At 41.6% G+C, this 144,179-nt stretch overlaps 1 protein-coding gene and 1 non-coding gene across 2 annotated transcripts; both read left to right on the top strand.

The window, feature by feature from the left end:
* The first annotated feature begins 70,088 nt into the window (after positions 1 to 70,088).
* Positions 70,089 to 70,159, top strand: TRNAC-GCA (transfer RNA cysteine (anticodon GCA)). The gene has a single exon. It is a non-coding gene; the product is annotated as a tRNA-Cys (tRNA).
* Positions 70,160 to 75,897: 5,738 nt separating this feature from the next.
* Positions 75,898 to 127,906, top strand: BASP1 (brain abundant membrane attached signal protein 1). Its single transcript, XM_061129310.1, has 2 exons — positions 75,898 to 76,091; positions 126,305 to 127,906. The coding sequence occupies exon 2, from the start codon at positions 126,314 to 126,316 to the stop codon at positions 126,995 to 126,997; it is 684 nt and encodes a 227-aa protein (XP_060985293.1). The 5' UTR covers positions 75,898 to 76,091; positions 126,305 to 126,313; the 3' UTR covers positions 126,998 to 127,906.
* Positions 127,907 to 144,179: the final 16,273 nt, after the last annotated feature.

Below are 144,179 nucleotides of genomic sequence, written 5' to 3'. Positions count from 1 at the left end.
TGCCAAGATAGAGAAGCAATCTTAGTGTCCATCAGTGGATGAAAGGATAAAGAAGATGTGATACAAATATACAATGTAATACTACTCAGCCATAAAAAAGAACAAAGTTTTGGGACTTCTTGGGTCATCCAGTGGTTAAGAATCCATCTTCCAGTGGGGACTCGGGTTCGATTCCTGGTCGGGGAACTAAGATCCCACATACCACAGGGCCACTAAGCCTATGCACCACAACTGGTGAAACTGTGGGCCCTGGAGCCCAAGCACCACATCTAGAAGGAGCCAGTGAATTCCAACTACTGAGCCAGCACAAGCAAAAAAAAAAGAACAAAATTTTGCCTTTGCAGCAATATGATGAACTTAGAGGGCACTATGCTAAATCAGACAAAGAAAGACAAATATTGTCTGATACTGTTTATATGTAAAATCTGAAAAATACAACAAACTAGTAAATATAATATGAAGGAAGCAGACTTACAGATAAAGAGAACAAATTAGTGGTTACCACTGTCTCCAGTCCTAGTGGTTACCAGAGAGAGAAGTGGGAGGGGCATTATAGGGGTAGGGGCGTGGGAAGTACAAATTATTGGGTATAAGATAGTCTCAAGGAAATATTGTGCAACACAGGAAAGATAGTCAATATTTTATAATAACTGTAAGTGAAATATAACCTTTAAAAATTTTGAATCACCATATTGTACATTTGTCAGATGTAATAATATGCATCAGCTCAGTACAGTCGCTCAGTCGTGTCCGACTCTTTGTGACGCCATGGACCTCAGCACGCCAGGCTGCCATATCCATCACCAACTCCCGGAGCTTATTCAAACTCATGCCCATCGAGTCAGTAATGCCATCCAACCATCTCATCCTCTGTCATCCCCTTCTCCTCCCGCCTTCAATCTTTCCCAGCATCGAGGTCTTTTCCAATGAGTCAGTTGTTCGCCTCAGGTGGCCAAAGTATTGGAGTTTCAGCTTCAGCATCAGTCCTTCCAATGAATATTCAGGCATCAACTATACATTAATAAAAAATAAACTATAGGTTCAAAAAAAACAAAAAATACACAATCTCTATTTGCAGTTTCTTCCCCCAATGCATACCCTTCCAGCTGACCTCCATCCTAAATCATTCAACTGTGCATCTGGAATGATCTGTTTTTTTCTTTCAAAAAGACTTTCTTCATATAATCAATCCATTGTAAACTATCTGTTCTTCTCTCAGAGGGTCACTACTGTTTTTCTTGAATTACTGGAGGCTGGTCTTTCTTTTACAGTCTATATATTCTTAATCTGGGACAGGCATCAATATTGTCCTCAATCCCCTTTCCTGTGCCTGGATGTCAATCTCCCTCAGGTGGAAACCCTCTTTGTTTTGGGTCATGCCGTCCACCTAACCCACCCTCCATCCTGTGGATCACTGCCATTTACTGGCCTTCTGATCTCTCCCACATTTAGGAAAGCCTCGGTAATCAGTTCACAGTTATCTATGTCGCCATCTGCAGCATACAGGATCAATTTGATGTGCATGTCAACAACCCCAGACGTGACGACCTCTAAGGCTTCCTGACCTGAGAACCAATGCGTTGACTTCCACTGCATTTTAACATCTCTTTCACTAGCACTTCCTGTACCTTTTTGCCATCAGTGTCACCTCTGATAACTCCAACAGCTCAATGTTCCGGCTTGAGTCTCCCAAGAGGTCAACCTTGAGAAGAGACACCAGTCCCAGTAGTCTGTTCTTGTGCTTAGTCACTCAGTCGTGTCTGACTCCTTGTGACCCTTTGGATTGGAGCCCACCAGGGTATTCTGTCCTTGGGATTTTTCAGGCAAGAATACTGGAGTGGGTTACCATTGCCTCCTCTGGGGGATATTCTCCACCCAGGGATCAAACCCACATCTCCAGTGTCTCCTGCATTGCAGGTGGATTCTTTATGCGATGAGTCATCTCCGCAGGGGACTGGGGTGACAAGGAAGAGAAGGAAACAGGGCATCCCTTAGAGTTATCCCACCTGGAGGAAGGGAAAAGGAGCTAAGGGCTGCTTCTAGTGGACAGTAACTGCTTGCTGTTCCTGGCCGGAGAAGGTGCTGAGCTGAAGACAAGTAACAGTCTGGCTAGAGAAGGGGGCATAGAAATAGGGATTGGGGGTCACAAACAGCATCCACTTGGCCTACCAGTTCTGTTCTCTTAAAGCTGTATTTCCCCTAAACATGCCCCTCGTCTTTATTGAGGTCCCTAATCCCTTGACTCATTCATTTTCAGCTAAATGATCAGCCTCTTGGTACCACAATTCCTTCCATATGGAGCCTGGGTCCCGAGAACAATTTGAGCTTCTTTCCCTCAAGCCTCTCAGAGTCATTGTCTCCTGGCTGTTGTTTTCCTCTTCTTTCTTCTTTTCTTTTCTCAACCACAATTTGGTATTTCCCAACTAAGCTCAGACTATAATAGCTAGAAAGAATTGCCCACCCAGGCACACTGGTGCCACCGCAAATTAATGGAAATCTGTCTCCCCAGTTTATTATATATATATATTTTTTTTACTTATTCTAGGTCAGCCCTCTAATAACTCTCAGCAACTCAGCTGAACTTTCCCTCTCTCCTCAAGGCATCTTCTCTGTTTTTATCCCTCTCATTCTCTGTCGATGACTCAGCCAGATTTCTTGCTGGAATGATCTATATTTACTGCCTCCATTTTCTTCTTCTCTTCCTTCTTCCTCAGCCTGGCCCAGTGTGACTCCTAGCTCTGTGACCACGATAAAAGAGATTTTTGCCCCGAGGACAAACTCTGTGTGAACTCAATGGCACTCCTACTCTCATCTTTCTTCTTAGCAACATTCTTGGATATTTTCTGCTTTTGGAATTTTCCCATCTCTTATTTTCTGTGCCACCAAACTATCCTAGTTTGCTACTTATCTTTCTGGCTAGTTCTGTCTCTGAACACGCTCATCATCTTCGATGCATCCACTGAATGTTTGAGCACCTCAAAGTTCTCTTTTTGGACCCTGTCCTTTCCTTTGTAATCTTTCCAGAAATAGTCTTACTCTTTTGAAGCCTATATTTTCTACCTACAGGTTAGCTTTCTCCTTTGGAATTTAGGCTCATACATGCCATTGTTTACGCTGAATGTCTCAAAGATACACTAATATCAATATAGCTAGAAGTCAACTCATAATCTTTCCACCAAACCCAGCCCTCCTTCAGGGTACTTCATTTTAGCAATCCCACCAGTCTGTGCAGACTGGAAATCTAGGAGCTTAGCCTCAATACTTTTTCACCTTATCTTACTGAATCTCACTTCTTAAGTATCTCTTGAAATCTTGAACTCATCTTTCAGTTTGCATCACTCCCACCTTTTTTGAGCTATAGTTATTTCTTTCCAGTGTTACAAAAGTGGGTCCATCTTGTCCTCTCCCAACTCTTCTAATCCATTCTCTGAGCAGCAGCTGAAATCAACTTCATTAAATCCAAATGTGATTGTGTCCCCCCTGCCCCCAGCCTCTCTCAAGATTCCTCACTGACTGTCTAGTACTTTACAGATTAAGATGTGCCTTCCTAACATGTCTTATGAGGTCCTACTTCTTCTGGTCTTACTTATGTCTCCAGCTCACTCTGCTGCATCCACACTGCCTGTATTTTCCTTCTGACTCTTCCAATTCTCCCCACTTTTGCAGGGCTTTTTCCTACTCTGCACCGTCCTCCCATCTCTTTCTATAATAGTTGATCCCAGCTTGTGGGTTGGAGTCATGTCTTTTCATCAAGTAACGTGTCCTAATTGTGTTACCTTAGCAAAGAAGGCTTTGTTGATACCTTACTAGGTCAATTCCTTTTGTCATAAACTCTTATTGCATCATGTTAGTCTTCATAGCATCTCTCCCAGTTTCAATTTTACCCTCACTGGTGTGACTTTTTTATTAATGCCTGCCACTCCATCAGATTTTAAGCTCCAAGCAGACAAAGATGATGCTTATCGTGGTACCAGGGTACTTGGTTGATGTTCAGAAAATATTTATTGCAAGAGTGACAATTAATGAGTGAATAATTTTCTATTTCCTAGAGAAAATCAAGTTTTGAGATGTGAATGCCTTCATTCTCTAACCCACACCTTAATGAGTTTGTACTCCCAGAAAGATCTTTGTTCTGGATGAGCCTCCTCAACTGTGCTCTTAATCGCATGCCCTCCCTGATCTAGTTCCAATGATTTTGTCTTTCTCAAATTTCAGTCTTTCTTCATTGCCTTATTCCTTTCTTGCATCCATTTATATTTTCAAGCCCCACCAGAAAAAAAAATATCCTCCCCGATCTTGCATTTTGTCTACCTTCACTTCTCATTTTCATGTGCGGTCCCCTTCTCTAATGACTATGAAATCAAATTCAGATCATTTTCTTGAACTCCAGGTCCAAATTACCAACCGGTGACTTGATATTTTTATCTGTACGTATCAAGGGCTCTTCTAATGCAACCTGTTTCAACTTGTTTGAACCTGCCCTTCCTTTCTTCCTCTGAGGGCTTACTAAGTCACTTCAGTCATGTCCAGGTCTTTGCAACCCCATGGACTGTAGCTCACCAGGCTCCTCTATCCATGGGATTCTCCAGGCAAGAATACTGGAGCGGGCTGCCATTTCTTTCTCCAGGGCATCTTCCCGACCCAGGGCTCAAATCCACATCTCATGTCTCTTGCATTGGCAGGTGGGTTCTTTACCACTAGTGCCACCTGGGGGTAAAAAGTATTATCCCTCACTCAACTACCATTTCAGGGTTCTGATCCTTATCCTGATTGCCTTTAGTTCATTTCAGTTCAGTTGCTCAGTCGTGTCCAACTCTTTGTGACCCCATGGATTGTGGCATGCCTGACTTCCCTGTCTATCACCAACTCCCAAAGCTTGCTCAAACTCATACCCATCGAATCAGGGATGCCATCCAACCATCTCATCCTCTGTCATCCCCTTCTCCTCCTGCCTTCAATCTTTCCCAGCATCAGGGCCTTTTCTAGTGAGTCAGTTCTTCGCATCAGCTGGCCAAAGTATTGGAGTTTCAGCTTCAGCATCAGTCCTTCCAATGAATATTCAGGACTGATCTACTTTAGGATGGACTGATTGGATCTCCTTGCAGTCCAAGGGACTCACAAGAGTCTTCTACAGCATCAATTCTGTGGTGCTCAGCTTTGTTTATGGTTCAGCTCTCACTTCCATACTTGACTACTGGAAAAACCATAACTTTGACTAGATGGACTTTTGTTGGCAAAGTAATGTCTCTGCTTTTTAATATGCTGTCTAGGTTGGTCATAGCTTTTCTTCCAAGGAACAAGTGTCTTTTAATTTCAAGGCTGCAGTTACCATCTGCAGTGATTTTGGAACCCAAGATAATAAAGTCTGTGACTGTTTCCATTGTTTCCCCATCTATTTGCCATGAAGTGATGGGACCAGATGCCATGATCTTAGTTTTCTGAATGTGGAGTTTTAAGCCAAAATTTTCACTCTCCTCTTTCACTTTCATCAAGAGGCTCTCTAGTTTCTCTTCACTTTCTGGCATAAGGGTGGTGTCATCTGCATATCTGTGGTTATTGATATTTCTCCCGGCAATCTTGATTTCAACCTGTGCTTCATACAGTGTGGCATTTCTCATGATGTGCTCTACATACAATTTAAATAAGCAAGGTAACAGTATACAGCCTTGACATACTCCTTTCCCAATTTGGAGCCAGTTTGTTGTTCCATATCCAGTTCTAACAGTTGCTTCTTGATCTGCATATAGATTTCTCAGGAGGCAGGTAAGGTGGTCTAGTATTCCCATCTCCTGAAGAATGTTCCACAGTTTGTTGTGATTCACATAGTCAAAGGCTTAGGCATAATCAATAAAGCTGAAGAAGATGATTTTCTGGGATTCTGCCGCTTTTTTTTTTGATTCAACGGGTATTGGCAATTTGATCTCTGGTTTCTCTGCCTTTTCTAAATCTAGCTTGAACATCTGGAATTCTCAGTTCATGTACTATTGAAGCCTTGCTTGGAGAATTTTGAGCATTACTTTACTAGCTTGTGAGATGAGTGCAGTTGTGTGGTAGTTTGAGCATTCTTTGGCATCGCTTTTCTTTGGGATTGGAATGAAAACTGACCTTTTCCAGTCCTGTGGTCACTGCTGAGTTTTCCAAATTTGCTGGCATATTGAGTGCAGCACTTTCACAGCATCATCTTTTAGGATTTGAAATAGCTCAGCTGGAATTTCATTACCTCCACTAGCTTTGTTCATCATGATTCTTCCTAAGGCCCCGTTGACTTCGCATTCCAGGATATCTGGCTCTAGCTGAGTGATCATACCATCATGGTTATCTGAGTCATGAACATCTTTTTTGTACAGTTCTTCTGTGTATTCTTGCCACCTCTTCTTAATATCTTTTGCTTCTGTTAGGTCCATACCATTTCTGTCCTTTATTGAGTCCAATTTTGCATGAAATGTTCCCTTGGCATCTCTAATTTTCTTGAGAAGCTCTCTAGTCTTTCCCACTCTATTATTTTCCTCTATTTCTTTGCACTGACCACTGAAGAAGGCCTTCTTATGTCTCCTTGCTATTCTCTGGAACTCTGCATTCAGGTGGGTGTAACTTTTCTTTTTCTTCTTTGCCTTTAGTGTCTCTTCTTTTCTCAAATAACTTACTCTCTACTCCATTTAGTCAGCATGACTTGTCTATGGTGCTTCTTAAATATTTGTGAAATATCTGCGTTTAGTCAGTACTGATTCTCATCACTAGTTCTGGGACTATGGAGAGAGCTCCCAAATACTCTCCTAGGTCACCCAAGCCCCACTTTAGAAGTGTATCTATACTGCTACGGTGATCTTTCTAAGCAATCTGGTCCTGAATAATCCACCTCCCCCAAGGTTCTCCATACTTTCAAAAACATTGCTGTTTATGCAAGTCCCTACATGATTATATCTTCAGTTTCACCTGTTCCTGCTGTCATCCCCTCTGCTTTAGTTACTCCCTAGATCTTGCTAATCTTGTAATGCTTCCCTTGTGGCTCAGCTGATAAGGAATCTGCTAGCAATGTGGGAGATCTGGGTTCAGTCCCTGGGTTGGGAAGATCCCCTGGGGAAGGGAAAGGCTGCCCACTCCAGTATTCTGGCCTGGAAATTCCATGGACTGTATATAGTCCATGAGGTCGCAAAGAGTCAGACATCACCGAGCGACTTTCACTTTCAGGATGTTGCACTGTTTAATGCTTCTATGCCTTTTCACACACTGCTTATTCTACCTGCCACACCCTCCCCAGAACTCTGAAAGAATGGAGAATCTCTACTCATGCTTCAAGGTCCAGGTCAATGAATACTTGTTTTGAACGACTTTTCCTAAATCTTCCCAAGTAGAGTTGATCGTTCTGTCTGCTGTCCTTCCCATGAACCGTGTCACATGCTGTTAGGACATGATGGCAGCGCTGTTGCGTAGGGCTGTTCAGGCCGTGGACTGTGCGAGTCTAGGAACTTCGTTTGCAAAATCAGCAGTCATATAGCACGCCATTACTTTGAAGCTTTTTTTTCATTCTTTGTTCTTAAGGATCACAAGATGGAGAAGAGGGATTAAAAGGTTAAGAATGAAGTGTGTTGAAGGAAGCCGTAAACAAAACAAAAAGACAACCTACGAAGTGGAAAAAACTATCTGCAGATGATATGACAGACAAGCATTTAATTTCAAAATACACAAATAGCTCATACGAGTCAATAACAAAAAAACCAAACAACATAACCAGAAAATGGGCAGAAGACCTAAATGGACTGTTCTCCAAAGAAGACATATAGATAGCCAATAGGCACATGAAAACTTGCTCAAAATCACTAATTACCAGAAAAATACAAATCAAAACTACGATGAGGTATCACCTCACATTGGTCAGACTAGCCATCATTTTAAAAAATCTATAAATAAAAAGTGCTGGAGAGGTTGTGGAGAAAAGGAAACTCTCCTATACTGTTGGTGGGAATGTAAATTGGTGCAGTCATTATGTGGAACAGTGTGGAGGTTCCTTCCTTAAAAAACTAAAAATAGAGATACCATGTGATCCAGCAGCCCCATACCTGGGCATACAGAGGCAACTCTAATTCAAAAAGATACATGCGCCCCAATGTTCATAGCAGCACTACTTGCAATAGCCAAGACATGGAAGCAACCTAAGCATCTATCAACAAATAAACGGGTAAGGAAGAAGTGGCACATATATGCAATGAAATACTACTCAGCCATAGAAAGAAACAATGCCATGTGCAGAATCATAGATGGATCTAGAGATTATACTTAGTCAGACAAAGACAAATGTCGAATGATATCACTTAAATGTATAATCTAAAATATAATACAAATGAACATATTTACAAAACAGAAACAGACTCACATACATAGAAAACAAATTTATGGTTACCAAAGGGGAAGGGGGCAGGAATAAATTAGGAACTTGAAATTAATCAACAAACCACTATGTGTAAAATAAACAACAGGGACCTACTCTATAACACAGGACACTATATTCACTGTCTTGTAATAATCTATAATGAGAAGGAATATGAAAAAGAATATATGTAAAACTGAAATTTTTCTCTACAGCAGAAACTAGCATAGCCTTGTCAATCGATTATACTTAAAAAATATAGTGTGCGGAATTTACGTGTGCAGGATTGCTATGTTAATTCAAAAGGAACGGAGGACAGAGATGAGTTGAAGTTGAGCTGAGATGCTTACGTGTGTAAGGCAGGAGCTTGAGAGCTAAGTTCTGCTGAGCGTTAATGTACCCACACTTAAGTGGTGCATTCTGCAAGAGGTGTGACGAGAAGGAGCTAGCTTAGGCGGTGATTTTTGTGCAGAACACAAGAGCAGAAGAGCTGAAGAACATAGACTAAAAATGACTGAAACACAATTGGTCACTGAGATAGGAGTTGACGACCGGTGTTGGCAGCGGCAAATCTCTTCCATAAACCTCCTCCCAGGACTGCTTAAGTACTCAGTCATGCATAGACCAGGGCAACTGCTGCTAGAGCGTGGATGGGTCATTTGTCTGCCCCTCCCCTCTCTCAATAGATGGGGAGCTTCATTAAGCCAGGCACTGAATCTTTGGATTTTACATCACCAGTATCTTAGGTGGTGGGTTTCCCTGGTGGCTCAGTGGTAAAGAATCCGCCTGCCAATGCAGGAGATGTGGATTTGATCCCCGGGTCAGGAAGATCCCCTGGAGAAGGAAATGCAAACCACTCCAGTATTCTTGCCTGGGAAATCCCATGGACAGAGGAGTCTGGTGGGCTACAGTCCATGGGGTCTCAAAGAGTTGGACACGACTTGGCAACTAACAACATCTTCAGTGCCACCTGGCCCCTGATGGGCCACCACATTGATGTCAACCAGAGGGAAAAAAAAGGAGAGAGAGGTTTTATAGACTTTGACAATAACAGTAATAATAATAGTCAACAGTCATATAATTTATGAGTATATAATAATCATAGTCAACACATAGCTTATTATGTGCTCTGCGTTTTTGAAGTGCTTTATCTATATTAACTCAGGTAATCCTTATATGTAGGTATCATAATTCCCATTTTACAGATGAGGAAACTGATGCTAAGAGATGTTAAGTAACCTGTCCAAGGTCACACAGCTAATTAGGAGTGGAGCCTCTTTGGTACTCCATCTCTTGTGATGGCAATTTTACTCTAAAGAGAGGTTGGGGGGCTGAAATGAGGCTTCTGTGCACCCTCCTGCTTTGCACCCCTACAATATTACTGCTTTTTGTCTTTATTACTCTTTCGTCTTTCATATTTAGAAACCCCTATTTGTTAGTAGAAACAAGGCTTCCATGCACATTTTTTTTTCTCTTAATAGTTCTAGTGGATGAGTCAGCAGGCAGTAGAGGTTGAAACTCTTATTTTAGGGAGATATTACACTCCACTCCTCTGAGCTATTCCAAGGCTTTTTAAAGGCTTTCCTTTAAATGAGCAAGAAATTAGGGAACTTTACTCCCAATATTTTACCGACTCATCTTTTTAAAATTTTAATTTTATTTTTCTCTTTCTTTTTTTTATTTTTTAAATTATGAAAGTATGATAATACATTTACAGGAGACTTGGAAAATACAGAACAAAGTTATATATAGCTCCACTATATATTACAATTATTTTTTAAAATAGACAAAAATTTTTAGCTGAAGTTTCAATATTAAACTCTCAAAAATTAATAGAATGAATAGACAGAAAAGTAGAAGGCTATAGTAACCCCAAAAGCACTATGAACCAATTCAACATAATTAAGATTTACACAATTTTCACACAACAGCAGGATACAAATTTTATTCAAGTTCTCACAGACTATAAACCAGGAGACATGGGAACATATCCAGGGACATAAAACAAGGTGCAAAATTTCATGGTCTAAAGGCATTGAAATCATACAGAGTCTGTTCTATCAGTGTGCAATTATGTTAGAAATCAATATCAGAAGATATTTGAAAACAACTCACATATTTTCAAGTACAAGGTGGTATTTACCAAGAGAGATTTTTGACAGCCATTGAAAGCCCTGACAAAGTTAAAAGACTGAAAAAATGCAAAGGGTGATTAAAGACAAGAAAGTATTTAAATAAGGTCAAAATGAGAAATTAATATCAAAAATACTTTGAAAAGCCCCATGTATTTGGAAATTAAATGTCCACTTTTAAATGATGTTTCCCACCTACCTTTTCGTTTTGATACTGTTTCTGAGAGTAGAAGGCTATGAGCCACCTTCCCATCTTTATAAACACATAGGTTTTTCTGGGTAACACTTTTCAAAGATTTCACATGAATTTTCCCTCCTTTTCTGTTTAAGGTCAGTTGATACAATTACTTTTTCTCTACCTTATGCTTTTCCTTCTTTTCTTCACTAGCTTTTGTGAATTGAGCAATTTATAATTTGGCTCCACTTTGTCATCTGACCCCAGAAATCAAATAATTGTATTTCTTTTAGAAGCATTTATAATTTAATTTTCTTTGTTATATAGCTGGATTTCCCTAACCTGTGGAGAGCTTGGGGAGGCAGTGTTGTAATGTGAGGTCTGTGAGTCTGAAGTTTCCTGGAGTGAGGCAAAAGAATTCACACCTGGCTTGCATTTGATGAGGATCCCACATGTTCCATTGTTTTCTTTTTATCCCAATGGGCTTTAAAGACATATATGTCAGTAATTTTGTGTTGTCTATATTAATAAATAAGAGCTTTGACTTTTAAATTCTAGTTCGATGGGTGAAAACGGGCATTTTTATTTAATACGTGCAGAATCAACAACAATGGACAGATTCCAATTCATCCCTTGATTTGGATCTTGAAAAATATTTAGTTGAAAATAATCCTCTTCCACCCCCGCTCCCTGGTGTTTTCTAATTATGTAGTTGGTTGGCCTAAGAGTCTGAAATGCTGGCCTATGCCATTTCTCTTAAAGGATTTCTCTTCTTGAAGGCATTTGAGGTCTTAGATTTCCTCTTGCCTAAAAATAGAACAGTGTGTGCTTACAGTCATTTAGCCTACACTTATATGTTAAGGACAAAATGTCCATGAGTTTCTACACTTAATTCTCTCTAAATTACATTTGGTTTGGTTTCTGAAAGGTGTCAAAATGATACATGGCGGTAAAACTTCAGTTTCAAAATTGGGATTTGGTACATTTCCAGTGGTGGTAACAGAGCTCCCTTTTGTAAAGAATGGAGTAAAGGTTATTTTTCTAGGATTAAGTCATGTCCTATTTGGAAGCGAGACTATGGATTAGGTATGGCTGGGTTTCAAATAAAGGGGATTCCAGTCAATTGATTCTATAAATCACATTACTTGTCAGGCCACATGTCCTAACTTTCCATTAGGAAAATATAGTTCCTGTATTCATTCTCTAGGGGTGCCATAGACCGGGGGGATGAGGACTTAACAGAAATTGAAAAACAGAAAAACAGTTTTGCATAGATCTGGAGGCTAGAAGTCCAAGATTAAGACGTTGGCCAGGTTGGTTTCTTCTGAGGTCTCTCTCCTTGGCTTGTGAATGGTCATGCTTTCACTGTGTCTTCATGGGGTCTTTGCTCTGTGTTCACACATTAATGTCTTAATTTCCCCTTCTTGTAGGAACGCCAGTTAGACTGGATTAAGGCCCAATCATATGATCTCGTTTTACCTTAATTACCTATTTCATGACTTTATGTCCCAAACTGTCTTATTCTGTGGTACTAGAAATAAGTACACATGAATTTATGGGGGTGGGGGGCAGTGAAATAGTGGGGACACAATCCACCCCATGACAATCCCTATAGGACTGGTGGTCTTCTGGCCCTTAGTAGATAAATGGGACCTGAACTTTTCAGAATGTTTATTATTACACTGAAGAATGATGGTAATCTCCAGGGCCTAACACATTGCTTGATACCATCAAAAAGTAGGGAATGTTTTAATCCCAGAAGAAATCTAAAAGTATAGGTAGAGTAATATCAGTTCAGTTCCATTCAGTCACTCAGTCGTGTCTGACTCTTTGTGAACCCATGGACTGTAGCACACCAGGGTTCCCTGTCCATCACCGACTCCCAGAGCTTGCTCAAACTCATGCCCATCAAATTGGTGATGCCATCCAACCATCTCATCCTCTGTCATCCCCTTCTCTTCCTGCTTTCAATCTTTCACAGCATCAGAGTCTTTTCTAATGAGTCAGTTCTTCGCATCAGGTGGCCAAAGTACTGGAGCTTCAGCTTCAGCATCAGTCCTTCCAATGAATATTCAGGACTGGTTTCCTTTAGGATGGACTGGTTTGATCTCTATGCAGCCCAAGGGACTTTCAAGAGAGACTATTACTACATAATACATATAAGAATGTGGTGTGCCTTTAGATAATAAATCCTGTAGTCTAGCAATGACATAATCTTAGGCTGCCAACTATGATAATTGACATCTCAGTATTTATTAGTCAAAATTTGTGAGTTATAGTCTCTCAGTCATGTTCGGTTGTGACCACATGGACTGTAGCCTGCTAGGCTCCTCTCACCATGGAATTCTCCAGGCAAGAATACTGGAACGAGTTGACATTTCCTCCCCTATTATGTACTACATACTCTGCTCTGCTAGGAGAAAATAAACGCTTTGTCCTCCTGTCCTCAGGGAGTTCCTAGTTTAGGATCTCAAAAATTACAAATATAATGGGGTCACATATATGAGTAAACCACATATCAGGTTACCCACTCTGCCCTTCTTAGATTTGACTCAGATCTGCTCAAACTCCTTGTCTACCAGGAAGTTGAATGCCGTTGCCAAAACTTCTATTCTTTCCTGGTGTCATCTTCCTTTGCTTTCAGCTTCCAGCTTCTGTTGAACTTGTAGTCTCCACTCTGTGACTTGCAGTTATTTTCCTTTATCTTTTCCTTGGAATCAACCCAAACATGGGACACAACCCTTGATTACTTCTTGTTCAATTAAATTATAAACATGATGCAGCTGTGTGCAGTGGATTTCTGTTGGCAATTTGATGACAAGGAAGGTTACATTGCAAGGTCATAGAGTGATTAATTTAAAACTGAATAACTGACACCCCTATTCTTCAACACATTTCTTGAGCATTTCCACCAATTCTAATTCCATTCCTCCACTATTTTGCTGAGGTCTCTTTCTGTTCCCTGCCTTCCTTCTTTTTAAAAACTATTTATTTTTAATCGGAAGATAACTGCTTTACAATGTTGTGTTGGTTTCTGCCTTCCAACAACGTGAATCAACCAAAGGTTGAACCTCCCACCCCATCCCTCTGGTTGTCACAGAGCACCGGGCTGGGCTCTCTGTGAAATACAGCAACTTCCCATTAGCTGTCTGTTTTACACGTGGTAATGTGTATATGTCAATGCTACTCTCTCAGTTCTTCCCACCCTCTCCTTCCCCCACCATGTCCATAATCTGCTCTCTATGTATAACTCTGTTCCTGCTCTCCGCTGGTGCTCTGTGAGATCTGCTGCATCTGCAGATGTATTTCTGATGCATCTGTGGAGAGAGAGGTACTCCACGTCCACCTGCTTCTCTGCTTTCTTGTCTTCTGCCTTTCTTCTTTCTGTCTCTCCTTCTTTGCCTGCCTTCTCCGCTCTCCATAACCTCACCCACTCCATCTGTCTCATTCCCTTTCACTAAATAAGCAGAGCTGTTGAACTCTCTTCCTTCATTCTGCTTGCAGATGACACCCTTAGGACTTAAGTTTCTATTCCTACAAATGTTTTCTTATACGAACACAGTTCCATCCCAGAATGAACTGCTGCAGCTTGCTGGGAATAATGAGATTTCTTAACTTGATATTCAAGCAAATGAATCAAATGTTAACATCTTAGCAGTAGAGATTACCACACATTCTTTGAAAATTTAGGAAAAGGTGTAATTAGTCATGCCTACAAGTGTTTGAACTGTGTCATAGGAAGAAGTAACTTTTTAGCAGGGTCCTGAAGGATGAAAGGGAGGGAGGGAATTCCCCTCCTTCTCCACCCCCATTCTAAAAGGAGGGAGTAGCCCTGGGGATGAAGCAGAGCACTCCATGGATCAGCAAGGGGTCCTAGAAGCAGAAGGCTGGGACATATGGGGAAGAGAGGGTTGGCCCACATTTCTGACAACTGGTGGTAGGTTGTAAGGTCTAAGTTTGGGGCTTTTATTTGTTTCATTTTAACAGAGAATCTTCTGCAAAGGCTACTACAGATCAAAGACCAAAAGCCAGAGGCAGTTGACTTCTTGAAAACTTTAAGCCTCTCTAGTCTCAAACTATACCACCTTTATTTACTCAGAGAACTGAAAGGTGATAGGAGCAAAATTTCTCTTGGTTCCCTGCTTGCTTAGCAAGGGGACACACTTTCTCATGTGACAGGTCTCAGAAGGTTTCCTGGGATCTCATGACTCGTGAAAATGAAACATATGTCAAAGATATTCGTTAACATGGTAACTAAATGAGGGAACTAATAAGATGTTCCAACTGGTTCAAAGGAAAATTAAACAACTCACACATATGTAGGCAATGAAGAAAGATAAAGTGAATCTAAAAAAATAGATGCAAAATGGGTCAAGGTCAGTATTGCCTTACAGGACAATATTTCCCGTTGTATTCCACTGGGAAAAAAATTCATTTGCATTTCTGTGGTCAAGTGTCATTGGCATCATTTTTAGTTTTCCACAACTTACAGAGCTGTAACATAGCCCAAAGACAATAAGTAGAAGCCTTCATAGATGCAGATAACCTGAATAGTCAGACAGGACCCACCTTAAATTTATTAATGTCTATCCATTCAAAGTCTTCATAATTTTTCCTCACTTTGGTAAGTAAGCTGACTATTTGGGTTTACCTTGGAGAAATGTGAGGTGGAGTTGTCTGGTTTTGCCCCGTCCTGCTGCTTATCCCTGGTGGTTCAGTTGGTAAAGAATCTGCCTGCAGTGCAGGAGACCACCTGAGTTTGATTCCTGGGTCGGGAAGATCCCTTGGAGAAGGAAATGGCAACCCACTCCAGAACTCTTGCCTGAAAAACCCCATGGATGGAGGAGTCTGGCGGGCTGCAGTCCATGGGGTTGCAAGAGTCAGACATAACTTAGCAACTGAATTACCATCAGGGCAGTTTGCTTAAAGCTTTCAAATACCAGGTTCTTGATATGCAGTAGATTTCTTACCTGGGAGAAGGTCCATCCCAATCTCTCCTCCACAATCTCCTCTGGACCTTTTCCCCATTTCTATTTTTGCTCTTCTTCGTCCTTTACTTTGATAGGGCATTTTAAGAGTCCTTTACTTTGATAGGTGATTTTCACTTAGTATCCTTGATATTTCTTCTGTGGACTGTATCCCTACAGCCAGTGTTTTTCTTGGTCATTACTTTGGGTGGATAACAAAATTAAATTTAGCTCAACTATATGTTCTAGAAGAGTAACTCAAATAGCCTTCTATTTTATAATAGTTGTATATAATATGACCCATACAGTGTAACTGAAGATAGAGTCATTATGAAATGAATAGAAAAGTCTCCTGTTGCTTATTTTTCCTGTTGCTTATTTTACAATGGCGGCTGAAAATAATAGTTTGAGGCACTGAATGCTGTGATCCTCAAATGAGGTTGTATCTACTTTTTGTTTTATATTGGAGCATACTTGATTAACAATGTTGTATTAGTTTCAGCTGTATACAGCAAAGAGATTCAATTATACATATACATGTATCTATTCTTTGCCAAGTTCTTTTCCCATTTAGGTTGTTCCGTAACATTGAGCAGAGTTCCCTGTGCTATACAGTTGGTCTTTGTTGGCTATCTATTTAAAATACAACAGCGTGTATGTGTCCATCTCAAACTCCCAATCTATCCCTCCCAATCAAGATATAACTGACATATAAGATTGTATTAGTTTAACAATCATTGATATATGTAAACATTACAGAAGAATTGCCAAGATTAGTTTAGTTAGCATACATCACCACACACCGTTACAATAATTTTTTCTCCTGTATTGAGAACTTTTAAGATCTACTCTCTTAGCAACTTTCAAGTGTACAATACAGTGTTTTTGGTTTTTTGGTTTGGGGGGAGTTTTGCCATGCTTCGAGGTATGTGTTGAAGGAGGAAACAGACAGAACAGGCTCCATCTTGAAAGCAGCTCCATCCTGGGCCGGACTGTGGACTTTGCGCTATATGCCCCGTATCTATGGAAACGACATACCAACTGGCAGTTGCCTGGAAGGAAGAGCCCCAGGGCTCGTACCTAGACTCTCAATGGCCTAAAAGAATACCCTAATTATCTGTGTAACTGTATAGACTCATACATTCTATTATGCTTATTGGGGTATGACCACAGGCCTATTGGCAATTGTTCAGTTAACCACCTAGGCTTAAGGCATATGAATCAATGAATCATGGGTTAACTTTGATTGTATCTTTCTTTTCCTTTGTTTAGACTAGTTTCAGGGATTGGGGGAGGTAGATTTGGGCATGTACACTTAGGGTATATAAGGTCGGGGTCCCTTGGTTAAGAAGAGACTCTATCTTGGGCCCACTGCATTCCACTATCTGCATTGTCCTTCTGAGTGAGTTTGTTTCCCGGAACGCATGGCAACAACAGTGTGAGTTTAGTTCCCCGAACAGGGATCAAACCTGAGCCCCTTGCATTGGAAGCGTGAAGTCTTAACCACTGGACCACCAGGGAAGTCCTCAGTATGGTGTTATTAACTATAGTCACCATGCTGTACATTACAGGACTTATTTATCTCATCCTGGAAGTTTGTACCTTTTAGCTACCTTCACTAAAAGGGATACTTCTTAATCCTGAAAGATTGTATTTCAGACTTCTGGCCAGTTAAACCTCAGGGGTGTTCTCCACTGGAGAATAACTTGGCAACTGGCTGTCAGGAACCTCCACCTTTTCTGTCTTAACTCCTTTGTTGACAAAAGTTCTGCAGGACTGGAGCAGAGGGCTGGATGTGCTGTGGGGTGAGGGGCAGGAAAATGAGAGTGAGGATCTGGGTGACGCGTGGGGTCTGCTTATCTGAGCAGAGACTCGTTTATCTTTGGAGCCAGATCGGAGGCTACAGTGAGCAAAAAAGGAAATCCAGCCTTTAAAGTAAAAGCTGAACACCATAAATCACAGGACCTCAGAAAGGGTCTTAATTATGATCTGGTATCATTTCAGAAGGTTTGCTCTGGTGACTGTTTTGAGCAGTGATCTCACAAGTTGCAGGGGATTCTTGTACTTTGAAAAGCATGCAAGAAAATATTACGAGAATATTGGCTGCAGATGTACTTTTTTATTTCAAAAAAAGAAGACACTGAACTTGACTGATATTTAAACACTGCTTCAGAGGATTACATGCGTATAATTTATAAATAAATGTACACAGATTGGGAATGCCTGCTCAGAAATATTTTACTGATGGGGACACAATTATGGGCTTTTGTTGTACTTTAAAATAAACCCAAGGGCCTTCCAGATTTCTTTTTTTTGTCCTTTATGGCATAGAACAGAGGAGGAGATGAAGCAGTTGGAAAAGAGAAAGATGGGCATGGTATCTAGGATTTGGTGACTGATGGTTTGTGAGTGAATCTTTGATAAAACCCTGGCCCCTCAGTGAGGAATGTATTGTCTTTCTAGCACTTCTATAGAACTGCCTTCAAGTCTGTGATGACATTGCAATCCAACTAGTTAGTTACCAGTTGTTTTCCTGTCTGTCTTTTAGATATGTATTTGCAGTAATTTAGTAGATGCTAAGTTAAATGTTGCAATGTGACCATTACATTAAATGTTTTAATGGCTCAAAAATGGAAGAGATTCTTACTTTTGAATAAGAGAGTGTTGCATATAAAGATTGGCACCCAGCCTTTTGCGTCAAGAATGAAGTAAGAATGCTGAAGAATTAGGGTTGTTAAGTCTGGACTTATGACTCTACATTACAGGTTGGAAATTACTGGAATTAGTCACTGGTTAGTGTCGTTATTTGAAATTCACATGGTGATTCAGGACACTACTAAATACTCACATTCTACAAATTGCAAGCATCAGAGCCCCAGTTAATCATAAAAGTCATTTTTTCCCTGTGAAAATGGAAGAGTCAAAATTAGCCCTGAAAGTTATTTTCAAAGCATTTCCTTTTGGAGACGTAAGGAATGCTGACTATTCAACAAACAGTAGTTGCGTAAAGAAGATTTTTGGTCCCATGATCTGGCTGAAGCCTTGCAGGGCCAGCTGCTTATCTCATGAATGGAATTTCCTGTTAATATTCTTGTGGGCTAATTGTTCAGCAGAAGTATAACAAATGTCAACAAATATCACCAATGTGTTACATCTCAGTATTTAAGAGACAGCAGAAAAAGTTCAAACGTTTGACTTGGTCATACCTAAAAGGCAAGAGCACAGTCTTTACCTTTTGTCACAAACTACTCTTGATGGGATTAATGCTATTCGGAGAAACCATTTGCTTTAACTGTCCTTTTCTTTTAATTTACAGCAACATATGGCTTAAGATAAGACAGGCTAAGGGAAGAAACAAAATTGTAAATTCAAACATCATTATTATAAAGCACCTTTGTTTTACGCAGATTGCAGGTTTCATCCCCACTACACGTGGAAATAAATTTTCTTGGACTGAAAAAACTTCAAATGAACTCTTAAATTTCTTGGTTGCAGCCACAAAGACATCTACTTTTTAATGTGAGATGTGAGGTGCTTAGAAGGGAAGGTCCCTGCCATGGTAACATCTCCGGACACCAGGCCTCAGGTCAGAAGCGGAAATTTAGTGTCAGCAGAAACTTCCCAGAACATAAGGCAACAGATTTTAAAAAAGCATTTCCAGTTTTTCTTTTTTTCTTCTTCTAGTAAAATGAGCATTTCGCACTGAGGAGGTGTTTCAGGAAGGTGGCCGTGGTGGTGTATGTGTGTGTGTGGGAGTGGGGTGGGGAGGATTTTAGCATGCTGCTCCATCCTTGTGCATTGTTGTGCTCATTCGCTCAGTCGTGTCTGACTCTTTCCAACCCCATGGACTGTAGCCCACCAGGCTCCTCTGTCCATGGGATTCTCCAAGCAAGAACACTGGAGTGGGTTGCCATGCCCTCCTCCAGGGGATCTTCCCAACCCAGGGATTGAACCCAGGTCTTCTGCATTGCAGGTGGATTCTTAACCAGCTGAGCCACCAGGGAAGCCCTATGCAGACTGTTAATCCTGCCCTATTTTCTCCTCCTTTGCCCTAACACACTCAGAGTATCCAAGAGCTAGAAATGAGCTACAGATTTGTTTCCACTCTCTTCCAGATGGTACCAATCTCTGCTTCTCTTTCAGACCCAGATGGAGTCAGGCTTCTGAAAACCAGAGCTGCCTCTCATTTTGTGGGCATCTCCTGGGGAAGGGAGGTCCCACCTTCCCAGGTATTAGGAGCCACAAAGATGGAAGTTTATCTGCTCCCTCCTCTGATATCTTGTCTGTTCCTGTACATTTGTAGCTGTTAAGTCACTCTCCTGGCCACTAGTGTTTAGCTCTAAGAATCTCTGTGTCCACAATGATCAGACCTACACATGGCCACCAATCTCCTCTCACCCTTGGAAGAAGGCTCTGCAAGTGTCTGAACACTCAGGGTGGTACTCTAACCATTGTTAGAGTTAGACACTCTGGTCTCTAACCATTGTTCTATGTTTGTATATGGTGTTTTTATAGTTCTGATTTAGAGCTCAATTTTCTGTGTTAATAACAAATTCTTGTAAACGTGCCATATACTCATGTTGTATATTCATGAGTTCTGCACTCACTGAGTGAGCATCTCTTCCCATGCACTCAGTTGTAAGTGGGGCATTCAGGGATGAATAAGACCTTTCCTGCCCCCAGGGCACCCGAAATAAGGTGACATAAGGAACGTGCTGACAACAACCCCAAAGCCAAAGCTCAGAGCATCACCTGTTTTGGTCCATCCTGATAGCTGAGAATATGAAGAATTAAAAGACAAGAGGAAGGGTATGTGATAAAGATGCTTGTGATTTGTGAAGCCTACAGTATCTACTACCTGGTTCTTCACAGTCAAAGTGTGCTGACTCTTGACACAAGGACTGCAAGGTGGAACTTTCAATGTTTTGCCTTCCTTGAAGTCCTATTGTTCAGTTGCTCAGTCATGTCAGAATCTTTGTGACCCCATGGACTGCAGCATGCCAGGCTTCCCTGTACTTCACTATCTCCTGGAGTTTGCTCAGATTCATGTCCATTGAGCCTGTGATGCCATCCAACCATCTTATCCTCTATCATCCCCTTCGCCTCCTGCCTTCAATATTTCCCAGCATCAGGGTCTTTTCCAATGACTTGGCTCATCGCATCAGGTGGCCAAAGAATTGGAGCTTCAGTTTCAGCATCAGTCCTTCCAATGAGTAGTCAGGGTTGACTTCCTTTGGGATTGACTGGTTTGATTTCCTTGCTGTCCAAGGAACTCTCGGATGTCTTCTCTAGCACCACAGTTTGAAAGCATCAGTTCTTCGGTGCTCAGCCTTCTTTATGGTCCAACTCTGACATCCATACATAACTACGGGAAAAACCATAGCTTTGACTATATGGGCCTTTGTTGGCAAAGTGATGTCTCTGCTTTTTAATACACTGTCTAGGTTTGTCATAAATTTTCTTCCAAGGAGCAAGCTTCTTTTAATTTCATGGCTGCAGTCACCATCTGCAGTGATTTTGGAGCCCCCCCAAAATAAAGTCTGACACTGTTTCCACTGTTTCCCCATCTATTTGCATGAAGTGATGGAATCCGATGCCATGATCTTTGTTTTTTGAATGTTGAGTTTTAAACCAGCTTTTTCACTCTCCTCTTTCACCTTCATAAAGAAGCTTTTTAGTTCCTCTTCACTTTCTACCATTAGAGTGGTGTCATCTGCTTATCTGAGGTTATTGATATTTCTCCCAGCAATCTTGATTCCAGCTTGTGCCTCATCCAGCCAGGCATTTTGCATGGTGTACTCTGCATATAAGTTAAATAAGCAAGGTGACAGTATACAGCCTTGACATACTCCTTTCCCAATTTGGAACCAGTCCATTGTTCCATGTTGGATTTCTAACTGTTGCTTCTTGACCTGCATACAGATTTCTCAAGAGGCAGGTAAGGTGGTAGTGTTCCCATCCCTTTAAGAATTTTCCACAGTTTGTTGTGATCCATATAGTCAAAGGCTTTAGTGTAACCAATGAGGCAGAAGTAGATGTTTTTCTGAAATTCCCTTACTTTTTCTATGATCCAACAGATGTTGGTGATTTGATGTCTGGTTTCTCTGCCTTTTTGAAATCCAGCTGTACTTCCAGATGTACAAGCTGGATTTAGAAATTCTATTAGGAATGGTCAAAAGGCTATAGGGTTCATGAAGGGGAGGCTGATTTTTTGTTTTAAAGAATTCCATCATTTTCCTAGCTGATACTTTTTGACTCTCCTTGACAAAAACAAAACAAAAACTAACATATTCTAAAGAGCTTTTCTTAACTTCACTGAAACTTTGGAAATTACAAATATGGCAATAGTTAGAGCTGTTATTCTTTTGGGAGAGACATCTCCTTACCTCTGAGAGCAGATGCAGAAACAAACAAGTAAGAATTTCTTTTTCTTCTCTCGGTCTTCTTAAAGCAGCCTCACATTTAATGAGCGGCGTCATTTTGTTGAGTTATCCATTTCTTTTTTTGTAATGTAGGTATCTTTTTTTATTGTGGCCACGCTGTGCACCAAGTCTGATCTTAGGTCCTTGACCAGGGATCGAACCTGTGAAGTGGAAGTGGGGTGTGCTAACCACGGGGCTTCCAGGGAAGTCCGGAGGTATCCATTTCTTCTAGCACATACTGGGTGAATGCTTGTCTTCTGACTCTATCCAAAACTGCCACGGGAGGTGTCCAGAGGAATGGTACAGTATTATTATTACATCCACAATTCTCTAGTCAAAAATGGAAATTGGAGAGAAGCAGTTTTGGGATCGGGGAGGGAAGAGAGAGCAAATAACCCAGTCAGTGCCTCTCAGCCTAGAGCTGCACCCTGGAATCCTCAGGGAGCTTTTTGAACATATTGAGGCCACACCATACAACAGAAAAAAACTGGAACAAATACACCTAACTGTATATCAAGTTGGAAGATAACCACTCAAGGGAAAGAATGATTCCAATTGACTTCTGAACTCAGATGAGCTTCCCTGGTGATGCTAGTGGTAAAGAACCTGCCTGCCAATGCAGGAGATGCAAGAGACGTGGGTTCGATCCCTGGGTCAGGAAGATCCCCTGGAGAAGGGCATGGCAACCCACTCGCGTATTCTTGCCTGGAGAATCCCATGGACAGAACGAGCCTGGAGGGCTACAGCCCATGTGGTTGCAAAGACTCAGACACTACATAGTGATGGAGCACTTGCAGTAGAACTCGGATTAGACATCCTTGGTGGTGCCTGGACATCCTCAGTTGTGTTCTTGAGACCCCATGGACTGTAGCCCACCAGGCTCTTCTGTCCTTGGGATTTTCCAGGCAAGAGTACTGGAGTGGGTTGCCATTTCCTACTCCAGCTGGAAGTATTGTAAAGATAAAAAGAATTGCAAAGAATTCTTAAACTTCCCTCAGCAGTTTTATTAGTAGTCATACTGGCATTGTGATCTTGATACTATTTTATTTGTATGATGAGATAAAGCAGATTAGTAAGTATGTTCATTTTATTAATGATTGGTGAAAGGGAAAAGAGATTAAAAAGTAAAAAATGCTGAGAAGGCTAAAAGAAACATCAAAGAATTTGAACAGGAAATACTGGTATGAATTTGCATGTCTATAGATATCTTCATTCTTCATTTAAAGTGTGTGTGTGTGTGTGTCTGTGTGTGTGTTCTTCTACTGAAAGAAACTAAAAGTGATGACATCCCAGTAGCCATAAAGAGGCTATTGGACACTTAGTTTCTAAACATCATTTAAAGAAATTGGTCCTTTTGGGGAAATAGTCAGTTCTAGGCTTGGGTCAAGAGAAGTTCAAGGTGAAAATGGGAATCTTATGCCAGAAAGGAAAAAAAAGTGTCAAAGGCTAATGAAGTCATCAAAAGGTCAGAAGACCAGCTCGATAGCATTTCTATTAGGCAAATTGAAGACACTGAGACTTTAAAAGAATGATAAATGTTACTAATTGTAAAATAAATTCAGAAGTCCATAGTTATCGAAAAGAAAGAGACAGAGGAAGAAAAAAGAAAACCTTGCTTGCTACGGCTGGAGGTGATTCCTATAAAAACTCTCTAAAAATTAGTAATTAAGCAAAAAGAGTTAGCATTTCCTCTGCCTTAATGATAAGAGATATAGTTCATCTTAAGTTATTGAGAAAATGTTTTTCACCACCATGAGAGATTACCAGTTAAAAAATATAAAGGATGATGGAATCTTAATAATGAGCATCTAACTCTCATTCATCATGAGTGAGAATGTAAGATGGTACAGCTACTGAAGAAAAGAATTTAGCATGCACTTAAAAAGTTAAACATATACTTACTAAAAGAACCCAGAAATCCTGTTCCTAAGTATTTACCCACGTGAAAGGAAAACTTAAGTTCACACGAAGATCTGGATGAAAATGTTTGTCTGGTTTTGTTCGTAATTGCCTCAAACTGTAAACAACTGAAATGTCCCTCACCTTGGAATGGCTAAACAAACCTCAGTGCCCTCCTGCAATGGGATTCTATTCAGTCATAAACAGGAAAAACTAACAGATACACGAACGGCACGGATGGGTCTCAGATACATTCTATTAAGCAAAAGACGCCAAACTCAAAAAGCTACACCATGTATGATTCTATGTGTGTGACATTCTAGAAAAGGCAAGTCTAAAGGGACAGAAAATAGACGAATGGCTGCCAAGGGCTGGGGTTGGGGGTTGACTGGAACAGGATATGGGGGTTTTTTGGGGGCAGGGGGAGTAGGACTATTCTGTAGAGCAGTGGTGGTGATTGCCCTAATACATACATACATTTGTTTAGGAAGAATTGATGCTTTTGAACTGTGGTGTTGGAGAAGACTCTTGAGAGTCCCTTGGACTGCAAGGAGATCAAACCAGTCAGTCCTAAAGGAAATCAGTCCTGAATATTCATTGGAAGGAAAGAAGCTGAAGTCGTCATTTGAAAAGACCCTGATGCTGGGTAAGATTGAAGGCAAGAGGAGAAGGGGACGACAGAGGATGAGATGGTTGGATGGCATCACTGACTTGACGTACTTGAGCTTGAGCTTGAGCAAGCTCCGGGAGTTCGTAATGGACAGGGAGGCCTGGTGTGTTGCAGTTCATGGGGTCGCCAAGAGTCAGACATGACTGAGCCTAGTCTCTTTAACTTAAATTTCAGTTTAGGATCAACTGGAAATAGATGTATAAGTTAAATAATGCCATTGAGAGATAATCAGACCAACACAGATTTTAGACTATGCTATGAGACAGCCAGCCTAATTGCTTTAAAATGTCAACATGATTTAAAATAAAAATAAAGGGAGAACAATAGACTAAAGAGTCTTTTTCAAAGAAATAAACCCTTTTAAAATTTATTTATTGATTTATTTTGGCTGTGCTTGTTTTCTGTTGCTCTGCCTGGGCTTTCTCCAGTTGCGGTGTGGGCTCCTCATTATAGTGGCTTCTCTTATGGCGCACAGGCTTCGTTGCTTTGTAGCAGGTGGAATCTTCCCAGACCAGGGATTGAACCAAGTCCCTTACATTGGCAGGTGGATTCTTATCCGTGGTACCACCAGGGAAGATCGACTGATGAGTCTTAACAAGCAAATGCAATGCATGAAAACTGATTGGACTCTGGCTTGAAACAAACAAACAAACAAAAGGCAAAAAAATGAGATTTTTTTTCAGACAGTTGGGGAAGGGCTTCCCAGACTGCTCAGCGACGAAGAATCTGACTATATTGCATGAGGCAACTGGGGAGATCTGAATAGTTTTAGACATGATAATGGTAGTGTGTTTCGTAGGACAATGCCTTTGCTTTTGGATAGTGTCATGTTTAAGTACTTACAGGTAAAATGTTATGCCTGTAAAGTATATTCAAATAGTTCAGCTACACGTATCTACCTGTGCTTCTATATATCTATCATCTCTTTCTCTATCAGCTATTTATTGTCTATCAATCTATCTTATTGTGAAATATTCATGAGTGTGATGGGTTCACAGATTTCCATGTATTATTCTCTACTCTTCTTAACATTAAACATTAAATTTAATTCAATGTTAAATTTTTTATAACAAAAAGCAGGGGAAAAATTAATACCAGATTCTACTCTAGACAAAATAAATAAGGATGTCTTAGGGACAAGACTTAAGCTATAGAATTTTTTTAGAAGCTCCCTAGATGACTTTTTCCAAAAAAAAAACCATTTAAAAAAATCATTTTATTAAGCTCCTGGATTCTGGTGGTCAGGAATTTAGACAGGACAAAGAGGGGGTAACTTGTCTCTGCTCCATGATGTCTGGGAACTCGGCTGGGATATGCTGGTACCTGGAGTCTGGGATCGTCTAGATGCATCTTCACACATGTCTGGCAGTTGAGACTAGCTGTTGGCCCAGCCTAGCCTTGGTTAGGCTGTCAGCCAGCCCACCTTCATGTGGCCTCTCCATATAATAGCTCTGTATGGCCTCCAGGTGATTTTAATTTGAAGCCAGCATTTTCCCAAATATGAACAATCATAAAAATGATCTTAAGCATTTACCATAATAAAATTCAGATTCTCTGGCCCTTTTCCTGGGAATGGGATGGGGACTATTAAAGTTGTTGTTGTTCAGTCACTAAGCCATGTCTAACTATTTGTGACCCCATGGACTGTAGCACGCCAGGCCTCTCTGTTCTCTACTATCTCCTGGAGTTTGCTCAAATTCATGTCCATTGAGTCAGTGGTGCTATCTAGTCATTGTATCCTCTCCTGCCCTCTTCTCTTGCTTTGAATCTCTCCCAGCATCAGAGTCTTTTCCAATGAGTCAGTTCTTCGCATCAGGTGGCCAAAGTATTAGAGCTTCAACTCCAGCATCAGTCCTTCCAATGAATATTCAGGGATAATTTCCTTTAGAAATAACTGGTTTGATCTCCTTCCTGTTCAAGGGACTCTCAAGAGTCTTCTCCATCACCATAATTCAAAAGCATCAATTCTTCGGCAATCAGCCTTCTTTATGGTCCATATCTCTCATCCATACTTGACTACTGGAAAAATCATAACTTTGACTATATGGACCTTTGTCAACAAAGTGATATATCTGCTTTTTAATATATTATTTAGGTTCATCATAGCTTTTCTTTCAAGGAGCAAGTGTCTTTTAATTTCATGGCTGCAGTACCATCGTCCACAGTGATTTTGGAGTCCAAGAAAATAAAATCTGTCACTGCTTCCACTTTCCCCCCTTCCATTTGTCATGAAATGATGGGACCAGATGCCATGATCTTAGTATTTTGAATGTTACATTTTAAGCCAGTTTTTTTTTTTTTTCACTCTCTTTTACCCTCATCAAGAGGCTCTTTAGTTCTTCTTAACTTTCTGCCATTAGAGTGGCATCATCTGCATACCTGCGGTTGTTGATGTTTCTTCTAGAAACCTTGATTCTAGCTTGTGACTCATCCAGCCCAGCATTTTGTATGATGTATACTGCACATAAGCAGAGTGACAATACTCCTTGTCATACTCTGTTCCCAGTTTTGAACCAGTCCATTTTTCCATGTTTGGCTCTAACTGTTGCTTCTTGACCTGCAAACAGGTTTCTCAGGAGACAGGTAAGGTGGCCTGGTAGTCCTGTCTCTTAGGAATTTTCCACTGTTTGTTGTGATCCACACAGTCAAAGGCTTTAGTGTACTCAGTGAAGCAGAAGTAGATGTTTCTCTGGAACTTCCTTGCTTTCTCCATGATCCAGTGAATGTTGGCAATTTGATCTCTAGTTCCTCTGCCCCTTCAAAGCCCAGCTTTTACATTTGGAAGTTCTTGGTTCATGTACTGTTGGAGCCTAACTTGAAGGATTTTAAGCATTAATTTGCTAGCATGTGAAATGAGCACAATTGTATGGCAATTTGAAAATTCTTTGGCATGGCCCTTCTTTGGGATTGGAATGAAAACTGACCTTTTCCAGTCTTGTGGCCATTGTTGAGTTTTCCAAATTTGCTGACATATTGAGTGCAGCATTTTAATATTTATGGTTAAAAACCACCCAAATGGTTCTAACAGAGAGGTGAGTTTGGAAAGCACTGACCTGGAGCATTAGCGTATTTTTCTCTTAAGGTCCCAGATCTCTCCAGACACCACAGAAGAAGGGTAGTATCATATTCTATTGTCTCATTTCTGAAACTTTGTCCCACATTCTTCCTTTGATTTCTAGATTATCTTGCTGCTTTCAACTCTGTCTTCCTATTGGCTGTGATTATGGTTCTTCCATGAATGTGTGGCTTTTTTGCTAAAACACTTGTCTCATTTGACTCAGCCCTTGGAACTTCTTACTCCATGATTATGTGGGCATATAGAAATTGGGTGCATTTGAGATAAACTGAGAGAGAGACAGAAGTGAGGCCAGATCATACCAGCTCTTGAATGTTGTTCTGGTGATTTTTGCTTTAAGTCCATATGCAATGGTCATTCAGAGAGAGTTTCTTGATTAGGAGAGTAAAGGAACAAGAATGAATGTTGAGAAAGTGAATGAGCGCAGTGAGGACCTGGAGGTAAGAACAGCTTAGAGACTAGGAGAGGAGTTAAGGGGGCATTCACCAGAGGGCAGCAATCTCCATGCTAATGAGAAGATAATCTGGTATCCATCATTTTCAAATTCCTTACCACCTTCATATGCTTTGGCATCACTGTTGGTTTATAAAATGGAACGAACACTTCATCTTTTAAGAAGAAAGATGACATGGTGGACTCTGAAATGGTTCTAGACTTATCATGATGTATTTGAGGTGATCAAATGAAGTCATGACTCTGGCTCCCCTCTTGACCCAGAGAACTGAAACCGAACCAAATTTTGGATCTGTGGAAGTCTATCTCAGTAGCATGATTTTCCAGTCAACTAAACCAACCATCATGATCTAACACCGAGGAAGAACTCCTCTAACCACATTCAGTTCAGTTCAGTTTGGTCGCTCAGTCGTGTCCGACTCTTTGCGACCCCATGAACCGCAGCACACCAGGCCTCCCTGTCCATCACCAACTCCTGGAGTTTACCTAAACCCATGTCCATTGAATCAGTGATGCCATCCAACCATCTCATCCTCTGTCATCCCCTTCTCCTCCTGCCCTCAATTTTTCCCAGCATCAGGATCTTTTCCAATGAGTCAGCTCTTTGCATCAGGTGGACAAAGTATTGGAGTTGCAGCTTCAGCATCAGTCCTTCCAATGAACACCCAGGACTGATCTCCTTTAGGATGGCCTGGTTGGATCTCCTCGCAGTCCAAGGGACTCTCAAGAATCTAACCACATTAGAACCAGAGAAATGGATTATCTTCTTAGAAAGCTCCCAGTGGAATCTGTTAAATAAAATCTGTTATATCTGATTACTCAGATATACTGGCGTATTTTTTTTTGGTTTTGCTTCTTGTTTAAAACTCTGCCTAAATTTAATGAAAGTATAGTTCCTGCTAGGGGCTTCCCTGGTGGCTCACTGGTAAAGAATCCACCTGCCAATGCAGGAGATGAAGGTTCAACACCTGGGTCAGGAAGACCCCCTGGAGGAGGAAATGACAGTTCACTCCAGTGTTCTTGCCTGGAGAATCCCCATGGACAGAGGAGGCTGGTGGGCTACAGTCCATGGGGTCACAAAGAGTCAGACAAGACTGAGCAACTAAGCATATCACACACAAGGAGCAACTTCTAGATAAATGTAGGACAGGTCATCAAATTACAGGCCACAGGTGAGTAGGGTCCGTGCTTGTCCTTGTAAACAAAGTTTTACTGGGGCACAGCCCCTCTCATTCAGATATGCCCTCTATGGCTGCTTCCAGCCACAATAGCAGAGTCAAGTATCTGCAACAGAGTCTCAGGTATTTACTACCTTGTCCTTCATAGAAAAAGTTTGCCAACCCCTGCAGGAGACCCAGGTTTGATCCCTGGGTCGGGAAGGTCCCCTGGAGAAGGAAATGGCAACCCACTCCAGTACTCTTGCCTGGAAAATTCCATGGACGAAGAATCCTGGCAGGCCACAGTCCATGGGGTCGCATAGTCGGACACGACTGAGCAACTTCACTTCAGTCCAGGAGAATGACTTTCTCATCAGCTTGTCATGTGGCTCTGTACATTCAGGATGTTGGAGGAAGGACAATGAAAGCATCTTTATCCATTTTTTCCTGTAAAGTCAGGAAAGTCTACTTGGGAGAAACAAATCTGAGTCTGCTTTTATGTGAGCGTTCCTTGAAGTCCCCCTTCTTTTCCTCCCTAGCTCTTCCTCTGCTCTCTTCTCCTTCCCTCTCCCCCTCCCCACTTCCTTCTTCTTCTTGCATCTGTGGTCTCATCTGTGATTTGTGGTACCCCTTAAACCTGTGGGCTCTGGAACCAGACTCCCCATGTTCACATCCCAGCGGGTCCACTGACTCCTTGTACAACCTTGACTAGGTTGGGTTTCGGCCTCACCTACAATAATAGAACCTACTGTTCAGGGTTGTTGGGACGACTGAGTTACTGCAAGGCATGACTAGGACAGTAGCTGTCTACCATCAATACTCTGTAAACATTATCTCTTAACTAGTATCGGTTTGACATAGGATCATCTACGGCCAACACTCCTTGCTGAGACTTTCAGGATTCTCACGCCAGTGACGACTTATGTCAGGACAAGAACCTGCCATCCATTTCAGGCCTCTCTGAAGTGGTTCTCAAAGTGTGGTCCCTGAACCGGCAGAATCAGCATCACCTAGCAACTTACTTGAAATGTAAATTTTCAGGCCCCCCATCCAAGATTTACAGAATCAGAGACTCCAGGTCATGTATGGATAAAGGTTTACCAACTGGCTCACCAGGAGAAAATATGCTTTAGAATTTGGTGATTCCTGTGGTTTAGATTCTCCCATTATGACTGCATTCAAGCTACCAAAGCAAAATATCGAGTGTGTTGTTGCAGAGCTGGAAAGAGATACACACCATCCATTCTCCTAAACTGATAGGGAGACCAGCTCTAGCATGCTAGCGGACCACAGGGCTGTGTTTCAACAGGCTTTCTGGATGATTGTGCTGCATGCTGGAACTTGAACATCATTGCCCTAAAGAGCTTAGTCATCGGGAGACCGGGAAGGAAGTGTGTCAGAGGGCTTGGGCAGCAAAACTTCTAGGTGCATGTCCCATTTGGCCACTTCCTGAACCAGGCAAATGCCTGGCATATACTTAAGAATAAGCGCACATCAGTTGTCATTATTATTTTTCTGTCTTCGTTCCTGCCGCAGTCAACCAACAGCTTCTCAAACACTTAGCGGGAGCTTGAGGAGTTTATTGTTGCCCAGGATCCCCTGGATGAACAAGGATGATCCCACTGCTGCATTCTGCAGTTAGGCCGGAAGAACTTTCCTGAGGGCTTTGTCGAGTTGTCTGTTTTGCATCCGGGTGGTTAGGCAAAGTGGAAAATGGCTATCACCCCCACATCACACCATCACACAAATAATCAACATCAGTGTGGTGATTTGCAGAGTGTTGTTGTAACACTAGCTGGGAGGCCAGGCTGGAGGCAGATTGGAGGCTCATTTTTGTCCTTTAGTATCTGAAACAACTCGGATGGGGGTCTGGCACATCCTTCTTGATAATCCCAATTTCCACCACTGTCAAATAGTTGGGCTTCTGTGTGTAAGGGAGCCTAGCCAGCATAGAGGCCAGGGTGGTAAACTCAAAACTGTAACCCAACGTCCTTAACTGTGCTGAGCCTACCCTGGCCCCCACCTCCACGTTTACAACAGCGTCTACCCTGGTCCTCCTCCTGGTCTTCCTTTGTGGTTGATGACCAGCCCAGTGTCCACCTCCACATCCTCCTAGTGAACAGAGCCCTGAATTTGTTCACACATAGGAGAAAATGTGCTTAGGCAAGGTGGGTCCCTCAGTTATGAACTTGGATTCCAGTGCTGTCCAATAGAACTTTCTGGAAGGGGGCAGTGGTCTCTATCCAAACTGTCCCTTCTAGAGACCTCTGGTTGCATGTGGCTATTGAGCCCTTGAAATATGGCTTGTGAAGCCAAGCAACTGAATTTCTTTCTTTCTTTTTTTTTTGCTGTACCGAGCAGTATGTGGGATCTTAATTCCCCGACCAGGGATCGAAACTGCATCCCCTGCAGTGGGAGCCCAGCGTCTTAGCCTCTGGACTGCCAGGGAAGGCCCTGAATTTCTAATTGTGACTAACTGTAACTCTAAATCACTTCACGGCAGATGATGGCTACCATGTCAGATGGTACAAAGACACCAAACTGTGATGGTTCTAGTCCTCTTTGCCAGGTATTGTCAGACATGGCCCCCTGGCCCAGACCTGACCTCCAGGCTCTGGTGCAAAGGGATGCGGGCGTCTGGGAAGGACTTTTCTCCTTGATGATGGAGAGGGCTGCACCAGGAAGCACTTGTCATCCTCACCTCCTGCCTTGTCCCCTGCCCACACTTCCCTCCCTGCCCTACACGTTGTCACGTGCAATGTGAAGCTTGCCGGCTTGGCAACCCTCTTGTGTTGATGAGAGGGTGATACTAATAAATGAAGATGATGAAAACTAACATTTATGGGGGATTCCCTGGTGGTCCATTGGTTAGGACTCTGCGCTCTCACTGCTGAGGGCCCCGGTTCAATCCCTGATTGGGGAACTAAGACCCCACGTGCTGGGTAGACGAAAACAAACAAAACCTCTATCATTCATGTCGCGTTCATCACACATCAGGCCCTGGCCAAGCAGTTTACACATACGAATTTAATAATTTAATACTAACTAATTTAATGCTGGCAAGACCCCCTGGAAGGGAAGTGCTAAGTTACCTCCAGTTTCACAGGGGACAGAACTGAGGCTAGAGTAGTTAACTGGCCAGAAGTCCCACAGCCAAGCGTCACAGCTGGGATTTGAACCCAGGGACACCGAGAGCAGAGGCTATGCCTCTCACTGTGACGCCATCTTGCCTGTCTAGAACCGCGAGAACGGCATAACCCTGGAACCACCAAGTCACTAGACTTCTTGGTATGTGAGACGAATACACGCCCTTGTGTTTAAGCCACTTTAGGCTGGGTTTCCTGTGACTTGCAGCCCCAAACATCCTGACTGATATCGTATCTTTGAGTGAGTCTCTGTCTTTTGGAATTCCCGACCATGCTGGTCCATGGAATCATGCCTCCGCCAGCCAGGGGTTGACTCACTGCTGACACAGATTAGGAAACCATCCCAATGTCAGGGAATAACCATCCATCTGAGGCCTGGGAGCCCTGGTGTCGAAATATCTAGATGGAGACGCTCACAGGGGGATTCTATCCGGGCTTACCCAGGAGCTCGAATTACCACAAAGTTTGGCCTTTCAGCTCCTGCCCTTATCTCTGATTCTGATAAATGAAGCTTGTCCAGAGGTAATGTGGAAGAGAGAAACTCAGAGAGACAGGGGGACTTGAAAAACATCTGTAACGGTCGCAGTGCAGATTCTTCAAGTCGATTCATTATGTTCTCATCATGGAGTCGACGTCTGGGTTCCCCCGTCTCCCAAGCCTTCCTCTGTGACTAAGAATTCAGGCCGATGTGTTTCACTGGTAAGGAGGGTGATTGTCTCCTGGGGCTGGTGAAAATTTGGAAACCTATGAATGTTCGATCTGTTCAGTCAGAAATAAACATGGGCTTAGGGGGATAATGCCGAGATGCTCTTGACCATGACAGCGTGGGATACATTGAGCTGGGTCAAGGCAGGTGTCACAGGAAGTCCCCTCTGTCCCCAGACTTGCCCTTCTTTTGCCTGAGGCTGGGGGGCTCTATCTTCTTCTCCATTGCCCTTATCCTTGCCTCCCCAACCCTGGTATTTCTGGTATTTCTTTCTTCTTCTTCTTCTTCTTTTTTTTTTTTTTTACTATATCCCAGGATTAAGTGGGTTTCCCAGGTGGCACTAGTGGTAAAGAATGTGCCTGCCAATGCAGGAGACATAAGAGATGCAGGTTTGAGTCCAAGATACCCTGGAGGAGGGCATGGCAACCCACCCTCGTATTCTTGCCTGGAGAATCCCACGGTCTGAGCAGCCTGGTGGGCTATAGTCCGTGGGACCGCAAAGCGTCAGATGCGACTGAAGTGACTGAGCACATAGGACAGGACAGGATTAAGCAGAATCAGGGCTGCAGTGGCAGGACACACGGGATGTCACCAGTCTACGTGTCCCTCGCTTAGTCAGCAAAGTATCAATGAGCACCTACTGTCAAAGCACCAGAGATACGATGGTGAACAAACTCTGGGAGAAAACGAAACTGCTGTAGGACCCTGCTGGGGTTTTATTATTATTTGTTTATTTGGCTGCATCAGATCTGAGTTGTGGTGGGATCTCCGTTGTGTCACAGAGGGTCTTTCAATGAGGCGCCCAGGCTCTGCAGCACGCGGGCTTATTGACTCTGTGGACATGTGAGCTTTTAGTCCTCTAGCCGGGGATCGAACCCAGTATCCAGCATTGCAAGCTGAACTCTTTACCACTGGGACACCGGGGAAGTCCCCCTGTTGGGGTTTTAGTTTTTAATCTGATTTGAGTATTTGGTGTAGCCAAAGACCCAACATTATGTCAAATCTACAAGATAAATAAGTGACTTTCTCATGGGATGTGGGTAGGTGACAGACACAAACCCCAGACCCTCACAAGCTCTTCTTTCACCATAAGCCCCTCGTTGTAGAGACTGGAGGAGCCCCTGGCAGCCTGTGAGATCCCACTGGTTAGTCTTTGAAGTAAAAAAAAAAAAAAAAAATCTCAAGATCAAAGGAAATATTTGGTTTAACCCAGTCATTTGGCCTTGATCTGCTAGAAATCTTAATTTAATTAGTAATATAAACTTTGTAAAGACTTCACTTCTCCAGCTTGGGTTAGCATATATCTTTTTTTTTTTTTTAATTTCTGAGTGAACTGAAACAAACAAAGGGGAAAAAATGTAAAAATATCTCCCATAAGACATGAACTATGTGATACTTTGATCTCGTGTGTATTTTTCAGTAGTACTGACCCAAATTTGTATAATTTTCATTCTGGACATGTGTGTGTGCCAAGTAACTTCAGTCATGCCCGACTATTTGTGACCCCATGAACTTCCCCAGGCTTCTCTGCCCATGGGATTTTCTGGGCAAGACTACTGGATTGGGTTGCCACTTCCTACCCCAGAGGATCTTCTGCAACCCAGGGATTGAACCCACATCTCTTGTGTCTCCTGAACTGGCAGGTGGGTTCTTTACCACTAGCACCCCTGGGAAGCCCAGGATTTTCATTCTACTATGAGTAAGAAATAAGTGTGGGAAATATTTTAGACTAAGTTATCTTCTTGTGTTCCAGACAGGCAACCTTCCCAGACTCTGTGATGTTTGAAATAATAGCATTTTAGGAAGGACAGTATAAGCATTATGGCATATTCCATAGGTCAGGCACTTTCTATATGTTTAAAGAATGCAGTCCTTAACAAGAACCTGTGACCTAGGTATTCCTCTCTCTAGTTTGTGGAAGAAATCAAGTGACATTCCCACGGACACACAGCCTATATGCATGGAGCTAAGACTTGTCACCATCAGATGCTAAGCCCCAGTCTGTGTTCACAGCCCACTGTGAATTTAGATCTGCGTTTAGACATTTAGATCATCAGAGCTAAATAAATTACCTGAAAGTTAAATCCTGCAATTTAAATCCCTGAAGGAGCACAGATAAAACCCAGGCCACTAACTCTCTGGAGGTTTTCTTTTGCATCTCTGCAGATGGTCAAGAATGTGAAAAGTTGTCCCGAGTGAATGTAGTCACCTTTGGGGTCCTTGAGGAAACTCTTCCATTTCAGGGTCCTAGCAAGGAGCCTTCTAGGGCAGTTTTGGCCCAAGAGAATGGGTCTCCTTATTTCTATTTGTGTATGGAGTGTGTGTGTGTGTGTGTGTGTGTGTGTGTGTAAGCTATCCAGCCTTTTCCATGGGACAGCATTCATTTTAGAGATAAGTCTTAAACATTTTGTTCCAAGGAAGAATACATGTGGAAGTGCAGATGCAAAGATTTCAGCCCTGATCTATTTCATGCCAAACCTATTGTTTACTGTTACATAGACACGGTCAGGATTTGGAGGCTATCATTTGAGTTCACTGAATCCCACAACGGAAAGTTTCCAGTGACTCTGGAAATATATAACATAGCTAGATCTTGAGCAAGAATTGGAAGCTCCTGCTCATAATTTTTCTTTTCACTTTCACCTGCTAACAGAAGACAGAAGAGTGATTGTGTGACTGCTAATACTGATGAGGTAAATTCTCATTTTCTTAATAAGCCCAGGCTCTTTAAAAAGACATGAAGAAAGAGAAAGAAGGAAGGAAGGGACAAGCTACTTTTGAGAAACTCTCAGCAAACAGACCAATCTCTCCTTATTCAAGGTCTGACTCCCTCTAGAGTGGCTTCCTTTGACTCACCTCCAAGGGATCTCCCATGGACCCTTTTTCAACAGTCTGCAACGTAAACTTGCATGACTTGGCTGGAGTTTACAGAAATTCAAAGTTATTTGTACCCGCCCCAATCCTGCCACCACCAGCATTTCATTAGCTGGGAAATTTTTAAAGCTTCTTACCGGAATTTGTTTCATGTGGTTAAAATCCCCAACAAGTAAAATGTGAGCCTGGCATAAAGGATCATTTTTGTTTTAGAGTCACATTCAGAACAGCAAGTGACAATGAGATAAGTGCCTTTGTAAGGAGGCCCCTAGTTCCCACCCCCTAAAGATTTCCCTGAAATCTATTTGAAATTCAGAATCTAAGAAGTTTGCGAAAACATGTTGTCTGTCATTTGTGCTGAGCACTATTTCAATGCCCCCTTGGAAATATGGAGGGAATGGGGACTGTACTCCAAATTGTGTGCAACATTTCATTGCATTTGCAAAGGAATACTGTCTACTGAATCTAGTGGCCAGAATGAACTGATGATTGTTGGCGCTGAGTGATGAATACTTAGGGTGTCATCATTCTTCCCTCCAGGCCGTTGTGCCAGTTTAGAACTTTCCTTACTAAAACAAGGAAAAGGAGAGAGGAAATGGTGCCAAGAAAAAAAATGATCATGGCCCTAGTTTGGGGCTGTTCTCAGAACCTTCGAAAAGAGCTAAACAGAAGCACGACTTCCATTTAGTTCCAACTCATCTTTTAAGGAGACCTTAAAAATATTTCCTGGAACTTTAAACACACTCAAAAACTATTTCAACACAGCTCAGCCCGGGAGGAGTCAGAGATGGCAAGAGTACAAGATGGTTGAGAAAGTCTATGACATATCGTTAGCGGTTGATTGAGATGGTTTCCAAATAGCAACAGGACCTGAAGGTTAGAAAAATAGACCAACACCAGTGATCCTGAGATTAGTTATGTGGCTGCTATGTACTGGACTTTACCTGGGAGCCAAAAGAGAGAGCTTAGGTTCTAGGGTCTTAATTATCGTAAATACTACAGGTCTGGCTCTTTGGTGTCACTCTGCGTCCCACCCCTTCCAGACAAGCAGAAGGAACAGTCATGCTTTAAGGCAAATTGTTCTCTGTTTCAGATTTTCCAGTGGAAAAAGGAATGTATGTTAGGCAGATTACTGTACCGTCCCTCTGTCATGCCAGGGTAAGCTTCCTAGAGCAGCTAATTCTCCTCCTGCAGGACTGGCAGCTCCTAGCCGTCAGCTGGTGGGGCAGAATTCCTTCCTTCTCTGAGGCACCTGTGGCCCCAAAGACGCCCCTTCCACCTGGGGCGGTGGCCAGCTGATTGAGCGCTCCAGTGCCCTGGAGGCTCAGAGGACTGGAAACAACTGGACTGGCTGCTTGCGGGGCTTCTGGAGGCTGGCGAGTCTCATCCTGCCAGCCACTCTGCCATCTCCAGGGATCACCCAAGTGCCGGCCCCCCGGTAACCTGTCTCCTTTGCTCCCTGCCGCTCTGTGGGTCTTTCCCATCCATAGGCTTCTGACTCCTCTTCTGCTCCCATGCCAATTGGGCTGTCTGGGTCCTGGCGACGAGGTGGATAATCCCTTTTGCATCCTCAGAGTTTTCCAAGGATGCAAACCTTAACCGAAACCCGGCTTTCTTTCTCCTTTTCTATTTTCCATCAGCCGGGTTGGGGATTTAGGATGTCAGTCCTCTCCTCCCCAACCCGTCCCCCCAACCCAATCACCTGCAATCCATCACTCTTCTTCCTTTTGGAAAATAATCCCCCATCTGTTGACTCCTTGACACTGTGTAATTCCTCTCTTTCCTCCTTTTTGTCTCCCTCTGGGATGTCCTGGTGATTGCTCCCTCCCACTTCCCCAGTTCAATTAAGATGTGACTCGTGTGTGTGTGTGTGTGTGTGTGTGTGTGTGTGTGTGTGTGTGTGTACCTATATACTGTCAAGACCCCGGCTGCAACATCTAATGACTTGAATTCTAATTTCTGCTTTGTATGCATTTGTTTGTGTGACTTTGGCCAAGTGCCTGAATGTTTTTAAGGTTGTTAACTCTTCTGGAAAATGCAGATAGATAACAGCAGTTCTTCTAGCATGCAGTAGTTGCAAGGATGAAGTGAAAAGACCCATAGAAGGTGATTGGCACGGTTCCGGTATAAGTCGAGAATTGTTAACTATGATCACACTGGGCTGCTTGTTTTCCTTCCCAAATCCCACCAGCATCTGGGGAAACTTCAGTGTTCTTTGGAATGACCCAAGCTGTTCCCCACCAGGGATCCCTGCCTTCTTTGAATCGGGGCATCTCTGCCGTGCCCCCATCCCACTTCTTTATGACAATGTCCTAGTCCACACTTCACTGCCAGGGTCACTGTCTTCTTATCCATCATATCCTTGCCTCTTTCTTTTGTCTATTTTTTTAATTTTTATTTCCCCATGTGGCCTGCGGGATCCTAGCTCCCTGACCAGGACTTGAACCCATGCCCCCAGCATTGGGAGCCCAGAGTCTTAACCACTGGACTGCCGGGGAAGTCCTGTCCTTGTCTTTTTGTATCACCAGGTGGAACCCTTCAGCCTTGGTCAGATGACTTACTTTCCTTAAACCTACCCAGGCCGTGCTGTATAGGTAATTATCTCATATAAATGTCAGGCTTGTTCTAAGGCTATATTTTCATAATTCTTCCACTGTAAGGATGAACATGGGACTAAACTACTCCCTGTGGGAAGAATCTTACCCTCTACCTCTCATCTGGAGATTGGGCCCTGGGCCAGGAGTGGCCTTGATCCCAGGGGGTGATCGTCTAGGACACTCTTGGCAGGGAGGCAGGGTGGCACTCTCACATGGGAATGGTCCCATAGCTAGGAAACCAGGAGGTGACCTTCACCACCTGAATTCAGTGTCTGAGCCCAGACAAGGAGTGGGACAGGACCTTGGAGTCCTGGGACAAACCCAGCTGTGCTTCTGTGCTTCCTTGACTTTCTTCGATTTCTCTTAAACTGGGACTTTTGGAAATTCCAGTCTGTCTCAACCCTGCTGAGTCACAACAAGGATAAGGAATTCTGTCCGAGTGTGAGCCAGACTAGGAAGATGGCTCTTTGGGAGGAGGAATGGGGACAACAGAGGGAATTGAATGGAGAGCTTCCTAAGGCATTTGGAATGATCTTGGCACACAGAGCCAGGCAGCTAATGACCCTCCTTTGGACGTGGGGAGCCAGGAAAGATGGGGAGAAGGTTTAACCTGGCTTGTGTTTGATCTTGCCTATATTCTGAGAGGTGGCATGGCCCTTTCTCAGGATGGAATGGGGAGGAAGGGAGAAGAAACTCTTGCAGATACTGGGAGATGAGAACATGATAATGTACTTGTATCCACATGGCTTGAGGTTTTATGAATTCCCAAAGTAACAGACAACAGTTCTCTCCAAAACACGGAAAAGGTACCCAAAAGGTAATTCCTGATTGACTGCGATTCTGGAGGACGTCTTCACTCTTCTCTTATAGGTGGATAATTAAGTATAAAATAGAACTGTACAATATTTAAAAGAGACCAGAGAAGCAGCAACCCGCCCCCCCACTCACTTATCCACAGGGATCATTCCAAGACTCTCAGTGGATGCTTGAGACCACAGATAATGACAAATCCTGTATATTATGTTTTTCCCTATACTAGTGGGCAGGTATTCTGGACAAAAGGATGATTCACTTCCCTGGTGGGACACAGAGGGACAGCATGAGATTTCATCATGCAACCTAGAGTAGTGTGCAATTTAAAATTTATGAATTGTTCGTTTCTGGAATTTTCCTTATAACATTTTTGGGCTGCGGTTGACCTTGGTTAACTGAAACCATGCAAAATGAAACCTTGGATAAGTGGGAACTACTGTATACAAAGAGCTGGGAGGTCTGCCTCTCAAACTCTGTTCATCCAATGAAAGACCATGTGATTTAGGACAAGATGCTTAACTTGGCTCTACATTTCCTGAGGTTTAAAATAACTGTTGATTAAAAAAAAAGAAAAATCTCCTTTAAGATGTCATGAAGAATAAGGGAATATTCATGTCATACTTTGAGTAACTCCGGGGAGCAAAGTGCTTTAAAAATGCCATCTGGTCTGTGAAGTTGTTAGGTATTTGAGAAGAACTATAAAATGCAGCAGGAAAAATGTGCACACATCTCTAGAAATCATTGAGCTGTGCATTTAAAATAAACTAAAAACAATATCTATGTTTAATAAGGAAGTGGAGTATTGGCATTGGGTAGAAAGGAAAAAGGAAGTGATAGAAAAAAAATTCTTTAAAACCTTATGCTCAATTAACTCTCTTTTCATTGCCATTCCCAGAATTCCATCCTACTGTTTTTGAGTTCACAGAAATAATTAGCTTCCTAGGGACACAGTAACAAAGTAGGTGGCTTAAAATAACAAAAATTAACTTTCTCACAATGGTGAATGCTGGAAGTCTGAGTGGGGATGGTTTCTTCTATGGGCTCTGATGGAGAATCTGGTCCTTCCTAGACATTGTCTGCGATTCTTGGTGTTCCTCGCTTGCAGACAGATGACCTTAATTTTTTTTAAAAAAATTTTATTTTATATTGGAATATTGGAAGCAGGAGGAGAAGGGGAGGACAGAGGACGAGATGGTTGGATGGCATCACTGACTCAATGGACATGAGTTTGAGCAAGCTCTGGAAGATGGTGAAGGACAGGGAAGCCTGGCATGCTGCAGTCCATGGGGTTGCAAAGAGTTGGACAGGACTGAGTGACTGAACAATTGGAGTGTAGCCAACTAACAATGTTATTATGAGAGTTTTAGTGAACAGCAAAGGGACTCATCCATACGTATTCTTGTATCCATTCTCCCCCAAACTCCCCTCCCATCCAGGCTGCCACATAACACCGAGCAGAGTTCACTGTGCTAGACAGTACGTCCTTGTTGGCTATCCATTTCAGACACAGTGGTGCATACATGTCCATCCCAAAGTGCCAATCTATCTGTTTCCTCCAACCTTCCCTGCAACCAGCAACTGTAAGTTTATTCTCTAAGTCTGTGAGTGTTGGATGACCAGTTCTGCCTCTTTCATCACAAGGCCTTCTCTCTGTGAGTCTCAGCATCAAAACCCCCTTCTCTTATAAGGACAACAGTCATACTGGATTACAGTCCACCCTAACGACCTCATCCTAATTTGGTCACATTTGCAAAGAACAAATTTCCAAATAAAGTCACATTCACATGTGTTGGGGGCGGCTAGGACTTCAACACATTCTGAGGAGAGGACACAATTCAACCTACTGACCTACTGACCAACTTAAAACTAAATCTTCACTTTGCCTGGGTGATGAAGGCAACTCTCTGTGTGGGTGAGGCATCTTGGGGGCACCTTCCAGGGCAGGCAGGAAGCCTAGGGACTGAACTGCAGAGATAGGAATTGTGCAGTGCGTGCCTTTGTGCAACTTTTCCCTGGGTACCACAATGCCCTCAACTAGCCACTGCCCACCCTGCCTCAACTGTCCTTCCGCTCTCTGTCCAAGACATTTATTTTTAGTTTAACAGATAAATCAAATACTTTAAAACGAGAGTTAGTTGGAAGGGGGGACCTATGTATACAATACAGCTGATTCACTTTGTTGTTCAGCAGAAACAAACACAACTTTGTAAAGCAATTATACTCCCATTAAAGAAAACAGAGTTAGTTAAATAAAAAGGCCAAATGTATTTTTTTAAAAAAGGGTCAGAACATGCACTCCTGACCTCTTGCATTCTACTTCATTTTCCTCGGCTCCATTTGCCACAGTCACAGAGGAGTTCTCTTGACCTTCTGCAGCAAAAAGACCATGCCCCACCCCCGCCCCCGAGAGGATGCCATCGCTCAGCTGGAAGCAGTTGGTGATGTCAGATGCATTACAAAATTAAATGCCTTCTACTGCTAAATCTTATTTTAAAGCTTCTCTGAGTCTCCTACATTTTCTTGTGTATGATTATCATCAGGGGTGATGGGGTAGGAGGAGAGCAGGAAAGACAGGGGAGGATATTTCCAGCAGAGTGCATGCACGCCTGCGTGCTCAGTCGCGTCCAGCTCTTTGCAACCCCATGGACTGCAGTCCGCCTGGCTCCTCTGTCCATGGGATTCTCCAGGCAAGAATACTGGAGTGGGTTGTCATTTCCAGGGAATCTTCCCAGCCCAGGGATCGAACCCGCATCTCCTGCATTGCAGGCAGCTTCTTTACCGCTGAGCCAGCGGGGACAATTCCAAGACTCGCTGTCCCTTCCAGCCTGACAGTCTTGGTTCATATTCTCATGCAGGTTCATGTACATTAATCTTAGTACAGGATCAATTCTGAATGACTGGAGTCAGCTACTTTTTAGCTTCTGCTGCCAGAAAATGGATTATTTTCCTTTCAACAAAATTTGAACATGGTGGCCCCTCATTTTTGCAAAAACAATATGCTTTTGACAATATTAATGAAATGACTCGAGTTTATCCACATTGATGAACCCTTTGGCTGTTCACGCCTGTCTGCTTTGACTGCAGTGCCCCCTAGTGGATACTTTTCTAACAAGGTTCTCATGGTTGATCACTTGCCAGAAATAGAAGAATCCATTTTAACAAACATTTTCAAAAGTAGGTCTGTATTTTTTTCTTTTTTATTCCAACGAAAGCTCACTTCAATATATGACCAAATTATGTATATGTATAATCCTCGAATTGTTCACATGAAAATCTCTGCACATCCCCTGCTAATTTCAGGAAAGAAGGGAGAAGGGAGGGAGATGTAATGAAACAGGCACAGAAGGAAATGACCGTGAGGACTTTAAAACTGTGCTTGGTAACATGATGTATGTGTCTAGAAAACAAAAACGCTGGAAATGCGGTATAGTGATGCTTTAAAACTGAGATTAACATGACTAAACAATTTTGAAAACAGGATAAGGATATGAATTTCTGCAGCCAGAGTCTGACCTCTATTTTCTGCCTGAGGGCTTGTGACAAGTACATGGGGAGGAAACAGTGGGTTCGCAGATAAAGGCCACTTTCTTGCTGCTTTGCATAAAGATGTTCTGCCCTGAACTTTATCCCCATTTTAATCAGCAACTCCTGGGATCTCCAGCAGTCCTGCGGGCTCTGGCTCCTTCTGGCCCACAAGTAGGGTGGAGGTGAAGGCCCTGGCCTCACTTCCTGGCTCTGTAGCTTCCAGAAGACTGTGCGGCGCAAAGTCTAGGGATTCAAGGGTATTATCTTGTACGGGAAACAGATTGGGGTGTGAGTGGGGGGTTCTCAAGTCCTCTCTGAAGCTATCGCATAGATCCCCAGACTTGAGATTTTGCAAACGAGCCAAAAAGGAAAGAAAGTTCTAAACGGGGAATTAAAAAATGATTGCTAATTAAAAAATGTTTTCTCCAATGAATGGCATTAAAAGCAGTAATTATACAACTACTATCCACATTAGTTCATAAGAGAGAGAGCAATTTATTACAAAAGATGAGACGTAATTATAAATGGACCTTTCTTCCAGAGGAAGTTGTGTGTTTTATATATATATAATACATATGTGTTTGTGTACACACACATGCACACAGTTGTCCTTCCTTGTCTTTCATTTCACCATGGAACAAGGAAAAGTTTGTCCTGAATTGGCAACTGTCTGTGGACTGACTTTGGTGAACTCCGACCCTGAACTTGGACTTTGGAGTGCACTCCACTATGTGATTTCTTTGGAATTGAGATGCAGGGCCCACTGTTGTATAAGGAGAGATGAACCGTGAAAAAGAGAATCTACCCTCCGGGGTTACAGAATTTGTCCCTGCTGGCTCTGCTTGCTGTGGAGGGTACACGAGAAAGTCAGATCACAGAACCCTGGGGACCAGTGGACTCAAAGACACTGCCTAGTTAATCCTCCTCGGTTGGTGCAGAACTGCGTGTGAAGTATCCCGGACAGATGGGCTGTGCTCACGCTCAGGGCCCAAGCATTGTTGTACATGGCAATCCTAATCTCTGTAGCGCTCACACTTAAAAAGGAAATCCTCAGACTCTTACAATCAGCTATTTATAGCCAGAGTGGGTCTAAAATCATGTAGTTGAATTTCCCCATATTACAAGGTTATTAATTCACCTGAAGGAGGCAAAGGACAAGCGCAGATTCAGTAAGATGCTCTTTGGAGGGGCTGGCATTCCCTGTAGGCACTAGTGCCCAATGATGGAGCCTTGAATGCCGATCTCCTGGGGATGGTGGACGGCTGCGCTGGGGTCTCCTGACACTTAACCTAACACTTAACCCCCCTTTACATAAAGATGTTCTGGGGCACACTCTCTACTTACTAGGAGCCCCGTGAGCCCAAGAAAACACAACAGCAGAGAACTTTCTTGTGCGCCTTCTCCTGCTGGGCTTGGATCAGTTATTTTAGAGTCTAAGCTTCCTCTTATCCAAGCCCTTATTTTACAAATATTTGTTAGGTTTTTCTTTTCAAATTTAGGTACCTTTTCACATGTATTCCTCCAAATGGGCCACAGTGTCCCATTGTCCAGTTGGCACCAAATATTTACATAATTTATGGATTCTGTGCATTTTGGGAGTTAGTGTACTGCCTACTGTTACTCATTGTTTTCTTCTTTAATTAGTTTTTATTGGAGGATAGTTGCTGCACAGTGTCATGCTGGTTTCCAACACACACCAACATGAATCAGCCACAGGTATACACACGTCCCCTCTCTCCTGAACCTCCCTCCCACCTCCCACCCCATCCCGTCCCTCTGGGTTGTCACAGAGCACCAGGCCGAGCTCTGCGCTCTGCGGCCACTTCCCATTAGCTCTCTGCTTTACACCTGCTAAGGGGTATGTTTCAGTCCTACTCTCTGAATTGGTCCCACTCTCTCTTTCCTACCAATCCTTTGGCCACCTGATGTGAAGAGTTGACTCATTGGAAAAGACCCTGATGCTGGGAAAGATTGAAGGCGGGAGGAGAAGGGGATGACAGAGGATGAGATGGTTGGACGACATCACTGACTCAATGGACATGAGTTTGAGTAAACTCTGGGAGTTGGTGATAGACAGGGAGGCCTGGCGTGCTGCAGTCCATGGGGTTGCAAAGTGTCGGACACAGCTGTGCAACTGAACTGAACTGAACTGATCTTTCCTACCAGCCCCACCCCCGACACCCCCATGTCCATAAGTCTGTTCTCTATGTTTGAGTCTCTATTCCTGCCCTGCCGTTTTTCTAGATACCAGATATACACGTTAATATATGATATGTGTTTTTTCTCTTTCTGATTTACTTCACTCTGTATAACTGGCTCTTGGTTCATCCACCTCACTAGAACTGACTCAAATGTGTTACATTTTATGGCTGAGTAATATTCCATTGTATATATGTACCACACTTCTTTATCCATTCATCTGTTGACAGATGTCTAGGTTGCTTCCATGTCCTGGCTATTGTAAATAGTGCTGCAATGAACACTGAGGTACATGTGTCTTTTTCAATTATGGTTTTCTCAGGGCATTTGCCTAATAGTGGGATTGGTGAGTAGTCGTATGGTAGTTTTATTCCTAGTTTTTAAAGGAATCTCCGTATTGTCTTCCATAGTGGCTATATCAATTTACATTCCCACCAACAGTGCAAAGAGCTTCCATTTTCTCCACATCCTCTCCAGCATATATTGTTTGTAAATTTTTTGATGATGGCCGTTCTGACCAGTGTGAGGTGATACCTCACTGTAGTTTTGATTTGGAATTCTCTAATAATAATTGATGCTGAGCATTTTTTCCTGTGCTTATTAGCCATCTGGATGTCTTCTTTGGAGAAATGTCTGTTTTGGTCTTCTGCCTAAAGATTGATTGGGTTGTTTGTTTTTCTGTTCTTGAGATGCATAAGCTGCTTGTACATTTTGGAGATTAATCCTTTGTCAGTTGCTTCACCCATTCTAAGGGCTGTCCTTTCATCTTGTTTATGATTTCCTTTGCTGTGCAAAAGTTTCTTAAGTTTAATTAGGTCCTATTTGTTTATTTTTGTTTTTATTTCCATTACTCTAGTAGGCAGTTCACAGAGGATCTTGCTGTGATTTATGTCAATAAGTGTTTTGCCTATGTTTTCCTCTAAGAGATTTATAATTTCTGGTCTTACATTTAGGGCTTTAATCCTTTTTGAGTTTACCTTTGTGTATGGTGTTAGGAAGTGTTCTAATTTCATTCTTTTACACATAGCTGTCCAACTTTCTAAGCACCACTTATTGAAGAGACTATCTTTTTCTCTATTGTATAGTCTTGCCTCCTTTGTCAAAGATCCAGTGCGCACAAGTGTGTGAGTTTTATCTCTGGGCTTTCTATCTTGTTCCATTGGTCTATATTTCTGTTTTTGTGCCAGTACCATACTGTCTTGATGACTGTAGCTTTGTAGTATAGTCTGAAATCAGGAAGGTTGATTACCCCATCTCCATTCTTCTTTCTCAAGATTGCTTTGGCTCTTTTGAGTCTTTTATGTTTCCATACAAATTACAAAACTTCTGTTCTAATTTTGTGAAAATGTCATTGGTAATTTGATAGGGATTGCATTAAGATTGCTTTGGGTAGTATAGTCATTTTCACAATATTGATTCTTCCAATCCAATTACATGGTGTATCTCTCCATTTGTTTATGTCATCTTTGATTTCTTTCATCAATGTCTTATAGTTTTCTGTATACAGCTCTTTTGTCTCCTTGGGTAGGTTTATTCCTAGGTATTTTATTATTTTTGTCACAATGGTGAATGGGATTGATTCCTTCATTTCTCTTTCTGATTTTTCATTGTTAGTGTAAAGGAATGCAAGTGATTCCTGTGTATTGATTTTGTATCCTGCAACTTTTCTAAATTCACTGATTAGCTCTTAGTAATTTTCTGAGAGTATCTTTAGGGTTTTCTATATATAGTATCATGTCACCTGCAGAGTTTTACTTCTTCTTTTCCAATCTGGATTCCTTTTATTTCTTTTTCTTCTCTGATTGCTGTGGCTAGGACTTCCAAACCTATGTTGAATAATAGTGGCGAGAGTGGGCACCCATGTCTCATTCCTGATTTTAGTAGAAATTCAGGTTTTCACCACTGAAAATAATGTTTGCTGTGGGTTTATCATATATGGCCTTTATTACATTAAGGTAGCTTCCTTCTAGCTGATTTTCTGGAGAGTTTTATCATGAATGGGTTTGAACTTTGTCAAAAAGTGTTTTCTGCATCTATTGAGATTACCATGATTTTCATCTTTTAATTTATTAATATGGTGTGTCAAATTGATTCAGTTCCATGTACTGAAGAATTTGGGCATCCCTTGGATAAATCCAACTTGATCATGGTGTATGACCCTTTTAATGTGTTGTTGGATCCTGTTTGCTAGAATTTGGTTGAGAATTTTTGCATCTATGTTCATTAGTGATATTGGCCTATAATTTTCTTTTTTTATGATGCCTATGTCTGGCTTTGGTTTTCAGGATGAGGTTGGCTTCACAGAATGAGTTGGGAGTGTTCCTTCCTCTGAAAATTTTTAAAAGAGTTTGAGAAGGATAGGCATTATTTCTTCTCTAAACATTTGACATAATTCACCTGTGAAGCCATCTGACCCTAGGCTTTTGTTTTTGGGGAGATTTTTGATCATGGCTTCAAGTGTGATTGGTTTGTTCAAAATTTCTATTTCTTTCCTGGTTCAGTCTTGGAAGGTTGAACTTTTCTAAGAATTTTCCCATTTCTTCTAGGTTGTTCATTTCATTGGCATAATAATAATCTCTTATGATCCTTTGCATTTCCACATTGTCTGTCATAACCATTCCTTTTTAATTTCTAATTTTGCTGATTTGAGTCTTCTCCCTTTTTTTCTTGATGAGTCTGGCTAATGATTTGGTACTTTTATCTTCTCAAAGAATTAACTTTTAGTTTTATTGATCTTTACTATTATTTTCTTCATTTTCTTCTGCTATGATCTTTATGATTTCTTGCCTTCTGCTAACTTTGGAGTTTTTTGTGCTTCTTTTTCTAGTTGCTTTAGGTGTAAAGTCAAGTTGTTTATTTGAGGTTTTTCTTGTTTCCTGAGGCAGGCTTGTATTGCTATAAACTTCCCTCTCAGAACTGCTTTTGCTGCATCCCATAGGTTTTGGGTCATTGTGTTTTCATTGTCATTTTTTTCCAGGAAAAAAAATTTCGTTTTTAATGTCTTCAGTGACCTATTGGTTACTTAGAAGCATGTTGTTTAGCCTGCATGTGTTTGTGTTTTTTACAGGTTTTCTTTTTCTTTTTTCATTCCTGTAATTGATATCTAGTCTCACAGCACGGTGGTCAGAAAGATGATTGACAGAATTTCAATTTTCTTAAATATACCAAGGCTTGATTTGTGATCCAAGATGTGATCTACCCTGGAAAGTCTTCTTTGTACACTTGAGAATAAACTCTATTCTTCTGCATTTGGATGGAATGTCTTGAAGATATCAGTTAGGTCTATCTGGTATACTGTGTCATCTAAGGCTTGTGCCTTCTTACTTTCTGTGTTGATTTGTCCTCTGGTGTACGTGGGGTGTTAAAGTCTTCTACTGTTATTGTGCTACTGTTGATTTCCCCTGTTATGTCTGTTAACATTTGCCTTATCTATTGAGGTGTTCCAATGTTGGATGTATAAATATTTACAATTATTATGTCTTCTTGGATTGAGCCCTCAATCATTATGTAATGTCCTTCCTTATCTCTTGTAATATTCTTTATTTTAAGGTTTACTTTTTCTGACATAAGAATTGCTACTCCAGCTTTCTTTTGATTTCCATTCACATGGAATATCTTTTCCCATCCTTTACCTTCAATCTGTATGTGTCTCTAGGTCTGAAGCAGGTCTATAATGGACAGCATATACATATGGGTCTTGTTATATATCTATTCATCCAGTCTGTGTCTTTTGGGTGGAACATTTAACCTATTACATTTAAAGTAATTATTGATCTGTATGTTCCTATTTACATTTTCTTAACTGTCTTAATGGACAATATTTTTGTTTTCTTAATAGTCTGAATGCAGTGAGAACAACAACAAAAGAACTAGGAAAAAAAAAAAAAAAAGAATCCTAGGTAACTGGTCAATGTAATATTAGGTAAATAGTAACAAACGCAAAGGAACACACACACACACAAACAAAACCAAAACAGTCCAAAGAAAACAAAGTACAAGAGAGTGCCCTAGTGAACCAGACAAAACCAAAACTGATATCAACAAATTAAAAACAACAATAGCTGAAACACAGAACAGAAACCAAGACCAAAGCCCTAGAGCCTACTGAAGAATAAAGCAAAGAGAACAAAAGTAACTAAGCAACATGGTGACAAAAAGAAGGAAAAAAATAGAAGTATACAAAAATGATTTATATATAGATATAAAAGAGAAAAACTACACCAAGAAAAGAACAATAAGAGCAACAAAACAAATGAAAAAAAACAAGAGGGGGGAGTAGAAAACAACAGCAGCAGCAACAGCAAATCCCACAGAGCCACAAAAAGTCAATGTAGAGGTTGAAGTATACAAAGGAAATAAAAAATGTAGTTAAAACAAAAATCCTCAAAAACTTATAATGGGCATAATAATAATAACCACAATCACAGGAACAGAGAAAAGGAAAAAAAAAGAGAGAAAAAAAACTTCAGCATCAACTACAGAATAAGTCAAAATATAAGAACAATAATAAGTGTTTTTCTTGGGTCTCAGCTGTCAGCATCCTCTCCCTTGCTTTGATTCACAGCCCAAGCTTCATCTTGCTAGGAGGCCCTCCAACGCTGAGGAGGCTGATCTCTTGACCTGCCCTGGGGACGGTTCAGACTCTAATCTGGTCCTACTTCGGAGTTCTTGCCCCCAGTGTCTGGCTGTTGGGGCTAGGGCACTTTCCTTTGTGGGAACACTCATTGTCTTTTCACATATTCCACAGACACAGAGGCTATCCAGCTGACCCTGTGGATTTAATGTGCAGCTGATACAGCTAGCAGGGAGGTTTTTGATCCTCTTCCCTAGCCACTCCATTCTTGGAGCTCAGTTGTGGTTTTATCCTTACCTCGACTTGTGGGTCATCCATATGCATTTGCTCCTGAGACCTCCCTGGAGGACTTGTGTCCGCCCCAGTGAGGACAGGTGGAGGGGGCACAGCTGCTTAGACTGCAGGGACCCTGGCAGTGCTGGGTACATGGGGAAACCAGTGGCCAAGGGCACAGAAGATATGGCGCTATTAGAATCTTTGGATAGCCTCTGGGGGCTGGCGTTCAAAGGGCCTCCCTAGCTGGTCCTTCTCTATTGTTCGGTGCAGCAGGCACTCAGAATGCCACCCATTCTGAGGGCTTCCTCTATGGGCTAGCTGCCGGTGCTAACATGGGGAGAAAGACGCTACATAGATGGCTCCACCCCATGCATGTGACTCAGCAGTAGCACCCTGCCTCCACAGCTGCCTGTCTTCCCTCCAAACGCACTCTCTGCCACAATCTTATCCTTCCTGTTCCCTCAGACCATCTCCCACAGTTGACAGTAGTCCTTGCCCTGGGATCGCTCTCCAACCCCGAGCTCCCAGCTGCTGTGCGTTCCAGTGGACTTGCGTCCCTGTCTGGGATACATAGGGCTGCAGCACAGATTGTGTGGTTCTCACTCCATGCAGATTGTCACAGATCAACTGCTTCATGCTCCAACAGCCTCAAACGCTTCCCCTTCATGCCAACTGATTGCCCCAATGTGGAGATCTCACCGCTGTTTCAGCTCTCCCAACCCCTGCATGCAGGTCCAGTCTGCTCACTCTTCTCTTTCCCCCTTCCTTCCTTCTTCCTACCAAGTTTTGTGTGAATCTATAGACTCCTTTCTGGTGGTCAGGGACTCCTGCCAGTTCTCAGCTGGTGCTCTGGGAGGTCTTCTGCACCTAAAGATGTATTCCTGAAGCATCCATGAAGACAGATACACTACACATCCACCCACTTCCCCACCATCTTGTTTCTTCTCCCCATATTTTTCTTGACTGTGTATCTTTCCATTTGCCTTATCTTATGTTGCCAAGCTTTGAATCAGTTGTATATTTCAACCAGTTGACTGAGCTTTTTGGTTTTGATGATGTCTCTGTCATGATGAGCTGAATCACATCCCATCCTCTAGTTCACATTTGAATCCCTGGAACCTGGGAGTGTTGTTATTTGAAATAGTAACTTTACAGATCTAATTAAGTTTAGGATCTTCGAATAGGAAGATCATCTTGGATTATCTCCATGGGTTCTAAATCCAGTGGCAAGTGTCATTATGAAAGACACACATGGGAAAGGCATACAGAGAAGGTGATGTGATGATGAGAGCAGTGACTGGAGGGATGTGGCCATAGGCCAGGGAATGCTGGCATCTCTCAGAAACTGGAACAGGTGAGGAAAGGATTCTTTCCTAGAGTCTGCAGAGGGCATGTGGCCCCACCAACACTTTGATTATGGACTTCTGGCCTACAGAACTGGGGAAGAATACCATTCTATTTTATTTACTTGTGCTTTATTTATTTTTATGGGCTTTTAAAAATATATATATTTTGGCCATACTCCATGGCTTGTAGGATCTTGTTCCCCGACCAGGGATTGAACCCATGCCTCCTGCAGTGGAAACATGGGTCCTAACCACTGGGCTGCCAGAAATTCCTCTTTCCGTTGTTTTAATCCACCAGGTTTGTCATCACTTGTTAAGTTAGCCACAGAAAACTGTTACAGTCTCCAGTATTCTAAGGCTACATTCAACAAATATGCAATGCAGCACTAGTCATCCACTATTCCCTTATTTAATGCTATTTTCCAAGTGTCAACATCTTACTGCCCCGTTTGGGACACTGATCTCAGTCCTTTGTGTATTCTAATCGTTACTTTTTATGTGTCGATTTATGAGCTGTGCAGTGCATAGAATTGGCAGAGGCTTCGCTTACTCTCTAGCAGTCAACAAAAATAAATTGGCTTATTTTCCAATTCACAAATTTTGGAGCAGAAGTCTGAGAAACTTAGAGGGGTAGGTGGTTTGGCAACTCAAAAGGAAATATGCATCACATGAAAGTATTTATGAACAATTTCACTGATTACACTTGGTAGCAGTTTAGCATGCAGTTTGGAACTAGACTTGTTGGGTTGGAATTCAGCTTTACCAATTGATGGTGGGCAACTTATTCATCTTCTCTGGGTCTCAACTGCCTCATCTGGGAAGTGGGTATGATAATAAGTACAAAATGGATACCGACTCATAGGGCTTTTGGTGAGGATTAAGTGAGTTAATGATTAAATGAGTTATCATGTGTAAAGTGCCTAGAACACCATCTGGGGAAAGCTGAGTGCCACAGAAATCCTAACTATTACTAATGCATTTTCACCCCACATATACAATTGGTGTGAAAGTACCTTAAAAATGGGGAAGGACTGAGTGTTCATGACCTTAAATTATTCCCTTAGGCTAAAAGCATCAAGAAAGTGCTCCTACATACATAGAGAACAAACTTGCGGTTGCCAAGAGAGGTAGGGGAGTGGGAGACAGATGGATTGGGAGTTTGGGATTAGCAGGATTATATTATAATAGAATGGATAAATAACAGGGTCCTGCTGTACAGGCAACTATATTCAGTATCCTGTCATAAACAGTAATGGAAAAGAATATGAAAAGGAATATATATATATATATATATATATATATATGTATATATATGCTGTGCTTAGTCACTCAGTCATGTCTGACTCTTTGTGATCCCATGAACTGCAGCCTGCCAGGCTCCTCTGTCCATGGGAATTCTCTGGGCAAGAGTACTGGAGTGGGTTGCCATGCCCTCCTCCAGGGCTTCTTCCAAATTCAGGGGTTGAACCGGGGTCTCCAGCATTGCAGGCAGATTCTTTACCAGCTGAGTCATCTGGGAAGCCTAAGAATACTGGAGTGGGTAGCCTATCCCTTCTCCAGGGGAATCTTCCTGACCCAGGAATAGAACTGGCATCTCCTGCATTGCAGGAAGATTCTTTACCAGCTGAGCTAAATATATATATATTGATTTACAATGTTGTGTTAATTTCTGTGGTACAGCAAAGTGGCTCAGTTACATATAACTGAATCATCTCTTTGGGGACCATTTTCTTCAGATAAAGTCCAAACTGTTTAGCCCTACTTCCTAGACCCTCCAGAACCTGGCCTCCACTGGCTTTTCTTGCTCAGACGGTCATATACCTGGGACCAAACTGAAGGTACAGAGTTAGACTTTGGTACAAATGGATTGCTCACTATCCTCTCCAAGTAGTCCTCATTTTTGCCTCTAAAGTCCTTGAATTACCCTCACCATAATCAAGTAGACAATTCTACCTTTCCAAGAAAACTCAGGCCAAATCTCATCTCTTCACAAAAGTCTTTCCTTACAACCTTAAGTCTTCATTGAGTGTTCCTCTCTCTGACTCTGAAAATAGTCTTTTGGAAATTAGTCAAACTACTTGCTGAGTTATTTTCTATTACTGTCTTTAATTGTTATTGAAACTTCTATTATTAGTAATCTAGTTTAACATCTTGTGCTTATTTTCCCAACTAAACTGTAACTCTTTGATGATAAGTTTTAATTTTAGTTAACTTAAAAAAATCAAGATGATATGTGTACACAATTTAAAATGCCATCAGTATGAAAAGACTTACAATGAAAAATACCATTTCCCTACTCTTTCCTTCCCATCTTTCTTTTCACATTCCTTACAGGAATTCCCTTTCAATTCTTTGTTTTCCTGGCGAATTCCTCCATGTATTATTTTTCTTTCTCTGGTTCTTGAATCGTCACTTATAGGCTATCTATTGAATTTCTGCTAAGGAATATAAACATAGGGTGTTCTTCCTCCCATCATCCCCCCACCTTTCAACTTACATTTTCCTAATAAATCACAATGTTTGTTGTTAAATTATTAGTCAGAATTTACGCAATTATGACTATATAATATGGTTTATCACTGAGCCAGAGTATATGAGCTTATTTTTTCCCTAAGCTTTCATTTTGTTGTCTCTGAAACTATCATTCATTTTATTTCCAAATGCTCTCATAAAACTAACATGTTTGTCAGTATTATTTTCCAAATTCTCAAATGCAACATATAATCTTTCAGTTCAGGTTTTGCTAGGAAATCTTCCTCCCACAGATTCTGTTCACCTGGGTCTGGTCTGGGCCAGTTGTTGACTGAAATGGCAGCACTGTTGTTCCACTGGGACCTCCCTTTCTTTCCTATGCTGAACATTTTCTTCTTTTGGTTCCATGTCCCACTTCTCTTTGGTATTGGCCCTCATTCTGCTGGGATCCTTAAAGTTTGAAAATGTCTAGTCTGCTCTTACTTTTAGAAGCTAGATTGGCTGGATATAAAATCCTAGATTGAGAACAATTTTCCTTTAGAATTTAAAGTTTTTTAGCTTTTCCTTCTGGTGTTTTCATTCTTATTCCCGATTCCATTGGTGTCTTTCCTCTCTGGATGGCTTTAGCATCTTTTCTTCATCCTTGGAGAATTTCAAGAGTCTGCTTTGTTGTGATCTTTTCATTCATTGTACTTGGCATTCAGTATAACTTTTTCATTTGAAGACTTGTGATCCTAGGCCTGGGGAAAACGTTCTATAAACACTCTGACAATTTCTTCCTTTTAGTTTTCTTTCTCAAATTTCAGAAATGTTGGTCCTTTTGTTCCAGACCTGTCTTTCTATTTCGTAATATTTTTGCTTTACTTTCTAGAATTTGCTCCATATTATATTGTAACCTTCTTATTGAAATTTATATCTTAGTTAAATTTTTTTTAATTCTCAAGAAATCTCTTTTGCTCTGTTATTTTATGAACAAACTCTCTTCTCTAATAGCTCTGATGGTATATACACACACACACATACATACACACACACATCTGTTTCCTGGATTGTCTCTATATTCCCTGGAATCCTTTCTACCCTCTCCTCTAACTCATGTACAAATTTTCTTAAATACCTGGCAATCTTTGGCTGTCCTTTTGTAGTTAAGACTAAGAGACTTGAAAACAATTTGCAAGCTCTCTGTGTGGTTAGAGCTGTGGGCTTCACAATTATGTCTAACTAAAATTTTGGCTAGAGGGCCAACTGGTCTTTTCATTACAGAGCCATTTCTCCAGAGAAGCCTCCAGTCTCCTACTGCGTGGTGGTGGAGAGATGTTATTTTCTGGTTACAGGAAAATACAGCAGGAACCACGTTCTGAGAAATGTTTCTTGCATCAAGTTGTGAGGAAGTGGACTGAGTATTCTACCATGATTAGGCTGACTGTTAGTTAATTCCTCTACTTGCAGGCCTGTGCCTCATCCTCTTTCTGGTGCTCATCATTAACCATTAGACTGGTGCTTCTTTCCTTTTTAAATTGGGGTATAGTGGGGTTTCCCTGATCGCTCAAACAGTAAAGAATCTGCCTGCAGTGCAGGACGCCTGGGTTTAATCCCTGGGTCGAGAAGACCCCCTGGAGAAGGGAATGGTTACTCACTCCAGTGTTTTTGCCTGGAGAATTTAACAGACAGAGGAGCCTGGTAGGCTATAGAGGAGCCTGGTGGGTTGCAAAAAGTTGGACATGATTGTTTCATTTTGACTTACAATGTTGTGTTGGTTTTTGCTATATAAGAAGTAAATCAGTTATATGTGTACAATTATTCCCTCCCTCTTGGACCTCTCCACCCCCACCCCCCATTCCCACCCATGCAGGTCATCACAGAGCATCAGGCTGAGCTCCCTGTATTATATAACAGCTTCCTGATAGCTATATGTTTATATACGGTAGTGTGTATATGTCAGTCAAAATCTCCCAACTCATCTCATCCCCCTTCTTCCACTCTGGGTCCATCCATCCATTCTCAGTGTCTGCCTCTCTAGTCCTTGCTTTGGAAATAGGTTCATTTGTACCATTTTTTCTAAATTTTACAAAGATGTGTTAATATACAATATTTATTTTTCTCTGACTCACGTCACTCTGTATGACACGTTCTTAAGTCTGTCCAGCTTGGAGTCAGTTTCTCTAGAGCAAGTTTCCAGTGAAGGCTGGGGACAGGGAGCTTGGAGATGGTTGCCTCTGTTGAATAGTTGGGAGGGAAGTTGGGGTACATTTGTTCTATGCAGAGACTTCAACCAAACCCTTGCAGAGTCCACTGCCTTTGGGTTATCTTCCACCTTGAAGTCCTGGATCTCTGAAGGCTCTATAGGGTAAGCTGACTTTCCAGTACTTCTGGGAAAGAATTATAGTTTAAACCATGTTGTTTTTCATTAAAAGGACTAGTTGAAGAAGTATTGTTGTGAATTGTGTGATGGGGCGGAATTTGTGATGCTCGATCTGGGTTGAAAGAATCAGCAGAAACTGCAGGTTAGAATCTAAATGACTCAGCAAGTTGGCTGTTAAGAGGCACACACTGAAAGCTGTATTAAGAACACCAAGTTGTCACCAACTGGAAAGTAAATTTGTTTTCTTTGGGACATTAGAATGCATTCTGGCAGAAACATCAAGGGGATGTAAAAATAATTTTAATTTGGCACCAAATAGATGTTGCTTTGTTACTGTGCCCTGGGGCCAGTAGGGGAGATGTCCCTTCCTTTCCTTGATGCCAAGAACAGAAGGGAAGAGAACAAAATTATTTAATGAAATGGAATTTTAAAATCAGAATATCTTAGGTTGAGTAATTTGTTTTCATTGAATGTACCTCGCAGTCAAAGAAATGTGTACCTTTTTAGCCATTTGCAAGTCAGGAAGACGGTCCTCACTAGATACTGAATTTGCTGGCTTGATATTGGACTTTCCAGCCTCTAGACCTGTGAAAAAATAAATGTCTGTTATTTTACCATTTGGTCTATAGTCAGCTTGAGCTGACTAAGATATTCAGCTACTTTTCATCCCCTTCACCAGACTGTGAACCCTAAGAGGACATGAGGGTAGAAACTACATTTTTAAAAAACATTATTTCTGTATTCACAGAATTTATCTAGTATAGCAGTAGATTCTCAACAATGATAAAAAGTGTTCAATGAATGGTAACAAATAAAATATATTTTAATTAAAAAAAGAGAGAGAGAAATGAGTACTTTCTGATTAACAGGATGTAAAGGCAGAGTAGCAACACCAGGGAAATGAACACTGGTTGTTCAATAAATATTCTTGAGTATGTGCCTTCCATGGAGCCAAGAATGGCTCATACTTTCCATCACTCTCTACATAAAAAATATTTCAGTCATATCTGACTCTGCAACCCCATGGACTGTAGCACGCCAGGCTCCTCTGTCCATGGGATCTCCCAGGCAAGAATACTGAAGTGGGCTAGCCATTCCCTTCTCCAGGGGCTCTTCCTGACCCAGGGATGGAACCTGGGTCTCCTGCATTGCAGGCAGCTTCTTTACCGTCTGACCCATTAGGGAAGCCCAAGTCTTTTTACTGGACTCTAAATCTCATTTTAAATCTCACAACGATGCCAAAACCTTCTAATGCAACTTAGATAAGACCTAAGGGTGTTTTTATCATGAATGTGGTATGTAAAGTGGATGAATGGAAATGATCAATGATACTAATGAATGACTTAACATTTATTCATTACTTAATATCCACCACACACAAGGCTAAGCATTTTTTAGGTATTTGTTGACTTATTTTTAGAACTACCATATAAGATATTGTATCAGTCAATTTAGATTAAGTTACGCTGTGGTTAAAAAAAAAAATAACCCCCAGATAAAAATAGATCTCAAAGGATTATGACAACACACATTTGTTTTTTATTCACATGACGTGTCCATCGTGGGACTCTTTCATTAGGGACCCACGGTAGGACAGCTCCTGGGTGGTGGATATGGGTAGTTTCAGGTGATGAAAGAGGAGAGCTGGTAAACAAGGAGCTAGTTCTCAAAATTCCTATTCAATGACACATGTCATTTCTTCCCTCCATTGAATGCCCAAAGCTAGTCACATGGTCACTCCTGACCTGCATGTGTCAGGGAGGTTTTATTCTGTTTCGTGGAATGTGTCTGTGTGTGCGCGTGCTCAGTTGCTCAGTCAGTCATGTCCAACTCTTTGCAACCCTATGGACTGTAACCCACCAGGCTCCTCTGGCCATGGGATTTCCAGGCAAGAATACTGGAATGGGGTGGCCACTTCCTGCTCCAGGGGCTCTTCCCGACCCAGGGACTGAACCTGTGTCTCTTGCTTTTCCTGCACCGGCAAGGGGATTCTTTACCACTGTGCCACCTGGGAAGTCCTATTTCATGGAAACACATCTCAAATCACATGTCCATGCCTGCTCCCTGTGGGTGGAGAAGTCCAGTTGTTCTTCAGGGAGAGCAGCAGATATTTTGAGGAATACAACCCACCACAGACAAAACAAAATCAGCAAAACAAGACAAAAACACAATGTGGAGGACCTCATAATGCAGAAATGTGAGAATCAAAGCCTGTATGCAACTTTTTCAAACAAAGAAACAATTTTCCCTTGTACGTTATTATTCTAGGAGGTAGTTGAGAAAGAAAATGAAAACGTTAAGGTATTATCTACGAGGAATAACACCAAGAGATTTCTTTACAAAAGGACCAATCTAATGTTATTTCTACAAATTAAACTCAGATTCTAAAATCTAGATTTCAGACAGCTTTGGTGGTCTCAAAGAGGATCCTGTTTCCCTTTGGGGATTCTGTAGTGTTTTACATTTACCACGTGACTCTAAATTTGCCAAATGTGAGGAATAGCTGGGGCAGTTAAGTGTTATTATTTTAAGGGGACGTAATCTTAAGAGGAAATAGTTTCCCATCACCAGAGTGTATATTAAACTCATGGGTACCTAGTCAATCTTTGCATTTTATTTCCTTTCTAATTGTTACATAAAGTCTTGTCTGTCAAGTAAGTACTTGTGAAGACAAGTTCATACATGTCTCACTACTGGAAACTGTTTTCCAGTTTATTCAAATATTCATTAAAAAGCCACCATTTCCCTGGGTTTAGCATTTATCACATTATGGAAATTAGCCAGCCAGGTGACAGTGTTTTTTTGGTATAAGCCTGCCATCTTGTGGTCATTTGGAAAATCAGATTTGGTAAAACAAGTGTTCTGCAGTGCTTTTCCTTGGATTAGTATTCTTTGACCTCCTAATGCCAGGTGGCTTCATGGCAAATAGAAAAGGAAAAAGTGGAAGCAGTGACAAATTTTATTTCCTTGGTCTCCAAAATCACAGTGGAGAGTGACTGAAGCCATGATATTAAAAGACACTTGCTCCTTGAAAGGGAAGCTATGGCAAATCTAGACAGCATATTAAAAAGCAGAGACATCACTTTGCAGACAAATATCTGTCTAGTCAAAGCTCGTGGTTTTTCTAGTAGTCATGTATGGATGTGAGAGTTGGACCATGGAGAAGGCTGAGTGCCAAAGAATTGATGCTTTTAAACTGTGGTGTTGGAGAAGACTCTTGAGAGTCTCTTGGGCAGCAAGGAGATCAAACCAGTCAATCTTAAAGGAAATCAGTCCTAAATATTCATTGGAAGGACTGATGCTGAAGCTGAAGCTCCAATACTTTGGCCACCTGATACGCAGAGCTGACTCATTGGAAAAGATCCTAATGCTGGGAAGGACTGAAGGACAGAGGAGAAAAGGGTATTAGAGGATGAAATAGATAGTATCACTGACTCAATGGACACGAATTTGAGCAAACTCCAGGAGATAGTGAAGGACAGAGGAGCTTGGCATATTGCAGTCCATGGGGTTGCAAAGAGTTGGACATGACTTAGCAACTGAACAACAGTAACAATGCCAGATGGCGCAGTGGTAAAGAATCCACCTGCCAATGTAGGAGACGCAAGAGACTCAGGTTTGATCCCTGGGTCAGGAAGATCCCCTGGAGGAGGAAATGGTGACCCCCTCCAGTATTCTTGGCCTGGGAAGTTTCCATGGACAGAGGAACCTGGCAAGCTATAGTCCAAAGAGTCAGGGAAAAGACCAAGTGACTGAGCACACACATAATGTGCACCAAACAATGTCCTACAGACTAGGCCTATAACACTGAGTGAAATGGACAAGAATCTCCACCCTCCTGTAACTTAAGTTTGAAAGTGAAAAGACTTTCATATATAAGTTTAAATTTGGAAATGTGACCCCATGTTCTTTACCATTCTTCCTGCTATATTTAAGCAAAATAACCTCTTCCTATAAAGGTCAGCTCATCCCCTTTTAATTCTCCAAATCCAAATACCTCTTGCCCTCCCAAGGACTTAGCAACTATAATTGACCCCTCATTTCTCTACATTCTCAGTCTTTGTACATTCCCTTCAACACACACACATGCTCCAATCAGTCAGCTCGGTTCAGTTCAGGTCAGTCGCTCAGTCGTGTCCGACTCTGCGACCCCATGAATCGCAGCATGCCAGGCCTCCCTGTCCAACACCAGTTCCCGGAGTTTACTCAAACTCATGTCCATCAAGTCGGTGATGCCATCCAGCCATCTCATCCTCTGTCGTCCACTTCTCCTCCTGCCCCCAATCCCTCCCAGCATCAGGGTCTTTTCCAATGAGTCAACTCTTTGCATCAGGTGGCCAAAGGATTGGAGTTTCAGCTTCAGCATCAGTCCTTCCAATGAACACCCAGGACTGATCTCCTTTAGGATGGACTGGTTGGATCTCCTTACAGTCCAAGGGACTCTCAAGAGTCTTCTCCAACACCACAGTTCAAAAGCATCAATTCTTTGGTGCTCAGCTTTCTTTATGGTCCAACTATCACATCCATACATGACTACTGGAAAAACCATAGCCTTGACTAGACGGACCTTTGTTGGCAAAGTAATGTCTCTGCTTTTCAATATGCTGTCTAGGTTGGTCATAGTTTTTCTTCCAAGGAACAAATATCTTTTAATTTCATGGCTGCAATCACCATCTGCAGTGATTTCGGAGCTCCCCAAAATAAAGTCTGACACTGTTTCCACTGTTTTCCCATCTATTTCCCATGAAGTGATGGGACCGGATGCCATGATCTTAGTTTTCTGAATGTTGGGCTTTAAGACAACTTTTTCACTCTCCTCTTTCACTTTCATCAGAGGCTTTTTAGTTCCTCCTCACTTTCTGTCATAAGGGTGGTGTCATCTGCATATCTGAGGTTATTGATATTTCTCCCAGCAATCTTGATTCCAGCTTGCCGTTCATCCAGTCCAGCATTTCTCATGATGTACTCTGCTAATAAGTTAAATAAGCAGGGTGACAATATACAGCCTTGACATACTCCTTTTCCTATTTGGAACCAGTCTGTTGTTCCATGTCTAGTTTTAACTGTTGCTTCCTGACCTGCATATAGGTTTCTCAAGAGGCAGGTCAGGTGGTCTGGTATTCCCATCTCTTTCAGAATTTTCCACAGTTTATTGTGATCCACACAGTCAAAGGCTTTGGCATAGTCAGTAAAGCAGAAATAGATGTTTTTCTGGAACTCTCTTGCTTTTTCGATGATCCAGCGAATGTTGGCAATTTGATCTCTGGTTCCTCTGCCTTTTCTAAAACCAGCTTGAACATCTGGAAGTTCACAGTTCACGTATTGCTGAAGCCTGGCTTGGAAAATTTTGAGCATTACTTTACTAGCGTGTGAAATGAGTGCAATTGTGCAGTAGTTTGAACATTCTTTGGCATTGCCTTTCTTTGGGATTGAAATGAAAACTGATCTTTTCCAGTACTGTGGCCCCTGCTGAGTTTTCCAAATTTGCTGGCATATTGAGTGCAGCAATTTCACAGCATCATCTTTCAGGATTTGAAATAGCTCAACTGGAATTCCATCATATCCACTAGCTTTGTTCGTAGTGATGCTTCCTAAGGCCCACTTGACTTCACATTCCAGGATGTCTGGCTCTAGGTGAGTGATCACATCATCGTGATTATCTGGGTTGTGAAGATCTTTTCTGTACAGTTCTTCTGTGTATTCTTGCCACTTCTTCTTAATATCTTCTGCTTCTATTAGATCCATACCATTTCTGTTCTTTATTGTGCCCATCTTTGCATGAAATGTTCCCTTGGTATCTCTAGTTTTCTTGAAGAGATCTCTAGTCTTTCCCATTCTGTTGTTTTCCTCTATTTCTTTGCATTGATCGCTGAGGAAGGCTTTCTTATCTCTCTTGGCTATTCTTTGGAACTCTGCATTCAAATGGGAATATCTTTCCTTTTCTCCTTTGCTTTTCGCTTCTCTTCTTTTCACAGCTATTTGTAAGGCCTCCTCAGACAGCCATTTTGCCTTTTTGCATTTCTTTTCCATGGGGATGGTCTTGATTCCTGTCTCCTGTACAAGGTCACGAACCTCTGTCCATTGTTCATCAGGCACTCTGTCTATCATATCTAGTCCCTTAAATCTATTTCTCACTTCCACTGTATAGTCATAAGGGATTTGATTTAGGTCATAACTAAATGGTCTAGTGGTTTTCCCTACTGTCTTCAATTTAAGTCTGAATTTGGCAATAAGGAGTTCATGATCTGAGCCACAGTCAGCTCCTGGTCTTGTTTTTGCTGACTGTATAGAGCTTCTCTGGCTCCAATGGCTGTCATTAAGGAAAAAAAAAAAAAAACACAGAAAAAAACTTTCCTTTGTTCCAAATTCTCTTTAGCTAATGCTTCCTTTCTCCGCTTCCCATCACAATAAAACTCCTCAAGGTTTTGTTTGTATCCTTTGTGCCCAAAAGGACCTCGCCGGCCTTCTTTATTACTAAATTCTCAGCACTCTGGCAGAGTTCATGGCATTTACTAGGTGCTTGATAAATGTTTAGTTTACACATGAATTCATATTGCAAGAATGGCAACTCCCACCCAACCCTGGTCTCTGGGTAATCTGGCATTTGGAAGACAGAAGTAGAAAAGGCACGAGAAAGTGAAAATGTTAGTCATTCAGTCATGTCCAACTCTGTACGACCCCATGGACTGTGGCCCGCCAGCCTCCTCTGTCCACGGAATTCTTCAGGCAAGAATAGCGGACTGGGTTGCTGTTCCCTTCTCCAGGGGATCTTCCCAACCCAGGGATCGAACCTGGGTCTCCAGCATTTCAGGCAGATTCTTTACTGTCTGAGCCACCGGGAAGCCCCAGAAAAGGCACTACATTGATAAGAATTGTGCTTAGCACTTGGAAAGATGCTTTAATCTAATGGCTTCTTAATTTGTAAAGTGAGGGCCTGGAATACATTGGAGATGACGATTACATATCAGCCTTGGGGTAAGATCTAATTGGCACCTTGGGTATAGTATAACAAAGAATATTTTGCCCAGGGAAAGAATGCTGTGATTGATTGATATTGATGGATTAGCAGTCCCCAACTGGATGTGGAAGGCGGTGTTGGCTGGGCATTCCTGGGTTACATGGCTTCCTTCAGCTCTAAATGTGAAGTGATTTAAAAAGACAGATTCCCAAAACATTGTTGTTTCAACTGCATTTTAGATTTGAACTAGATTTAAACCTTTGAGCAGTTCTCAACATTTAATGATAGAGTAAGATTTTAATTCAGACTCAAAATTATAAACTGCCATCTCCAGGAATAAATCTAAGATGAATTGAAAGGGATCTGCATCTATTTATTTAACTAGAATTCATCTGATACCCTATATCTTGAAAGAAAAGCATTTTATTGTATATTAAAAATGTTCCTTTCAGAAAAATGTCCTGCACTGTCTGGCATTTATTATGTCTATTATTTTATTTCCCTAGATGTGCTATCTTTTCTTCTAGTTGGCTGGCTTCATTTGCTTTCTTTTCTTCCACTTTGCTTCTTTACAAGGAGATAATTCCAGACTAGACTGACAAATATTTCAAGCTTTATTTCCATTATGGGAATAAGAAATGTGAAATTAATGAGATTAAGATCAAATGGACCCCAGAAGGGAGTGCAAGCCCCTTTTAATGAAAATCAAGATTATATGCAAATTTTCATCACTTCATAGGTCACCCAGTCACTCATAAATGTTTTGAGTGGATTAAAAAACACCTGAATGGACATGGAGACTTAAAAGAATGGGTGGAGTTTATCTCAGTGAAAAGAAAGGTTAGAGATTGGCGATTTTAGTGGGAGGAAATTATTAATGATGTATACCAGAGTGGGACAAACTGCTGATCTTATGTCAAAGCTGACCTGCCAATGTGTTTTTGCAAATAAAGTTTTATTGGGCCACAGCCATGTCCATTTGGCTTTATGGTCTGTATGGCTGCTTTCCTTTGATGTGGCAGAGTCCCAGTGGCAGACAGAAATCTCATGGCTTGCAAAACCTAAAATATTTAGTATTTTGGCCCTTTCTAGGAGGGCCTTATAAGCTTCTCCATTAGATTATTTTTGTTTTTTAAAACATTTAATTGAAAAAAAATAAAACATTTAATTGTTTAAAGTAGTTTTATTATGCCTTTTAATTTATTTGCTTAGTTTTTCTGGCCACACCATGTAGCATGCAGGATCTTAATCCCTGAGCAGGGATTGAGTCCCTGCAATGGAAGCATGGAGTCTTAACCTCTGGACCACCAGGGAATTCCCTAGATTGTTTATTTTTGAAGACAGGGATTCTAGGTTTAACTTCAGTTTTTAAATTTACCTTTAAAAAAGTATCAATCCCTTTGAGATGATCAGTTAATAACTCTAAGAAACATCATATAGCATACACATTTAAGCAGTGGGTGGTATTTTCTAGCAGTAGTTAAACATGTCCTTTAGGCCAATCCTGTTTTTCTCAGCCCTCAGGGCTCTACGCTGCCTCCCCATCTCTGCGCTCTGCTAGGGTCTGCAGCGAGTCCCATTGGAAGGGTGTCCATCACCAGACTCCCATAGCACCCCTTCAGGCAGACCTGGGGGACCCCTCCCTGGGCCAAAATACAAGCCAGAGTCTTAAATTTAAAAGAAGAAAAAGAAAACTTTAAAATACAAATTTTTTTAAAATCATTTTTCAGTCAGTACAATACTTGAGAAGCTGATTTTTGCACCTCAGCTTTTACTTAAGTGTGAAAGTGTGTTAGTTGCTCAGTCGTGTCCAGCTCTTTGCGACCCCCTGGGCTATAGCCTGGCAGGCTCCTCTGTCCGTGGGATTTCTCAGGCAAGAATACTGGAATGGGTTGTCATTTCCTTCTCCAGGGAATCTTCCCAACCCAGGGATGGAACCCGGGTCTCCTGTGTTGCAGGTGGACTCTTTACCATCTGAATCACCTTACTCCAAAATATCTGGCATTTAGTAAGAAGCAGCCAAAGTGGAGGTGATGGAATTCCAGCTGAGCTATTTCAAATCCTAAAAGATGACGCTGTGAAACTGCTGCACTCTATATGTCAGCAAATTTGGAAAACTCAGCAATGGCCACAGGACTGGAAAAGGTCAGTTTTCATTCCAATCCCAAAGAAAGGCTAGGCCAAAGAATGTTCAAACTACCATGCAATTGCACTCATTTTACACGCTAGCAAAGTAATGCTCAAAATTCTCCAAGCTAGGCTTCAATAGTACGTGAACTGAGAACTTCTAGATGTTCAAGCTGGATTTAGAAAAGGCAGAGGAACCAGAGATCAAATTGCCAACATCTGTTGGATCATAGAAAAAGCAAGAGAAGTCCAGAAAAACATCTAGTTCTGCTTTATTGACTATGCCAAAGCCTTTGACTGTGTGGATCACATCAAACTGGAAAATTCTTCAAGATGGGAATACCAGACCACCTGACCTGCCTCTTGAGAAACCTATATGCAGGTCAAGAAGGGACAGTTAGAACTGGACATGGAACAATGGACTGGTTTCAAACTGGGAAAGGAGTACCTCAAGGCTGTATACCCTGCTTATTTAACATATATGCAGAGTACATCATGCAAAATGCTGCGCTGATGAAGCACAAGCTGGAATCAAGATTGCAGGGAGAAATATCAGTAACCTCGGATATGCAGATAACACCACCCTTATGGCAGAAAGCAAAGAGGAACTAAAGAGCCTCTTGATGAAAGTGAAAGAGAGTGGAAAAGCTGGCTTAAAACTCAACATTTAAAAAACTAAGATCAAGGCATCTAGTCCCATCACTTCATGCAAATAGATGCGGAAACAGTGGAAACAGTGACAGACTTTATTTTGGGGGGCTCCAAAATCACTGCAGATGGTGACTGCAGCCATGAAATTAAAAGATGTTTGTTCCTTGGGAGAAAAGCTATGACCAACCTAGACAGCATATTAAAAAGCAGAGACATTACTTTGCCAACAAAGGTCCATCTAGTCAATGCTATGGTTTTTCCAGTAGTCATGTATGGATGTGAGAGTTGAACCATAAAGAAAGCTGAGCACCGAAGAACTGATGCTTTTGAACTGTGGTGTTGGAGAAGACTCTTGAGAGTCCCTTGGACTGCAAGGAGATCAAATCAGTCCATCCTAAAGGAGATCAGTCCTGAGTGTTCATTGGAAGGACTGATGCTGAAGCAGAAACTCCACTACTTTGGCCACCTGATGGGGAGAACTGACTCATTGGAAAAGACCCTGATGCTGGGAAAGATTGAAGGCAGGAGGAGAAGGAGATGACAGAGGATGAGATGGTGGGATGGCATCACTGACTCAATGGACATGAGTTTGAGCAAGCTCCAGGAGTTGGTGATGGACAGGGAGGCCTAGCGTGCTGCAGTCCATGGGGTCGCAAACAGTGGGACAGGACTGGGCGACTGAACTGAACTGGACTGAGCCAAGAGTGAGGGCGAGGAGCTCCCGGATGGCCACTCCTTAGTCCTCTGGGAGCCTGGAGTCCCGGGTTGAAACCTTCTGCCTGAGACTGAAGGGGAGAGGCAGCGCCAGGGCCTGGGGGTGAGAGCGGACACATGTTTGGATTCGACCTTGCTCCCACAGTGGACACCATGCCCAGTCCAAGGAGACGCTCCCTGCTCCCTTCCTGTGCCCTCCACCCACATGGAGAATCTATGTGCTCCAGCCACAGTTGCTGGTCTGGACCTCATTACTTTTCCTTTTTTGATAAAAACGTTTTCATAGAATTATACTAAGATGGTTTCTGCATTTGCAGATTGATACAATAAATGCCCTCATGAGAAAACTGCCGTATCTCCAGTAAAAGTCATTACTGAAAATTTTTCCTTTAAGAAATTGTCTTTTACAGAAAGGGATATAGAGATAGATTCTTCTTAAAGCTGGTTGCTAGGAAGAGTTGTTCCTTCTGACATACTTGAAATGCTTTCCCTTATCAGAAAAATTAGTAGTCCATAATATTTTGATTTTTTTTCTCGTGGCTTCCAAGAAACTTGGAGCTAAATTCTTTGTGCAAACATAGCAACAAACTTCAGGCCTTCCGTTATGGTTTTCTGAACCCTCCTGTCTTCCCTGATTCATTACTCAGGTTTTGTTATTTTATCCCGTCCTCAAAGGTCATCTTGGTGGGGCTGCAAAATTAGCTTCCTTAGAACACATTTTTCTGAGTATGTTTTATGAATTGGCTAAGAGTTTTACATTCATTTTCTCATATAATTTTCAGAACAGTCCAATGAAATTGGTAATTTTCCCATCTTCCGGATGAAAAGACTAAGGCTACAAGCCAAGAAGGATTGTAAGGCTAGAAAGTGAAGGCAAAGTTAGGATTTGATACCATTTATCACCTAAAAGCCAACCTCGTCAACTCAATCACTGAGAGGACAGTCTTACCCAGTCACATTCTGCTGGGTTTCAACAGATGCCAAAGAAACTGGCTCTGTAAAAATGCAATCAATTTTTCCATTGAAAAAAAATGATTAATAGGATGAACAATTACTAATAGAAGACTTTTATCCATAGAATTGATATTAACCTCTTCACAAGAGACTGAGACTATGACATCAAATGAAATCCAAGCAATGAATCGACATTGGGAAAAGAGTCTAATCTTGTCTGTAATTAATATGCAACTTAAAACCATTATAAAATGTTTTGGCATTGGAGCTCTGGAGAGGTAGGTTCTCTTAGGTTCTTTTGGTTGCAGCAAATTTGTTTAATCTTACCGGAGAACAAAACCATAAAAATCAGCATAGCATCAATTTATGGGTCCTCTTTCTAGAAACTGGAACTGAGGAAATACTTTAAAAGATGAGAACCGTGTGTTCAAAACTGTCACCGCAGCATTTTTAGCAGAAAGGAGATAACTAGTCTTTGATAGAAGATAAAATGCTCAGGTGGTTTTGATTCAGCAACAATACTGTGTACTAGAAGTTCACTGATGCACTGAGGAAGACATAACAAACCACGTGATAAAGAAAACAGAACTGTTTTGATTATGCAAATACAAAAATTAAGTTACTACATAGATGGAGTGGCAGGAACTAACTATAGACTAAAATCTTGTTCCTCCTATTAATGAAATCCCCGTCTCAGAATCTGGGAGTGGGAGGCAGTTCTCTGCATTAGAAGTGGACTGGATTAGGGCACCCCAGGGACCTCGGCCAGCAGCCCAAAGGAGAGTGCCAAGGCTGCGGCCACGTTCTTCATCCAAACTGAGCCACTAATTTCAAGGTGAAGAAGCAGAGAGATGCAAGAAGCAGTAGTATGGTGTTAAAATACAGAGTGCCAGGGATGCTGATGAGAAGGCAGTTTCCAAGTAGTGATTTCCTAGCCCAGGTCTCCCAAGCAGTGTACAAAATTATACACTGTGATTCCCAAAGTAATGAGTGGTCACTGCAAAAACAGTCATTCAATATGGAACTTGAGAACATGATATTAGAAAGCTGAGTAACCTTCTGCCCCACCTCTGAAACGACACCGACTCCCACTGAGAGCTACAGTGAACAGTTTGGGCTGAAATCCTGCAGCTCTTCCCTCTGTATGTATGTATGTATAGCATAATATAGGAACAGTAATACTTTCTATATAATTCAGGGACTTACTTTAGGCACCTAAGAAGTTGTTTTTTTGACATCTTTCCTTGCGTTTGATTTTGATCACATGAGTCTCTTAATTACTACAATGAGACTGCTTTTCTTTTTTGTTCCAAATCCTCCAGAAATGCTGATGCTCTAAGACAGGAACCATGCTTTTCTTGCTTGTCCAATTTCCTGGCCCATCACTCATTTTCACAGATGACTTTCAGGTCCCGTTAAAACTACTGATACAATAGCTGTTTTTGTGGTTGGTTGGTTTTTAGACATCCTCAACCATTTTCGCCAGCTCTTTCTTGAATACATTTGCAATTTGGTTTTCTTATTTCTTACTATTTTGCTTTTCTGTTTGGGGAGGAATCATTCTTTTTGACATTACGTTGAACTTTGTTGAGTAGGAGATTTCTAGGCTTAAGAAGCAAGAGGGTTATGGTTTCTGTTTGGAAGTCTTGGGGAGTCTTTCCAAAGAGCAGAGTTGGGGAGATGTTGGAATTTGACAGTATTTGCACTTGGAGGAGTAGGCAAAGCAGCATCGCTTTACTAATTTACAGCAAAAAAAAAAAAAAAAAAAAGTGCATTCTCTGCCTTCTGCTTGGCAACTTACTTTGCACTTAAAACCAATTTATTTGGGGCATTATTTCTTGCATTGAAGTTAAAAGTAAAAATGCCAGTAGGGTATTTGATCTGAGAGAGAAGCAAGTGGTAACAAGAAACGGGGCTGGTCTTAAGCTTCACAATAATTAATGTTGGAACCTCTATAGTCTCTTTCGCTCAAAAGGGAAGCCATGTGAAAAAGTGTTCTACAACATTCTTTATGCCATTGTAAAGTCACTTGTTATTTGAAGAGCTTAATGGGTGATTATGGAGGAAGGGCAGCCAAAGAATGAAGGACTATTTCCCCAAGACCAAGGTCCCTCTGTTCTAATCCCCTGCCCTGTGTCTGCAGAAACAGGTAAGCAGTGCTTGAAAAAAGCCCTCACTGGTTTGGGAGGCAAACATCCTTTGATCACTGGCTTTATGTATTTCTTTCACTTATTTATATTGAAGTAAGTTGATTTACAGTATCATGTTAGTTTCAAGCATACAGTATGCAGATTCAGTTATATATACACACATTCTTTTTCAAAGTCTTTTCCCTTATAGGTTATTACAAACTATTGAGTATAGTTCCCTGTGCTATACAGTAGGTCCTTGTTTATACAGGTCATATTTATAAACAGTAGTAGGTATCCATTAATCCTAACCTCCTAATTTATCCCTTCCCCCTTTCCCCTTTGGAGTTTCCCTGGTGGCTCAGTGGTAAAGAATCTGCCTGCAATGCAGGAGACCCAGGTTCAATCCCTGGGTGGGGAAGATCCCCTGCGGAAGGGAATCTTCCCTCACTCCAGTATTCTTGCCTGGAGACTTCAATGGACAGAGGAGCCTGGCGGGCCACAGTTGCAGAGTCGGACACGACTAAGTGACTAAACCTCCACCACCTTTCCCCTTTGGTGACCACAGGTTTGTTTTTGTCAACGAAAAAAGATGCACAACTTGAGAGTTGTGAGTTAAGTGTTTCATCTGGGGGCAAAATGAGGACTGCAGCCTGGGAGGCAGCACCTCAGATACCTCTGAGAGACTGCTCCAAGGAGGTAGCGGGGGAAGATCAATATATAAGGTTTTGGAGAAGACCAAGTTCAGAACCATTAAGCACTCATTTAACAAAAGGTTTTCTGCTAGTAGTGAGGATCTGAAATCACCATGAAGGGATTTAGTGCTTTTCTAAATATAAGGAGATGCAAGGATTGAGATCAAAATGTGAAAGTGAAAGTCGCTCAGTCGTATCTGACTCTTTGCGACCCCATCAACTATACAGTCCATGGAATTCTCTAGGCCAGGATACTGGAGTGGGTAGCCATTTCCTTCTCCAGGGCATCTTCCCAACCCAGGGATCAAACCCAGCTATCCCACATTGCAGGCAGATGCTTTCCCCTCTGAGCCACCAGGGAAGCCCATCTCTGCAGAGGCAAATGGCAAATGCCCTTGCTGTTCAGTCATTGTCAATGCTCTTGGCAAGTGCCGATTTGTAGTTGACATTTTCTATGTCTAGTTTTGTGTATTTTCTTCATAGAAAATGCTAGTGAGTAGATAAAGTGCTTTGGGATTTACAGGATAGGTGGGGAAATTCCTGTCTGTGAAAGGGAGGAGGGAGTTGGGAATGAGAACTATTCAGGTAGAGGATAAGATTTGTTTTTTATCCGTCTTTTATCTTGGGCAAAAATGTTCCCAGTGTGGTGCCAAGGCCAGGTTGCTCCTTGCATTTCAGGTCCACGGTTTGGTGGTAAACACACGTTGGCTCAGGTTTCCAGCTCTCCTCGTACAGGACATAAAGAGGCGCGTGAAACAGGGGACCCAGGGAAGTTGTTTTCTTCCATTTATTCAGCATGTAGTAATACAGTGGAATTAAAAATCTTTGCCATGGCTCTGGAAGTCACCACCTAGATCTGTGATCTAGCCAAGAAAGGCGGTGATGAAGGGGTTCAAGGCGCAATGCAGCCCCTGCTCAAAGGAAAATCTGTTAAGCCTTCGCACCTCCAGACCTGCTGCCTCTACTGACACCTTGAACCACAGCAGGAGACAGTTCCTCAGGCAGCATGTGCTCTTCAGAAACATCAGGTGTTAAACCAAGGTTTCTCCACTCGCTGTTACTGACATTTTAGGATGGGCAACTGCCTGTTATGGGGGCTGTTCTATGTGCATTGTAGGAGGTTTAGCAGTAACCCTGATCTTTATCTATTAGTTGAATTAGTTAAATCTAAAGATGCCTGATCTTTATCTATTAGTAGCACTTCCCCCATTATGAGTTTTCCCCAAAGCCTGGAGATATTGCCACATGTCTTCTGGGACTCAGAAGAGCCCTCGCTTGAGAACCACTAACTGAAGCAAAGTCCTTTCTTGGCTATGTGAAGGCTGAGATGGTAATAATGGTGGTGGGGGTGTGTGTGGGGAGTGGGGCAGAAAGAGGAGGTAAATATGCAAATGTCAACATTTTCCTTTCATTTAAAAATTATTAATTATTTAAGAAAGAAAAGCTATCTACTTTCATATGTAATATTGCCTGTCTAACCTTTAGCTTGCAATTCACAGAAGAGATCTTGTCAACAAATTGCAGCAATTCAGTCCTTCGCCCAATACTTAGCTGTCCTGTTGAATTGATCAAATTCTCTATAGAAGTTTCTGTGGGTTTGCATTAATTCAGTAGTCCTGAACAAGAGCTAGTCAAAAAGATGTCAGGCAACGGTGGCTAGGGGAACAGTGGGGTGACACGACTGTCACCATGCTTTTGCTTCATTCATGTTGGTCCACAGGTATTATCTGGGGTCGTAATTCTCTTTTCACTGTTTTGGAGGAAAGGCTGGGGAACTGGGAAGGTGCTTGGCCTCGGTGGGTGATATGAGAGGTACCCAGAGGGGAGCTGTGGGTGAGCTTTGGAGGTGAGATGAGGTCTACATAATAAACTACCCTATATGTCTCAATGACAATAGATATGATTTGAAAAGCTGAACACACATTGAGGTTTTGTAAGCCTACTAATTTAGGTGACATGAGTCCATTTCACTGCAAGCAATTCTACAGCGAATCCTTTAGTAAAAATCAGTAGTCACTGAATCATTTATCTTTTTGATGAACATTTCCATAATGCAGGTTATGCCTCACTGAAGCAAAATATGTAGGCAATTGAAAATGACAGTGAAATTCATTTCACATCCCAGGAAGCCTAGCTTTATTAAAAATTATTCACTCCTCTTAGAGAGTTAAGCAGTTTTTAGTTTCATGAATATAATGTTGAAAATTAATTACATTTGTCATAAACTGCACCTTTAACATCTACTTCCAAGTTAATTCGTCTATAATCTAAACAGCTAGTGGCATCCATAGTAGTTTACATTAACAATTTTCTGAACTGCAGAGCTTTAAATTGCTTAGTCATTAATTCCCTAAGTGTGGGTTTAAAAAAAAATAAAAACAACTTTTCAAGAGCATGCATCTTAAAAATGTAAGATGTTAGATAAACAACTAAAAATGAGACTAAAAACATCAACAAATTGGATTTTATAATGTATGGGGATATAACAGATATAGCATGTTGGGTACTACATGGTGCATATCTATAAATACTGGAAAATATTCATTCTTAAGATTAATAGCCCTATCAGCCAGTTACATCATTAATTCATTAAAGAAGAATTCCTTTAAAAATCTTTTAAATAAACAAATCTGATGGAAGACAAAACTGAGGAGACCTGAAGTCTCATTGATGTAAGCTTTTGCCTCCCGTTTCTATGGTAACCTGTGATCTATATTCTAACCACACCTTTGAAAGGCTTGTTTTCTTCAGCATGAAAATTTAGCTAGGAGCACTGAAAGTACCAAACATTAATTGTTAGGGTTTTTTTTTTTTTTTTTTTTTTTAATTGAAAAAGGAAAAGATAGAAGATAACACCCAAAGACTCACCACGCAAACACAATAGGAATGTATATTTACTCATTTTGGGATGAGTTTACATGACTGGAAGATCACAGGGATAAAAACTGAATGCTAAATGAAATAACTATGCAGATACCCTAACAAATATATTCAGTACATGTTTTGAGCATAAAATTGTAAATGCTCATTTAATTGAATAGGGTTAAAACTTAAAGACTTGCTCATAACAGTTCAAAAAAAATTGTAGCCCAATAGTTTTCAACCTGGAGGGATTTTTGCCTCCCAGGGGACGTTTGGCAATGTCTGGTGACATTTTGCCTGTCACGGGTGGTGGGGGTGGGGTGGGGGTGGGGGCGGTGATATGTGTGTGGGTTTCTGTGTGTGTTACTGGTAACTAGTGGATGGATAGAGATCAATAGTGATGATGAACAACCTACAGTACACTGGACAGATCCACCCAATACCCACCTCCATCAGAAAATTATCTGTCCAAAACAGGAGACTGAGTAACCCTACATCTAACTTCATAAATAATGTGCTGGAATGAGGGCCATACACTGAACATAGAAAATTATTGAACATTTATGTTCAAATAAATAAAATGCTTTTATTTGTAATTTGCTTCCCTGTTTTTGTACTATATTTTACTTCTTTGGCTCAGTGATAAAGAATCCTCCTGTGAATACGGAAGCTGCATGAGATGTGGGTTCGATCCCTGGGTCAGGAAGATCCCCTAGGAGGAGGAAATGACAACCCACTCCAGTATTCTTGCCTGGAATATTCCGTGGACAGAGGAGCCTGGTAGGCTACAGTCCAAGGGTCGAAAAGAGTTGGACACGACTTAGCGACTGAGCGCGCACACACACACTTCGTTATTTCATTTAAATGGGAAACAGACAAAAGAAAAAAATGAAAAAGACAGCAAAATTCCCTTGCCCCTTTGGCTTTCATAGGTGAACATTTCCAGCTTTCACGCCTTTGTCTAATTTGGCGTGGCCCGTATAAACTGTAAATATCAGTACAGTCGGGGAGCCTTGTTCCACTGCAAAACTTCGAGGCTTGTATGGGGTTCATACTGTCACCCAGCTTAATTTAAATATAGCAATTAAATTCTGGTAAGTTTTTTCCTTGTTAATCGAAAATGGACTTACCTTTTCCCACTTGAATGCGGATGCACTTGCCTTTGGCGTCTGACTCCTTGTAACATATGGTTACACTATGTCATTCCGGCTTTGGATAACATTCCTATCCTCGAATCCTCCTCGCCCAGGTCAAGAGGGCAGAACCATCCTGGAGAAGCAGCAGCAGCATACTTTGGTTTTCTTTGCTGCGATGTGGGCGAGCCGGAAAGCAATCCAGATACCGCCAGGGGGCGCGCAAATGCCGCAAATGAAAGTTCCAAAGCCTCAGAAGGGTTTTGCAGGAAGGGTAAAATTGGCTTTTGTCTAAGGAAAAGAGCTATACCGTTCTAAGCGATGTCGTGTTACGTTATTTTTCGCATTTGCTTCTGACCAACTGATAAGCAAGGTGAGCACATATCCCCACCCTGGTGGTTAGTTTGTATTCCTGTGATAAAGTGGCAGCACCCGCCCGCCCCCGCCGGGACACCCCACACTCCGCAGTTGGCCATGGTTTTGACCTGTGCGTTTCTGAGCTGGCACTGTGCGGCTTGTCTCGGCTAACTCGCTCTTCCTGAGAACTGGTGCCTCCGTTAAAGCACAGACATCAAAAAACAAAACAAAACAAAAACAAAAACCCGACGGCTCCGTGCCTAGGACTCTGGTCTTCCCTCCTTCTTCTCCCAAGTCCTGAGACCATCCTCGCAGGGGCGATGCCGCGAGCCTGGCCGCCTGGACCTCCGCGCCGCGCTGGTCCAAAGCCGCAGCCTGCCGGGGCGCAGCATACTCGGGGCACCCGGGCGCCGCCCAGACGCGCCTGCCCCGGGAGAACACTGTCCACCCTCGGGCGTCGGTCCTGATGGGCTGAAGGGAGCCACCAGGTCAACTCCCTCCCCGAACCTCACTGCCCGCCCGAGTATCAGAATTTCAGCCGGACGTCGCGAGCGTTCGGGTGGGATGCTGAGAAACGGTAGCAAGGGGCAGGGGGCGTCAGGACCACCTCGAGGCGGCCCCTCAAGGTCTGAGCGAGAGCCCGAGCCCTTCTTACCCAACCGTTCCAAACAGAATAGACAGAGAGAAAGGGGGGCGCATTGGAGAGCGAGACTGTGTGTGTGTGTGCCCCAAACATCGCCGGCGCTGCGGGGGGAGGGGAGCCGACGGGGGTGGGGGGCCAGCGACTGGAGAGGAGTGGAGGGGAGGTGGGTTGGGAGTGGGCTAGGAAGGCAGGAGGGGCCCGGGGATGGAGGGAAGGGGAGGGGGCGAGGAGGGGAACCAGCCCTTTGAAGGAGAAGGGAGGCGGGGGTGCCCGGGCCGGCGGGGCTGGGGGACCGAGGGGAGCGGGTGGAAGGCGGGCGGGGCCCCCGGCGGGAGGGGCGGGGCGGGGCGAGCGGGGGGCGGGGCGAGCGGGGGCGGGGCGGGCGGGCGCGCGGGGGGAGGGCGCAGGGCAGGAAGGGGAGGGGGAGCGCGCGCGCGAGAAATGCAGAGGCTGCGGCGGCGGCGGCAAGGGCAGTAGCGGCAGCGGCGAGGGCGGCGGCGGCAGCAGCGCGACAGCTCGCTCCTCTCTCCGGGCTCCCCGCCGTCGAGCCGCGGAGAGAGCCTCCCGCCCAGCGGCCAGGCACCCGGCCGGACGACGCCCAGCGACCCGGGCCCCTCCGCGGCACCGCGATCACCTCGGGGCGGCCACAGGCACCCAGACCCGGTAAGGAGGCGCGCCCCGGTGGCCCCCGCAGCCGCCGCGGGCCCAGGGTGCCGGCCACCCCGGGGGCCTCCGCTTCCCTCTCCCCCACCGCCACCCCCTTCCTTCCCCTCTGCACCCGCCCCCCCCGCCCGAGGCCCTTTGTTCCCTCTCGGCGCCGCGGCCCGGGATGGGGGGTGTGGGGAGGGGGAGTGGTGCGGGGCCCCCGACTAGACGGCGCTGGTCGTGGGGGGTGACCCCTCGGGGAGGGCTCCGTCGCGTCGCGGGGAACTGGGGAGATGAGGGGGCGGCCCCCCGAGGTGGATGGCTGCAGCCGCTCGCAGGGTGGGGGAGGCTGGGGGGATGGGGGCTGGTGAGCCTGCTAAGCGGAGTTGGTGGTGGGTAGCGGGAGGAAAGCTGCTAATGCAGCAGGAGATTGCCGAACGTGAAGCCCTTGCGGTGCACTGAGTCCCGAAGAGACGGTTTTGTGAGTCTGGTGGGAGAGGCTGTCACCCTCGCGGCTCACCGCCTGGAAGAAGGCGCTGGGTGCGGGGGTCGCAGCGGCAGGAGACGAAGGGTGGGGGTGGGGTGGGGCGGGAGTGTAAGGGGGAGAAGGGATACGGGGGGGACGTGGTGTGATCAGAAGGAAGGAGGTGGCTTTTTGGTTCAGCAAATGGGCTTCCTTGGCCGCTGGGACTCCTGAATCTTGGCTTGGGGTGGCCGAGGAATGCGAGGTTCACACGACAGCGTGCCTTCCGAAGCACCACTGAGCCGATCAGAGCCCCAGCCCCGGACCGGGCCGAGCTGCCTTGCCATTAGCCTGTGGGCTGCATCTGAACGTTTCCTTGTCTCCGGCACTCAATTCGGAGAATGCTCTGGGCGCCTTCACTGGCGGCCCTGGCCCGGAGGGTGTGAGCTTGAACCTGACAGCCCGCGGCCCTTGCCGCCCAGCCCGGCCGGGGGCGAAGATTTGGGGTTTAGTAGGTTTTGCCTAAAGCGCTAACACTGAAACCCGACGCCTGGCCCCTGTTCCCCCTTCTTCGCCCAATCGCCTCCTCCCCGCTTCCCCAAAGAATAAAAATTGCAGAATCCTTGGATCCGAGCGCACACATAATGCGTGGCTACAAACCGCATTCTTTTCATGAATATTCATCGAACGCTTGGCTGGGCTCCTTATCTGCTTCCTCAAGAGACATTTCCGCCTTGAAACGAACTCCGTGAACAGTCTTTGCCTGTGTAATTTTCACCCTGCTTAAAATAACGCAGCGCACACGGGTACATTTTTTAGTACCTGGAACAGGATTGACAACCACGCCTCGGTCTGCCGCGAGGCCACTAGCATATCTGCGGCAGGTTAAAATCAAACACTGGCATAGAGGTGGTCTTCCTGCTCTAGGGGTGTGGATCAGCCTCGCAGGGATTACAACCTGGGCTCACCGACCTCAGTACTGCGGGCAAAATGAATGAATCCGGACTGTAATTACCTATTCCTTTGTCTTGGCCTCGCGCATGCGCCGGAGAGCAGGGTGTGGAGGGCCCGGGCCCGACCCATCTGATCCCTCCATCACCCACCCACCCACTCCCTTCCCAAGCCCAGGAACAAAGGCGTTTGCCCTAAATGTTGCGTGAAACCCTTGGATACAGATGACAGTTTCCCCCCACCCCGTGCGTATATTTCTCTCCCAGGCAATCTCATCTTTTGCCTTCTTAGCTGTTTCAATTGATGAAAAATATTAGTCTTGATGCTGAGGGCAAGCTGGGGTTTAATGTTTTTGTAACCGAACACTGCTCTTTTCCTTTCTCGTGCAGTTCATTGTTCTTTTTCCTGTAACATATCGCACTGCAGTGATGGTGGCCCTATTAATTTGCATCAGTTAACCATTTGTCTGAAAGATTTTTGCTGCTGGCCATTTGATGAAGGGACATTGGTCTCGAAAATGACAGTGGGTCTTGCCCCTAGTGTCACTACTGGGGAAAAATTAAGACATTTGGCATTTATTCGAATAAGAGGGCCTACAAAACCCAGAGCTGAGAAAATGGTTACTTTGTCAGGATCCTAACGCTATTTTCTTTTGATTCCTACCTCATTGTTTCATTAGGAAAATCCAAGAAGAACTCCATGGAGATGGAAACCACTGGTAGGGGAGGAAGAAGGCAGATGGGGCTGCTGGGGTGAAGATGGTCTATTAAGTTCTTAATTTTTCTTTTCCATGTATATCGATATGTCGCCATATACATATATATGGACATACACACACACACATTTGATGGTTGATGACTGATTTTCTTCCCAGTGATGCAGACTATGGCCTCTTTTTGGGCCAGTTTGTTCTACCAACTAAAAAGAGACTTAACTGTTGTGTATAAAAAGGAGCTAAATAATTATATTTTTGCCGTGGTACATTACACTTGAAAGAATTTTATGCTTTAGTATTCTCAGTACACCCTGGTAAAACAACACGTGGCAGGAAAATGGACATTATCTCTTTTGTTCCTGTTAATAAAACTTGATATTGATCAAGTTGAATGTATCAGGACCTTTATTTGATATGGAGGGTAGCCGCCTGCTATCCACTGTCCTCCATAGTATTGGGTGGATTTTTTAGGGTTTAGAGGGCTAGAGGTAGGGATTTTTTTCTTTAGGTTATGTTTTTGAGGAACGGGTGAGTCAGAGAATAGATCACATGCAATAACAAATATATACCAATATGCCCCCAATTCGATGAGTCTCAGGTTTTTGAGCAAGACAGTTTTAAATTGAATTATAAATGATCGGTTACCTTATTCTTTTACCCTGCTAGCTTTTTGGCAAGCTTTAGCAGGTGGAGAAAGGGAGCTGAGCCTTTTGACAAAATGCGCCAACAATGACCGTCTTATCAGTGGCGCCAGTGGCCTATCTCGCCTTAACTGATGCACTTGCTCTCATTATGCAGGCAGAAGAGAACCTTTTCTCCCCACAGACCACCCTAATTTGAACATTAATTTGAATGGAAGAGTCCTACAGGGCTCTGGCTCCTTATCTGTGGAGGCATCCCTTGCAGTCTTCCTGGATTTACTAGAACAAACCGTATTATAATCTAAGGTGTGACGTATTCTGTCTCGTTAATTTTTGTCTTTTAAATTTTTTCATATTAAGGACAATTTCAAACCATTTTCATTTCACGGTCAAGATAAGGGGAGTATGAAAAACTTAGATTTGGTCACTGTTAAATAGATGTCTGTAATATTCACTGTAATTTTGTAAAAAAATCACCAAAATCCAAAACCATTTTTAAGGAAAGTAAAGTGCCAGGTATATACGTATGTATATCACACACACACAATTTGTAGATATATATACTCATGTTACAAAATAAATTTTAATACTGATATGAAACAAAATAGTTGGTACAGAATATCATTTTATGGTGCTTCATGTTGGTCTTTGGAAAATAATCAGTTTTCTGTTTTTCTCAGTATGTATATTGAAGGGAGAGCCTAGCTAGTCTACTAAGATGCTCATTTCCAATTTTTACCAGTGTACCCCTGAAATAAATGGGTTGCATTGAGCATCTTAAATGAGCGTGTTCATTTAGGGTCTTAAACATTCACATGAAAGCATTTTAAAAGCTGTAATAAACAAATGCTTATACTAAACAAAAGATTTATCAAGTTGCTCTGCCTTATTTTTGTTATTGTTTGTAAAATTTTGTTTCAAAAATATTTAAAAAGAGGCCTGCTCACTATTGTTCATCAAAAGCAATTGATTTCCTTTGGTGTCTGATTCTGTTGAAAGAGATGTTCTGAATTGCTTAGGTCTTTATCTTTCTAATATGTAGTTTTAACCTACTACTTTATGTCCTCTATCAAAAGATTAACATCTTGATGATTATTTTAGTTGGTAAACTGGAAGCCAGGTACTGTGGAGGTAAAACTGAGCTAGTATATGAGTTGAAGTTCTGGAGGTAGGTGGGGGGGGGGGGTGTGGGAGCAGAATCTGTTGTTTTATCAAGTTTTCCTAACTCATTGAATCTTTTCCATTTATTCTGACTCTTAAGACTTTGGGTAATACAATGCAATGGGAACTTTACTTTGCAGCTTAAGTCTGGTGGATTAGTATCAGGAAATAAGCCAGGCTGTGAATAGCCAGAACGTTTTTTAGAGAGAAAATATTCTTAATGGGGGGGTTTTCCTAGGGTGTAGTCGAAAGGAGAGTCAGTTTGAAAAATCTCTAGGCACTTGCTGGGCCACTTTGACCAAATTGCTTCAAACTGCTCTGAATTTCATTTTATCCAATTGTAAAACTGGAGTAATAATTCTTAATTTTAGGCTATAAAAAGGATCACATGTGTCTGAAAAGGGTGTAAGTACAGTGGCTGGCTCTTCCGGGCCCCTGGACCTCTCAGTCTGCATTTTCAACACAGTCATCGGTGTGATTGATATCAGTAACTGATTTCTGTATATTGAGCTATGTTTTTGTTCCATGCTGATTAAGACCTGAGGGTTTCAGTATATTCAGTGAGAAATAGGATATTTCAAACCTCATGGAGATACATATTTGAAACTCTATGAGACACCGTATGGGAGTTTGCTCCCATGTGGGATGAATGACGCCAGAATGGCCACCCTCACTGAATTTCCCACGGCTGCCTACATAACTCAAGACATGGCATTTCAATTCTTTTGAGAAAATACAGGGGTGGCCTTAAAACCACAGAAGTTCCCGGCCTCCCAAAAGATTTTGTTAAATACCATCCCCTCCCCTGCTATCAAGACAGACATCTAGGTAAGTGTTACGTAAGAAGGAAATGTCCAGTAAACCTTATCAGAAGTAAATGATAATCATATAGATCTTGAAGTGAAGTGAACTGAAGTGAAGTGGCTCAGTTGTGTCCGACTCTTTGCGACCCCGTGGACTGTAGCCTGCCAGGCTCCTCTGTCCATGGGATTCTTCAGGCAAGAATACTGGAGTGGGTTGCCATTTCCTTCTCCAGGGGATCTTCCCGACCCAGGGATCCAACCCGGGTCTCCCGCATTGCAGGCAGCCGCTTTAACCTCTGAGCCATACCAGTGGATAGTTAAATTGTAAGTTTGAAAAGACACAAGCCTAGGAAGCAAAGTGATTAAACGGCATTCTCTTCTTTGTTCTGGAACTCAGAAATGGGATGACGTGGATGCAGAATCTCATAGTATATTTTTCTTCTTCTGCACCCTAAGGGTTTAAGGGTTTAAGTAACATTAAAAATCAGCCTTTCCAAAGGCAGTAGATGTTTTTGAACAAAAACAGGGAAAGCAGAGTTTTTTTGACTAGCCAAGGAAGTCAGATAGGGGAGGTTGTAATTGAGCATGCCTCGAAGTCTAGGAATAAATTCCTGAAAGCTTTAGAGTCTTTGAAATGGAAGCCATCTGCAAGCACCACAGGGACCCAGGTCATAAGGACACATTTCAAGATTATATAAGAAAATGGTGTTCAGCAGGGAAGGCCAAGTAGTTCCCCATTTCCTTCTTATCACTTAAGACACTTTCTAAACTTGTTTTTGAATTGGTTTATTTTCTTAATCATTTTGGATGACGTAAGAATTTCATTTCAGCCATTTACTAGCTGTGTGACATTTGTCGAATTGCTTAACTTCTCTGTGCTTCAATTCTCATCTGTAAAATGAAGGTTACAATATAAAGTTTCTGTAAAGATCAAGTAACCAAACAGGAGAATGCCTCACACATACTGTGTACCTTTATAATGCACGTTCACTGTGGTGAGAGGACCAGCTTTCTTTATTTCATCCTCTGTATTCTTATTTCAAAGGTTATTATTGCAAGAAGGTCTGGTGGGGGTACCTTGGACAGGAGTTGGTAGAACATAGAAATCTGGTTTAGAAAAGCCTCCAAATGCAGCTCTGATACCTTGTAGTTGTTGCCAAGACACTTGTACTAGTTTTAAAAGTCCAGAGTAGGTCGATTCATACGAGCCCAGCCCCCGTATTGATGAGTATTACAATGGAAAACAATACTGTGGAAGTCCTTGGAACTTAAAGGCCCTGGTGACTCAGAGTCTGCCTGTAATGCAGAAGACCCAGGTTTGATCCCTGGGTCAGGAAGATCCCCTGAAGAAAGATATGACAACCCACTCCATTGGAGATCTTCAGAGAAAGGCTCTCTGTTTTGATCTGGACTCCACTGGATGACCTGGGGTGTAAGACACAATTCATTCATAACCTGAAAAGACTTAGCTTTGTGGTGTCCTGAATCAAGGGGCATTCATTAGCATCTGAAAGGAGTGCCTTAGTCATTAGTACAAAGATTGGTAAAAACCAATGTAGATACTTAAAATCCTGAGGACACAGTTCCACATCCCCACCACCCACACCGGGAGTAAAACCAAAGCTTGTCTTATTCAGGGATGTGAAAGTATTGTTACCTGTTGACAAAATCTCTGGAAATAATTATCCCCCTGGCAACCTTAATCACTGACAAAAAAACAAAAAAGGAAGTTCTTTGGCCTTTCAGGTATTTGAGACGGTTCATCCTGGAATTTGAGTTTTCAGGCATTTAATTCAGGGATCTGCCTAAGTGATTCATCTTTGGCCTTCTGGACACTGGGCTTTGCTGTTGAGTGAAGGTAAAATCATTTTCATTTTGGTTAAATTATTTTTCTAATAGTTTCTTTAAACAGGATTTTGAATCTTATGGAATCAGGAGGGAAATTAATTTGTCAGGTATCCACTGTGGGAAAGTGGTTTTGGGTATGGTAAGTGTAACATAGAAGAAATTTCCTCCATCAAAGGTTTTTTTTTTTTTTCCTTATAAATCTGGAGAAGTTAAGGGATGAAATTGGACATCTATTAAGTATTATGTGTCTTATGCTCTAACTGAAATTTATCCCCTCAAACAAATTGTAAGAGGCATTTTACCTATGAATAAATGAAAAAAAATAGAGGGTTAAATAATGTACATAAGATCCTAGGGCTAACAGAAATTAACAGAATTTGAATCCATGTCTAATAGTCCTATTCTGCTGGCCAATGCTGCTTTTTCCCATAAGCCTTGGCTATTTTATCTCATATAATGTGGACACTTGGGATAAAATGGATAATATATTATAACACATTAACCTCTTCAATATTCATTTAGAGAGAGTTGTGCTAGCTTCTTTGAAAAATTATCTTAGAAGAGATACACTGTCTAATAAATATTTAATCGACAAATACATTTAGTGGCCTCTAGATTGGAAATGCTTCCTGTTGTGTGAATATGGGCTGATGTCTTTTAAGTCATCTCTTTTTCTGGGATGACGATGATAAAGGCCGCTTTTGAGGACTATAGAGAAATGGCCTCGTGGCACTTTACAGGTGGAAGTAATCACTCAAATATCTTACCTGTAATTCTACTTTTGAAATACTAATCAGAGACACTAGTCAGCCCTCTTTCAGCTCTGTAGTTGCCTGGTTAGAAATAAACCAAGTCCTAAATTCATGACCCCATTTTCACTCTGCCTCCACGCAGGATTCATTTACACAAAGTCGGTGGCTGGATTTAAATACTCTCCTAATTATCAATGCAACCTCAGTCTTTTGTAAATTCTTGTGTCATCCTAACAGAAGAATTGTAAGCTCATCACTAAAACACTTCTTTTGGAACTCAGAGGACCTTAGAAATGTTAGTGACTTAGTCACGGTCCCATGAGCTGGTTAGTGGCCAAGTGGAAACCCAGGTTATTTCCCACTAAAGCTCCATTCCTACCAGCCCTCCTTTCAGTCTGATTGAGTCAAACTCTTACTGTCTTCAACTTAAGAAAAAAAACTCCTTCCTTTCTTTGACTCTGATACCAGTTTTTGGGTTTTTTTTTTTTTTTTTTTTTTTAAGTCTTTATTGAATTTGTTAGCAGTATTACTTCTGTTTTTTTATGTTTTGGGTTTTTGACCCTCAAGGGATCTTAGTTCCCCAACCAGGGATGGAACCCACACCTTGTGCATTGGAAGGGGGAGTCTTAACCACTGGACCACCAGGGAAGTCCCTGATAACAGTTCTTGAAAATCCGGTCCTGATCCGGTGTTCTCTCCAGCAGAGAACCAGTTCTGCCTTCTCAGTAACACCACATGTGCTTACTGCCTGCTGCTGCTTTTTCTACATGCCATCTTCTCCGCTTTCTTCTTATTATAGGCGTGTGGTTTCCTTCAGAGACTGAAGAATTTATGGCATGCGTTAAAATAATTTCGCCCAGAAGACTAAATTTTTGTGTCGTATCTTTGTTTCTCTCCTAAAATAAACAAATGTTGCAGGGTTTGGAGCCTACAGATGGAGGGTAGGAGTTTGAAAAGAAAGCCAGTTGGTTTTAGACTAATTTGGGGGCTGTGGAGTGAGCAGAGCAGTGAAGCATTGAGCCCTAGAAATGCTCCAGAATTTCTTGGAAGATCCATTTTGCACAGTATTGTAGAGATGGACATGAGTTTTTCTGTCCATTCCTAGAGTTATCTGGGCTTCCCAGGTGGCGCTAATGGTACTGAACCTGCCTGCCAATGCAAGATACATAGAAGACAGTGGGTTTGATCTCTGGGTCAGGAAGATTCCTTGGAGGAGGGCATGACAACCCAGCCCAGTATTCTTACTTGGAGAGTCCCATGGACAGAGGAGCCTGGTAGGCTACAGTCAATAGGGTCGCAAAGAGTCGGACAAAGCGGCTTAGCACACACAGACACAGTCTGGTCTGGTTTACAGGCTCAAGAGCTGCATGAAACATGAGGTTTGATCTTTTTCTTTAGAATGATCAGAATGATCATTTGTGGTATTTGGGATGATTTATAGGATTTAAAAGGGCAGTAACTTTCTGAAGTAGTCATTAAAATATGAAACTGAAGCACTTAAGTTGTTAAAATAGTTGATAAAGCTTAATATTCAGATGTTTGAAATGAATTTCAGCAATGTAAACTGTGCATTTGTATTTGGAGAAGCTATGATAAGTTTATTTTTAGATAAGAGAGTTCAAATTCATACTTAAAACAATCTGTTTAGACATTTCAGTAAGTAGAGAATGAGTCTTAGATAAATTTGTATTTTTTCCCCAGGGAACCCTGCAATAAACAAGTGACTTTGCAATTTTGATAATGCTTTTAAATTATAGTTTTGCAGGTTCAGAAATGGACATATTTCTTAAATAAAGCCAAATTAAAACCTTTTTTTTTTTTTTTAAAGTTTTTGAAGCAAAGGATATCAGAGAACAGCTTCTCCTGGTTAAGCTTTCTGAATTATGAATATCCTAGATTGCTTGGCCAACTAATTTTGAAAAGACCCACATCATTTACCTGATGGTGGCCAGTCAAAACACCATTGCCAATAGACTAATATAATAGCCAAGTTAAACAGTAACAGGATCTACTTGGGGAAATAGTATATCAAAAGAGAAACCAATAACAACCATACAGTGCCTCTGAGGACATCCAGATTTCCTTGGAATCACTGGATCTTCCCACAGTCCTGTTTTAAGCCTCTCTGAGCTTGTCTTGGAAACTATAGGGCTGTAGAATATTTGCTGACTCTGACCTTTATGAATATTCTCAGCTGTTTCAACAGGGGATAAGAGCATCTGAGTTTGCATTAGGCATGTTTAAGACTTGGGAAAAAGGAAAATCTAGAGAAATCAGTGACTTACAGATGGAGAGATTTGAGATGGCTTTCCTCCTTTATCCTGTATTCCATCCAGAAGGCAGGGTGAGATTATATGACCACTTGGGTATTCACTAAAGATTGATTAAATGAGGTGTTCTGGAATCTAATTCGCATGACTCATTTTCCTAAGGAAGAAAAAAAGAGTTTCGATTAACAATTAGTGGTGACAATAGCTCTTACAGAGTCTTGTGATCGCCCAGCCTCAGTGAATACAATTGACCAGAGGTTATTACAGCGCTAGAGTTTCTCAGTAACCCTGGTCATCTTTTGTTGAGACTTCAAGCTTTGAATTCCCAGGGCTCACCCAGCTGGACTTCAGAAACCTGGTTGCAGAATTTCTCCTGTGTGGTTTTCAGACAAATAGTAACAAGTGTTTGTAGCAATGGTCTCCCACAGGTTGTTAACACAAGGTTGATGGTTTCCTCCATTTGTGTTTCTACATGTGACTCACATCTGAGTATCACCCTTCTCCATTACCTAATCCAGTGGTCGACTAAGGAAAAGTCTCATTGAAAGTTTCATTGGTATAAGAGACAGAACCAATAGCTCACTCCACTTAACCTCCACCCTTTCTGTTCTAACTGGCTTTGCTTCTGCATTCCAGAGAGCTTAGCTTTCATTTATACTAAAGTCTCCTGGGTGGGTGGGTAAGAGGTCCTCCTAGGAGAACTCAACTGGCTACAATGCAGAGAGAAACAACTGCATGATGGGGTTATGACACATATTTTCACTAAGGTAAGAGTGGTAGTTCTAAATGGGAAAGGAGTTTTGTAATGTTTCTAAGCTATGATGTTTAATTGACTACTGAAGTCTGAAGGTCACCAAGCTTCTCATGTCTCTGCCTCACCCAACCATGTTAATTGGTCCTTTCCTGCCTGAAAAGTATCACATGGTTTTACTTTAACATTGTCAGTAGTAATACATTCTATGACAGTATCCTTATTTCCAGCAACAAATATTACCATGTCAAGGGGAGACATGGTGGTTAGAGGGATCAGTTGGCAAACTAGGGTTTGTCCCCAGTTGAATTAGGATTTGTCCACACGCTGCCACCTTTAACTTGCCTTCTTTATGACCAAGAGTGACCACTTGCATATGTCTTTCCTGTTGGTGATCCCCTTTGTTAGGCATACTGCTTAAGGAGTATTCTTTGTCATATCTGTAATGAGATAGCCAAGGATCCCAGATAAAGGGTAAAGAAGTCCAGAATGATGTAATATGCAAAAAATGTTACTGCTGTTATAAGTGGAATGAAGAAAAGCTCAACCCAATAGAGTTGAGCATGATTTCTGTTGGAAGAGGGTGTCATCTGGGGCAGATGATATCTAAAAACCAACCTCCTCAATTTCCTAAACCCTAAGGGTATTTAGCTAGCATCATATAATAAAATTACTGTTAGCATCACACAGCATGGTGAACCAGCAAGCCCTGACATGTTAGCAATTGTGTGCGTAGTTTACCTGGCAGAGAAGATATACCTGCTAGAACAAATGTTTTAGATCACTAACATGCTCCGTAGTTAGTGTGAGGTGTAAGTTGGCTGCAGAAGAATGTCCATTGAATTCTGATTCTGATAACACATTTGACTACTACCCTAACTAAACCATCCCGTCTTGAGAGAGGGAGAGGCCTTTGGGAGAAATAGCATTTCTTATTAAATACTGAGGTTTGTGAAAATCCTTCTGGAAAGAAGGAAATGGCTATGCTTGAGGGAAGTTTCCACCGGGTATTTTTGCAGCTGTGTTTTCTGGATGGAGAGAGGGGAACACCATTCCTTTCTGTTCCTGAGAGTGTCTGGATTCCCCTTGTGTGGGCGGGATTTCTGGTAAGTACAATACAGGAAGCAAAACTGCATTGTTCTAGATCAGCAGTCGGTGACCTCGTTTCTAAGCCCCAGCCCCCTCTTTCTAGTGTTTTCCAGGGAGAAAAGGAGACCGGAGGGGGAGAGGAGGCAGTGCAGGGGCAGGGGAGGAGAGCTGGAGATCCTTGGGACACTTTGTTCCTGGGTTCCTCTGCTAGGGCCGCCGTGACAGAATGCCCCAGACTGGAGGCAACAGTGCCAAAGTCAAGGTGTGGACCAGTTCAGTTTCCTCTTGAGATGTCTCTCCTGTCTTGCGGATGGCTGCCTTCTTGCTGTGTCCTCATAGGGTCTTCTATCTGAGCGTGCACCGTGGGTGTCTCTCTCTCTCTATGTCCCAATCTCTTTGTATAAGGACACACCAGTTCTCTTGGATTTAGGCCCACCGCCATGGTCTCATTTTCACCTAATTTACCTCTTAAGTTTTGAGGTACAGAAAGTTAGAACTTTAGCATATGAATGAGAGCAAGGCACAGCTCATAACATTTCATATCAGGAAAGGTGGTTTAGAGTGAGGAAAGTGCCCCGTTCCCTGCCCTCAAGAAGTAGGAGGTGGGGAGAATCAGCTACCCTGCAGCCTCTGGTTTTGTTGTTGTTCAGTCACTAAGTCTGATTCTTTGTGACCTCAGGGACTACAGCACGCCAGGCTTCCCTGTGCTTCACCATCTCCCGGAGTTTGCTCAAACTCATGTCCATTGAGTCGGTGATGCCATCCAACCATCTCATCCTCTGTCATCCCCTTCTCCCGCCTTCAGTCTTTCCCAGCATCAGGGTCTTTTCCAGAGAGTCAGCTCTTCGCGTTAGGTGGCGAAAGTATTGGAGCTTCAGCATCAGTCCTTCCAATGCCTGTGGTTTAACCCTTGCAAATCCATGTGAGGCAAGCCTGAGTAGTGTTCTTTTTTGACAAGATGAGATGCAGAGGAGTTAATTTCCCTGAGATTCACATCACTAGGAAAGGTGGAACCTATGTGGAGTTCAAAGCCTGCTTCTATGGCTCCCTCAGGCTGGGGATGGCAAAGGGTGTATGCAGGTACTGTTCTCTCTGTTGTACTCAGGATAGATGTGGGATGAGGCCTCAGAATCCTTCTTGACACAGTGCTCTAGGCAGTTGCCACCAATCAGTAAGCATTAATATGTGGTGAAGCCTGTTTTCATTCCAGAACTATATGATCATGCTTTTCCTCTGCATGAAGCCTTTTCCATTGGTTATCCATATTTCTAAATACAGCAAGTAAATAAAGGAAGCGAGAAGGATTTACATAGCCCAGGTCTTGTAAAGGACACCTATTCTTGGGTAAATTAAAATAGAGGTATTCTGGGAAGGATAAAAAGAAAAAAGGTAACTACCAGTAGTGGCATTGATCAAGAGCCCTTCTTAATGTAGATGGAAGGGTTGACCAGATGTGTAAGCTAGTTTAAAATCCTATACCAGCATCCATGCTTGTTGGTAGGGATTCAGGATACAGAAGAATCTTACTGTGGGCAAGTTTTATTGGATGGAAGCTTGAAGACATTAGAAGATACAGGTTTTAACAGAAAGCAAATGTGGAAAGAATGGTTGGACTTTTGATAGGTTTCTATACAGTGGGACAGTGAGGATAGGGAAGTGAGTGTCAGGGATGTATGAAGTTTTTGATAACCAAAAAACCAAGGCTTATGAATTCTGGGGCCTTTCCAAGAAGTAAAACAAGTAGCGATACTGAAGGGACTCTTTGAGGGGGCATTCTCAACAAATGTGGATGTGACTGTCTCTTCACGTAACACTTTGGCAGCTCTTTTTCAAAAAGCACTTTACGACTTTTGAAAGTGCCCTCTCAAGTGATTCAGTCATTGCCTTTCTGTTTCAAGCTGCGGGTCACGTCATGTTGTGTTTAACTATAGCAATAAAAATATTACCTCACTAAGCCACAGTCTAATTGAATATAGTAATTCAATTTGACAAAACTAGATGAACCACCGGCCCTAAACTAATTGAAAGTTGGTACTGTTTAATACCTTTTATAGGAATAATTTTCTTCATAAAACCTGCAATGTGAGTTACTGTAGAATTTTTTTTAACTCTTTAATTTATGCGATATCTGTTTTTGAGCCCACATCTGTAGTCTTCTGTCAGTGCTCAGTTTCTGGTCAATAGCACCTTCTTCCATTCGTTCCAGAAAACGGGATCTTCCTGCGAACAAAGGTCTATGGCATCTCCCTGCTCATTGCCCCTCATATCCGTCCACTCCCCTCTACACTAGGTTGTGACCCTAGTTGAAGTTTTTACGCCTTTCCTCGATTACTGTGGTCATACTCTGCTAAAGGCAAGCATGGCATTCCTATGCTGAACACTTTTCTATCGTGACTTTTTGTTACACGTAGAACAAAATTACCAAAATCCTTTGCCGATCTGTAAGTTCCCTCCTGTTCACCTTCTGTTTTCCTCTTCAGCCTCCTCTCATGCCCACTCTCACCCATGCGGCCTGCCTGTCAGTTCTTCCAAATGCTCCAAACTCTTTCCCATCGTTCTTCTGCCTGGAATACTCTGTTCCATTGTCCCAAGTACTCCTCAACCTAGAAATGCCACTTTCTCAGACGTTCTTTTCCTGGCTGTCCCCATACCTCTCCGAGTACTTGGCATTTTTGGCTCTTAATTGGTCAAAACATGATGTGATGATTTAATGTCTCCATTCCTCTGGATGGAAAGACCCAGGAGGCAGGGATGCGTCAGTTTTGTTGATCCGTGACAGAGTGGTCCAGCAGTTCTGGGACTTACGTCCATATTCGCTTCATATTTGCTCAATGTCAAGGTTGCCCACAGGACCATATATTTCATGGAGGGTGCACAGCCTCTGAAAGTCACCTTTGGCGGCTGAGATAACTTCCATGTACTGACATGCAATTTCACCTCATCAGTTGTGCTTACTGTGAAGATGAATACCTGATGAACTTCAATTAGTGTAATTATTCTGTTTCCAAGCACTAACCTTAGTGGTAATTGTTCTGCAGGCCTGTGACATTATGGAGTAATTAGTACTAATGGCTCATGCATCCAGGCTTCCTCCTAAGGTAGGGTGTCAAAGAATGAAATTGTGTTGTTATTTGGGAGACTAGCAGTATTACCCTGTGAGGTCTTTACAGACAGAAACAGCACATGAACATCGGGGCAGATTGTAGCTGTACTTCTCATGAATTCTTTCAAGTGGTTGAATGTCATGGGTCTGCCATGAATCGGTCGTATTAAGCATCTTAACCATTGAATTTTTATAACAGTCTTTGTGAGGTCGGGAGTATTAGGCCCCCAGATGAGCATAATGATTTCAACACTAGTAGATTATAAACCTAATGAAGTAAATATGAATTTAATCGGCAGAGGAGCCTGGCAGGCTACAGTCCATGGGGTTGCAAAGAATCAGATGTGACTGAGCACACAGCCCTGATTTTATGCTGTGACCACTTACTCTAAATGGTGAGTTTCTCCAGACCAAGGCTTTGTTTCTTTCATCTTTGGATGTCAGTTTCTAGCACAAAACCTATGGTCCAGTAGGAACTGAAGGCATAAGAGGTCATTTTTTATGGCCATGTGACATCATGCTATGCAGATGAAGGCATATTTCAGAGCGTTGACCTTTGCTTTACTTTCACATCCAGGAACCAGCTTGTAACAGACTTTCAGCAAATATCACAGGGTTTCCTTTGGGTTGGTTGGGGTGAACACAATTTAGACATTTGTGATTTACTCCTCACCCCACCCCTGCCATTCACCCATACTCTTTGATGGTCAGTATTCAGCTTTCATTGTCTCATCCCTGAGTGTCTTTAGCTTCAGCGTGAACTAAGATTCTTAGAGGTAAGTACTTTCTTCTCAGCCCTGAGATCTCTCACAGGACAGTGTCTGGTGCTCTAAACCTGATTCTTAATGCTAGAATTCTTATTAAATAAAAAAAGTTTGTAGTTTGTGACAATCATAGGAAATTGATTTCTAAAATAACCTGTAGTTAAGAAATAATAATGCAAGGTTCCAGTTTAAAGCAAGTCTAATCTGGCAATATGACTTATTCTAAAACGTTTCTAGATATTGATATTTTATTTACAGCATTTATTTTAATTGTCTACTTTTTAAAAACATATTCAATGTTGAATAGTTGAAATGATTTCTGCCCGGCTATCGGGCTATCGGCCATCTACATGATTAATACCATAAACACGTGCTACTTTTACTAGTAAATCAATACTTTGTCTTAAAATGGTCTCATTTTAGATGAAATGGGGCACGTTCTACAAGATGGCTGTAGACTTGCATGGTCTTATTTTAAATGAGTTCAGGTTGTGAATTAGCCAATGGCATTCTCTGCAGCTGTGGTTCCTTTATCTCCCCCTTCCTTTCTGATGTCCCTCCCCACTAACACACAGGATGGCACTTCTGTATGGATTGAAGGAAATTGGCTGTCAGAAGGGAGAGCTCCGCCTGGGATCATCGACTCTGTAGGGTCACATGAGTTGGATTTAAATTGACTAGTAGAATGAAAAGGGCAGTGATGGCTCTTTGCAGTTAATTTTCCATCTTACGTGCTGTTGAGTATCCCTAACTCACCATACTGACAGCTGGCTTCTCACATACCAGACTTCTTGTTTTGAAGCCTTGAGGTTGTAGATTATGTACTTGGAATATGTAATTAGCTGGAATGACATGGTATTGATGGTTGAGCAGCGGTTTATGACACAAATGAGTAACTGGATGACTGATAGACCTTGGATGTGTATTTCCAAGCAATTTACTAAGCCATATTTTCCTTGCTTTATTAAAAAAAAAAAAAAGTCATCTTAATGTGGCTTGTTAGGGTAAAGATGTCATTTTGGTTTTGAAGTTGAGGACTATAAACAGAAAACTTGCTGTGGATGCAGTGAGGAAGCCCAGGGCATGGTTGGCTTAGATATTCAGGTCCCACCATCCCCCAGCTCCAGGAAGCATTCTGTGTGGGCCTCCTGCTGTTGTGGATACCTACGTCATTCCCCTTCAGTTTTTGTGAAGACAATTCTATTTCTGTTCTATAAATGCATTATTGGGTTGGATGCACATGACGTACACTCACACATTTGAAGACATAAGCTTAAAAATTTATTTTATATAGTTAAAAGGTACAGGTATTGCTTGGTGATGAATTCAGTCTTTATTTTAATATCAGTGGTTTTCTAAAAAACAAAATAAAAAAGGCAGTGGTTTTGGTAAGCATATTTTTAAGACTAAGCTTTTTAAAAGCAGTTCAAATGAGCAGCCAACGTGGGAGTTTACTACTCTGTTAAATGCAGTGTAGGAAAATACAAACCACATTAAAATCTTGTAGAGTTAATGTTTGTTTACTGAGTGAGCTGAGAGACGCAAAGACCTGTTAACCTTGTTTTTAAGGAGTTTACAGTTGGTGAAGGCAAACAGGTACACCAGTAATTACAGTGAGACAAAAGTGTTGGTCTGTATCCACATAGAGAGATTAGAGAATTATTGAATTAGCAGCATGGATCAATCATTACCTCTGTCCTCTCTCTGTTCTGCTGTTGGTAGATTCATCTCTTCCACTTGACTCAGCCATCCATGTGGGATATTCTGAGTTGAGTAGGCTATTATTTAAAGAGTTTTATGTAACTATCACTTTTGAGAATATAGAACCCAGCATTGGTTTCATCTAATTCCAAGGTGTTAATCACTCGGTAGAGAAGTAATTTACATATCTTACATTTTCATTAAGAACATAGTACTTTGGGGTTATAAACTAGGAGAAAGCCTTCAAGCCTAGTTAGTTCTCAGAACACATACGAATATGCTTTAGGTCCCAAGCAGAGCAGCCTCTTCAGTACCTGAGGGACCTACTGGGGAAGGGTTCCCAACTGGTGCCCCCTGACCACTTTAAGATAGCTGCTCAGCCTGAGAAATAAGAGGGAAGAATTTCTCCTGTTCTTTCTTCGAAAGTCTCAGAAAAGCATCATGGTTTGTAGGATCCTTCAAATCTTTATTCTCGGGAAGTTGCTCCCTGAATCCAGGAATGAATGATGCTTGTCCTTTGTTCTAGAGAGAGATGGAATCTCTAGGAACACAATGGGAGGGGTGTGGAAATGACTCTGACCTGGGACTAAGTATCTCTGTACAAAGTTCATTTTGTTAAAAGGTGCTTTGGAAAATCTTGAGTTTCTTGGATTGGGCAAGTTTGCAGTGCTAAAGTTAATAACAGATCATTTTCCCATTAATATTCCATGTTTTGTCATGGGAATTATATTTCCTTAATATAATTAATTAAGTGTCTAATCCTGTGTGCTCTAAAGTGCTGGTTTCTGTTGATTCCTGTGTTGCAAATAGCTTACAGAGATATGTGAACATGACTTTAAAAAGAAATCTCAATGACTTCATGGCAAGTTTGGTAACCAATCTCATATTGTTCCTCCAACCTTCTAGTTTGATTCGTGCTACCTGTCGTCTGTACCAGCTGACTGACAAATGATTATTTTTCAACCCCGCAGGGAAACTCACTGGACATAGAAACCCTGTCCTCTGACTGCTGTTCTTTCTACAACTTAGGCAACAGTTGTCTCAGAAATATTGTTCAACATAAATCAATATATTAGTCTTAGAGACTATCTACCTTGAGGGAGAAATGCAAGAATGATTATTTTTTACATTTTAAAAATTTGCTATTACATGAATTTAAACCAGTGATACATTTGTGAGTCCCTTGGGCAAGTCATTCAGAGAACTAATTTCCTGGCTGATAGATGGGAATTATAGTATTCGTGCTTTGTTGATATTCTCTTAAATAGTTAAATGGCTACGGAATATATCCTGAGACCATGTTCTAAGAGTTTAGTTTTCATGTCATTGTTATTTATATCATCTTTGTAGACCCTAATATCTAGACGTTGAGTAAGTCAAATGTACTGAGTAAAGCACACTTCTAATTAGATCCATCTTAAAAAATTCTTAACAGAAAGTCTTGATGTAAATATATTAGATCTTCATATCAAACAAGCCACTATGTAAATCCTGAAATTTTCAAGAGCTGGAATTTTTCTGTATACCTTTTGAAGTTTGTTAGTGGAATTTTCCAGCTCACCTTGCTGGAAAGTAAGTAAACAACTGCAAATTCTTTCTGGAGGTGTTGTAAGTAAGACTGATAAGGCTTTCTGAGAGGGAAGCAAAGAACCCTCCTTGAGCACATCAGGAATGCGTTTCTGAATTAAAGCACAGATTAAAGATCTGTTTTTAATGTTACTGATTTGGACGCTTTTCATTCTGAAGAAGGAAAACTGCCTAAATCTGGGGTTGGGGTTGAAGGCATTACCATGTAGCCCTCTAGAGACAGGTGTTTAAATGAGGCTTCTGTAACCTGGCCAGAGCAGAAGGAGAAGAGGGTGGCAGAGGATGAGATGGTTAGGTAGCCTCACCAGCTCGGTAGACATGAATCTGAGCAAACTCTGGGAGATGGTGAAGGACAGGGAAGCCTGATGTGCTGCCATCCATGAGGCTGCAAAGAGTCAGACACGACTGAACAATGACAGTAACCTGTGTCCCCAAACCAGTACAAACGTGTGTGTGAAGAGGCTGTTTGATGTTACAAATGCTTATTTGGAGTCTTGGCTTTCCTCAGTTCTCAGTCACATTCTCTTGATGGCTCTGAGCAGTTTGAGACACTTCCCCTAACACTTTATTAGCTGTGTGACTTGGAATATGTTTGTGAATTATACTTATTCTATTGTCTAGGTGCCTTTCTTTTTTTCCCCCTCTGTTTCAGCCGCTTTCTCTTTTCAGAACAGCACTGCACCTTCTTGTTAAACTCATTCCAGATTTCTTTGGTTCTCCTCAGCATCTTAGTTTCATCCAGGAAAAGTGGTCACCATTTTCAGCCACCTCACTTCATGAAGCTGCCTATCTGAGTTTTTATTGAAGGCAAAATAAAACTTCAAAGACGCTGAAGCAGCTTGAGCATCCCTTCTCTCCCTTTCAACTAACACCTACCAATGTTTATCTTGGGAGTAATTTGAGGTTTATTTGATGAAACATGTAGTCAAGTGTTAATAGAGACTAATATCAAGCTTCAGAACAGTGTGCAGAAACCTTTAATATTTTTTGTTGAGCATTTGATACTCTCTGATCATGGGCTTCTGTGGAATCCATGAAAGCTTGGAGTAAAAATGCTTGCCTGGCTCCCCAACCAAATGTACCCATGTGTAGCCCCAGTCATTTCCCACCTGAACTTATCCCACCTTTTCTTCATCTCCTTTTCTTGTGCTTCATGGCATCTCCAGTTTGCCATCCCATTTTCCAGCACCACGTTGGCACCTAATTTCTCATAAATACCTGAAGTGTGGCGTAAAGGATATGACTCTTTAAACGTGATTCATTATGAATCATATTTAAATATTGATATCACAATGGGTTCCCAAAGAATATGTGGAAACTTCTTTCTGAGTGTAAACTGTTAATCATCTACTTCTATCCAACTTTGGTTATCTTCAGTATGTTTTAAGGACCCAGCTTCTCAGGTGAAGACTACACAGCTCTCTAGTGAATGGCTAGAAAAGGACGACTGGTCCGGTGCTTGCTCATTTCAGTCCAGTAAGAAGTCAGTTCAGCTGCTTTGAGCCAAAGGAATGTGTACAGTAGTGATAATAAAGCCACATGAGTCCTTACTCTTACCTGACTGATAAGTCAGCACTTGACTGAATATTGGATTTCCCTGATGGCTCAGACAGTAAAGAATCTGCCTTCAATGCAGGAGACCCGGGTTCAATCCCTGGGCCAGGAAGATCCCCTGGAGAAGGGAATGGCAACCCACTCCAGTATTCTTCCTTGGAGAATTCCATGGACAGAGGAGCCTGGCGTTTACAACCCATGGGGTTGCAAAGAACTGGACACAACTGAGTGACTTTCCCTTTCTCTTCGACCAAATATTATTCATTATTCTAGCTCCTTCTGAAAGAAAGTGTAGCACAGATGAAAAGTCTCACTCAATTTTTTTTTCTTTCTTTTTTTTTTTTTAATTGAAGTTCAGGTGATTTTCAGGTAAACCATTTTTTATGTTGCCAGACCCCGGGTCCAGATAAGAAGGTCAATGATAGTCCATGCACAAAGGGCCGTGTATTTGGTGATAACCATTGACCTCACACTCAGCTGGAACCTAGGTCTCAGAGTCCTGAAGGATGTGTTGAGATAGCCAGGGCCATCATCTTAGTTATAGCTTCAGTTACCTTCCGTCCAGGATCTTTGCAATGTAAGACTGATCCCAGTTTGGACCCAGTTAGGAATTGAGATGTGTCTGGCGTATATGCGTCTGCTGATGACCTTTAATGGTTGAAAACAGAAGCTTCCCTTAGGGAAGCGAAACTGCTCCAGTTTGGATTCCCCTCCCCTTCCACCCCCGTGTGTGAAATCCTCTTGACTGGTAACCTCTGCAGAGTGGAGTCTTCGGGAAAGCCACCCAGTAGTGTGGTGGTGGTTGCGTTTTCTTTCAGTCTTTCAACCTGTAGGCCTGTATTCGACACTGTTAATAGTTGATGCAGTTTCAAAGGTTCTTCTAAATAAAAGGCCTAGGTTGTCATGGTTCTGATTCTAAGTTGATAACGTTTATCCACCATTACAGGGAAGGTAAAACAATACAAAGATACGGTTTTCAAATGGCATTTCACAGCATTTTATAATGTTTTGAAGTTATGTTATTATAAAATAAAGCCTTATAGTGTGTTGAACACAAGCTTAGCAGGGATCAAGCAGGCAGTGCCACAGGCTTCACAGATGCCGACGTTTTAGGATACAGCAACCTGAGCGGGGGAGTGTTGCTATCCTCCCATTGTACAGATGAGAAGACTGATGCACAGAGAAGAAATCCCAGGTCACACAGCATGTGAGACCAACCCTTTCTGGGCCACAATCCATGCTCTTCACTTGCCAGAAGCATTCCAGTCAATGGAAAAACTTAATTTGTTACTTCCAATTTGGCTCACTTCTCTTGACCTCTTTAAGTAAGTGCCATGCATTAGCTGTATTGGAAATTGAACAGGAGTCAGAAGCTATGTCTGTTGGAGGGCTGGAGTGGAGCCAGTGTATGCAGAGGTCCCTGTGTCTGCCTGTGAGACTGAGGGCCCCCAAGTGTCTCATTGCCTCTCATCCAGCCCCTTTGGCTGCAGTGGTGGGAATTGATCCTGTGGGTCAATTTACCAAAAGAAAACCAAGACCCCAGACCTCTCGGCGACCAGGAGATGGGGACTTGGGCACCAGGCTGCAAAGCTAGTACACTGATTCAGCATGCAGACTCTGCAATTCCTGAGACTCAAATTGAAGCTTAAAGAATTAAATCAGAGGACTCTTAACTGAAATATTGAACCATACTGTGGTCTCCCTACAAAATACGAGGTGTGTCGTATTTTAAGGAAAGGTTATCTCTGAGAAGATACCCTATTCCCTCACATTCTGTGTGGTTTCTTGAGTGGCAGAGAGAGGAGTGAAAAGACAGTAAGGCGCTAGCTTCTCAGGCTGCTCCCTAGAGTGGAAAGAGTCTTGATGTTTTGGCAATTACAATCAGTTACACTGATTTTGTTGGAGAAGGAAGTGGCAACCCACTCCAGTGTTCTTGCCTGGAGAATCACAGGGATGGAGGAGCCTGGAGGGCTACAGTCCATGGGGTTGCAAAAAGTTGGACACGACTGAGTGACTAAACCTCCACCAGCACACTGAATTTGTAGTTCGTGTGTGTATGCGTGCTCAGTTATGTCTGACTCTTTGAGACCCCATGGGCCGTAGCCCACCAGGCTCCTCTGTTCATGGGATTCTCTAGGCAAGAATACTTGAGTGGGTTGCCATTTCTTTCTCCAGGGGATTTTCTCAACCCAGGGATCAACCTCGGGTCTCCTGCATTGCAGGCAGATTCTTTACCATCTGAACCACCAGGGGTGCTAATATGGGGTTGGCTGAAGACTTTGTTCAGATTTTGCAGCAACATCATAGGGGGAAACCTGAATGCACTTTTTGGCCAGCACAATGAAATGATGTGTTCATAAGCCCTTCCATCCCCAGAAGTTTGCCCTTTTCCGTAAAATCTGAGTATAAGACTGGATCTTGTATGTGAAGGGAAAAAGAACATTCTGGAACACCTGTACCCTACTGTCTCCACCAGGGTCCCACAACAGATGGTAAGAGGGAGTCTTGACAAACCCACCTGGACCTAAATCTTTGCCTTATTTAGTTATCTTGCCTTATTTGTATCTACATTGACTTGGGTCAGTTCCTCCATACTTCTTAGCTTCAGTGACTTTGTGTCTAATTTGATGCAAACTGTATCTCCCTCATGTTGCTATAAGGATTCCTCTGCCCTGGAGTAGTCCCTCAAGAAGGAGTGATAGTTACTGTTATTCCCCTCCTGGCTCTAATCCAGATCTTTGTTATAACATGTATTTGTGGACTGTATCCTATCGTAGGATCTTATCGTTGATGGTCTTGTCTTGAATGTGTGTGGCGCTGTCTGTCTCCTTACTAGGCAGTGATGTAAGCTCTCTGCTACCAGCCCGGGTCTGTCTCCAGCGCTGTGCCCCTTACACATCCTCAGTGTATAATTATCCCCTGCTGGCAGAAAACCAAGCACTGGAGCTCTTTCCAAAGTGTTTATCAGACACAGTTTCTCCAGGGCAATACGTGCTGCATATTACGTGAAATCAGGTAACATTATTTCCTTGCAGATATATCCTCACACTGTAAACTGTAACACAGAGTTGAAGGTTTCTCTTTGATAGTTCAGGCTCTCAAATATTGGATGATAACTTTTTATTCAGTGAGGATCTCTGTGTTAAATATTTCAATATATGCCCTTTGGGTAAGAATGTATCAATATGTATTATACATCGCAAGGTCTGGAGGACAGAATAACTAGGTGAAAGGCTGGTCCAATGTTATGCTTTTTTTTTCTTCCAAACTAGTAATGTAACTCATGCCACTATAGTTGGATTTATATTTCTGAGTGATCTTGCTTTAACTTCAGATCAAATTTTGTATAATGTCAGTTTTGTTTGATTTGCTTTGTGAGGACAGGTAAAAATTATATCAAGTCACAAACATGAATAAAACATCAAAGAGCTGTCCAGTATCAGGAAACACATAATGACTTGGGAGTATGGTATCCGTGGATATCTGGGGACCTACATTCTAGCCAGTAACTTCTGCTGAGTTGAGGTCTGACATTGAATCCTGGAAGCCTTGTCTTTCAGTTCTCCCTTTTAGGGGTGAGGAACTGATAACCAAAGGGTCTATCAGTTACCCACAGACACTGCTGTTATATATACTGTCAGATCCTAAAGTTATGTTTTAATGTGTAGGGGGCTTGATAGGTGTTTAGGCACTGAATGTATATAATTGCATTTATGTGCAAAATACTGTCATTACAGTTTTTATAAAGATAGTTACAACTTTTTTTTCTTTTAGTGGATGTTAAATACATTATACATAAGTTATTTTAAATTTTAGTATTTTAACATTAAAATTATTTTTAAACTAAAATGAAAAAAATTAGTTTTTTAACTGATTTTGAAGATGGAATTCGTTTTATCCTTATGCTGTTTTGTCTCAGTGGAGCTATTTGATTAACACTGATTGGTTTCACTCTTTTAATGGTTAACAGACATTTTATAAATGCTAAATATAAATGCCAACTACATAATATTTGCATATAAACTAATACAAATCTATAAATGCCACCTTGCCTCCCTTATTAATTTTATTTCTTTTATAAACACTCTCATCTCAGCAATTTAATATATGAGATCCTGAGATTAAGGATAAACTTATAATTTTATAGGCCTTTAAAAATTAGTAAGTTTTACATTGAAAGTTGGGGCCTCCCCAGGAGTCTCAATGGTAAAAGAATTCACCTGCCAATGCAGGGGACATGGGTTCAATCCCTGGGTAGGGAAGATCCCCTGGAATAGGAAATGGCGACCCACTCCAGTATTCTTGCCTGGAGAATCCTGTGGACAGAGGAGCCTAGTGAGTTAAAGTCCATGGGGTTGCAAAGAGTTGGACACAACTGAGCATGCACATAGAAAGTTAGCATTTTTCCCCCTCTAGAAAGAGAATCTCCTTGGTCTTTACTGTTTGTCTCACTTGGAAAAAAAGAGAGAGAAAACTTGCCGGGTGGGAAAAGGTAAAAATAGAGAAAAGAGCAAGGGAGGGAAGATAAGGAGAGAGAGGAGGAGAAACTGAGATCAGAGTGAATAAACACGTTGCTCAGGATAACTGAAATACCAGGATTCAGAACGGTGTGTGCAAAGCTTGAACTTGCGCTTGTTTTCCTGGAGTCAGAACAAACCTGGGGTGCAGTATCGAGGTACTGATGTGTTGAATGATATCAGTAAATGTATGGATAGAGACAAACGTGTGAAGAGCACTCTCAAAAAGGAAAGGGAATAGCTTTTTCTAGAATTTTTTCCCTAGACTTTTCTAGAATTACTGGGAAAGGCTTCATAGTCGAGCCCCATCATACTCAAAGCTTTTGTGTGGTTTTTGTTCATTCGTTTGTTTTTGCACAACATGTGGAATCTTAGTTCCTGGATCAGGGATCCAACCCCTGTCCTCTAGAGTGGAAGCATGGAGTCTTATACTGAACCATCAGGGAAGTCCCCCCAAAGGTATTTGAAGCAGGCTTTATCAACAAGATTTGTCCCTGCATTGAGTATAGACTTATTAGCCCCTTCAGAGGACAGTCGAGACTGTGTTGACAAGAACAAAAGACTCCCCATAAAGACCTTTGGAAGGGAGGGAGCCTAGATCCCAAGAACCAGAAGACAACCCTATTAATATTAATTAATAATAATGATTAGTCGCTCAGTCGGGTCTGACTCATTGCAACCCCATGGACTGTAGCCCACCAGGCTCCTCTGTTCATGGGAATCTCCAGGCAAGAACACTGGAGTGGGTTACCATTCCCTTCTGCAGGGCATCTTCCTGACCCAGGGATCAAACCCTGGTCTCCTGCATTGCAGGCAGATTCTTTACCGTCTGAGCCACCAGGGAATCCCATTATTAATAATAATTAATATTAATAGGCTAAAACTAGGGCCTGCAAGATGGCAGTGGGGAGTTAGACTGGTAACTAGAGAGAGGAGTTCTAGGTTTAGACTCCAACCCAGGTTATTATTTCAGTAATGGCTGGTTTAGTTCAAATTTTGTTAAATGCAGCTCACTGTGAAAGGAATGGTACTGTGCTTTGGGTCAACTCACATCCCTGCATTTAGATACAAGCTTATATAGATACTTGTATAGATACTGAAGAGAGGGATCTTTTTCAAAATGCATTTTTCTACCTCTGAGTCTCTGGGCTTTTGAACTCTGTGACTGTGGAGGAAAGTTGCCCTGTCTTCTCTGTCATTTTGTGTCACCTTATAAAGGTCATCCGGATTTCTGAAGGTTGGATTCTTACTTGGATTAAAGTTCGCAGAATAGAAAGTACTGGTCACTGGATCTGGGAGGCTGTTGATCCAGGAGCCTACTGTGTGTAAAGGGGGCTCCAATGGGCTCTAAAGGATGCGGATCCTGACTTCATACATGCAGGGAGTTTTTGAGATGTTTTCATTTAGTTCTGAGATTGGGAAAACATACATGCTACCATGTCTTCATTCAACTACAGAAGCAGTTATTTGAATCGTCCAGTGGGTGTGTGTTCCCTGTGCTGTCAGGCTTTCGAGACTGATTGGAAGCTGTAACTGTATCATGGATGGTGATCCTTCAAAGGTATCTGTGGTTGGGAATCAGCTTTGATGTGGCTCATGAACTTCCTGGGCCGGCACTTAAGCCTGCCTTTGATGGAATCGCCCCTCAGTCAGATTTAAGCAATGTGTCTGAAATTGTATCTCTTTCAGTGTATAAGACAGTGTTAGGAATGAGGTACATGAGTGTGGCTGAAGAAATCCTTTGGCACTTCACATGGCCCAGATGTAACTTAAAAGAATCGGTGGAGTTTGTGTTATGAGAAGCAGGGGATAAATGTATTGCAGAGGATTTGGGAAATAGTTAGCATTTTTGTGGTCTCTTTAGCAGTGCCCCACTGTTGCCTGGAAAAGCAACATTAGTGATGAGAGAAATTGTGAATCTCTTTGAATCTGGGCCACCATGAAGCTGTCTTAGGCATGGACTGATCCATAGTCCCATGGTCTTGAGGCTTCCTCTGTCTTGTTGCTGGTTGCTTATGAGTTTTTTCAGTTCAAACATTTAAGTATTCCAGATCTAGGATAGTGAGCAGATGGTTTCATGCTGGTCAGTATTCCATTAAATACATTTTAGATGGTCACCTATAGTCATATTGTCAGAATTCTCATTTAAGCTATAGATGTGACTTTCTCTGCACACATTTAAGTATAGCTATTGTTTATAAACTACTGCAGCGAAAGGACCACATTCACACCTGGTGTCTCTTACCTGGAGAAAGTGACCAACAAGTGTGCATTTCAGAGCAGCCTCTGTTGTGACCTTAATTTCTTGATTTGGTGTGAAAACAGTTACATCATACTTTAAAATAAAAGGTGTTTTCATCATGTGCTGCTACTGTGTGTGCCAGATAAGGATTTTGTAACTCAAATTCATTTCCGAACGTCAGTGCCTGTTGCTGCTCTAGTCGACTATGTGAATTTAAATGGGAAGTCCCTTCAGCAGAACTGTTAAAAAAGATCTGCTTTAGCTTGAGTTGGCCATTACACTGTCCAGTGTTTATTCTACCATGGAACATTCCCATTGCATAAACCGGAGGATTAATAGAACCAAGTTCAGTCATGGAAGTGTTCTGAACTCAGAAGTAAGGAGCAGTATGTTGTCCTGGGTGGTTCACAGTCTGTGGTAGAACATGATGTCCTAAAACAAGCATGTTTGGGGGCCTCTGTCAAACAGGAGGGCACTGGGTGACTCTGATACCATAATATCAGACAGTATCATTGTTAGAACAATAACAATATCTTGTTTATAACAATAACAAATATCATTGTTTATAAGCACATGCCACACTGCAGTTGTGCTTTTTCATCATTTTTGAGCACTTTTACCTATGGTTGCACTGCTTTTAGGCGCTTTCATTACCTTTTTCTAGTCACATACCACCATTCCACCAAGTTCTAGCATCTCTTAATTATGGAAGGCTTATTCCATGTCATATTAAACATGAAAACACTCGAATCCCAAATTAGTATAATTTACATAACTAAATCTCTCCATGTTGAGGTGTAGGCGCTCATTGGTATAAGCATTACTGTAGATGCATTTGTCTGAGTCCATTTGGGCTTCAAAAATAAAGATTAATTTCACTTTGCTTTGGAGGCTGGGAAGTCCAGGATCAAGACACCAGCAGACTTGTGTCTGGAAGGGACAAGGAGCTCTTTGGGACCTGTTTTATAAGAGCGCTAATCCCACTCATCAGGGCTCTGCCTCCAAGACCTAATGCCTCGAAAAGACCCCCACCCCCAGACACCATCACTTTGGGGATTAGATTTCAACATGTGGATTTTGGGTGAGGGGAGGGAACATTCAATCTGTAGCAACAGTTAAATACTTATTCATTAAAATCTGGAAGTCTTCTTTTTGCATTTGGAGGCTGTCTTTAATTTCTTTGAGATCTCAAAATTTTATATGTTCCAGGGGCCCCTGTGAGCTCAGACACCCTAACCCTGTACCTGCAGGGCCTGACTTGGAACCATCCCTGTTGCTGGCTCTGCCTTGCTGCATTCCGCTCTTGGTGGGTGGGTCTGACCTGTGTTGTTCAGTTGCTCAGCTGTGTCTGACTCTTATTGACCCACAGACTGTAGCACGCCAGGCTTCCCTGTGCTTCACCATCTCCCGTAGTTTTCTCAAACTCATGTCCATTGAGTCAGTGATGCCATCCAACCATCTCATCCTTTGTCATCCTCTTCTCCTCCTGCCTTCAGTCTTTCCCAGCATCAGGGTCTTTTCCAGTGAGTCAGCTCTTCACATCAGGTGGCAAAAGTATTGGAGCTTTAGCTTCAGCATCGTCCTTCCAATGAATATTCAGGGTTGATTTCCTTTAGGATCGACTAGTTTGATCTCCTTGCTGTCCAAGGGATTCAGTATATGTCAGTCTTCCTGAAGCCTTTTATTTTTCACCCGGAAAGAAGTTTGGTCACAGGTGAGAAGACATCTGGTCCTCTAAGCCTGTAGCAACAAATCTGAGCTTCTGAGCTTGTATCTCCTTGAGTTGCAGGGTTCAGGTCCTTCTTCAGGGTACTTCTCCAAGCCAGATTCAGGTACTAGTTCCATGAGACCCTAGGAGTCCTGTTGAATCAGTGCCAAGGCAGTATTTCCCATCATACATTAAAAACAAAAACAAAAACAAAAAAACCACACACACTATTTAAAGTCACTTGCTAAACACAGCCTCTTTTCTTTTTCTGATCATCAATTCATTGGTGGTGGTTTAGTCACTAAGTCCTGTCTGACTCTTGCGATTCCATGGACTATAGCCCATCAGGCTCCTCTGTCCATGGGATTGATTCTCCAGGCAAGAATACTGGAGTGGGTTGCCATTTTCTTGGGTTGGTCCAAAAGTTCGTTTGATTTTAAGTAAAAATAAGACATATTTTCAGTTTTCATCAAGAACTTGATTGAACAACGGATTGACTAACTGAATGAACTTTTTGGCCAACCCAATAGATTCTATCGTGCTTTCTATAAAGGGCTCTTTTTTTGATAGCAGCACGTCTCTATCTTTGCTTGCTTTGCTCCTTCCTACTTAATTTTTTTCAACCCACAACTTTTTTCTTGTCCACCCTTAAACATGTGTTTTTAGAGCTCCTTTCTGCTTTTTTCTTACACCTAAGTCACTCTTGCTTGTGCTGTTTGATCCATCTTGACTAAACTGCACCTCCTATTTCAGTTGATGGATGATCTTCCTGACTATAAAAAGTCACTTCGTTCTTTATAAAAACTTTGCCCTTTAAGAAAGTGTGTTCTTTGGTGAACTTGTCTATTGTGTGTGTGTGTGTGTGTGTGAGATTACCTGCGTTGACTTTATAGTAAGTATGAAAAATCAACCTAATTTTCTGCTACTGGCTTGTCCAGAGTTTTTAACCTGGAGGTGGTGTGTTGATATCAAACCTAAGTCTTTCTGTTCTCAGGCAGGCAGAGTACAAAGTATGTGATAAGAGGTTTTTTAAAAAAAAATTATCTTGTTTCCCAATCTTAAAACATTCCCATGTGACATTCTTCTTTACTGATAATATTGTTGCAGGCTCAAAAGAGCCTGATTAATCTTTGTAGCATCTTTTAGGCTTGAATCACACTTTCATCTGATAGTAGGAACTGAGTCACTGGTGAAGTATGTTCATCCAAGTCTCTAGCCTAGACAGGGGTCAGCAAACATCTTCTTAAAGGACTAGACAGTAAATATTTGAGACTTTGCCAACCCTACAGTTTCTACCATAGCTACTCCACTCTGCTTTCGTGACATGAAAGCAGCTGTAATGTGTAAATGAATGGGATGGCTGTGTTCCAGTTAAGCTTTATTTTCAAAAACGAGCAGGTGGCCCAGTTTACTGACCCCTGCTCTAGAAGAAAGCTAAGTTCTAGAATTTCTGCTTTTAATGCTGCTAGTAAAATCATCTGACAAAATTGTGAAAAAAAGGCAGTTGTTCTTTCTCATTTCCAGAACTCAAAATATTTAGCCAATTTTGTTTTTTAAATTAACTTACCTCTATAATGATCTTTTATAAGTGTAATGACAGTTTGGGAAGAGCAGCTGCAAAGTATGAAATTGGATTTCCTTTGTTCTCTATTTTATTTTCTTCTGTGTAGTCTTGATGGAATTCTGAATTATGAAGGTCCCTCCACATCTCTCAAAGTAATCCATATCTTTCAAGTCAGTCCCTAAATCATCGAAAGCCTTGATTACCTAACTGAGACATTGAGTTCTTTGATCATCATCCATGTGCATGTATCCCAACATCTGTGGGGTTACTGACTGGAATCTGAATGTTTGGGTACTTGCATTATTAGCAAAGTTTCATGCATTTTACTTACCAATGAAAAGACCACTATGACATTTAGGGGACTTTAGGGAATAGAAAACGTCTGCACCTCAGTTAATTTATCTCCTGGTTTTTTTTTTTTTAATTTGTATTATGCAGATATATATATATATCTTAGAAAAGCATTCTAAGTGGGATTTGCCTGTTGATAGTTTTCCAGTAGGTTCAAATTGCAAATCTGCTTTTGTATTATAGTAGAGAATTGGGGGTGATATGAGCTACACAGGGTTTTTAAGGGAATTATCTTTTTCTCATGAAAGAACAAACTCCCAGGACTTTATATTGCAAATAAGCGCTGATTATAACAAATGAACATAATGAATTTGTAAAAGAATCATAAGCAGCTTCTTGATTCTCTTTAGCAGTTCTCATTTATTAGTAATTGAAAAAGCAAATCTTTGCTAAAATAATTGTCATCCGTCGTGGGTGTTCATTTCAGAGAGCCCTTCCTCTCCCGGGCCAGGCTGGCTGCGTGCACCATAGTAATACAGGATGCACCTTTGGGGAATGGCCCCCTCGTGACTGTTGAGTCCCGCTTATCTGTTTGCCCTTTGGCTCTCCTCATGACTTACAGGAAATATACAATTCTTGCACAGAAGGTCTTTGAAATTTGAGTGCCTGGGGGAATTGAGAAGTCCAGGTGGAGTTTGGATGTCTATTATAATGATTCTATTATAATCACCTGTGACAGTCTGGAATTTTCACTAATTCCGAGTAAAAAGAGAGTTTTTGCCAAAGAAGATGGTTTGGATTTTAATGTTGTCTGCTTTGACAGCTATGTTATAAATGGAATAAATCTGTGTGAATAGGTAAAGTGAGGTAAGTTGTTAGAGTGTTTAATTTGCAAAAGATCGTCTGTATTTAATGAAGAATTCAATAAGCTTTGAATAACTGTGTTCATTTCTCAGGGAAGAATTTGGTACGAATTGCAAATCCCATGTTTGAGTCATCACAAAGTTGAATCATGATTTAGCGTAAGGAATTTTTACTCTACACCATGCTTGGTAATGATCCCTAAGACATTTTTGGCTTAAATTAGTAAGTGATCCAATATTAAAATGGAGGGAGTAAATCTTAAGGCAGTGTCTATGCTGTGAATGTCCTTATTTCACTAGATGGCACCTTGGATGGCCTATTTCAGTTGGCACCAAAGGAAGTAACAAGGTTCAGACACTGATCTTGCCCTTAATAGATGCTCCCATCTCTTGTAGGTGGTCTTAGGTAATTTTAATTCACTTCGTGCTTCCTTTAAGCCTTCCATCTGACTGAAGGTATAGCTTTGATTTTTCTTTACATTACATGATAATTCTAATCAGCAACATTTACTTATTCACTTATTTGGACACATCTTGGCAAACAAGTTAATAATTTGGGACATGTGAATTCCTCTATATTTGTGTTTATTGTAATCATCATTTAGACACATGATATTTTAGAGAGGAAATAACTCAGTCCCTTTGTTTTATAGAAAAACATTACAGGTCTAGAGAGGTGGGGAACAGGTGGACTGTGATAAAAGCAAGTGGATGCCATTCTAACAGAGATTCTCCTTTCCTTTGGTTCAACTTAATCTATTTTAGGGCTCCTGGTAATGACAGAGTAGAATAATATACCCACTTCATACTATAATAGGTTCACTAGGATTTTCCCATTAACATAGATTCATGAGTCATAGCCTAGTGTTACCTTCCACTCTTTGATTCTGCACAGTAAGTGCCCTACATGCAGACTTTCAGAGATGTGGACATGCGTCTGGTTCCAGCAAGGAACTGGGACCTTTGCCATCAGGGTCAGACATGAGTGAAGTGCAGCTTGTCCTCTGTCCCCCGTTGCTGTGACTCTTCATCTCCACCACCTCCTACCCCTTCCTCTTCCAGTCGGTAACTTGCCTGTTCACACGGTGCCAGCTGTTGTCCTCTGCCACTATACTTTTCAAGGGTCTGTATTGTAAGGGTCAAAATATTTTCTTTATTTTTATATACTTCTTTTAATAAATGTATTTATTTTCAATTGAAGGATAATTCCTTTACAGTGTTGTGTTGGTTTTTGCCATACATCAGCGTGAATCAGCCATAGATATACAGATGTTTTTTTATGTATTTAGGTACACATGTTTTTTATGTATTATTTGTGTGAAGTCAAAGTGTTAGTTGCTCAGTCATGTCCGCCTCTTTTGTGACCCCATGGACTGTCACCTGCCAGGGTCTTCTGTCCATGGAATTCTCTAGGTATGAATAGTGGAGTGGGTGCCCCTTCTCCAATGTTAATACTGTAAACCCACTGCAGTACAATACTGTATAGCTGATTGTGTTAGTTGGGTACCTAGGCTAACTCTGTGGGACTTACGAACAAATTGGACTTTAAAATGTGCTATTGGAATGGAAGAAGACTCTTGAGAGTCCCTTGGACTGCAAGGACATCCAACCAGCCCATCCTAAAGGAGATCAGTCCTGGGTCTTCATTGGAGGACTGATGTTGAAGCTGAAACTCCAATACTTTGGCCACCTGATGCGAAGAGCTGACTCATTGGAAGAGACCCTGATGCTGGGAAAGATTGAGGGCAGGAGGAGAAGGGGACGACAGAGGATGAGATGGTTGGATGGCATCACCGACTCAACAATGGACATGGGTTTGGGTGGACTCCAGGCGTTGGTGATGGACAGGGAGGCCAGGCATGCTGCGGTTCATGGGGTCTCAGGGAGTCGGACACGACTGAGTGACTAAACTGAACTGAACTGATTGGAACAGAACTTGTTGGGATGTAGGGATCTTAAAAGAGTTGTGTAGCATCTGTGGTACCTGTGCCAGACTAAGGCTCTTGTGTCTTTTGAAATCTCTTGCTCCATGCTGATGCCTAGTGTCAATCAGGAAATGTGGTAATTGTTACCCACTGCCCTTGAAAGTGTTACCAGGCAGGAAGTTGTGGGAGTGCAAGCCTGGTGGTGGGGATGAGTTGTAGAAGCCTCAGGATCTTCAGTGAGGCTTACTTTTTCCTGCTTGTCTAAATCAGGTAAACTTTGTCACGTTGAATGCATCTTCTCTATCACCTCCACCTTCTGTTTTCAACGGATACTATGTTTGCCTTTGACTTTCTTATTAAGACAGCACACCTCTCATCAAATGTATCTGTCACAACTCCAGGGTTGCTTAAGACTCAGGCTGTCCCCGGTGTATTCCATTTAGCAACGTCCTACAGATCAGAGCACATTATAGACTGTGAACTCCAGGTACCCGCACATAGGAGACGTGGTTTGAGTGTACAGATGGGACCCTTGGTTTCCTAGTCAGAAGGAATTTGTGCCCGGCCGAGTGACTCCTGATGTATCTGTCATTGACATCAGAGGTGTCCCTCATCCTTCCTTTGTCTGGTATCAGCATGCCTTCCCACCCCGCCTTTCAGCACTTTTCGTGGTCCTTTCAGCTCCCACCTTGGTCTGCATCTCAGATACTGTGGAAAAAAATTGAAGGACACCCCAAGGAAAGCCTCACTGGCAAAGATTTCAGTCCCTACTTCTGCTCTAACTTTTGCAAAATAAATTGAGTGGAAATGTTTTTGATGAAATAGTTTAAGCCATACCATTAGTATCCAGCCCACAAACTAGCATTTGCTGTTACCTTTGACCTTTTTCAGGGGCAGAATTTTCCTGACCTGGATTTAAAGGATGGGGCTGTCCGAGTTGATTTTGTTTCCCATTGGCCATCCAGCACAGTGCCTGGACGTTAGTGGCATTCTTGAAATAAACGCATTAGCAGATTTGAGTGCTCAGCAACATCTCATTAAGTTTGTGCATTATTACAGCTTCTTTGGGTAAAGATGAAAGATTATAGACCTAAGGGATATAGTTCTAGTTGTTTATATTACAAATGAAATAACCAAGCCCTGGGGAGTAACATGGCTTGTTTAACATAAGCAGCCAACATTGGTTATGGTGAGACTCAAGCTTAGGCTTATTTGTAAAGATTTAGGTTCACAAGGAGTGGTGTCAGTTCTTTTTTGAGGGAGAGCGATTCAGGTGAATTTTTGTGTGGCTTGAACGGCCCCAGAAGGACTCCACTGAGGCATGAAATGGGTGGCCTGTTTTAAGTTCCCCATGTTGGGATGGTATTTAACACTTGGTCAACAGACTGAGTCTTAGCGTGATGCTGGTGTGGCTCAGAACTCAATGCCACATTCCCTAGGACCTGTTCAACTCCTAAGAAACATGCTCATGGATTCAGACAATTGGATTTTCTTAGCTTGCTTTTCTAAGTCTATAGACAAAAATAGAGAAGTGACTGGCTTCTTGCCTGAATTTTTTCCCTGAGACCTAGAAAGGATATCTGGTAATTCCATCCTTTACTTTGTATTTAAACATATTATTTTATAGCTGAAGGTGAAGAATAAGATATCCCTAAGGAAAAAGTTTATTGATATTACAATTTTATAGCCACTTTATTGATATGTGATTCACATACCATACATCCACCTGTTTTAAGTGTACACGCCATAGTTTTTGTGTATTTCATTTAAAACGCCGTTAAATTATAGGAAAATACATATAACATAAAATTTGCCATCTTAGCTATTGCTAAGTGTGCAGTTAATTCAGGGTATTAATTACATTCACAGCGCTGTGCACCCATCACCACTTTTATTTCCTAAACTTTCATCATCTCAAGGAGAAACTCTGTACCCATTAAGTAAAAATTCCCCTTTACCATCAGCATCCCCCAGCCCCTGGTAGCCTCTCATCTGTTTTCTTGTCTCCATGAATTTAACTCCTTTGGGTACCTCATTTAAGTGTAATGATAAAGTGTTTGTCCTTTGATGCCTGGCTCATTTCGTAAAGTCATCAAGGTTCATCTATGGGGTAGCATGTGCCCAAACTTCATTCCTTCTTATGGTGTGAACTCCGGACAGGTGAAGTGGGCAAAGCAGGGTACTCTGTGTAGCCCTTCGCCACAGTTGCTCAATTTAAAGCAAGTTAGATAGAAAAATAGTCGGGAAGAGACTCTCCCTTCCCCCCAAGGTTGCTTTAAAGCATATCTTAAGACCCTTTGTCCCTTCTGATTTTTCCTGTAGCATTTTCTCATGTATGCTGGGCTCACTTGGTCCTTTGGTGTTCCAGTTTGGCATTCATCTTTTCCCAGTGTTACTTAACTCAAGTTTGGCTGCTCATTGCTTGAAAGTCTATACTAGAGACTGTTGACGGGGAAGGAAAGGTTGCTTTATTCAGGAGGCCAGTAACCTGGGGAGAAGGCGGGCTCATGTCCAAGAACCAACATCTGTTCTCATCATTTCAAGATTTTTTCCATTTAGTAACATTTACTTGCTTTTAAAATCTACAGATTATAGAATGGATATTGTGGGCTTCAGTATAGAATGTAAACATTAACGGAAGTGATTACTAGTTTGATTATAATCGGATCCATTTTCATTTGTTTGCCTGTTTTGAATACAGTAATTTGTATTCACGTCTGTTTTCCTTAATCTTGAAATTCAAGATTACTCCTTATTATATATTAACACAACTGAGAGATGGTTTTAGGTAAAAGAGTAAACAAAAAATTTACTGAATACCTACCGTGTGTCTTTAGTTGAACTGTGTCCTTTCCTGAAAATTCTCCATTTAAGTGCTATTGATAACCTCCTCTCCGTCTTTTTTCTTTTATGGTTGAGGCTGCGTTTGCTGCGGTTAACATTCATGCCCAAGTTCACATAGCTGAACTTGGCCTGCTGACCCCATTGCCCATACACTTTCCCCCACAGAGTGTTGGATCAGGTCTCAAAACTCATTGGCAAGCCATCAAAGTTCCGTTTGAAACTAAAAAAGGAAAACCTGTTTTCTGAAACGTGAACTCTTAATTACATAAAATGGATGCTTCTGAAAACGGTATTGTCTCCACAGGGCGGACTGTAAACCTTGAACAGCAGTGGAAGCCTCACGTTATGTAAGAAGGGAGTTTCCCCTCCTGCGATGGGCAGCGTTGCTAGGGTAACAATGGAAGGAGCCTTGCTCTTCTAAGTGGGCTGCTCATGGTGTCCCACATGGCTAAAATGAGGGGCCTAGGGAGGAGAGTGGTTGGGAGAGGGTGGTAGAGGGGTGGTGTGTGTGTGTTACCCAGAGCTGTGTCCGACTCTTTGCAACCCCATGGACCAGAGACTGCCAGGCTCCTAAGTCTATGGAACTCTCCAGGCAAGCATATTGGAGTGGGTTGCCATGCCCTTTAGGGGATCTTCCCGACTCAGGGATCAAAGCTGGGTCTCCCACATCGCAGGCAGATTCTTTACCATCTAGTCCACCAGGGAAGCTGGGGATGATTGAATGCTGGGGTGTTTGGGAGAAGGAGAATAAGCCCTGATAATTCTGGTAGCAAAGAGAACTCAAAGACAAAATGGCTCATTCATTGAGGCTGATACCACCTTTTCTTTCCATCCTTATCTCTGGGTTGGACCCAACTAGATGTTCTGCCATGATTGTTTTTAGCTTTGTAACCACCAGTAATCACACTGGTTCCATGTTTCAGTTTTTATAGATGGTGAAAAATCCCTTAACTGACTCAATGTCTCTTCAAACTCCATATATTAGTATTTCTCAATAATGACTCTTGAGTCACCAGCTTTGGCTCCACCTGCTCAATGTGTTGAAAAACAGATTCTTGGGACCCACTCTGGACCCCCTAATTAACCTCTGTAATGAGATCCTGGTTCTACATTTTTAACAGGCTCCTCACTGGTGATTTCTATGTACACAGATTTCACTACTACTGTTTGACACATATTGAAATATCAACCAAAAAGAAAATTTGAGTGACTTTTCTTCAGATGACATCATGAATAAGGAACAAATTGGTATTGAATTCTAGTTGCTTTAATTAGAATTCTTTCCCTTTGATTCATTACCTGAAAAGGTATCTATTGAGCTTTTGCCATGTGCTTGGTCTGGGAATAAAAGGCAGTCTCTTTTTTTCAGTAGTTGCATGGTTAGGAAGAAATACCCCTCAGTTGTGTTTTTAAATCTCACAGCCCCCTGAGACTCAAACCTTTAATGTCTCTTCAGTGCTTCATTAAGTAGCCAAGATGCTCAGTTTTGAAGATGGCAGGCAAAAGCCTCACAGGTAGTATGAACATGGGCAGCTTGGGCTGGAATGTTTGATTGAGAAGTTTTGAGAAATAAACTTGATTTGTATGGAGAAGCTGGAGGACATATGACATTAAATGTTACACTCTTGCTTAAACTCTATTGCAGTAGCCTCTTGAAGATAGATATAGCACAAAAAAAAAAAAAAAAAGATAGATATAGCACATACTATTTGCCTGTGGATTTAATGCAGTGTATCTTAATTCAGAATATGTTTATTGAATCCTTATTTGTGCTAAGCACAATACCAAGAAAAAAAGCAGATTCTTTGTTTAAAAATCAAGGATGCGTGTGTGTGTATATATATATATATGGAGTTAGAAAGATGGCAATGATGACCCTATATGTGAGACAGCAAAAGAGACACAGATGTAAAGAACAGACTTTTGGACTCTGTGGGAGAAGGTGAGGGTGGGATGATCTGAGAGAATAGCATTGAATCATGTATATTATCATATGTGAAATAGATCGCCAGTCCAGGTTCGATGCATGAGACAGGGCGCTCAGGGCCGGTGCACTGGGATGACCCTGAGGGGCGGGATGGGGAGGGAGGTGCGAGGGCGGTTCAGGATGGGGACACATGGACACCCATGGCTGATTCATGTCAGTGTGTGGCAAAATCACTACAATATTGTGAAGTAATTAGCCTCCAATTAAAATAAATAAAGTCAAGGATGCATATAGAGAATTTTGGAATGGTTTTCATCAAAAATGGTCAGGACTGGAAATACTGCATTTGCTGTTGGTGCCATGGGAGAAGAAAAAGACACATTAAAATGTCAATATATGGTAACTTTAGGTGTTCACAGAAAGTGTAGGCCTCCCTTTATGATTGGATGTAGAAATTACTGGGATGAAATTGCAGTTCTTAGTGTAGGTGGGCCGCCTCTCTGTCTCCTTGGCCACCAGCCTGTTTTTGTTGGGTGAGCCTCACTGAGCAAGTCTGTTACAGCTCCAGAGCCCATGATGGTCTGTCTAACCCATCTTAGCTCCTGTAAGTTTTTTCCCTGTGTGTAAGTTTTTCCCTGTGTGTTTTGAGAGTTCAAAATGGCCTGTGGTGATAAGACATGATAGTTTCCTGGGTCTGTGGAAGAGACCAATGGTTCAGAAGTGATCTCAGTGGCTTGCATTTCCTGGGCTGATTGTTGTTCCTTTACCAGCTTTATTGACTAAAAGAGCAGGTGATTCATTTAAACTCATATGTTAGAATGCAGTTAAGCATGGCTTTTGAAAGGACCACCTCACCCGTTAAGTGCAAATAAATAACGATGTGTGTGTACAGCAGACTCTAAAAGCGTATTAGACAATTGATGAGAATGAATAATACATGTTCTCTGATAGTGTTTGCTCTGTGTGGTAGGATATTTTAAAAGTGGGGGGATAAGAAACCCTCTGCATGAGGTCTGCATTTAGTTATTCCAAGACAAGCTTAACCATCATCTGCATATTTATAAAGGCAGCATCAATTCAGAGTTTCATGCTCAAAGCTTGCAGTCTCAATTAGGAGATATACTTTGAAAAATTGATCTCTACAATATACACATAGTGATCTACAAGAAAAATGCCTTGTCAATATTAGTGTAGTAGTTTCTGTGATTCTCATTTTAATTATGTGATGGCTTCTAATGCTTTAGAGTTTGTCATCATGGATGATCCCTGGATCTTGGCCATGTCCCATTTAATGGAATGGACATTTCAGTTTTAATTTAGCCTTATTGCTACTGCTAAGTGAAAGCTGAGTTTATATGACTCAATTTATATGGTTGTTTAGACTTTCATCTTCTGAGCTTATAACTTGAAAACTGCATCTTTGTTCTGGTATTGTTATATTTCCGTTGAATAAATCTGAAGTTAGACTACAGGTTGATGTTGAAATGGGGTCCAGTCTATCTTACTCCTAAAACTTCCAACACAATACAACACAATGTAAAAGGGCTAAGAAATGATGATATAGATAAATAACCAAAGATAGAGGTTTATCTAAGACTAGATTGCATAATAAGGAAATAATAGGGTAGTAATTAGGTTCTTAAGAATTAACATTTCTTGTATACACTGCTATATTTAAAATAGATAACCAACAAGGTTCTACTGTACAGCACAGGGAACTCTGCTCAATATGTGTAATAACCTAAATGGGAAAATAATTTGAAAAAGAATCAGTTCAGTCTCACAGTCATGTCCGACTCTTTGCGACCCCATGGACTGCAGCATGCCAGGCTTCCCTGTCCATCACCAACTCCCAGAGCTTACTCAAACTCATGTCCATCGAGTCGATGATGCAATCCACCCATCTCATCCTCTGTCATTCGCTTCTCCTCCTGCCTTCAAAGAATAGATACATGTATATGTAAAACTGAATCACTGCTTTATACCAGAAACTAACACATTGTAGATCAACTGTACTCCAACGTAAAAATTAAAAATAAAATAAAATAAATTTTGGCTTTAGCAAAAAGGAAATTAATTTCCTTTATATTTACATATGAATATGGGTCTAGATATCAACTATGCATTCGTTATCTAAGAAACTCTTAAACTCCTTTGTAATGCATTAAGCCTATTTGCTCTCCTTTTGCACATCAGATTGTTTCACAATAAGGCCTCTCTTGGTTTAGTGGTCACTGTATTCATTCTTTAGCATTTTCAAACATTTTAGTTGATGAAATATCAGTCCTTTTCCTCCCAGTACTTGAGAAATCGCTTAACTGTTACATGAAAGAACTGAGAAGATAAAGTACCATAGGTCAATGACTGTTTCCAAGACACATGATCTCATGTTGACTCTATAGAGACCTTACTGAGTCTTTGGTCTGGAGTGATTCAGATTTGACTACATGCACCTGAAAGAGAGCTATGCCAATGGCCAGTCTGGGAAAACCACTGGATTTGAAATTCACTTAACTTCTCTCCCTCCTCTGTCTGTATAGCAAGGGTACCTGCTTACCAAACTTAATCTTGACTGACCTGAGTCTTTCAGAACTGTGCCCTATTATTTCTTCTTTATCTTTCCACTTTAGTTTCTCTCTTTATTCTTTGTCTCATCCCATCTTCCCATATGTATTTTCAGTTCTTCAAATTCTTATAAGCAAATAAAACCCAATATTGACAAAATTGTAAATTGTTGCCCTGAGATTGCTTTCACTTCACCAAAACCCTTCAGTGTGGGCCTTTGTAGATATCTTTTCTGGCTCATGTCTTTTTTGAGCCTTTTCCAAAGAGGCGAATGTCGTCACTCCTACCTGAGTCACTCCAGGGTCAGTAGTAAACAACTCATCACAAGATCAAATTGCACAATTTCTGTTCTTGGTTTTTTTTTTTTTTTTTAATCATTTTGCAGCAGAATCTTAACTCCTCCAAGCTGCTTCCTAAAATTCTTTCTTGACTTCTGACACATTTTTTTTTTTTCCTCCTTTCTGGAAAAATCTGGTTTTCTGCTTTCTGCCATGTAGGTATAAACATTCTGTTAGGCAACCTTGATAGAGTATGTTCCATCACCCCTCCCTCCAGGTAGATGAGTCCTCACCTAGCTCCAAAGTGTAAGTAAAGTTTTCATACACTCTTGACTGGATTCTTCCAGTCAAGAATTTGTTGTTGTTGTTTGTTGTTTAGTCACTAAGTTGTGTCTGTTTGCAGTCCTATGGACTGCAGATCGCCAGGCGCCCTGTCCTCCACTGTGGCCCAGAGTTTGCTCAGATTCATGTCCATTGAGTTGATGTTGCCATCCAACCATCTCATCCTTTGTTACCGCCTTCTCCTCCTGCCCTCGATCTATCCCAGCATCAGGGTCTTTTCCAATGTGTTGGCTGTTCACATCAGGTGGCCAAAGTGTTGGAGCTTCAGCTTCAGCATCTGTCCTTCCAGTGAATGTTCAGGGTTGATTTCCTTTAGGATGGACTGGTTTGATCTTGCAGTCCAAGGGACTCTCAAGAGTCTTCTCCAGCGCCACAATTTGAAAGTTTCCTGTTTGTTTGCTCTGACATAAGTGCTTTCCACTTCCCTATTTTCATCTAAAGGTAGCATAGTCACATTTCAAGGCGTTTATCATAGTGTTTAAGACCCCTCACTCCAGAGCCAGAGTGTGTGAGTTCACACCACTGTCTCCAGAGTACTGGTTGTGTCATGTTGGGTAGGTTCTTTGGCTTAGGTTCCTTGTAATAAAGTGGAAGTAGTAATAATTTCTTCCTTGTAGGATTGATGAGATTATGGGCTAATGGGTTAATATATGTAAAAATTAAATAGTAAGACAGTCATAGACAGAATGAGTTCTAGTGTATAAATACTTTGGATATTTCTACTCTTTCCAACTCCACCTCGTCTGTAAAAGTTTTCTTATCTCCCAACTTCAACTAAAAGGTCATCTCTTCTGGGAAAACTTATTTTTTGCTGTCTCGTGAGGCTTAGCTCACTCTCATTTTAATTGTCTCTGTATGTCTAACCCTCATGCTAGACTCGAGTAGACTTTTTGCTCTCATGTGGTCTCTGCTGTGTCTTACTTAACTTGAAAAAAATTTTCCTTTTCCTACTAAGGAGCAAGTCTATTTTTAAATCTAGAATAATTTCTGAAGATTTTACGTTCTTAAGGCAACTCTGCATGTTGGATTTTTTTTTTTTTTTTTTAATCCGAGCATGTGGGATCTTAGTTCTCTGACCAGAGGTTGAACCCACACCCCCTACATTGGAAGCACGGAGCCTTAACCACTGGACTACCAGGGAAGTCCCTGCATGTTGAATTTTTGATGAGAGATCCTTGAAGATACTAGAGGATGCTCTATAGGGCCTGGACTTCATAAAGGAGAATGGAAATGTCATTTGTGATTAATTTCCCTTTCTGTAAGAGAGCTTCCTGACTTTGTAGTTACAACTTATCTTAACCAGCTCTCTAGGAAAATCGGGTTGTAGCAGGGTTGAGTGTTTGTGTATCTGTGTGCTTTCCACAGATTTGCGCATTTTACAGTACATTTTTACCATGTTGAACATTTTTATTGTGACAGGGATATAAATTAACTTTGAAAATGTTTCTCTAAAATTTTACTCGTATATAATAGGTTTGCCTTAGAAATTTAGACATGAGTTGACAATTCTTACCATAGTACCCTCTCCTTGGAGGACATTTCCATCCCTAAATGTTGGTGATGTTTCTGAATGGAAGCTTTCATTTTATCAGATACCAACAACAATAATTCCAATAATGGACAGTATCACCAGGCATTGATAACACTTAAGAGCAAATCATTATGACATAGTGCGTCCTGGTAGGAATACTGAAAATACACATAGGCAATATTATCTTTATTTCATTTTCCTCTTCTAGAATAAAAGTTTTGGCATTTGAAAGGAAAGGGCCAGTCATTTATTAAAAACAGAAAATTTTGGACATAAACAATCATGTTTTAGATTTCCCCCCGCTACTCTTATTGTAAATGTATTTTGAATTTGTTATGTTTCTCCGTACTTTTTAAATTCTTTCCTTAAGGTGAAAAAAAAAAATCTAAGTTGTTGATCAAACCTACCTGAAGCAAATGCAAGTAGGTTTGATCAACAACTTGGATTCTTTCAGCCAGAATCATTATGAAACCAGCATGTCTGGTGATGTTTGATGCATTTTATGAGTCAGTTCTAACTTTGTATGTTACCTTAAAAAAAAAACACCAATAATTGGATTGTCTTGTATTTAAGCCTGTTGAGATTTTGTAGCCCTGAATTTGCAGAGTGACACAGTTTAATTTTCTATGACCACATATTTGTCAGGAAATCTTGATTGGTTCTCATGACGTGATCAGACGAGTAGTCTTTTTTTGATTCTGTTTCCATCCTATAATCAGCAGAAAATATATCTGCCTCACAGATGGAAACAGAATCAAAAGGAGACACTATTCCTCATCTTGATCACACCATGAAACGGCAATCAAACCAGAAATAACACTTCAGTCTCTGACACATACTGTTGCATATTCATGTTAGGTTTTGCCATTGACTTGGCGTCATCTTTTTCACTGTAATCTGTTTGACATTATCCCTAAGAACTTTATAGTCTCCTGGTTCTAGTTGAAATGATTAATTAATCCAAATTCATATTTTCAAAGTAGAAACTTGGCAGTGGATGGGACCTTTGTATGATTCAAGCTGTCCTATATAGAAAAATGCCTAGATAATAGTGCAGAGAGAGAAGATATAAATAGAAATAGCATTGAAGTCATAATATTGTAACCTTCAGGCCATATGGAGAAATACTCTATTAATCATTTTCTTGTTTTGTTTTATACACCAGTTAATGTATGCCAGTGATTTTCATTGTCACAGCATTACATCATTGTTCATTGACAAAGTAACAAAAATACAGATTTATGCTAAGGAGAAGTGGAACTGGGAAATGTCATGAAGTATGTACTCATTGTAGGAAGAATATAGTACACATAATCCCTGTGGTTTCCAGGTAGTTAATGCCTAGAAACTGTGTCATTATGCAAGGTTGCATTTTCTGACGAGTCATTGCTATAACTGGGACTTGCATTTTTCATCTGAAGATATGGGAAGCTAACTAATGAATGTAACCAACAAAGTGCTACCTAAATGATGGTGATCATTATGTAGGTGATCATCTGCATATCAGAACATCTAAAATTCAGTACATGGGCTGAGATAAATATTTTACATTTAATCACCAATAGTTTTGCTTTCAGAATGCAGAATGGTTCTTGAGAGTTCTTTGGATGACCTAGCTATCTAGAGGGACTCTTCTAGAATACCCAATGGCATGCTATTCCTTAGACCTGCCTCTAAGATTTACTGAAATTTTAAAGTTGGTGATGATAACCTTCTTTATTTATCCAACTTAAAACTCCTTTCAATCCAATATTTACCCCATTCTTTCTCACTGAACGCAGCCAGATTACTTAGTGCTTTATTTCAGACTAAAGAAAGGAAAGAGTAAATAGGAGGCCCAGAAACATCTTAATTTTTTTGGAAAACCATAAGAACACTTTCATAATGGCTAAAATATTGATTAGGTCCTATCCTGGTAGGTAGGGTTTTGAGCTCCTATGTCTTAAGACACAGACAGTTGTGGTGGAAAGCAAAGGATTATATGGGCAGAGTAGCTGAGCCATGTGTTTTCACGTGGTAACCGGGTTATTTGAGAACCTTAGTCACTGGAAGGGGCAGAACTGCTTCCTGTAGAGACGACCCAGGACCAGGTTGGCTCAGAGACTCCACCCACAGAGTCTACCAGTTGGCTCCTTTTCTTGGCACTGGGAACAGGGAAACTACTCCAGTGGGCTTCCAGTCCTACTACCATCCCTTTACCTTTGGTGCAGGATGGAGTCAAGATTTAAATCCTTTACTGCTGGATCTTTTATCTTGCCTCTGACGCTGTCCTCCTCAAGAAGCTTGTGGGATTGAATATTTGGCTTCAGTGTCTATATAAGTTAAAGTGCAGAGAAAGACTGGATCCAGAGGAAGAGCAGATATTCATATGCAATAAAGAGAGGTATAAAGAGGAGCATTTGCAATCCTCTGGAGAAGTGGCCCACTTGCTAGTGCAGAAGACAAAAGAGATTCGGGGTCGCCCTGGGTTGGGAAGATCCCCTGGAGAAGGGAATGGCAACCCACTCCAGTATTCTTGCCTGGAGAATCACATGGACAGAGGAGCCTGGCAGGCTACAGTCCATGGAGTTGCACAGAGTCGGATCATGACTGAGGCAACTTAGCACGCAGTGAATCTTTGCCCTTACTGTATTAAAGTCACCATGACCTCATGCTGATATTCCCAAAGCGAAGATGTTGGTATTAAAAATCTATAACTGACTGGAACTGTTTCCCAACTCATGATAAACTCCAAACAAAACTTTCTAAAATATTGCATTCTAGATAGTTCTGTAACAATGAAGCTGTGTTGAAAAAAATTTTTTTCTCCTTAGAATAAATATATTCCATTTTCTGGGCTTAATGCAGTTCAAAGCAAAACAAAGCGGAAATGATTCCTTTCAAAGGAGATGATATACTGTGAGTGAGTGCTAGGTGGCTTGTTTTTGACCTGAGTTGTAAATATTTATAATTTTTCCAAAACGACACTTGGTCCTCTGCCTGTCTACTTTTATTTTCCCAAAATGAAAGCTAAGTTTTAATTTGGTAGGCTATGCTGATGTGCATGCTCACTTGTTTTAATCGTGTCTGACTCTTTGTGACTCTGCACTTTAGCCCGCCAGTCTTTGTCCATGGGATTCTCCAGGCAAGAATATTAGAATGGGTTGCCATGCCTTCCTCCAAGGGATCTTTCCCACCCACGTTTCCTACATTGTAGGCGAATTCTTTAAAAATATATTAGGAAAGTCCTGGGTGAGTTGATCATATTAGAATTTGCAAGAATTGTGGTTCTTGAGTGAAATCCCATGATAATTCATCTAATAGAAATGTAATTTTGCCCAACTTGTCCTGGGATTGTGTGTAGAAAATAAACACAAATTTAGATGATTTGAATGGCTAAGGACCATCTTCCATGTTTTCTGACAGCCTTCCTGGAGCAAAAGGATCAAAGAATTTGAAGCACTTTCTGGAAGTGACTATCTTTGTCTATTAGAGTATCTTTATTAGCATATAATATTTCAAAATATTTCTTCACCTGAATGCCTCAAAGAAAATTTTTTTAAGGTTTGCAGTAGTGGTGATATGTAGGATTACATTTTTTTCTCTTCATAGATCTATATTATTAGTATATATACTAATGGTATATATACTTGGTAGTTGACCATTACCTTATAAACAGGAATTGCTTTTACAAGAACATAAATACTTGTTAGCTCGAAGATGCAACAAAATCCTCCAAATATTTGTTTTGGAGAAACAATTAAAATCTGATATCAAGGCCATTTATTATTTACTTCATGTATTTATTTCTGAGGCCAAAAAATGCCTTACCTTACTTAAGGTAAGGCACAGAAGGTACTGTATCACATGGGTGGGATCTCTTTCTGAGTCCTGATGTGAGGTGTAGGCAAAGAACTGGGCTCCGGGGCTTCACACTTGCCACCAATCTTCCCTCTGATTCTCATGGCTTCTCATGTTTCCCCACCTTCCCTTCCAGGTTGCTTTGATCACATAGCAATGCTAGAATGTCACTTTCTCTCTTCACCAAAAAGCAGAATTTTCATTCTTCTGGAGTGTTTGTGTATAGCCAAGTGGGATTAATTAACTAGATAGAGGCTCACTTTCATAAGATTGGAGGAGCAGATAAGTCACACGACAGCTGAACCACCAACCGTGTGACTCAGGATGGGTACTGTTCCTGAGATGAGAACTCTGCCCACTTGCCAGTTTCTCGGTGGAAATTCCCTGTGACAACCTAGACAGTGCCATCCTGCCTCACCTAATTTGTAGGACTTGGCCTTTTTCTTTTATGACACTGCTCCATGAACTCAGCTAGTTAGAATTTGGATAGGTATAAAAGGAAGATACTAATGGTATACTTATGATCTCATGGTGCTGTTGAGAAGATTAAATAAAATACTTTAATAACATATTTGGGATTAAGGTTGTTCCTGGACCCCTGGAAATAGTTAATAGACTTGAAATTAGAATTCTAATTTATCCCTGGTTGTTGGCAAGGTTTTCACCCATATTTTCTTGAGAAATAATCAGACTGTCCTGCTTTTCCAGTGTTCTAGACAATTCTATAAGACTTCCTCTGATACCTCACTATAACTAACACAGGAAAATTTGTGAAAAGTAATAGTGTTTGTTAACTTTCAGAGACCAGTAGGAATTGAGACATACTTTCTTACTTAGAATTTGATTATGTATGTTCATTTCCTGCCCAGAAACAAAGAATAGAAATTGGCCCTAATTGTGTTTCAGAATGCCAATTTTAGTAAAGTAGATTTTAGGTTTGTAAACTAACATGACTTTAAGTCTTTAGGGATAGCTGTACAATTTCATGCTCTGTATTTCAGAGAGGACACTTGGTTATGGTCATACGCCCACCACATTTATACTTGGTCTTCTGTACTTTCTAAGTTGGTTCATGGGTTTCTATTATGAAATTGGGAGAAGATCCTACAGGCAGACCTGTCAGGTTTTCGGTTTCTTAGCTCTAACCTAATGTACCAAAATATCTTGAAATACCAGAGTTGACATTTTTACATGCACCATTCACATACTAGGTAATTTAGAATTCACTGAAAGAGTTTAATTATAATTTAAAATACTGCTCCAGTTTATTTCTTCATATTTTCATTTATTGTTTTGTGATTGCTTACAGGATAAAGGTGCATTTAAAGTATTTTTACCATATATGCTTGCTTTCACTTCTGAGGGGAAAATAACCAAAAATTAAGTCAAATACAGCCTGTCGGATGTCTGAAGTAGGTTATGACCAAAGTCACTCCCTCTTGAAAAAGAAATGTGTATAAGAGAAATTCTTACTTTGATAACATAATAAAGGTCTTCTTTGAGAACAGGAACAGTATTTTCATCATGTTTTGGTTTATTGCTTTTTTCCTCCCCAACTATTAAAGTCATTCTGGATAGGAAATTCACGTACATCATGGGGAGACAAATTTTGACTGAAGAATAGCACTTTTGTATCTAACACCTGGCTCTTAAATAAGATAAATGTAGGTTATCACTGTCCTGAATCATGAGTCCAAGGGATGGAATGAATAAGCAGAAAATTTTCTATTCTAAATGGAAAATACTTAAAAAAAAAAAAAAAAGACATCACAGAGTACAGTATAATTCTGCCAGGGGTCAGTTCTGACCTGAAACAGAACCAGAGGTGTCACCTGTATGTGGGAACACAAAGCAAAGTGTGCATTCTCTCTCTCTCTCTCTTTTTCTCCTGAACTTATTTGTGGGGGTGAGAGAGGATATTGCCATGTAATTTTTGCCATGCTTCATCAAGGAAAAGCAACCAATTTGCTTCTAAAGAGCAACTTTCCAGTGGATTCCCACTGATATATGATGCCATAAAAATACATTTGAACTAAATTTATACCTGATTATTGATTTCGATGAATACTTTAGTGCCAGAGGAGAAAGATTCAGGATCAAGTACACTCTCAGGTTCTTATGCCAGAGTCGAAGTGTCAGCCTCAAGGAAGTTGGAGACTTACCTTTGAGTGAAAAGGCCATTAATGACCAATAAAGTTGAGTATCTAAGTTTGAATTCTCATCAGGAAATTGATCATGAAGGACATTGTTATATTACTATGAAACTATTTCTTCTAAGCCAAAAATACCTTGAAGAGCAATGAATACAAGTCTGGCACAACTAACAAACCAAATGTTAACTGGTGACACCCTTTTCTGAGCAATAGTTTTCCTTTAATGGGTCCTTCTTAATAATGAGATAGACCAAATCCTCCTTGCCTTTGGTCTTTGAAGATGTGAGTGCATATGTGAACATATATATGAATAGTGGAGTTTGAAGCTTGAGATTATTTTGTCAAAATTTGAGATTTGTGTGATTTTTTTTCCAGCTGTGTCATTTCTCTGGAATGTGTTTTAAAATTATGACACCTTTCACTAGCTCTCCTATAAATCTAAAATGGCTGTCACTGCCATTGTGTTCAGTCCTTGGTGTTTGAGCTGGACATGAGGAAGCAAATATACAAATAGTGGCTCTGTTTCTCTATGCAGTTGATAGTCTTTTTAATCACTCTTCTTTGATTTTAGCTTGGTATGTCCTTGGCTTACTACTGATCAGACACTTTAAATGATTCATTGTTTAAATTTATTTTATTATTAACTGTGATGAAATACTTGTAGCATATGATTGACCACGTTTACCATTCTAAGGTGCATGGTGCAGTAGTGTTCTGAACCCTTTACTTTGTAAATAGAAGCCTCTTTCAGTTTTGATGCTTGACAAGCATCTTAGCGCTGCTGTAGCTAATTACCATAGATTGAGTGGCTTGTCAGAGAAGGCAGTGGCACCCCACTCCACTACTCCTGCCCGGAAAATCCCATGGACGGAGGAGCCTGGTGGGCTGCAGTCAATGGGGTTGCTGAGAGTCAGAGGCGACTGAGTGACTTCACTTTCACTTTTCACTTTCATGCATTGGAGAAGGAAATGGCAACCCACTCTGGTGTTCTTGCCTGGAGAATCCCAGGGATGGGGGAGCCTGGTGGGCTGCCGTCTATGGGGTCTCACAGAGTCGGCCACGGCTGAAGCGACTTAGCAGCAGCAGCAGAGTGGCTTATAAACAATAACAATTGATTTCTCACAGTTCTGCTAGGGTGGGAAGTCCTCTATCAAGGTGTGGGCAGATTTGGTATCTGGTGAGGACCTGCTTTGAGATTATAGGGGGCTGGTTTCTGGCTTCCAGGGCACATGGGGAAGGGGGCCAGAGAGGTCTGTGCCGGGGTCGCTTCTATGAGGGTGCTAATCTGTCCATGAGGGCCCCATCCGCATGTCCTAATCACCTCCGGAAGGCCACCCACCCCACCCTGCCCCCTAATACTGTCACCCTGGGGTGTAGAATGTCAAGCCATGAATGGGGGGGGGGGGGGGGGAGGGATGCAGACATTCTGTCTAGAGCCTCGAGTCACTCCTTCTCGTTTTTTTTTTTGTGTGTGTCCTGTTGTTACAGAACTCCAAGATGGGAGGCAAACTGAGCAAGAAGAAGAAGGGATACAATGTGAATGATGAGAAGGCCAAGGACAAAGACAAGAAGGCCGAGGGAGCCGGCACAGAAGAGGAGGGAACCCCGAAGGAGAATGAGACCCAGGCGGCTGCCGAGACCCCAGAGGTGAAGGAAGGCAAAGAGGAGAAGCCAGAGAAGGATGCCCAGGACGCCAACAAGCCTGAAGACAAGGAAGGCGAGAAAGACGCAGAGGCGGCCAAGGAAGACGCCCCGAAGGCAGAGCCTGAGCCGACGGAGGGGGCCGAGGGCAAGCCGGAGCCCCCTAAAGATGCTGAGCAGGAGCCGGCGGCTGCCTCAGGCCCCTCCGCGGGCGGCGACGCCCCCAAAGCTTCCGAGGCCGAGGCGGCGGAGCCCGCGGCCCCCACCAAGGATGACAAGAGCAAGGAGGGAGGGGACCCCACAAAGACTGAGGCTCCCGCCGCTCCTGCCGCACAGGAGACGAAAAGTGACGGGGCCCCAGCTTCAGACTCAAAACCCAGCAGCACTGAGGCTGCCCCATCCTCCAAGGAGACGCCGGCAGCCACGGAAGCGCCGAGTTCCACGCCCAAGGCTCAGGCCCCCGCAGCCCCCGCAGACGAGGTCAAACCTGCCGAGACCCCGGCAGCTAATTCCGATCAAACCGTAGCAGTGAAAGAGTAACAAAGGACAGCCTATGAAAAAAAAAAAAAAAAAAAAAGAATACAGCTTAACGACGACCTGTCTCTCTTGTCTCTCTCTCTCTCTCTCTCTGTCTCTCTCTCTCCTATACTAACTTGTTTCAAATCGGAAGTAATCATATGTATTGCCCAAGAATAAGGATGTGGTCCCATCAAAGGGAGGGAGGGGGTGGGGAGAATCCAAATAGTATTTTTGTGGGGAAATATCTAATTATACCTTCAGTCAACTCTACCAATCAGCCCTGGATTTTCAAGATCAATGTCTGAAAGTGCAGTACATCTTTTGTACCTGAACTGCTATCACATGCGCTCCTGCCACTAAAGATCTGAACATCTTGTCTTTCTGCAAGGGGCGGGAGGCGGGGAGTGATTCTGCCCGCAGGGCTGTGCCAAGGCAATCAGATGTTTATGAAAGCAGTATTTTCTGTGTTTTCTTTTTCATTTACAGCCTTTCTTATTTTGATATTTTTTTAATGTTGTGGATGAATGCCAACTTTCAGACAGCCCACCGTAGCCTGTCCACATGTATCTTGATGCCAATACTCCATTTTTCCTCCCCCGGTCTTTTTGGGAATAACAAACATTCTCTCATCCTACTTAGCCTCCCTAGATTTCTCATGACGAGTTAATGCATGTCCGTGGTTGGGTGCACCTGTAGTTCTGTTTATTGGTCAGTGGAAATGAAAAAAAAATTTAAAAAAGTCTGCGTTCATTGCAGTTCCAGTTTTCTCTTCCATTCTGTGTCACAGACACCAACACACCACTCATTGGAAAATGGAAAAACATAAAAATTTAAAAAAAAAAAACAAAAAAAATGTACAATGGATGCATTGAAATTATATGTAATTGTATAAATGGTGCAACAGTAATAAAGTTAAACAATTAAAATGAAGTCAAGAAGACTGCTGGTTTTCTTTTTACCACCATTACCCTTCCCTGCTCCTGGGTCATTGCCTCAGTAGAGAACAGAACAATTATCGAGAGTTTTCTTGGGTATAATTGAATAGAAAAAAAAAGCAGGATCTTCAAGGTTATTTGTTTAAACAATGAGCTAGATCAGTGTCAGTCTATGGAGATAAACTCTATAAAAAATGAAGATGTGATTAATTAAAAGTCATTTTGAATCAAATACATTGTGAGACAATAAATGGATTTGAACTTGAAGGCTGGGTAGAAGAGAATGATGAGGTCTTATAGATAGATAACATGCATGTAAGTTGTGAAACCACTGAAGGTCATTTTATCTGTTTGTGTACCATATTCATGGTAGCTGTGGAGTAAAAGCAAACCTGGAACCAACCTTTACAGTGACCGGATAGCTGTTCCGGTTTTGCACTGATGACTTACGGCTTTTAAGTCACTTCTAATTGCAGGCTTCTCTCTTACATGTAAGAGGGTTAAAGCGAACCTGTTTCACTTCTGAAATACTAATTTGTGTATATGCCTGGTGATGATTTTATGGGGTGGACAGGTATGTCCCAACAGAAGCTGTGTCACCTCTGTTCCTCGATTTCTCCCCCAGGGCTGGAATGGCGACCCTCAGTTTGCCCATATTGCATAGAGGGGGAAGGGGTTGGGAAATTGGTATCAGCAGTGGCTTTTATGGAGCAGCGAGGCAGGCACATCAGTCCTGTAACGTAAGAAAAGAAGGAATTGTCTCAAATCTCTTGATAGTGGTTTGGGTCTTTTGCAATTGGTTATTAAAAGCCAAATCTCAAATATAAAGCACTTAAAAGTGAAGTGAATCCTGAAAAGTGAAAGTCGCTCAGTCGTGCCAGACTCTCTGACCCCACAGACTGTTAGTCCATGGAATTCTCCAGGCCAGAATACTGGAGTGGGTAGTAACCTTTCCTTTCTCCAGGGGATCTAACCAACCCATGGATCAAACGCAGGTCTCCCACATAGCAGGTGGATTCTTTACCAGCTGAGCCACAAGGGAAGCCCAAGAATATTGGCGTGGTAGCTTATCCCTTCTGCAGGGGATCATCCCAAACCAGGAATCCAACCAGGGTCTCCTTGCATTGCAGGCAGATTCTTTACCACCTGAGCTATCAGGGAAGCCCTGAAGTTAATCCTAGACAAAGATTTCTCATGATTGAATCATGATTGAGTCCATCAAATGGCAGGTTTGGGAAGAGTGGGTTGGGTGGTAGTAGAGTAATAAATAATAGTAATAGAGTAATAAATAGACCCTAACCTAGGAAATTTTCTTTAGGATTTGTGAAGGGCCAGTATACTGGAATTAATTCCCAAAATTAGTTCATCCTCATCCACTAGTGAACAGTGGATGAGGAGGGACCTTATTTGGTTTTTATGGGTTACATTACACAGGATTCAAAAGAGAAAGAAGTCCCCTCCAATTATCATCTCAGTAGTCTAGTCTGTACCATATTTAAGATGTTGCCAGTGGGTTATACTGGAGAAGAAGAAATGGTGAAACGATACTAGGGTTCAATGCGGGTTGTTTCTATAGTGAAATAAATTTGAACTCTTAATGCTTGAAAGGACAGCAAGAAATGTGTAAACACATTAACCACCAAGCAGCTGTTTTAGGTAGGAAAAATAGCAGAGAAATGTCCACATTATTACCAGTGTGTCCTGGCCTATGTAAAATAGCTCGGGGGTGGATTGGTGGCGCTGGTAGAGCGGTAACAGATTCTTTGAACCATGGAGGATATTTAAATGATTACTAATATTAAGTACCATGCACTTCTTGCAGATAGACGTGCTCGTTGACGAAAGTCATATAAATTCACTCTCTTCATCCTTTTCTCATAAGAAACTCACTAGGCTTTTGGGTGATTAGAACAATCAAATCAGTCTCCTGGATTAGTGTTTATCGCTATAAATTGCTGTTGAGGGATAAACGAAGGCAAGGAGGCATTTTTCTTAGTTTTAGTTTATTTGCACTTAAAGTTGTGCTGGAGAATTTAAAATTTTGAGTTATTTTCCTCTTTTCTAACTCCAGTCAGTGTTCCAGCAATGAAAAATTATCAGAAATGTGGTCCCCCAAATATCAAAATCAGAATTTCAACCCAACCATGGCTCATGACATTTAATTTTACTGTAGTGAAGAAAACCTTGGTTTGAAGTTGTGTATTCAGCAGAACGTGTTTTGTGTGTGGGAGTGATGCACTCAGCCCGGAAATGTTGAGCGTCCATTTTCACTCTGGAGGAAGCTCAATTGCTCCCTTCTCATGAATGGTCTTAAATAAAGGGAAGGTCCTGCACAGACTTGTGCGTCACTGGCAAGTTATTTGGGGACTCACCACATGTTTGGCTCACCACTTCATGCGTGTTTAACATCTGCTTTACGGAGAAGAAAGGGTTCCAGGGGCTAACACTCATTGGGTGCCTAAGTACCTACAGCAAAAACCAACGGAGAGTGAAATGAACTTTTCCACAGTGACCAGCTTTGTCCCTTCACCTTGAATGTCCGGTCTAGTAGCTGACACTGCCTCTGCATGGTAGGGATGGACTCTAGTCCTCAAGAGCTGGTGTGTGCCATGGTGATCCCGCCTGGCCTCAACTCTAAGAGCAGGCCACCTTCAGCCTGTCGGTGGTCACTGAGGCAGAGGCCTCACATGGCTACCATCCAGGAACCCTACTTGCCATTCTTAGTGGAGTCAAGGCCAAGGTTCGGTATACACTAGGCAAGTGGTTGTCAACCACCTGGTGCTGATAAAATCTAGACATTCTTTAGTTGCCTCAGTTGGGAAAATTATTAGGTGCAGCAGCTACACACTTTGTTCTCATAAAACATCCCAAAATCTTAATTTTCATTAAATGAAATACCATGATCTATTGAAACACATTATCTTCATTGTAACACTCAACATATCAATTGATGTCCATCCACTGTCAAAACTGGCTTAGGAACACAAATTGACATTGTTTCTTTACAGACATAAGGCTTTGATATACAGTAAATTTCACTCAAGTTTTATTTATGGAAAAAAAAATCTACTATTTAGAGAATTTACTATTTTGTTGTAATCCAAATTCTTTCCTCAAGATTGATGTGATTAGTCCTCATTCTTTTGATTTCTGTTTTCCAGCATAACAGTGAAGTCGTTTTAGTCTTTATTTTTAACCAATTTACACAATATTGGAAATCAGATGCTTGGAAGATAATTTTCTTACCATCAAATCTGAATGAAATCCTTGCTGGGTAGAGTAACCTTGATTTAGGTTTTCCTCTTTCATCACTTTAAATATATCCTTCCACTCACTTCTGGCTTGCAGAGTTTCTGTTGAAAAATCATCTGTTAGCCTTTTGGGGATTCCTTTGTATGTTACTTTTTGCTTTTCCCTTGTGGCTTTTGATACTTTTCCTTTGTGTTTGATTTTTGTTAGTTTGATTAACACGTGTCTTTGTATATTTCTCTTTGAATTTATCCTGTATCGTACTCTCTGGGCTTCCTGGATTTGGGTGACTATTTCCTTGTTGGTGGCAATGTAAATTGATACAGCCACTATGGAGAACAGTATGGAGGTTCCTTAAAAAGCTAGGAATAAAACTACATTATGATCCAACAATCCCACTACAGGGCATATAACCTGAGAAAAGCACAAGTGAAAGATACGCATGTACCCTGGGTGTCCCTGGTTCTTCAGTGGTAAAGAATCTGCCCACAAGGCAGGCTTGGGTTGTATCCCTGAGTCAGGAAGATCCCTTGAGGAGGGCATGGCAACCCATTCCAGTATCCTTGCCTGGAGAATCCTATGAACAGAGGAGCCTGGCAGGCTAGAGTCCAAAGGGTCATGAACAGTTGGACAAAACCAATGTGACTGAGTGTGCACACATGTACCCCAATGTTCGTTGCAGCACTTTTAACAATAGCTAGGGCATGGAAGTGATAGCTTACAGTGAATGATGTCAGATTCGTGATCTCCAAAGAAGAAGATTTAGCTTCCGGACCAGGGACCAGGCTTGATCCCTCAAAAGGTTTTGTATAGCAGTTTTCAGTTTAGTTCAGTTAAGGGACTCAGTCATGTCTGACTCTTTGTGACCCCATGGACTGTAGCACTCCAGGCATCCCTGTTCATCACCACCTCCCAGAGCTTGCTCAAACTCATGTCCATTGAGTCGGTGATGCCATCCATTCACCTCATCCTCTGTTGTCCCTTTATCCTCGTGTTGTCAATCTTTCCCAACATCTGGGTCTTTCCAATGAGTCAGTTCTTCGCATCACATGGCCAAAGTATTGGAGCTTCAGCTTCAGCATCAATCCTTTCAATGAGTATTCAGGATTGATTTCCTTTAGGATGGACTGGTTGGATCTCTTGCAGTCCAAGGGACTCTCAAGAGTCTTCTCCAATACCATGGTTCAAAAGCATCAATTCTTCGGCGCTCAGCTTTCTTTATGGTTCAACTCTCACATCCATACACGACTACTGGAAAAACCATAGCTTTGACTAGATGGACCTTTGTTGGCAAAGTAATGTCTGCTTTTTAGTATGCTGTCCAAGTTGATCATAGCTTTTCTTCCAAGGAGCAAATGTCTTTTAATTTCATGGCTGCAGTCACCATCTACAGTGATTTCAGAAACCAAAAAAATAAAGTCTGTCACTATATCCATTGTTTCCCCACCTATTTGGCATGAAGTGATGGGACCAGATGCTATGATCTTAGTTTTTTGAATATTGAGTTTTAAGCCAACTTTTTACGCTCCTCTTTTGCTTTCATCAAGAGTTTCTTTAGTTCCTTTTCACTTTCTGCCATAAGGGTGGTGTTATCTGCATATCTGAAGTTATTGATATTTCTCCTTGAAATCTTGATTCCAGCTTGTGCTTCATCCAGCCTGGCATTTCACATGATGCATGATGTCTTCTGCATATAAGTTAAATAATCAGGGTGACAATATACAGCCTTAACGTACTCCTTTCCCAATTTGGAACCAGTCTGTTGTTCCATGTCCAGTTCTAACTGTTGCTTCTTGACTTGCATAAACATTTCTCAGGAGACAGGGCAGGTGGTCTGGTATTCCCATCTCTTTAAGAATTTTCCACAGTTTGTTGTGATCCACACAGTCAAAGGCTTTGGCATAGTCAGTAAAGCAGAAATAGATGTTTTTCTGGAGCTCTCTTGCTTTTTTTATGATTGCACGTTAGCAATTTTATCTCTGGTTTCTCTGCTTTTTCTAAATCCAACTTGAACATCTGGATGTTCTCGGTTCACGTACTGTTGAAGACTCGTTTGGAGAATTTTGAGCATTTCTTTGCTAGGGTGTGAGATGAGTGCAATTATGCGGTGGTTTGAACATTTTTGGTGTTGCCTTTCTTGGGGATTGGAATGAAAACTGACATTTTCAGTCCTGTGGCCACTGCTGTGTTTTCCAAATTTGCTGGCAAATTGAGTGCAGCACTTTCACAGCATCATCTTTTAGAATTTGAAATAGCTCAGCTGGAATTCCATCACTTCCACTAGCTTTGTTCACAGTGACTTGACTTCGGACTCCAGGATGTCTGGCTCTAGATGAGCGATCACACCATCGTGATTATCTGGGTTGTGAAGATCATTTTTGTATAGTTCTGTGTATTCGTGCCACCTCTTCTTCATATCTTCTGCTTCTATTAGGTCTATACCACTCTGTCTTTATAGTACCCATCTTTGCAAGAAATGTTTCCCTGGTATCTCTAATTTTCTTAAAGAGATTTGTCTCTCCTTGCTATAGCAGAATTTTATTAAAGTATAAAAAGGGACAGAAGACGCTTCTGACATAGACATCAGAAGGGGGACGGAGAGTGCCCCCTTTGCTAGTCTTAGCAAGAGAGCTATATACTTTTTCAATTGGTTATTACAGTAAATAAAAAGAATGTCTCAATTTTGTAAAGGTCTTACCAGACCCACTCCCATGATTTACATTTTAAGATAAAGGGATTAGAGCTAACAATAGAAAGATCTTACTAGACCCACTCCCATAATATACATTTAAAGATGACAGAATTAGTCAGAAGGGTCTTAAGAAGTAGAAACATGTCCTGGAGCAGGATACATTGTTGTTATATAATCACTGGTACAGAGTTTAAGTTGAGTTATTTGTTTTGTAATCATCAGCTCTGGGCTTAAAGAAAAAAACGTTTTATGAGATTAAGATGAAGGAATGTAGAAAAAAAGTTTATCCTTTTCTCCTTCTCAAGAGCCCCAGACCCCTTTCAACTCCTCCAGGACCCCAGACTTCTTATCAACCTGCCTAAGAATTGGCTCTCTCAGAAGCAACCAGATACCCATTAACAGATGAATGGATACAGAAATTGTGGTACATATACACAATGGAATATCACTCAACTGTTAAAAAGAATGCATTTGAGTCAGTCCTAATGAGGTGGATGAACCTAGGGCCTATTAGACAAAGTGAAGTAAGTCAGAAAGAGACAAATGTTGTATATTAACATGTGTACGGAATCTAGAAAGATGGTACTGAGGAACCTATTTGCAGGGCAGCAATGGAGATGCAAACCTAGAGAACAGACTTAGGGACACAGTGGGATAAAGGGAGGGTGGGATGAATTGAGACAATAGCATGGAAACATACACATTACCATATATAAAATAGGTAGCAAGTGGGAATTTGCTGTGTGACACAGCTCAACGCATTGCTCTATGACAACTCAGAGGGGTGGGATGGAGACGGAGATGGGAGAGGGATTCCAGAAGGAGGGGACATATGCATACTTGTGGCTGATTTTTGTTGATATATGGCAGAAACCAATACAATAGTGTAAAGCAATTATCCTCCAATTAGAAAAAAATGCTAAGATAAAGAAAAAAACAATATACCAAATAGCAGTGCCACTAATATTTGTGGGATTAATCAGATGAATTTTTCTATGCATCCTTATAAAAGGAGACCAAACTTTCCTCATTTATAACTGACATTGTTTTGGTCAGCCAGATAGCTCATGTTTTAAATGTTTAGTCAACTACTACTATTTGGCCGGGAGTTTTTAACCCTTCCTGCTCATGGGAAAGTGAAGAGAGTAATTCAGAGAGTTTTTCACAAAGGTATTTGTCTTTTTGAAAGTTTATTTATTTTTTGACTGTGCCATGAAGCCTGCAGAATCTTAGTTCCACAACCAAGGATCGAACCTGTGACCCCTGTATTAGGAGTACAGTTTTAAATAAAGATATATGTCCTTCATTAAAAATAAAAAAATTATTTCTTTTCATGAGCATATATGCCTTGTGCCTTTTTAAGGATAGAAATTTTATTAGTGTATGAAATCTCAAAATCCATGAACCATTGATTAAGTACAATTCTCCAAACTTTTCTCAGTCATTTTATTAAAGGCAATTTTTCTTCTAAAGCGGTGTACTTCCATTCACTTACATATTTAAGCTCCTGGAGGAAAATCTTTTTGCAAAAGAACTACGCTCTTGAAAAAGGATACTTGGTACAACTGTACACATTGAAATAGAAAATCAAATAGCAATATCGTATAGCTCTATTTCATGTACACTTGACCTTCATATTTTCCTAAGGTCCAAATATCACATTTGTTCCTCATTTCACTTCCTTTGAAGACGGTTTTATGTTTCCCCCAAGTTTCCCTCTGAGTCTAGGAAAATTCACGTTTAAACATCATTCATTTACAAATTAATAAGCCTTCTATAATGTAGCTACTTTTGTTTTAGCTCCCCCAAATTCATGTCTTTACTGGTCAAATGACAAAATGATGGTGCGATAAGCACGGATTTAGAATAATCAAGAAAGCTTTCGTATTTGCTTTCTTCACATATGTTTTTCATTATATAGTCCAGGATTTAAGAGTAAGAGAAAAGAGTCCAAAGAAGTTGTATTGAGGAATTCTCATCTTGAATATGGCTTTACATCCATTTCCCTAATTCTAAGGCGGTTTCAGATAATGAAAACAAAGCCAGACAGGCTGCAGGCTTCCCCAAAGCCATGGATGTCAGAAAGTCTACTAAAGCTTAAAATGAAATTTGCTATTTTAAACTTATGTAAATATTCTGATACATTAAAATTGTATATCTTAAAGACTCAGTTTCAATCACTAGATAGACTACTGGCAACCTATCTTTTGGCTTTTTAAGCTATGAATTTATTCAAGTAGAAACTATGGTGAAATAGGCACCAAAGACTATTCTTGCCTTGTTGACTAAATTAATCCTTAATATCAATTGGTTTGTATTTAAGAGCCACATATTCAGAAACTCAGGCCCATCAATGTTGTTACTCAAAGGAAAAAGGCACTTTTTAAAAAAAACTAGAGGAAACTATAGTCGCTTGTAATACATTTTTGTTAACAAAAAGAACAGTGAAAAAAACTGCAAAAGAAAAAAAAAAATCCCTGAGCCCCTAAAATGAAAGCAATCCTCTTAATGGAAGGGAAAGACTACATTTCAGTACTTTACTGACAGAAAGAGCCCTGTTTGGAGATTTGCCATGAGCAGAAGGGAATGACACGTCTGATTACAACTTCCTTTTACGCAGGTTTGGGAAATTTGATCTGACAGGTGAACCCCATTAAAGCACTGACTAGAAGAAGGTCCTGTAGCAGCAGTGAGCAATTTCCATCCTCAGCACAGACGTCTAAGAATAGAGCTGCCTCTCAGCCGGAACCACCCACCGCAGCCACCAGAGTCTGACTAGTATGCAAATTCCCCAGAGGGTTCTTTTCCTTCTTCTTCTTCTTAAAAAAAAATAAAGAAAAATACATACACACACACACACACACACAGACATATATATATATATATATATATATATTTAAGCTGAGTATAATAGAGCCTATATTTTGCTTGCTACCTATTCATCTGCTTTCTCTAGCAGGGGCTGAAAAATACCCTGACATTCAGGGCAAATTCTAAGTTTTCTAAATAACACATGCACACACAGACACACACACACTAGTAAAAACAACGAAACCAAAAATAACATAATTAGAAGACAAAAAAGAGTTGCTCACATTTCTGATGCTAGCCAGAATTTCATTATAACTTTTTTTAATCTTATATTTCCTCTCTTCCTATTCCCTCTCTTCCTCTGTATTTTGTCTTTCCCATCAAGTCTCCTACTTCTATTTTTTTTTTTTTTTTGGTCAGCTAATAAAATTCTAAAAAGATATTGTCACTGTCTCTCTCCTTCCTCCTTTCCTTCCTTCCCTCCTTCCTTCCTTCCTTCTTCTCACTGAATTCACACTGAGGCAAATACATACCCTGGGTAAAAACTATAAAAAGTATATACATCATAAGTGTGTACTTTCTAATTACACATTAAGCTTACTGTTTTGTTTTCTACTTTGCACAACACATTATTCATTTGTTCTTTGCTCAGGAAGAACAATGTACTTTTCTTGGAATTCATCTATACTTTATTTACTTTTCCCCTCCCCCCATTTATCTATAAGAATAACAGGGAGATTAAGAGAGGATTAAATCAGAATCTAACATAATTTGAAATGGTCTTTGATGTGGAATGCTCATTAAAAGGGAGTCCTTAAGGTTTCACATCAAGAAACTGTTCCAGAAGGCAGGGCAGTGGTTCTGAAATGCCATACAACCTGACTACCTAAAAACTTCTAGGATATTGAAATAAACAGAATCCAGGCACCAAGCCATGACTTTGAACCTATGGAAGGCAGAGGGAGGGGAAGACTTTCACAAAGCCCTTCTTTGGGAGTTCACTGAGATAGTGTGACTTTCATACAATTTTCAAAGAAACTTGGGTTAGAATCTGTTTTTCAGGATAATTTGATCTTAAGTAAATTACTTAACATCTCTGAGGCTCACTTACCTCATTAGGAAAAAAAGGGAATAATAATAAGTTGCAGTGAATATTTTTAGCAAGAGCCAGAAGTAACCAACTCTTGACGTATACTCAGTGAACCACAGCAAGGCTTTCAGTTTCTAAAAAAAAAAAAAAAACTGAGATTGTAAGCTCTGGCTTATCTATCCTACTTAAATTGCAAAGGAAAATGTAATGGGAAGATATTTCTTAAGGTTTTCTTGGACATACAAAGACAATGACTATGGATTTGAGACCCAAGTTATCCTAGACGAAACAGCCTAGTTTGTAGTGCTGGGAGAGTGTGTCATTTCCTTGGTTTTGTCTTGCAGCAAGAAGCATGAGGGGAGGCCAACCACAAAGGAGGAGCCTCAAAAAGTCTTGGCTCCCTCTTTTTACACCTTTTGTCTCTTCCCCCTTGAGCCTGCCCTATGCAAATTAGGGCCAGCCAGCAGGGGAGCATGTTTGTTTCACCTGAGGTTCTCACTCAGGTCCGAGGATATTTCCTTTGCTCCCTTTTTGCGGGCCTTTCCCTTTCTTTGCCTGTCTTTTAGCCACCGCCATTTTGGACTCCGTTTTCCTATTCTAACTACTTAACAGTAGGAAAAAAATAAAACACACATGCAAGGCATGGAAACCACTTGGTGTGGGGAGGTGGGGAAGGTCAAAATCCAAGATGGCTTTCCTGAGAATGTTCATATTAAGTTACTGAGATAACTAAGATATAAATCAATGAGGGAGAATGAATCCCCTTTGTGTATGGCAGGTGAAGACCTTGGAATCCTACCTCTATTGTGTAGTTAACTTTGTGAACTGAGGAGAGCATTAACTTCTTAGAGCATCAATATGCTAATCTGAAAATTACAGAACATGCCTGTCTCTGGGTGGGGGTGGGGGATTGTGGAGAGAATCAAAGGATGTGTTTAGCACAGTGTATAAGTGTTACCAAGACTGTTACCCCAGAATCATAACCCTGCCTCTCCCTGACGGAAACGAACTACTCTTATCTAAGTTTCAGGAGGAAGCTGCAGAGAGAACGAAGCAAGAACTGGATAGAACCTGCTAGGCCCAAGATGGTGGAAGTCTTGACTTCCAGTAGACCTTGAACCTCCTTATACACTCATGATAATACATTAGAATGCTAAAGACACACCCACCAGGGCCATGACAGTTGTTAATTGCCATAACAATTAAAAGCCAGAAAAGCCCCAAAAGTGCAAGTGTTATTCACTCAGTTGTGTCCAACTCTTTTTGACCCCATGTACTGTAACTATCCAGGCTCCTCTGTCCATGGGATTTCCCAGGCAAGAATACTGTAGTGTGTAGCCATTCAATTCTCCAGGGGATCTTCCCCTTCCAGGGATCAAACCCAGGTCTCCTGCAATGCAGGCAGATTCTTTACTGTCTGAGTTACCAGAAAAGCCCATATAACTACTGAAAATGAATGTAGCATTGGTTCCAGGTAAAGTCACACCCTTGTTCTCAGATAAGTCATGACTATTCCTCTGGGGAAAGAGTATTTACTGTGACTGAGGCAGACCAGTTGGAGTGCCGGGCAGATAGCTTGGTAGGAAACCTAAAGATGAGGAAGAAGGAATATCTGCAAGATGACCTCCAAGTTTAGTAAGGTGGTAAGATACACTTGAGAAGAGAATTGGCAACCCATTGCAGTATTCTTGCCTAGAGAATTTCAGGGACAGAGGAGCCTGACAGGCTATAGTTCAGTTCAGTTCAATCGCTCAGTCGTGTCTGACTCTTTACGACCCCATGAATTGCAGCACGCCATGCCTCCCTGTCCGTCACAAACTCCCGGAGTTTACTCAGACTCATGTCCATTGAGTCGGTAATGCCATCTAGCTATCTCATCCTCTGTTGTCCACTTCTCCTCCTGCCCCCAATCCCTCCCAGCATCAGGGTCTTTTCCAATGAGTCAACTCTTTGCATCAGGTGGCCAAAGTACTGGAGTTTCAGCTTCAACATCAGTCCTTCCAATGAACACCCAGGACTGATCTCCTTTAGGATGGACTGGTTGGATCTCCTTACAGTCCAAGGGACTCTCAAGAGTCTTCTCCAACACCACAGTTCAAAAGCATCAATTCTTCGGTGCTCAGCTTTCTCTATGGTCCAACACTCACATCCATACATGACCACTGGAAAAACCATAGCCTTGACTAGACGGACCTTTATTGGCAAAGTAATGTCTCTGCTTTTTAATATGCTGTCTAGGTTGGTCATAAATTTCCTTCCAAGGAACAAACATCTTTTAATTTTATGGCTGCAATCACCATCTGCAGTGATTTTGAAGCCCCCCAAAATAAAGTCTGACACTGTTTCCACTGTTTCCCTGTCTATTTCCCATGAAGTGATGGGACCAGATGCCATGATCTTAGTTTTCTGAATGTTGAGCTTTAAGCCAACTTTTTTGCTCTCCTCTTTCACTTTCATCAGAGGCTTTTTAGTTCCTCTTCACTTTCTGCCATAAGAGTGGTGTCATCTGCATATCTGAGGTTATTGATATTTCTCCCAGCAATCTTGATTCCAGCTTGTGCATCTTCTAGCCCATGGTTTCTCATGATATACTCTGCATATAAGTTAAATAAGCAGGGTGACAGTATACAGCCTTGACATACTCCTTTTCCTATTTGGAACCAGTCTGTTGTTCCATGTCCAGTTCTAACTATTGCTTCCTGACCTGCATATAGGTTTCTCAAGAGGCAGGTCAGGTGGTCTGGTATGCCCATCTCTTTCAGAATTTTCCACAGTTTACTGTGATCCACACAGTCAAAGGCTTTGGCATAATCAGTAAAGCAGAACTAGATGTTTTTCTGGAAGTCTCTTGCTTTTTTGATGATCCAGCAGATGTTGGCAATTTGATCTCTGGTTTCTCTGCCTTTTCTAAAGCCAGCTTGAACATCTGTAAGTTCTCGGTTCACGTATTGCTGAAGCCTGGCTTGGAGAATTTTAAGCATTACTTTACTAGCGTGTGAGATGACTGCAATTGTGCGGTAGTTTGAGCATTCTTTGGGATTGCCTTTCTTTGGGATTGGAATGAAAATTGATCTTTTCCAGTCCTGTGGCCCCTGCTGAGTTTTCCAAATTTGCTGGCATATTGAGTGCAGCAATTTCACAGCATCATCTTTTAGGACTTGAAATAGCTCAACTGGAATTCTATCACCTCCACTAGCTTTGTTCGTAGTGATGCTTTCTAAGGTCCACTTGCCTTCACATTCCAGGATGTCTGGCTCTAGGTGTGTGATCACACCATCGTGATTATCTGGGTTGTGAAGATCTCTCTTGTACAGTTCTTCTGTGTATTCTTGCCACCTCTTCTTAAAGAGGTGCTTCTGCTTCTGTTAGCTCCATACCGTTTCTGTCCTTTATTGAACCCATCTTTGCATGGAATGTTCCCTTGGTATCTCTAATTTTCTTGAAGAGATCTCTAGTCTTTCCCATTCTGTTGTTTTCCTCTATTTCTTTGCATTGATCGCTGAGGAAGGCTTTCTTATCTCTCCTGGCTATTCTTTGGAACTCTGCATTCAAATAGGAATATCTTTCCTTTTCTCCTTTGCTTTTCATTTCTCTTCTTTTCACAGCTATTTGTAAGGCCTCCTCAGACAACCATTTTGCTTTTTTGTATTCCTTTTCCATGGGGATGGTCTTGATCCCTGTCTCCTGTATAATGTCAGGAACCTCCATCCATAGTTCTTCAGGCACTCTGTCTATTAGATCTAGTCCCTTAAATCTATTTCTCACTTTCACTGTATAGTCATAAGGGATTTGATTTAGGTCGTACCTGAATGATCTAGTGGTTTTCCCTACTTTCTTCAGTTTAAGTTTTAATTTGGCAATAAGGAGTTCATGAGGCTATAGTACACGGAGTAAAAGAGCCAGACATGATTGAATGGCTAACTCTTTTAAGATACACTTGAGGGCCCATCCGAGATGGCTTATCTTGACTAATGAGTCATGATGCTCTGTTGCTTGTTCTTCCTCAGAGTTCCTTGACTACTTGGGTGCAAACATATAAAAATAACACAGCTGGGGCCTCCAGGGTTGGACTCTTCCAGTGCATGTGACAGAAATACAGGCCTCAAAATCCAAGTGGAGAACTGGCAAGATTTTTGTTGATATGGTGGCCATTACATGACAATAAGACCAAGGGAGTGTGAACAACAGGAGACTGGTGGATGGGGAGAAAGGAAAGCAGGGAGCGGATAACACACTGAGAAAGCTGAGTCACAGTCGTGATAAGAGTGGCTGGAAAAGCATGTCTGAGAAATGGAGGAGGACACTGGAACAGGAAGTTTTGGAGGTGGAGAAGTTTTCCATGGTGACAATTTTCCTTGTGACTGAGGAAGAAGATTGCCGAGGAGATGAATATGTTATGGAATAAGAGGAAGTGAAGCCATTGAGAGCCAGGACTTGAGTTAAGCTCTCCATGTGAAAGGCGACGCCACGCACAAGGCTAGTGGCCAAGATGTGGGGAAAGAAAAGGCGTAAACAGGAACGCATGAAAATGTGAGGAGGAGGAAGGAATGCTGTGGCCAAAGGGCGTAAACTTCAAAGCATACGGTGCTGTTTTTCACAGAAAGTGAATGTGTTAGTCACACAGTCATGTCTGACTCTTTGTGGACCCCACGAACTGCAATCCACCAGGCTCCTCTGTCCATGGAATTCTCCGGGCAAGAATTCTGGAGTGAGTTGCCATTCCCTTCTCCAGGGGATCTCTCCCACCCAGGAATCGAATCCGAGTCTCCTCCACTGCAGATTTTTCACAGAACCATTGCCGAATACACTTCTGGAGTTTGCCATAGGAGGCAAAAAGTTCACCAGCCTCACGTGTGAGGTCTCTGGGGAGCTCATCCTCATGGCTTCAGTTAAGGCAAGGACGGGAAGGGATGTTTCATAAAGAGGATGGAGGGTAAAAGGCATTTCCTTGCTCTGACGCTGTGCTTCCGGGGCAGAGGCCCAGCAGGGAAGCAGTGCATTATGGGAATGATGGTCTTGCACCAAATAGGTGACCCCAGTAACTTAGAATTTTGTGTTGGCCGATAGCAATCAGAGATGAGAGACGTGGAGATTAAGCTCTAATGCTCCCTTTGAGGACAGTGAATTCTGGCCCTAGTGGGCAAAGATGTATTCTCCACTTTGCTTCAGTGGACCCTGCAGGCTGGACCTCAGCCAAAGCACATGTCTATGTTGGTGAATCTGCTTTACACTTAGGCTCAGCACTCACTGCTCTGATCACCTCGGATCTCTCCAAAGACCTCCCATGTCTCCATTCTCGTGCACCCTTCCTCTCTTACTCCCTACACCGAGAAGATGTTAGCAGATTCCCTGGTTTGAAGCTTGTCTCTGAGACTTTCTGAGCTCAGCGACCTTGGGCAAATTACTTCACCTCTTTGTGCATTGTCCTCCTTATCTGTAAAACGGGAATAATACTCTCACCAACTCGCAGGGTTGTCACCAAGGTCAATGCTATCAGGGACCGGATGCGCAGAACCTGGAATCCAATTTTCACTTTCCCTGGAGTCCAATGACAGACTAAAGAAAACCTGAAGGATTATCTCTCTCTACTTCTCCAAATATTTCCTAATATCCAGCCTTACTGGACTTTTCAAATCCTTTCTGTCATAGAGGTCTTTTATTAGCTGGGAGTGATTGAGGACAGAAATATAACTTCTCCTTTTCTTATCTCTAGTATTTTGAATGTTGTCTCACACTGAGTATTTTTAAAATATTTGTTGAGATGTAAGTGGTTTATGTAATATCATTTCTTATGTCTTCTCCTAGACTTATTTGCTTTATTAGACAAGACAAAAGGTTTAAGTAAAAATGACTTTCAATTGTCCAGTTTCAGGTAGATGGTTGGGCACAGGAGAGGTATTTATTTGGGGAAGATTGAGGTGACATTGGGTGGGCAAAACAATATTATTGATGAAGATCTTCCTAGAACTAATGAAATTGCATCATGGGTGGCTGGTTTTGACTTTCTCAACTAATAAAGTCAAATCTGTATCTGGTATTTGTTACAAATACATGATATGAAAACAGCATAGTTTGTTATCTTATTAAGGAATTTAAAATATAACAGTCTCTAGTGTTTGGAAAAGAGGCGATGTGAGTGCTTGTCCTAAATTAAATATTCTAAGTCAAAAACATGCATCCGTGAATCACAAATTGAAGCCAGTCATTTTTATTTTATGAAGATGTTGAATGAAATTTCCTCATATGCTTTCTATCTCAGAATAGATTCCAGTGGCTCTCCAATAGTTTTCCTATGGAACTGGGTGGTAAGAGCAGATGAGCTTACTGTGGTCTTGCTAAAAATGCTGTATTTTTCAACTTAAATTTGGAGAAAATAAAAGAAATTAGAAAGCAATTAGAGTAACAATCTGCTTTGCTTGATATTCT

This window comes from Dama dama, chromosome 25 (genome assembly GCF_033118175.1).
Source record: "Dama dama isolate Ldn47 chromosome 25, ASM3311817v1, whole genome shotgun sequence".
NCBI classification, from domain to species: domain Eukaryota; kingdom Metazoa; phylum Chordata; class Mammalia; order Artiodactyla; family Cervidae; genus Dama; species Dama dama.
This window is presented reverse-complemented; position numbering and strand designations above follow the sequence as displayed.

Bases quoted from the DNA above. Each gene is read 5' to 3' on its own strand.
- BASP1 (XM_061129310.1), top strand. From the start codon at position 126,314: ATGGGAGGCAAACTGAGCAAGAAGAAGAAGGGATACAATGTGAATGAT.